This window comes from Idiotropiscis lumnitzeri, chromosome 13 (genome assembly GCF_059441095.1).
Source record: "Idiotropiscis lumnitzeri isolate Australia: NSW breed Sydney's pygmy pipehorse chromosome 13, RoL_Ilum_1.0, whole genome shotgun sequence".
In the NCBI taxonomy this organism is placed as follows: Eukaryota; Metazoa; Chordata; class Actinopteri; order Syngnathiformes; family Syngnathidae; genus Idiotropiscis; species Idiotropiscis lumnitzeri.
Genome location: NC_142403.1, coordinates 6,918,123 through 7,062,301, shown reverse-complemented (window position 1 = coordinate 7,062,301; position 144,179 = coordinate 6,918,123). Strand labels below are relative to the sequence as shown.

The following is a 144,179-nucleotide window of genomic DNA, read 5'->3' as shown; positions in this document are numbered from 1 at the left end:
ACATTAAAAAAAAAAAAAAACAACAAGTATAGTCATCAATTGTGTTTTGGTTTCCCAATAGAAATATTTTGACATCACCTTGGTTCAATATTCCTACTTGTAGCACAGCATGCAATTGAATCCAACACAGCAGGCCAAATTCATTTTGAAAAGGCACTAGTCATAAAGAAATGTAACAATCGCATGCATGCAGTCGCTTTTCAAAGAAGGAAGTCAACATAAGTTACACAGTTCTGTTTGTACTTTACATGGCGTCACGATCAGTGCATATATAAGGCGATATTGAGTAAGTTCCTGCGTGGTTGGGAAAAAAAAATGTTGAATGCAATTAGAGGACCAAGACCATTCAATTATTTTGCAAAACCCCCTTACTATGCTCCAACCAATGTCAGTTTCAAGGGGTTGGCGAATGTTTAGTTCATGGCTATTTATTATATAAAAAATAAATCCAAATTTTTCTTATAGGGACTAGTGCGAACAAATCAATGATACGTCTGAATTATTAATCACCTGTTATTAAGTGCTTCCGTTTGCATACTCTAGTGTATTTTTGAAGACCCCCACACTGGTGTCATATTATGAATGAAATACCATGAGGTCCACCACTTGATTAAATACACAAAAATCATGACAGACAACCTGCGCTGCAAAATAGATCACGTTTTAGCCATTGTAAAATTTTAGCTACTTTATGTCAGTGAATTGGGAGATGCGCTCGAGGGGTGCGGAAATAGCGAGTTAGCCAAATTCGGAATGCTTAACGCTGAACTAGACTGCAGCATTAATTCTATTACTCCTTCTTAAAAATTAAGCTGCGACTGTTTTTACTGTTTACTGTTTTTACCAAATTTGCAGGTGCGTCGGCCCGAACACACTAGACTAGATTTGGGCTGGCACAAAAATGAAGTTGGCCCATTAACAACATTTTTCAAAATACAAAATAAATTCAACGTTTGTATTGGTAATGTGTGCAAAAGCTGGGCAGCTTCAGTCCGTCAACTCAGTTCCCGTCAGTATTTCAGGCCGACTCACGTGGGCGCCCTCCATCCCTCATCGACGACAGCAAATTGGCGTAGAGAAAATAATTTCCACGTCACACGCAGGCGCCGCACAAGTAGACCATTTGACACTCACATTTTTTTAAATTAACTTGGTTACCAGAGGAACGTTACATATGTGTTTTTTGACCATTCCTCAACTATAATAGTCTTGTTATGCAAACATCAAATTAAAAAATAAATAAATAAATAATTTAAAAAATAAATTCTGTCTTTGTATTGTAGTCGTTAAATAAATTGAAACCATTAGCAAATAATTTATTGTATTTTGTTTTCATTTACATTAACATTATGTAACTTGCCCAAGCACCAATTACAAAGGGCAAAAAAAGGTTATGAGAACCTCTTAAGGCAGTTTTATTTGGATTATTTGAATCATCAGGTTTGTGAAAGGATACACATATTAAAAAAAACAAAAAAAAAACATAAATAAATACAAATGGAAATGCATAAAGGAAAATAGACGAGTGCATGTATTCAGCCCTGTTGTATCATCCTATGTTTATGTTTTGGATTCTGGATTATTGTTGACCTTTTGGAATATAAAGTTTTCTTAACCTCTGTACCAGGGTCCAGTGTGCCAACACTCTTGTGCAAAAATCTTTAATTTTGTATAGACACCTACATCTATATACAAATATCCAGTGGTTTTTCTATTTTCAGAGGCAAATATTATGATTAACTATATTGACGTATATTTTTTACAATAATTGTCATTAATATAGCAAAGGCTTAAACAACCCAATATAATTAAATCATTGTTCTTTTAACGTAGCCTAAAATTGCAAACTCACAGCAAAATGTGTATTTTAATTGATTTATCATGTTGCTAAGAGGTTCAGGTGTCAAGATAGAGAATACTGCAGAGAACGGAAGGAGGTCAGGACAGCAGATGGAAGGGAGCGCGGAAAGGTGAACGTCTCCGGACACGAGTGAAATGCCACGTGGCACTCAGACGGCCCACCGGAGCTACCTGAGACTCGAGTCTGAATGAAACAGGAGTGCTTTGTTGACAAGCCGTCACTGAGAGACTCCGACAAGGGCTTTCAGCAAACCCCTGCCTCCTCCTTCCATACCCGCCCTCTACACCCTCCCCCTGACACACCCGCTTGAATCCTACACCACAACGAATGTCAGCACCGCCATTAGCGTAATCGCTGATCACGTACACAATTGTCTCAGCCAAATTGACCAGGCACGCATCAATCCTCAACTAGGTTTTCTCTACAATGATTGACCTGAACTGAATCTTTTCTTCCCACTCATCTTTTAAACCAATATTTGTCTACTTTCGCCATCTTTGAGAGTGAATGTCTCAATGTTTGTGGCCCTCTTTTGAGAAAAACCACCCGCCAGATGTTGCGGTCTCCGGATGAAAACTGTCAGCGTGATTCTGAGACGTGTTGATGGATATGAGGACAATGTGACACGGACAGGTAGCGATGAAAAATGTTTCTTGTTATTCTTGTCGACAGTCATGCTTTTGGAATTCAAAGCAGTGAAATTTGTGGGATTACCTCCTGATTTGATCTCTTTTTGACAGTTTGCACTGCTTTTTAGTGACGCAAGCAAATAGAATTTGGCACAGATGCATAACTTACTGAGCTGCAACACGGAAACTATATCATAATTTCTGCCAAACAAAGCTCGTATCGTTTCATTCTGGTAGAGACTTGGAGAGGTGATGTTCGCTATTGTAGCTCAATAACCACAAGTAGAATTGATGAGGCGTATTCTACCGTTAACTTCTATCTGAGATCAACTATTTAAGCAAATAGCTGTAAATTCACTGCATTTACAAATTTCCACGCTAATAATAATGAAAAAAAAAACGGATCTGTGTGGTGTAATTATAATCTGACATCTTTGAATGTTGAATTTTACTTCACATAACTTAATATTCTTCACACATTCTATTTGAGGCTGCTGCTTTTGGACACAGACACAAAAACACATTTACACAGTTAATACTTTAATGCTCTCTGATCTGAGGTCTTGTGAGGTAGCCCGAGGCCTCACATTATGAATAATATGACCCGCATTGGCAACAGGTTCCAATGTAGTCATTTCTTGAATGAAAAGTGAACACATCCTTATTTTTTCCCCATCAACTGTAGATGTTTAAAGTTACGACTCCTGCAACCATCTCCCCACTTTATATTACCAGGCGCATAAAACATTCATCACCGTGGAAAGCATTGAGTTTCTTGCAAATTTGATTTTTATGTCCGTTTTATAAACATCACTTGAGGAAAAATAGCTGTTCATCCAAAGTTATGCGTCTCACTAAGCAGTGGATGTGAGCTGTTCCAGGAGGCTCGAGATACTGCTAGAAGTGAACAATTATCCGTCAGTATCAGGTGTTGAGTTGATGCTGATTAACACGACCTCCCATCCTTTGCACTACACTCTCATTCCGTTCACTTTCACAGGCAGCATCATGACTTTTCCTTCGTAGAAGAAAGGCACCAACACTTGTTAGGCTACATTTTGCCAAGATGGGAATTGACGATGCACTTAGAAAATCCATATAATCATTACCGAGGTCACGTCGGAGGTAACCAACAATCATTTGCACCTTCTCCTCTATGCTTACAGCTTTATGCAGCTGGCACTCAAACAGATTGACACATGCCTAAACGCTCACATGCACGCATGTGGACTGAGAGCACGTGCTCACACAGTGGCTGATTGTGCATTGTAATATGCTCAGGAGCCTGTACAAGGATTAGCAGCTCATTTCAGTGACTACGCAGTTGGCCCTCATGGGTCCCCAAGGAGAGAAACAGCTGTGTCGGGGTGATGTTTAGAGAGCCCGTTGTTGTGTGTGTGTGTGTGGGGGGGGGGTGCTTATGTTAAGGGGGATGAGATTCCATGGTATATATTTTTATCTGACACCATGAGGCATATTGATGAGCCAACACCAGTTTAACCATTACACACCATCGGGCTTATCTCAGGCAGCTGACTCACTCGTCTTTCATATGATATCTCCATTAAAACAAACTACATGACTGTGAGGATTTCGAAAGTGTATGCGGCTTTGAAATACAGTACATAAAAAGGATCCTTGAGAGATCTGATTTAATTTTCAGCAAGGTTCCAGCTCATTTGAAAAGATAAACACAAATGTTAGTTTCCTTTCTCAACCATGTAGTCTGAGTTCACAAGGCCCAGACTTTGTTATTATAATTGCATGTGAAACCACGAAGTTTAATTACATTTTGCCCAGACAAACTGCTCTGGTGACTTGTGGTTATAGGATCCAGGTGGGCCTTATTATGGAAATGCACAAATTCTTGAGAGTGATGAGGGGTCATGTGAAGATGTACCTTTACTTAAAGCCAAATAAATATTTAAGTAGTCAGTCGGACTGCCTGGGTTTCTTGACACATGGCTTCTGCGGTGACAACTTGTGAATTGTGACTTTTGTTGACCTGCACTTGAGCTTCAACTCAACCTGCACTTGTACACACTCATTTTTTTTGCCAACAAAGGTGAACACACCATTTTATTATTCTGTGCTGGTGTGTTGAGAATGTGTTTTTTTTTTCTTTTTTGTTTTTTTGCAATTGCTGGATTTTGTTGTTACGGGTTAAAATGTCATGGCTTGTAGGTGGACCAGAGTTCACTCTCTGTTCTAAAGTAAACACTGTCAAGCCCAGGACTTAAAGGAAAAAGGAATTCAAGAGTTTTAAGAAAACCTCTGGCAAAGTAGCACTTTGTGACAACAGTCATAAACTGGAATTTCCCAGCCATGAGTCAAATGAAAAAAAAAAAACAAAAGGATCCAAAAGCACTGGCACTCCTATACACTTTTAGACAGAAGGGCCTTTTTTGAGGGGTTCTAGCCATTCTATTTTGGTGCACATGATGACCTGAGGGGCTTTTACATGAGAACTAGGACTGGTGGTGTGCTTGGGCTCCATCGCACAGTTGGCCATCGCCCTAATCCAATCTATTCCTACGGTGCTGGCAATGCTGTACCAATGCTGCAGCAGCAGGGGACTGCTTTGTGAGGAGAGGACGGGTGTTAGAACTTCAAGAAACTCAAACTATTCAGCGGCTTCTCTTCTACGATGCCACGCAGTATGAGATTGAGTGGCATTGTGATGCCAGAGGTTAGGATTTAATTGCTTGTCATATTCAATTTGGAGATGACAAAACAGGAATGAAATAATTTGTAGGAAAGTATTCATGTCAAAGAGATTTGTTTAGCGATGTTCCCATTGGAAATTTGCAGTTCTTCATCATCACTGGACATTTGGTGACATCACAAGTAAACATAAAATACCCTGCTCAGTTTAAAGACTGCAGTGATTTTAGAAATACATTCAATATGTTTGACCACGGCGGCACGGTGAGCAACTGGTTAGCACGATGGCCTCACCGTGCAGAGGTGCAAGGTTCGATTCCGGCTGCGGCCTTCCTGTGTGGAGTTTGGATGTTCTCCCCATGCCTGCGTGGGTTTTCTGACCCTGTTTCCTCCCACATTCCAAAAACATGCATAGCAGGTTGATTGGACACTGAATTGCCCCTAGGTATGAGTGTGAGTGCGGATGGTTGTTCGTCTCTGTGTGCCCTGCAATTGGCTGGCAACCAGTTCAGGGTGTACCCCGCCTACTGCCTGAAGATAGCTGGGATAGGCTCCAGCAACCCTCGTGAGGAGAAGCGATTCAGATAATGGATGGATGTTTGACCATAAGTTCTTAAAACAGGTGCAGACTGGGAACAATTTAGTACTGAATTGTTGAGCTAGAGAGTTAAACTCTTTTTCACCATTTGAATTGTCTGCATTTTTTGGGCTTGGCCAAGTTCAAGTATGCACTCAGGCTTCCTGACATGAGTCGGCCCTGCTCTGCGATATACGCCATCATTCGGTTGGCCAGCCACCAGACCCAAAACCAAGTCCACAAGTCAACAGCTAATGTATGTTTTGTGGATGTACACAGGACACAAAAATGAGTGAGGCAGTGATTTAATGCACAATCTTTATGCCAGCGTGCCAAGGATGAGTTTAGCTTGCTAGTGACCTAGCCCACAGACTGATGTCCGCATCGTCCAATAAGCAACATCCTCACTCAGTTTCGCGACGTGCGTTTGCTTCCACTTAAGAGATACAGTTCAGGGAATGTTAACTGTTTATTAAACACAGCTGCACACATGAATTGCTCACACTGTATATATCATCCAACTGTAGCCATATTTATACTGAACAAAAAGTAAGATGAAGCTTGTCCTGTCACTATAATTTGAACTCCAAAAAATCAATATTTACTCAACCCTCAGAAACAAAGTTATTATACAACTGCATGCTGCCGGACAGCCATCCATTTTAGTTCCTCACCAATTGAAGACACATCCTACCAAGGCTTCAGGAGAGCCTTTACTTCATTGTTCTTGGCACAACAGCTGTGACTTAATGAGTCCATTCCAAAGTGCTCACCCTTTGCCTAAGCCTGAGCTGCTTCCACTGCTGCCTCCTCATTGACCACATGACCATTGTGGCCAAGGTATTCACTGGGTCTTAATAGTAAGACACACAAGAATGCAGTGGTGCCTGAGCTTTTGCCACATGGTGGCCTTGCTGGGAAAGCTCGTGAACTCAATTCCAACAGCTTATGTTTACCATGACAAACCAGTGACCTATGGGTTCATGCTCCTAATTTGGGGAGAACCACCCACATGCATAAATATTAACATTCTTGAGACAGCTCAGTTTAATCTGTAATATATGAAATGTTTTCTTTCTCTTACGTTGTTCTAAAATTGCTCTAATTTTCAAATGTTACCAACTAAATCAAAACATGTGATATTTAGACAAATGTGTTCAGTATTGCAAAATAAAATTTCAAGGACCAAACCATCTGAACAAGGGTGACCGATGCCAATTTGTATCCGCATCAAATACTTAATGGATACCCATCGCTCACATTTGCCGGAATTCTTTCAACGCTTTGACGACTCATGCAGGATTCACGGAAAAATAATGAGCATATAAAAAAAAAAAAAAAAAGAAAGACCAGTTTCCCCAACGTTAACGAAATACATTTTATGCAGATCTGCACCATAATTGAAAAGTGCCTTCCTTGGCCCAAGCATTACCCTATTGACTAAGTTTGGTGGAAATTGGTTGAACATTTTTTTGTGCGACGCTGTTATCAAACACTTGTAATCAAAATGATGTGCATCCACTCACTTTTTATATTTTGTAAGCAATATGTCCGTCTTGTGTAGGAGCATGTATCCTGGTTATGTTGTATAATACATGTGTGCCTGTTATGAATGATCAACTTGCATATTAGAAACAGAAATGGAATTTCAAAATGAGATACAAATTCAAGAGTGTTAAAGTAGTGCAGTGTTGTCTCCTGAAGCGATGGCACACGTGCTGAAACCGAGACGAGGTCAACACAGTGTGGAAAGGGGAGAGGAGGGAAGTGTAATTGCACCCAGTTAACAGAAACATGCATTCCAATTCTCAACTTGTCCATCTCACTTATTTCATTACCATGTCAAATATAAAGTGTGTTATGAAGAAAATCTATTATTAGTATTCCATTACAACGCTCTAACTGACAGTAAAGAACATGTCACGAGCGTCAGGCCAAAATCTCATATGTCATAATTGGGTAAACGTAATATTGATTACAAATCTATTCTATTGGTCAATCCAAGTGGGTTTGTGTTATTTTTACAAATTATGAACCAATCAGAGTTTGGAAATGGTTTGCTAACTTTGACAATGCAATGTTAATAGTTGGGCAAATAGGCCTGAATTCCACTAAAAAGTGATGATTTTGGTGAAACGATTCCGCCCAATGCCATATATGTAAGCAAGCTTTTTTTTTTTTTACCACGGCACAGTCGTCTGGTTCCAGTGGGTCACAACCCCACTTTGTCCCCAATGCAAGCAGACTGTAACAGCAACTACGGAAAGTTTTACACAATCTTTCCTTCATACAATGTCAATTTTAAGGAAAATTACTCGCTCTTTTTCTGTGAGCACCATCACATCAGTACTGAAATCCATTTGTTCTTCATACCTCCTGCTCCTCTGTGATCTTCGTGGGAGCCGAATGGCTGCTGCAGCTTGGCAGGAGAAGTTAGGATGCTGTCATTGCAACTGATATGACAAGTAGTTGTTTTACTCATTTCTATTTCTTTTGTGGACTTGACAGGGGGAATAGTGGTGACGATAGGCAGCAACGACATTCCAAGTCCATCAGGAGAGCGTTCTTGTAGAATCTTGTAAGTATGAGTCATTTTTGCAGAGAGAAGATTTGATATGGAAGAATTGTTTCTTAAAATTAAATGAATTGCACACGCATGTGCAGAAGAGTTATCGTGTGACAGGAATACAAAGCAATATATCACGTGACCAGATTCAGCTAAGTGGCACAACTACAATGTTCATGCTGTCAAGTTTGTATCTGAGGAAACGGTGTCTGTCATTGCGTGGCACATATGCATTCAAATCGTGTGCACGTGTATTACGGCCCATACAAACAAGGCTGTATTAAATGCCGGAAGAAAATATGATGTTGAACAGCCTGGAGTCACACCTCCTTAACCCCAGGAAGAACACAGCATGGAGCTGTCACTTGAGTCAGGCGTCATTATCGCTGCAGGTCTGAGTTCTTAGTGAAGGCTGACAACTTTATGATTTGATTCACTTGAACTGAGAAGTAATTAAAAAGGGAGGATGGCAGCGAGACCTCATAATGAAAAGGTATTATTCATGCATTCTATTGCATGATGTTATGCAAATGCACAAAATCTGTCTGTGCTGAAGGTATAGCAGGGCATAACCTAAATCATATATTTACAACAGTTGTTCATCTTTCATTAATCTCATCACACGTTTGCCACTGCATTGATATTAGGATACTACTGCATTTCATAGCGTAAAATAAAAAAGGAACTAAAATGGCGGGGGAAAAGGAAGTATTTTAGCTTCTTTTATAGTGAGCAGTACTGTACCACCTCAACAGTGATGGTGCCAGGGCATGTATGGCTGTCACTAGGATGATTTCTGAAGCATTTAAGGCAACATTTTGTGTTCCTTATCAGCCAAATGCATCAGAAGTATCTGGACGGCGCTTCACAGTGCAGATGGACAACAACCCAAAGCATACTGCAAAAGCAAAGGCACAAAGTGGAATATTAGGCGATGGCCACGTCAGTCACCTCACTTGAATCCAAGTGAGAATGCATTTCACTTGGCGAAGACAAAACTGAAAGGAAACTGTTCAAAGCAACAACAAGCAGGAACTGAAGAGCTTCATGTTGAATGAAATTCAGCATCTGGTCATGTTAATAAATTCCAGATTTTTGCAAAGGATTTGTAAACTAATGTTTGAAAAAATGTTTCATTTATGTTGATATATTTGTATTTTATATTTTATTTTTGCACATTTAAAATTGGGGGGCTTATATGCAGATTGTTGCTGCAACATTCACCTGATTTGTTTGTAAATGAGGCTCAAATTAAAGCTGACAGCCTGAATTTAAAGCACACCTTGTTTGTTTTGTTTCAAATCCACTGTGGTGGTGTTAAGCGCCCCCCCAAAAAAAAGAGAATTTTATTGATGTCCCAATATTTATGGACTTGCCAGTAGATCAGCAAAAACATGTGGTTAGCGCAGTATGAAAGTGAAATGTTCTGGTTTTGAATCTTGTGTGATAGCTCAGTGAAGACATTTATATTAGACATACAAGTGACGGAAAGAGGCACTTTTTCTAATCTAATAACAAATTCTGAAAACATCCAGGACACACTGCTCATTATAAAGTTATACTTGTTAAGAATTTGTGCAAAAATCAATTTGTCCAACTTAGTGACCACTTCCCTCCAAACCAAAATAATGAAGTGAAAAGGCCTTTCCCGACGAATCTGACAGACACCATGTAAATGACATAATATTAAAGCACTTCCTCATCAAGAGATAAAAATGTATATTTCCCGTGCCTGAAGGCAGTCAATTATACGACAAGTACATCTAATGAACAATGCAAGACTAGTCAGAATTTAATCAAAAGGCAGTGGCAGGGTCCCAGTGCAGATGGAAAATGATTAACACAGTTAATCAAACATCCCAGAGTTAGGTTAAACACGGCCAGCCTTTGCCATCATCTGAAATATGGATGGGATGCCTTGCACATTTCCATTTTTCCATTTCCTTTTTCCTTTGGAACGTTTATGGCATTTATCATGTTGACCCTATTTATTCTGCTGCTTTCATACACGTATTTATGTTAGCCCTGACATTTCTGACAAATGTCCTCAATTTGAGAACAAATGCAGACACATTTAAATGAGTTAACGTCCCCACAATTACTAAACATTCTATTGCAGCCAGCTGGTCAAAGCATCATTGAGCAGATGAACTAAGACCAAGATATTTTGTATAGCTTCTTCTTCTTAAAAAAAAAAAAGGCATACGTCGATGTTCATATGCTTTGATTTCATGCAGCTTCAATTGGTGGAATATGATACATGGAGGTGTAGCATAAATCGATTAGAATCGGAAAATCGATTTTGATTCAAAGGACACAGGTACAATGAATCAAATAATTCAGGTTAAAATATATTGAGATAAATATTGAATCATCTTTTATTGAAAAGACATATATTTGAAGGGAAGTGACAAGTTCATTCATGTTGTAAATGACAAGAATCTCATCATATCCAAATCGTAAACCCACTGAGAAACAGAATTGTACTGATCCACTTTGAAATAAATCGTCCTTGAATTGTGTCACACCACATGCATCAAGATATGTATCAAATTGGCTTTTTGGGAGTCATGCACAGCCCGAATATATAACCAAATATGATTCCATTTAGCTTAGAATTTCCCCAACTACTTGAGCAAACAAAAATACATTACACATTATCCAGACTTGAACATATACATTTTTATACAATCTATTGACTTAGAAAATTATTAATTTCCACAAGAATCACAACATCAAAGCAAAGAATGTTTCCTCGAAGCCAAATTAACCAAATAATATTAGTAAAGCCCCTATGTTGTATTATTCAATGGGGCCATTATAACTTCTTCTATTACATCTTACCCTGGTTAACAGCTACAGAAATGAATACACTTCTCTGCAAGTAAATTACTCAGGTGAATAAAGTATGCTCCTTACGTAAGATAACCAGACAGACACGATCGCTCTCACTGTTATTGTTCGCTAATATGTGTTGTTCGGAATGATGCCTTCAGTGAGGTTTGCTGCGGTGTTATTTTGAAGTGGACAATCAAACTGAGGCAAGTGTAGCTGCGCCAAGCAAAGTGGTTTTGAAAGCCACGTGTATTCAGATGAATCCTTGCATGGTTAAGGACATCCACTACTGATGGGAATATTGGATTAAAAAAAAAAAAGAAGAAGACACGGCTCAGGCGCACGGATGCATGTTTGTTTTTTAAGTGCTCCTCAGTGATGTGCACAGGTTAAGGGTATTTTTTTTTTTTTTTTTTGCATTCTCAAAGTCAGGAACAGCAACTTATTTTTCCCTTCGCAATTTACCAAGCCACAGTAATTAGCCATGATTACAAAGTATCTCTTGAGAAATTGGGACAGAATAATTTACTGCTTTGTCCTCAGGAATGAAGAGATGCCCTTCCTTTACATGTCGTTCTCCACTCTTGGATTCTCTCAAGAAGACGCTACTAATCAAGCAAACTATTTGATTGCTTTTGGAATAATTAAGTTAAATAATTAGGGTGACTCAATCCAGACTTTTAACTGTGTGAATTAAAATGTTTGATATCGTCCATTCTGGCTTGTTTTACATGCATACATAGTTTTGGTTAGCAAAAGTTTGAAGAAAACTTTGTTGATTTGGGAATAAGCTCAAGCATATATAGTTTGTATCATTTTTTTTAAACCCTGGGGATCACCTTCTGTTTTTGGAACAGTAATGTTTTATGGAAATAAGCTATATGTACTTAAAACTTATAATTGTGTTCCTTTATACTTGGACAAAGCAGTTACTTTTAATTTGGTGGAATTAATCGGAATCCAAAATTGAAGGGAGGAATGTCTGTCCACAATGATGAATGCTTAAGTAAGATTTTACCTCAATTAAATTTCAGGCAATTATTATGGAAGATTATTGACCTCGAAAGGAACTACCGAGGTCACATATTGTCCTCTGTCTTTGCAGCGCAGTATTCATCTTCATTAGGGAGAACAATTGAAGTTGTTTCCTGCTCAAACGAGAGGGTATTAACGCAGACAGATTAGCTCCTGCACAGTTCACTCAGAAAGTTGATTTCTATTATGGTCAGCACAGGTCAAATAAGATTTTTTGAACAGGTTTATTTTATATATATATATATATATATATATATATATATATATATATATATATACTTTTTTTTATCTACCTCTGTGTCAGTCAATTATGACCATAGACTATGTAGCCCATTTCACAATTTCTGGCTCACAGTCCTGTGTATAAGGCCGTGGTCTCCAACCACCGGGCCACGGCCTGGTACCGGTCCGCGGGCCACTATGGGCAGCGGTGGGCCGCATAAATGAAAAAAGAAAAAAAAATTTGTCAAGATGCTAATTGTCTCGGTCGCATTAAGATAGTATTAAACCTATAAGCTAGTGAAATGAGTAAAAGCCATATCATGTATAAATCAAAATATGCCGCCCGCACAACACACTTGGAGCACCATCACGGACTACTCTGTCTCCATTTCTGTTCACTATGTACAACTCGGACTTGCCATCTGCAGTCGTTATCAGTGGTGGAGTGTGTGAGTGATGGAGAGGAAAGTACAGAGTGTTGGTGGACAACTTTCTGGAACTAGTTGTATATGTTAAGAAGACCATCACTCAACCTATTATAGTCGAAGCAACCAGTAGTAGTAGATTGCAATAGTACTTGAGAGTACACTTGAACAACGGACTGGCAAGCACCAACATGGATGCCGTTTACGACATTCTAAAAAAGGATTGGTGAAAAAAAAAGAAAAAAAACTACCAATGACATTAACCATTAGATTGGTCAGAATTTGAACAATTTGGTTGGTTATGGGACTACCAATTATATTGGTTAGCCAAACAACCAATGAAATTTGTTACAGAGTACAGTTCACGAGCCCAACTGTTTGGTGATATTCATGTGCAGTGTGTGGTATATATTGGCTCTGGCCTTCCTGGGTGGGCTCTGCATGTTTTCCCTGAGTGGGTTTTCTGTGGGTACTCTGGTTTCCTCCCACATTCCATAAACATGTGTAGTAAGTTAATTGATTATTATCTTTTTTTTAGGGATGGAGTGGGCAAATTAAACAATACGTTGGTTAAAATGAACAATTTGTATCGGTTAGCCCTATGACCAAAATAGATCGTTTGAAAACACTCCAATTCTAGATTGGATGTTTTAACCAAAGGATTGGTCGGAAACTTAACAACTTACTGGATTGGTCAAATATAACACATTTTTGGTAAAGAAGAGGTGAAGGTGAAGAAGGGAATGAGCAGACTGTATTTCCTGAAGAAGCTCAAATCCTTCAACATGTGCAGCAAGATAAAGCAAATGTTCTTCCAGTCTGTGGTAGCAAGCTCCATCTACTTTGCGCTACGACTCTGATGGGGGAAAAAAGGATCACTGAACTCATCAAGAAAGCTGGTGAACTCAAAGATGGAGACGTTTGAGCCAGTGAAGGACCAGAGATCACTGAGCGAAATATGCTCCATCTTGGACAATCATTCACATCCTCAACACGACACTTTGCAGCAGCAATCAACAGGACTTCTGCTGGTTGCAGAAAAGTAGTGCAGTCCACTTTTTTGACAATTTCTTCAACACAAAAAAAAAAAGAAAACGGTCCCATTAGAATGGAGTGCGATGAAGGGAAATTATACTAATTTCATTCTCAAACAGACTATTTTTGCTCTGCTGCTGGAAACAACACATCAGTTCATCTTTAATACCGCTCAGCATTCCAGTATATAACAATTATATTTATATTTTATGTGTATATTATATATTTGGGTAAATTTACCTCTGGGTGTGAAGGAGATACTCCTGGACAATGTGCAGTAACAAATAAATTTCTACATGTGCAAGTATTATTCAGTGCACAATTTATATATGTAAATAATATGTAAAGCCTATAAACAGTATATCTATGCGTTAAATACTGGTGGAATTAACTCATCAACATGTCATCACATATTCACTGTCATTACTCTACAATAGTTGCACGACTTATTGAGCCAATGATGTGCCAATTGGATGCACAAACAGTAATCATAATTTTACTTTTAATTACTACCAACAGGTAACACTATAAATCACTGTCTGCGTCTCATTTCATAAAAGTAGAGCAACAACATGAATGAATCTGCTCATTGCAACATTGCCAATTTTCTATTATGATTTTATTTTAAACCCGAAACAGGTGGCCAGCCAATCGCAGTATTGCCTTTCAATATAACTGAAAACACTTTTTTTTGTACTGTTTTCAGTTTTATTTCCTAATTATAACAACATACCGAAGCAACACAATGTCAACTTATTAAAAAAACACAATTTACTATTTCCTAAAAATACATTAAATTCATATTTAACACAATTGAGTTGCATGGCCCGTTCAAAAAAATTAATCGAGTTGTGATCAGCGAGCTAGCTTAGCATACCTCTCGAGCGCAGCGCCCGAGTGCCCAATCTCTTTTTTTCACCACGGACCGCAATGACGTAATTTCACGGACTGTTGGGGCCGCGGTACAGCGACACGGAGATAACCGGCATGTGTTTGGCGAGCGTCTAATTTCAGCTTGGTGTAATTTCGTTTTTGGGACGAATGAGAGTTTATTCTAGTAATGCCAAGTCTTTGTGTATTTATTTTGAATGAGTGTGATCGCTGCATTACTTTTGTTGGCATAACATTGTAGCCTTAAACAGTCTCCTTGTCGTGTGGTAACAATTGTGGATATTGATCCTCAAGTCTGGAGAGAATTGAAGAGTAACTATCCAGCGAAAAAAAAAAAATGCTGGTTTATTATTTCAGATTTCTTTTGAAAAGCTCGCAAGAGAGGATGAAAACTAGCAGATGTTCTCATTTGTTTGCCAATGTTTTCTAATTCCTGATTATAATACATCAGCTTGATGAATTCTAATTATGATAGCTCCATTTTTGACAGAACGCCTGTCCTTTTCCCCTCCATGTGTTGTACTTGCGAGTGAATGGGTGTCTCGCTCAATCATTTCAAAGCACACTGAGCACAGGGCTGCGTTTACAGTGAAAATGCCACATTTTTTGAAAAATATGTCAATTTTTCCACGAGACAGACTTATAGCATGGCAAAATGAAGCAAATTGGAACTGTTGGCCTCTGCTGAACCATATTACTGGGGACCATATATCATTTTTTATAGGTCACAAGTGAAGCACATCTGTTTCCACTTGCCCAAGTTTCCATACAAAACATTTGAATAGAGATTCTTCATGTATATCCTTTGCTCCCCTGCTCTTGTTTAAACCAACATGTGCCTCATACATCAGCCCACCCGTCACAAGAGCCAAAGGCTGCGCCGCACTAGAACCTTCTCAGCTCGTTTGATTAAAGAACGCATTCGTAGAAGCCGTACGGTGTTTACTCCACAACACGATGATTTGTTTATACAGTGCGGTCTTTTAACAGTCAACTTTTCTGACAGTTGTGCAAGCCAGAGCCCAACATGGTCATGCTGAACCTGGCTTTTTCACTCAAATTTGATCTCAAAGCCCCTCATGTGTTTGACTTCTTTTTAATTACTTCCTGTCTGCTGGGTCAATTATAAGCCCTGGGTTCTTTAAAGGGGGAGCCGAGCATTTTGAACAGACAGAGTGATTAAATAACTGAAATGTGAGCACTATCATGAGATCATTCAATGGGCCTTGATTTGATAATCCGTTATAGTGTATACCTATTCTGAATGTAGTTTTTAATGTTTAGACAGAAGTTGATTACTCGTGCCGCCATTCTTGAGTCCATTTTAATTCAACCAGGAGAAAAGACAAAGAAGTCGTTATTGATTGAAGTAGGTTGAAGACAGAACACTTTGAAGTCTTACTCTGTTTTTTTTTTCTATTATTGATTTCAGTCACATGGGTGCCGCACTAGTGTCACTTAATTAAAAGATCGTATTAAACAAAAATGTTTAAAAGCTCAAATAGTACTCACGCATATAAGACAGGTTTCCATTAACACATTAACACTTAGATTAACCCGAGAAGAAATCAGTTTGTCAGTCTGTGTAATTTAGAAGTACTTGGACATTTATGTTCAGTGCAAAGTTGAACGCTTCAAGGTTGTGAGATTCAGAATAGGCTGGTAAACTTACGGAAAACTTCAGTGCCATTGTGCAGAGCACTTTTTTGTGACCCTTTTTTCCAAAAGTAGTCGCAACAACAAGAGGTGTTCAGAGGAGGTGAGAAGGCAAGAAGAATATTCGCAAAAAGTGAAATAGGATGAGAAGAGTCTCATTCAAAATAGTGAGACTGCAGCTCCACCTTGAATGGATCGTCACTGTTGTTCAATGTTTGGTAGTTTTCCTTCACATGAATATTCTTACACTCAATTGTCCAGACTTTGTAAAGCAAAAGTACATTTCTTGTAAGTTTCACACCACAGTGAAGAATATTGTTCAAGACCCTGCCAAATGGAATAATTGAAAAAAAAAAAAAAACAAGTTTATATAATGAGGCTTCAAAATGGTGAAAACTCTCGCCACTCATGGAGGACAACAAAATTTTTTTTTAAAAATGACGAAAAATAATTCAGCACTGCATACTTTAATCTCAATCCTGGCACATTTTCAGCAATCATTTTTGAATGTTTTTAAGATATTTAGAAGAAAATCTCTAATTTGACTTTACAGAAACTTTTATAAGATTTTATGATGATGATAGTTTGACTCTGAAAGTGATTTTTCTCCCATTTTCATTATTTCCTGGGAAGAGGTGATTCAAAAGACAAACAAATTGGAAGTTAACGAATGCACCTTTCATGGATTGTTTTGACCTTATTATTGATGTACTATTTGAAATAAACTGTATCTACTCCCGATTAGCTGTAGAATAAATTTTACGATTCTGCTCTTGATGTATAAATCACTGAATGGTTTGGGTCCTGAATACATTCAAGAAATGCTGATTGACTACAAACCCAGTAGGGCTCTGAGTTCTGCCAACTCAGGTCTGTTCGTGGAGCCCAAAGTTCAAAGTAAACATGGTGAAGATGCATTTAGCCGTTATGCTGCGCACAAATGAAATAAGATGCCAACAGAATTCAAGTCAACCTCGAGTGTAAATATATTTTCTTTGATTAAGGAACGTGAGGCCATCGTGCTAACCAGTCGTCCACCGTGCCGCCTCTATGAAATATGAAAAACTGCCTTGCCTTGCCTTAGTATTAAATTACCATTATGAAGCACATGTGAAATTTAATAATAGTTCAGTTGTGCGGTTCGCAGGTTGATTTCACAAACACCTCCTCACCCACAAAAAGTAAATAATAAATAAACCTGTACGGAGCCTATTGCTAACCCAAAGGAAGTCCAGTTCAATCCGTCCAAAAACAGGGCAGCTCCTTGTGGAGGTGGAGAAGTAAGGTTAAGTCTCCAAGTGGCATGGTTGCCCATGGCTACATAAATATTAACCAACTCGCCTCGGTGGTGAGACAGGCCTTCTTTGATTGGAAGTCTGCTGCAAGAGCTTGATATCCAAGGAGACCACTGAAGGCACCCTGGCAAAATTGATGCGTGAATACCAGGAGAGTCCATGTTGAGCTAATTTGGCGACCTTTCCTTCGGAAAGATCCAGCTGCTCTTTTTCATGCAAAGGGCAAACAAATACAATAAAAATTAAATTAAAGTCTCCATTAACATTGGTTCTTTTTATATTTACCCTAACATTCAGTAAAGTACTTGGAATTGAAAACACTAGAGATAAAAATGGAATGGATGAAGTGAAAACTTTGCCAATTGAAAATGAATTAAAATACAAAAGAACAAAACAGCATTTGTACTCCATTTCGCGCTTCTCCTTTTGCGGCTTCAAGTGCCTCAAAAAAAAATAACAAATAAAATACAGCCATTTCGGAAGCCATATTGCGGAAAGACATGGTTTCAAAGAGAAGAGTTGACTCTGAGGCTTTGTACATACCCACGGACACTCATACAGGGCGTGTGATTGGTTCCCAACGCAAGATCAACCAATGAGATCGTGAGTGCATTTATCCCGTGAGCTGATTGGCTGTGATGACTCAGCGTCTTCCCTTGTTCTATCTTACCAGTCTCATCCATGTTAATAAACAAACGTCATTTTTGAAAAATGTTCCGTTTGGAAACTCACGTCATTCAGATGTGCCGTTCATTTCGTCAGAGTCAAGACTGATAAGTGGATGATAGACAGCCATTTTCAGAAGTGTTGCACAAAGCCGAAGCAAAAAGAAAAGCAAGCACTCAGGGACCTAGTTACGTGCCCAGCATAAGTGCAAATTGCAGTATATTTAGAGAGATTTCTTTCCTTTAGAGATTACTTTCCCTTGTTATTTTCATAGACGGGTGCAGACAGAAAGGGGCGTTTGCACCATTGTGGGAGAGAACACAGCCCAATTACTTTTTGGCCAATGAAAGCGGATCCCGTCATTCCCTTTAAATTCAGTGCAGGAGAGACTAACATATGGTCTTTGACATTGTGGAAACAGAAATGGCTCGCTGGACTCCGTGCAGAAGATGAAAGTGCGCAAAGAACGTTTATAGGGAACTGCGAGCAGACCTCCACTTGTGGGTGTAAAGTTGACCACGCTATCACAGATCTATCCTTCATGTCCATGTGTGTGAGTGCCCCCCACTAATAGCTGTACCAAGGCCCATAGGGGTGTTTGAAAAAATATAAATATGATGCTAATAATAATGCGTTCAATTAATTTATTTCTACAAGAATATTGTCATATTTACAAACTATAATAATACCACCACAAATAGCTCAACAGAGCGCAGAATCACCACCTGCACCAAAACTTAGACCTGTTTTTGGTTGTATCTAGTTAAACACCCAGCATGTCACAGCATGGTGTGTCAAATTCCAAATGAACAAAACTTGCCCCAGCACTAAAATGATGATGCACCAGTTTTACGCCAAGTGCATGTGCACCTTTCTATGAAAATTGAGCAATCAGAGTTAATCCTTTGATGCTGCCTGAAATTATCCCGTGATATGCAGACTTCCTCTATGATGGAGGAAAACATTTCTTCAAACTGCGAAGGTGTGGCGGATTTCAACAATGAAGGTACCCGTATATTGATGTACTAGTAAAAATAATATCATTGAATTAAATTTCTTTCATTTCGTTCTACTGCTTTATAGTGAGGAGTCAAGTTATACTGTTTGTTACCATTGGCTACTGTTACTTTCACTGCAACCTTCAAAATCCTTGTAAGGCATACACAATTTGTTCACTAACATTATGCAAACACGGAATGACCTTTTCAGTATTATTTATAGTTTTTGTATGTTGCTAGCTAACTTTATCTCCTTCCAAGTCAGGCCAAAGGCTGAAAATGTTGCAATTGTGCTGCTTTTGTTCATTGGAAAACTGAAGAGGATGCTTTGACTGAGTGTATGTGTGCTCCCGAGTATATTTTATGTCCTGCACACATCCATGTTTCGATGCAAATCAGTACGCTCTATTTCTGTAGGAACACAAGTACATGGGTCAAGGTAGTGCATAAAATGAATAAATAAATCAAAAGGAATTGAAGAAGTGGACCAACAACTCATATTGCCTGTAAGAAGCTTTGTTAATTGTGTTCTGAAACTTTAAATCTGACCAAAACCTGTGGCCACAGAGCTTTCATTTACCAGGGTCAGCTGCAGTCCTGTGACTGGTCATGTGTGCCTGAGATGTCAATCATGTGCAAATATTTTGGGAAGGAACCAATAAGCATTGTTCAAGGAACAATTCAAGGTTAAGAGGCAGGCTTTGAGCCACATGAGAAATTGGGAGGTATGTTTGCTCACTGGGGATGACCGAGGCCAGTCCAAAAGCATCGGCCATTATCTCCACATGATAAGGCAATAGGAAAAAAAATCAACAGGAGTTATGTCTTTACCAGCGAGCAAACAAACACAATTTGTGCCTGTTTTCTGCCTGGTTTGAATTTTGTAGTAGGGGCGAGTCCTGGAGCATCCAACATAACCAAGTGAGAAATCATGGTATTCAATTAATTTGCCTTGTCCTTTCTTTGCCTTTTAAGGCAACAGTGCTCTCGAGCCCAAACATGGGGAAATTATTAATATTATTTGCTGTATGTTCTTTGTATGTTAAAGAAAAACTATAAAAGTGTATAACCGTACAGAACTTGCTTCAAACATAACATTTTAGCAATACAGTTGTTTTCACATTGTTTTCTGTCTCTATGGTGAAAATAACACGTGCGTATACAGACACATATACGTGTGTATAAGTCTGTACATTTGGCGAGGAGGAAACCGGCTGCTTAATTCTGTGGTGAATGACATAAATAGAATATGTTTTATTGATGATAGGAAGCACTAAAAAGCGGAAATGACGTCTATTTGCATCAAGACATCCATGCTTTATAACTCCTTAGCACACGGGGAGAGATCAGAGCAAAGGGAGGATTCCCAAAAGTCAATTTCTGTTTTGGGATTTTACATGTTTGAAATCGATAGTCCAAAGCATATATATCGTGGTTGGCTTAATCTAGAAAAAGAAATGCATACTGTTGACGTGGGTAGAAATGTTCTGCCAAATCAAAATGAGTTCCTCCAGTAATTACTAGGGTTACAATATGTTTTTTTTTTTTTTTTTTATAAATCCAATTCACAATTCCAACCCACTACTCTTTTGCTGTGGCTCAACATTGAAATAATCTTTATGAAATTTGATGGTTAATCAAAGAATTTCCCCAAAAGTATGACGCTTCCCGTTCAGAAATGCGAGAATGAAATTGCAGTAAAATGTACAAAACAGCGAGATTTATCTTGCCTTGTTGTGAACTCAGCACCCTTCAACTTTTGATCCTACTAGTCAAAACGCCCATGGCAAACAATAAATGAATTATTCTCTTGCTCAAGTGAAGAATACTGAATTGTAAGACCTAGAAACTTTTGTACTGGTTTAGCACGACATAGTTGTTTTCTGGTTGGTTATTTTTTTTATTCTAAATGTCAAATCTTGCTGTCTTTCAATTTGAGATGTTTCAGTGTCAAAATATTGCTAATTTCTATTCGGAAAAACGTCCTTCACTATATATTGGGCCAAGGCTATACTTAGTGTTTCCGAGCAGTTAGCAAGCAGCACCTAGTGCTACTGAACTTCTTTTTGAGAGCTACGTTAATGAATCATAAGCACTTGCTGTGACTCATGGAAGACATAAAAGCACAAATGCAACACACACTGTGGATGTGAGGAAATAGTGATGCATGAATTCTCTAATAATAAACTGTCTTCACCTCTAAATGGTTTGTGTTGAGTTATCTTTTCAAAGGAATAGTTGAATGCCCACTGTTGGCAATTTGGACTGCTCACTAGTATGAATACAAAATTGCTGTTTAACAAAGCCATAAAGACACCACATGTGTTTTTAGTCTCTGCGTATAAATAAACATTTTTCCAGCGATGGATGCTTGCCACTGGGTGACCTTTTATTACATCTGTTTTCTCTTTTTTTGTCCTGCCCCCACCCCAAAAAATGGCATATATTATTATGTAAAATTATGCTTATAAAAACATAAGTCAGCCCCTTGCCTGCGTTCACCTTCACCTGGTGAGCATGACTCAACTTCACATTTCCCCACAGTGGGTGAAAGACAGTTTTTATTGAAGCCATGTGCTCAGCCATGTCCCGCTTCATAATATTTCAGGACCGAACTGCTCAGCCACATCACAACTCACGAGTCCTCGCCCATTGCTGGAATAAACAAGCAAGTCTTGCGCAATGACCTTTTGTTTAATGTAAGTAATAGAGTCCCTTATGTGGTTATTACAGACGCTGAACTTGACTACGGTAGGTTATTAATCCAAACCTGCATAAGGAAACAGCTCTGCTTTAATAACTTCACCCTACACAGTCCAAAAAAGCCAATACACAATAGTGGGAATCATGTGGAAATTATTTATTACTGTAAATACTATGCAATTTAGTTTTTTCCAACATGTCACCTTATCCGCATGTTATCTGCATGCTAACCGCTTGGCCACGGGTGCCCAGATAATAGTCAGAGACAAAGCTAGATAGGCGTGTGCATCCCTCCAAAGAAAACAAATTTCGATACATGGGGTGCAATACAAATTAAGGAAGGTCCCTTTCAAAGTGGAACAATATATCGATTCGGTTTGATTTGATGGGATTACGATTCGATTCGATAAATTACGGCCGAGTTTGAGACGGCATGATGAAATGAGTTTCTTGTCATTTTATGCCTTAAATGAATTCGTCAGTGATCAAGTTCAGTTCGATTTGTTGCAGTCACATCTTTTTGATCAAAATAATTCGATTCACTTTGGTTCAATGTACTCACACCTCAAAACCGAGTTTCCAATTCTAATCAGTTTTTGTTCAAGTCCTATCAAAAAGTTTGAGCTTGTGAGATCAATATATCATTGACGAAGTCAACCACAGGAGAGGCAAACATTTTGACATACTTTCTGTTGGATCTAGTGTGCCACATTTTGTGATCTTTGAGTGTACATGTATGGGGAAAAAATGCTGAACCACAGTTGAGTTTGACTCCTGTGTCATCATGGAGGTGTTTTATTGCAGTGATTTCCCCCCAATGCAATCTGACAGTACAGACTAAATGTTCGTTTTCATTGGTTGACTCGACAGGACTGCCCACCGTAGCACATCACCGTTTGCACTAAAGCAAAGGATACATTTCAAAGCAGAAAAGGAGCCAATAAATGATGTATTGATAACATCCTCTCTATGATTTCATTTGAATTTCCTCAGAGAACAGAAAAAAAGATGGCCCGCTAATAAGGCCCCTGCTGTTCGTCCTGCTGCTGCCACACAGCCCGGATCCGACAGAATCCAGTCCAGGCTTTTGGCCCGCCCCTGCCCATAGTGTGTGCCCGCACACGACAGTCTGCTCCCGGCCGAAGCACTGGCTGGCTGGCTTTGCTTACTGGAAGTCTGCCGCTCGTCCATTCCTCCTTTACGCCGAGAGCGGGCTTCATTTCGGCTTCAAAACTTCTCGCCCACGGAGGCAGCGCAAGCCGTGGATAGAGGCACCAAGCTCCCGCCGACACTCTTTTTTCTTTCGGCACACAAAAGGAGAACAGACTATATGGTGTCGGCTGGGTCCCGGTAGAGGTGTCGACGAGAGCGTCCAGAGCGGCTTTTGGCTATGGAAGTGTGCCCCTGGAAGAGAGGCACGGCCGGGATGAGAGGAGAACCTGTCGCCGATTGAGAACCAGTCTGAGTCCCATGAAGAAGGGCATGCCTCAGACCCGCAAATCCTTACAGGACCCCCCACCAGACACTATCTGACTTTTCTTTTTTTCCCCCTTTTAATTTTATTTTTCAATTCTGACTTAATTTCGACTGGCTCTGCAAGGTAAGTTTCGTTGCGCTTTAAATGAACGGAGCTGGCTTTAAGTTTAATGTGGAAGCAACTTTCCCCACTGTTGCAAGCACACTCCATCGCGTGTTCGGGAATCAATTAAAAGAAGCTTTTTGCAAGGCAAGTTGTATTTTAGGAGCTTAAAATGTCACGGTCACAAGCAGATTGCGAGCCGATAACTCCAAAATACAGAAGAAAAATCCCTGTGCAACAGATGTGCGGCCGCGTTGAGCACGCATCGCGTTTCAGATGGAAGCTAAAACATTTTCTTCTTATTAGTTCTGTGATTTTCTTTTTTCCATTTTACAAATCCATTGATGGTCGTGTTACATTTAATGGGCGATTTCTTGTGGAGCTGTGACCCAAGAATTTGTTTTTAGCACATTGAATGGCTAGCCCTTTATAATTGGACAGGGATATTTGTTCAAAGACGTTGGAGGAAAAAGTGGAGAAATTTGATTTAGAATGGAATAATTACGTGTGGAAAAAATAAACAAGTGGTGCAATTGGGTGGTGAATGTCAGCGAAGTGAGGCAAAGGGAGAAATAAAACTGCCTGTTTAAGTCAATGCAGACATAGAAAAAAAATGATTTACTTTTTTTTTCTGGCACATATTGTCAAGGATGTCGTCGACATGTGATCAGGAGCTGGGGTGAGCTGCACGCCGTGGCCGGCCCGCTGATGCATGGCACCCCCCCGAATCACAGCAGCGCTACTCCGCGCTAATCCATCTCTCGATTATTGGGCAAATCTAACCCCGAAATTGACGTAGTCTCTGGTTTAAATCGTACAGTTTCAAAATGATGTTGCGATTTCCCGAGTGGATTTTGATCCGTGAATGCGAATAAGTCTATTTCACACAATGAAAAGAATGATGTGCATCTGGGTCCATTTTATATGCACGTGAGTGTTCATTTTGGATCATTTTAGAAGACTCATTCATATGAATGAAACAACACAGATTGAAGGATACATTTTCAATTTGCAAAAGATGCTAAATATTTACATTTATGGGTTGACCTAATCCATGGAGGGAATTCTCTTAAAGTCTTGCTTTTTGTGCAAATTCCATCGACTTGGAATAAACACACTGGTTTCGGCTACTTGACAAATGTTTTTCATAATTTTGGAGCTGGTGTTGGCTGTAACGTTGCCTCGTCTCAACCCATTGTGTTGTGCTGTGTGTGCAAAGCTTTTGCAAAATTGCTCAGTGACTCACTGCTAGTGAGGTAAATTTGGGCCAAAAAAGTGGGTCAATTAATGAAAAGAATTTGAAAAGTATTTTTATTTTTATTTTAGTATATTTTTCAAAATATCTTCTTTGCCTTGTCCACAAGTGTGAGTGCATTGTTCCAATCTTCTTTGAATGGAATTGGGTCTGTTTCTGTAGAACGCTTTTCATCAATATTATGTCCAGGCATGGATCAATGTGAGCTGGCTCTCTTCACCAAAGTGTTCGGAGCAGTCACAAGTGTCTCACATTCATTTTCTCAACTTTTTAAAAAAATGTTTTATTTCACGCTGCTACCAGTGAGCGTGAAAGAGGAGGGAGTGGTTGAGAGCTCATCAAAATTTGTGACATTATGGGCTGTTGCTTGATGCACCCTTGCCCATCCCACATTTGTTTTCTTGCACAATATACGATGCCCGAGATTGGCTTCTTCTGAGGAATCGCTCACTTTAGAGTCCGTAGTTTGCATCCTTAGATGCTAACAACGAGCCAAGCACTTGCACTTTGGCTTTATTAAGGTAATTTGTAATTGATTTAATATTGAACGACTTAGAATGGTGGCAACATTTTTTTCCTCTCGTTGTGCCATTGTGCCAATGTGAATGAGCCGATGTTTAGCTTCACTGGTGATTATAATGGTTGCGCTGCCACAAGTGTCACATTCTAGGCATATAGAGCTTTAAAGTCCTCGCTGATGACCATCCCAATATTCTCGCTCTTCTTTTGTCTCTTCGCTCACGCAGTCTTGTGTAAAGATTTTAATGTTCTCCTTCCATGAGCGAGTGGAATTGAGAATAGATAGGATAGGGAGTGGACTCATTTTGATTTACACTCCGTTGCCAATTTTGGCATGTATATTGTGGGTTTGTGGGTTTTTTCCTACATGGAGTCACGCAGGGCGGAAAACTGCTCGCCATTAAAAGGAATAAACAAGGCTGTAAAGAAAGGAAAGGATAGAAGGTGTGCGCTTTTTCTTCGCCAAGTACTTCCCCTTCATGCGACTTATTTTATTTTACGATTGCTAATCAGTAAAACACTGGGCGCTACTGTGCGCACCACCGCCACCTCCACCACCAAACATTTGTTTCCACTTCCCCAAAGTCCCTGCAGTGCAATGAGGGTGGGGGAGCGGGGGGATTGATTCTTGGGATTCATCTGCAGAAATTTCCTGCTTGCCGAAATAATTTCATAGATGTATGTGACACGAATGCGAGGAAAGCTCGCATCGGCTCTATTTCAACTACGATGACGAGAAGCAAGATGGCTGCCGTTCTTGCTCCGCGTTCCCGTTAGGCGGCTCTGTATCTGCCTTTTGTGTCATGTCAGTGCAAAGTGCAATGCACAACACACACAACCGGAGCCATTTTGTGGTAATAAGTCATCCTGCATTTTACGACATGTTGCGCACATGCTTGGCTTTCATGAGGCTGTGCACGATTTAAAACTATTAGTATTGGTCACACCCAGCATGTGGATTGAAGGGAAAAATGAATGAAAGGTAAAAAGAAAGAAAACTGGATTTTCATTTCAATCAAAAAATAATTTGCAGTCAGAGCATTGTCACTTTGGATGGTTGGAATTCTATAAAGAAATAATTGTAATTATAAGGAAATGTGCAATTAATTTTCAAAATCACCTCTTTATTGCTGGTTTAATAAGACGCAAGAATGAAAACATAAATACAAACTGTCTGTCTCCTTTTTTTTTTTTTGGTGGGATATGTGAACAAGACTTGTGCTTATCTGTGCGCAGCTGCAACACTGTTTGGAGAAAATATTCAATTTGTGCATGTCAGAGGAGATGGGAGGCTGAGCAAACAGCAGTTATTGCGGCTCCGCCATAGCAGCCGCGAGCGAGGCGTGTATTGGGAGAAAAGGGGGGATATGCACCCGTCTGCCAGGGGAAGGGAGTCATGTCTCGGCTGGATTATAAGAGAGCGAAGCACTTAAAAGCCCCTCCGCCGACAGGACACGGGCTGTTATTCAGGGATGGTGTGGGTAAACATGGCAGAGCAATATATCTGTCCTTGACGATTGTAACTCATTGCAAGTGAGAGAAGTTCGACTCAGTGCCTTTTTGCATTTAAAAGAGGCAAAAAAAAAAGGTGCTGTGACTGTTATTTAGTAGATTCAGTCTAGTCCGGTAGCGCATTACCCAACGGGAACCAGTTTTGGCAACTTAAATATTCAAAAATGTGCTAGCACTCATCACTGTGCAGCAGAACACAATTAAGTGGAAACAATTAACCAAATAAAAAGTGTTCAAAATGTTGTAATGTAATCTAGTGTAAGTTGGAACTAAAACGATAATCAGAAGTTACGTTAGTTTGATGCGTCTCTGATGCTGGAGGGCAGAAAAAAAGGAAATATGTAATCAAATGAGCACCACAGGATGGTACTACTAACACACAAAATGAATCAATTGAAAAAAAATAAAATCCTTTCAACACTGACATAAAAAAAAACATTTGTTGACAGAGAAAAACGGTGTTAGTGTCACTCACACAAAACAAACTTTACCAAACCATTAAACAAAGTTTTTGTACGCTTTGTTTTTTTCTTTTCAGATTTGTTATTTTTTTGGATAATACACAATGTGACATTTAATTTGATATGCTCCTGTTTAGTGGATTAGGTCTGCAAAGTTGTTATTGTGTAGTGCAGCGTGTGCTTGGCTGTGTTTGGGGCTTTGTTCTCACGCCGTAGTTTAGTTGCCAAGTCAGATGGAGTGGAGCGTCTGGCCTGGGACTTTCAGAGGAATATCACAATATCACAAGCCCGCTAAGTTGCTAAAAAACTAAGCTAATCAACAAAATAATTATCTGTTCAGTTGCTACCATGCCAGAGACATCAAACGCAGTGGAGGGGTGGAAAAACAATGAAATTATGTGATAATGATTGCTCACGCTGACAGGAGGCGCTTCTTTTTTTTTTTTTTTTTTTAAGTGTGTATGTGAGGAAGGATGGAGCTGGAGGCTGCTCACTCACGAAAAAGAAAAAAAGAATCTGTGTACATTTTGAGAATGAACATAAACGTCCATCATCACCTCTAATGAGCTTCTTATGTGGGTTTTTTGGCATTGAATCAGAGAGAGAGAACAGTATTAGTCGATTAATTTCCTGCAGTGAATCATGGAACCTGCTGCTTTTATCTTCACGCTGCGCTCCATGTGTGGGCCACCAAAAAAAGGTTTATGTTTGCCTCACACGCTCATAAGTTTGGCCCGCCGTACGTCCCCCTCTACGCCCCACTCTCCCCCTTTCACTCTGGGCACAGATAATGTCTCTGCATATGAATTAACCGCCCTCGTTGAGCTTCTTTCCAGTAATTGAGAAAGCAGACACCCGTAAAACTATCGTCATATTATATCTGATATGTTCTTCTCCGAGCTACTTTGAGGGTCTGCTTGGAATTTTCTTACCAAAAAGAAATAAAAGTAATTTTCTGGGTACGGTTATATTGTTGTGCATGATTGAATTCTAGCAGGGGGGTGAAGTGCACCCTCAGCAGGTGCAGCGCAGGTCGCTCTAATTGTGAAAAGTTATGATGATTGATCAGAAATGTGTTTTTTTGACAAGCTTGTGGAAGAGGAAAAAATAAAATATACTCGGTGATAAAATGATGCCGCTTTATTAACTACACCCACCAACCACCACTTCACCAATTTAATAAGATTCGACTTTTTATATTCATAATAGCAACTGGTTTTTAGGTATTGAGTTGACATAATGGTTATTTTTGTGGTTTTCGTCTCAAGTCTGCACTTTCTACTCTCCTGTGCTGCGGTACTTGAAGTGTACTGTAAATTACCCGATGTGAGATGAGCAAAATTACAACACTCCGTGTTGTATGGTGAGGCTCCAGGTTTGAATGCGTTTGTGTTGCTGTAAGCGGCACACAACATACGCGTGCGTGTGTGTATGTTTCACAATGAAGTTTCCGCTTGCTGCTGTCTTACAAACACGGTGCAAAATGGCCTGAGGAGGAGTTGTTCCTGACAGAGATGCATTGTTTGAGGCAGCCAATAACGGCGCGCGCTGAGTGGCTACATCTGTGAACCTCATCTTGACTACAGTGTGGGCCGAGCGGCAACACGGCAACTGTCACAGCTGCACCTGCTGCTCTGTCCCCTCGCTCCGCACCGCCCGCCGAGCAGCCACCGCCACGTCGTCCCTCTCTGCCGTGAGCAACCAAAAGCCCTTGGCCTCATCGGGTCAGCTAGACATGAGTTTCTTGAGAGAAACCGCTTGCAAACAAAGGAGAGAGAACCATGTGAGGGAGAAAAACAGAATTGAAATTGTTGCCCCCAGGGACTTTGATGTAGTTGTGCTTGAGTGCAAAATCTCTGGCTGTAAAACAAAATGGGGTTCAAGAGAGATAGCTTAATATAAACTGACCAGTCTGGAGAGTAGTATTAAAGCTAGTTGTCCCTCCATGTTACCATGAATGTAGAATCCATGAGCTCCTTAGCACACACACACACGCACACCCCCGCACACACACGCACGCACACCCCGAGTCACAAACACGCAGTTGTCTTATGGTGACATTAAGAGCATTAAAAGCTTTTAAATATGCGCTTATATGCTCAACTGCTGTTAACTCTACTCATTTAAATACTGGCAAATTCAATATTTCAGCCCAAAAATATCTATAAACTATTATTTTAATTGTTTTACTTTGATGGCTTTCACCTTTTTACGTTTTATTATTTATTATGAATCACGGTAATAACGGTTGTGTTTTTTAATATTAAAACCTCGTTGAGCACCAGACAATTTCTGCTTTTACTGCTCAGTGAGGTGTTTGGTGTCACCTGCCGAATTTGCAATTTTGATAGTGACTCCAAATTATTTATTTATTTTTTTAATGAAATTTTGTGCCTTCATTTGTGAGTTACATTATTTTCATATTGCATTGACCAGCATTAGTTTGCAAAATGCTTCTTATTTTTTTAGCACTACGTAGTAGAAATGTGTAACAATGAAAAGTGCCCTTTTCCCAAAAAAGTACCGACTCATTGTTCAATTGGAGAAGAATCAGGCTAATGACATACAGTAGGCATGTAAGAAGCACTGTTCCATCGGGTGTGTGTCTGTGTGTGTGTCTGTGTGTGACAATGACGTGGACTTGCATATTGTGTGTGTGAGTGATGTGTGTGTGGGGGGGTTAAGACTGAGCCTTGCTTGTACAGCTGTGCCAGGCCTGCTGGCATGGGCTGCTGTTTTTTTGGCTCCAGCTCTTCCACCTACGCTGCGGGGGTGCTCAAGTAATAAACATCCTTAACATTGGTGATAAGTAACCCTCCACCTCCGATTCGGCATTGAGCCGATGGAGATGTCAAATGATTCATGTATTAATCATGAAAATTGGAAAGGAGAATATTGACACCTCTGATCTTTTTTGGCACATGCAGAGGAAGCGTACATGTGTGCAAGCTGGCCCAATAATGCTGCTCAGTGCTGTATTTATCAGACTGACACGTTTGTTTTTTATGCTTATTACTTTTTTGTATTCTGTGTGTGTGTGTGTGTGTGTGTGTGAATGCTGCAAAACACCTGTTTTGTATCCACAGCAGGGAAAACAAAAACAACTTTTCGTATTGTTATTTTCTCATCACTCATTTGAGGGCAATACTTTACCATGAATTTGTTATATTTTAAAAAAATTACACATTTCTATTGTTATTATAAAAACAATTTCTACGACAACACCAGAAGATACATAATTGCCAGTGGGTTGTGAAGATGGGAGCATTGCTCCTACTTGATTTTGTTTGAAGATGTGTGTCGATAAAAAAAATCTTCTTCTGCCATCCATTGGTAATTGTAAAAAAAAATAAATATGTAATTTGAATTTTTACAGACTGTTTTTATGCAGCTGTAAAATGTGACTATAAAACCCCAAATTAGTTTTTCTGCTCTGAAGATCGATGCATTGGTGCAAGCTTTCAAACGGCAATCAGCCAATAATCCGTTAACGAAACAGTTATGTGCAAAGGTCTCTAGCTTTTTTTTATTGTAGTAAAACATTAAATAATAACAAATGTACAGACAATTATTGTCAAATACAATATCAATTGGACCAGCTGGTTTGTTGTTTAAATGTGATAGGAGGTCACTTTATCCTTTTTTCTTTTTTGTGTGTATTTTATGGCTGCCTTCATAAAGTTGAGGAGTCTTTGTCATTTTAGCTCCTAACAGTTTACATCAAGGATGGGCAACTTAAACAATGAAATGTAACTGCAGGCCCACATTGGACCATGTTTCCTTAGTAAGTATATGACAAGAATGCAAGTTTAAATATGCACAAAATTTCATTTTTCATAATACATTTTTCAATCCCAGCCTTAACAACAAAGGGTTTGAATTTGAAAAAAAAAAAAAAAGACATATTCCGTACTTTGAATTTTTCCCCCAGTGCAAAGGGCTGGCATAAAAATACCATTCAAGGATGGCACAAAATTGCTAAACAGTAAACCAAGATTAAGTGCAAGAACTCCTTTTGAGTTTCATTCGTTCATCTCAGTCTTTTTCTTTTTTTTTTTTTTTTACATTATTGAGGTACTAAAAATCCAGAGTTGTCCATCCCTAGTGTAGATAGTGAATTCAAATAATGCTCCTCCTCTGTGGTTTAGTGTGGCTTGCTTAGCATTTTTTTCCTGCTCCTTACGTCGACCAGTTGAGCTTTAGCATCACTGCAGTTCTTTCTTGGGTTTGATTATGCGGAGGTGCGCCAAATCAAGTTGCTGTATGTAAAGACAACATCACACTGGTGTGAGGCACTACACAGAACTGGCGATGATAATAGATTAAAGAAATTATGTATACTTATAAAACTGAAATCAGTTAATGACATTGAAGCTGTCCTTCAGTGTCTCGGTTGTGTCACAGTCCTTAAGTTGTCTGCGTGCCGTTGCGCAGCAAATGAGATCGAGAGGAATATGATTGAAACAACCCCAGACCAGTTTGAGCGCGTTGGGAGGCTTTAATTGTAATCTTGCAATCAGCATCCATGACGTCACTTGAATTGGATGCAGTGGCTGAAAGTTGAAGGTGAAAGTTTCTAAAAGCCGTTGGGTCATCCATTGCGGAGTAACCTCGCATTCCATGTGGTGATCAATGGAAGGAATGGTACGAATTTCACTTCCCTTTAATGTTACTTTACTTTAGCACTGACTTTGACCAATCTACATTTCCAATCCGGTACACATTCTACACCGAGAGATATAATACAAATATCAGTCTGACGTACGAATACGATGGACATGGACTCTTGAAAAGTAGTGGAGGGACACGCAAGGGTGCCTGTTGAAAATCAACAATTGTAGATTTTTAAAAAATATATTTTTTATGACCACAGCGACTTCCTTTTACAAGGAATGCGTAGAATAACTCAATTAATTAACGTTTAAATTATATCTAAAATATACAGAGCGCAGTCTCATGGGGCAAGTAGTCTTAATGTCCACCAACGATTACGATATACGTTTTACTTCTTCCTATACATCTGTCATTCAAGTGAGTCCAGCATAGTGTCTCTTTGAGTTGAGCAGTGGTTCAGTAGTGTGACGAGAGCAGGTCCATATCAGCTGATGAAAAATGACCAAAAAGAGGTCAATCAAACAAGGCCTGGAGCAAAAAAAAAAAAAGACCAGTGGGTTTAAAAAAAAAATGACACTGAAAAAAGTCGAGCTGGTGGCATTTGTGGCGTCGTTCATCAGTTTGAGTTGATTACAGTCGAAGGTGGTGAAGTGAGCTGAGGATGCAGCTTCTGTAGCCATTTCCATCACAAAAAGGTCCGGCCTGCCTGTGGCTAAACAAAGAGCTGTATTTCGGTAGAGGCCGAGACCTGCCCACAGGATGTGAAAGTATTCTCTTATTTTGCCTGATAACATCTCCCTGGCAGTGGAGGTGAGCTGTTTTCATATTTAGCATATTTATGAAAATAAATCCACCTAATCCGAAGTAGAGGACCGACCTTATGCTCTGTAAATGTAGCTACGAGAACCCGATAGTGAGCACAGTAGTCGTTGCAACAACACCTCCTCACTTTGTGTGTGCGCGCTCTTTTATTTTCTCACCTGAAGCAGCCTCAGAGTTTTTTTGTGCATACTGGAGCCAGTGAGCAGTTGTTGCCGACAAATTGTTCAACTATATTCCGCTGTCACTGACAAAAGACTTCTGCTGCATGCGTGCTTCAAACTTAAATGCTTGCCTATATAGCTGTGTCTAATGAAGCCATGGTTAGCACATGTGAGTAGAGCGTGCAGTGATAGCCTCAAACTGAAGTGCTAATTGATGCTCAGGATATTTTTGGCATGTAAGACAAAGATGGATGACGGCGACGGAGAATATTTATTAGTCGGCTCCTCTTTTGAAGTGGCAATGTGTTACCGCTTAAAACCAACAGAAATGTATGTAAATTTAAAGGGCAGTGACAGAGCCTTTCAAGATCTGGAGCCATTCCTTTTAAATGACATCATTAAATGAGTTTGTGTTGTGCAGCTGCAAAACACGTTCTACATATGGGAGTTGTTGAGAGGCTGTCCGTGACTAGTTACCTCGCTAACATTTGACTTTTAGCATGGACTCTAAAAAGAGTGGACATAAAGTACAATATATGGATGGAGAAATTGGAACGTACTGCTTTCACACACACACACACACACACACACACACACCCCCACGTATATAAAATAGGTATATACATATATGGACACGCCTAGCTTTAGACACCATCAAATTTGAATTGTGAAAAGAGAGACTATGCCAGTTTTGAGTGTAACAAAATCCAACATGACACATTTTTGCCAAAAGGTTTTTTTTCAGTTCTTGTCATTTCTATTTTCTCCTTCAAGAGACAATTCACCACAAAGTGCTGAATGATTTGGAGCATAAGAATGTGATTAATATTGTTGTTTGTAGTCGTGCAGATTAGAAGTGTTCTTTACAATATATTGACGACGTTGAGGTACATGCGAGGGAATAGTGTACCTAATTATTTGGTAGTGTCTTCCAGTGGACGGAGTGTGGCTTGTTATTAATATGTAATTCCGAAGTGTAGGATTTGTGACCTTGTTATCACATTCCATTTGTATTCCAAGTGCGTTTTCCTCAGCTACCATGATTTGGTATGACTTACATATGTAACTATTACACTTTAGTGTTTTTCCTTGATTCGCATCTCGACTTCATACGCTATCTCAAGCGGTCGTTCAAAAGGTGCGACCTGAAATTGTTCTCGCTTTCTGAGTTTGTTTTGGGAATTAGATTCCCTTTGGTATTCAAAGTGGGAGCAGATAATTTTTTTTTTTTTAGTGAATGTTTCCTTGCACACGGCTTGACAGTCTCGTGGAGCTTCTTTCTTGTGTCTTTGGACTCCTTGAAAATTATTCACTGTAAGAAAATTTACCATCCTTCCCCCTTTTGCTTATCACTAAAAAGCAAACACATTAAACACACACAAGGTGTAACACAAGTGATTGCTGTATCTGCTGTCCAGCTGCGGATGATAAGACAGGCCATGAATGCAGAATGTGTTTCAATTATACTTGAATAATGTTGGGAAGGGCATATCTATTCGTCTTCTTTCAAGAAAATGCTAAAAGGGCCATATTTTTTTTTTTTTTGTCAATGCCGTTGTCGTCATTTAGCTGTGTTGCGGCAAGCAAAGTGAAGCAACTTCACTTTCATCATCTCATGAATTTAAATATGCGCTTGTCAACTTCTCTCTAAGCTTGAAACTGTCATTAGATCTGCCTTGGCTCCCGGGCTCTAAAATTGCCTGATTCATTTGTACAGGGAGCAGACCAGAGCCGGATTCACTAGAACCTTAGTTATTAAAATAGAGGGTTGGTGGGGTGAACTTGTTTGCATCACAATCCGCCTCGCTGTCCTGATGTTATGCTAATGACCACTGAGGAGATGTCAAAGTCCCACCAAAGCCGAGAGCTATGTCACCGAAACTGCTATAGGCAATCTAATGGTGCACCTTGAACTTTTCCGTGCTTTGCCCTTCATACCAACTTGCTGTGATTGGTTGTAAAAAAAAATATATTTATAAAACAACAAACAAACAAAAATACTATATATATATATATATGTAACTTTTTCCCTTTGTGTTATTGTTCTACTCATGTACTTTTCTTGAAGGAAAGAACAAAGCCAAATATAGCTTCATGAGGTTTAACAAGCTCCATTACCTGTCCGGGTGCTGTGATTTAGGGCTGACAGGTGATTGGATTTGGGAAATACGACACTCAGTGTGTGTGTACGTGCGTGCGTGTGACATGCGTGTGCTTGTCGGCGAGACACAGTGCCGTGTCGTGTTTTGGGTTGACATGCTGTTTCCCTTGCGGAATGAAGGCATTCATGCTGTCTTTGGGATTGAAAATAGATTCAGTGGTGGTGGGGCAGGGATTGTAACATGCCAAGCGGGAGCTGGCTATTGTAGATTCATGCCGCTGTTGAAAGAATTATTTGCTTATGTAATTGGTCTAATGAGTTTGCCTGTCTGCTGGATTTCGTCTACACTGAATGGATTAAGGCTATTATTGACCGCATTTAAAATCTTACAAGGTTTGCATGGTTCATGGGAGGTCTCAAGTCATCTTTTTGGTTGTCCCTTATTGTATGGTACAGTGTAAGATCTTCTTGCGTTGTTCTATTTAAGTGACGTAATTTGGCGTCCATTATATTGGCCGTTTGTCCTTGATCTGGGCTGCAGAAGGTTAAAAGCATCAATTAGACACCAAGTCACGGTTGGCCACATTATGGCCGAAGCCTTTAAGCTCAAAGAATTGGCACACTTCAAAAAACAGGGACACACAATGATTACTGCTTTACAAGCCGGTGTAATTTTATTTTATTTTTTGTATTTTGTATGTAGCGTTTAAAGATGATGATATGTTTTAGTGTAAGGATGAGGTGGATGTAGGCCAAAGGTGCAATTGAGTCGTTGTTGGCAGCAACGTTGTTAATGTACCTGATCATGTTTCCTTCTTCCTTCCTTCTTTTGCATTGTTTATTTTTTTTCATCACTTATTATTATTCACTCACTTCTTTTACAATGTGGTTGTCAAGTAAGAAAATTCAAATTAATAGCAGAACAGCCAGCATCACAGTTTTATTCAAAACAGTTACTGTTGAAAATAATATACAGTAGCTGTGGTTAAAATTTCTTTTCCACTTGCATTTTAATTAAACGGGTCAGGCACGTCTTGACATAATTAACTTTTGCGTGTATTAAATGAGAAATCAATCCCAAAATCCTCCCGTTTTTTTTTCCCATCTCAGGGGCGGCCATTTTGTCACTTGCTGTCAACTAAAAATGACATAACAGTTGCTCAGAGCTCAGGCAACAATCATGGCTTAGCTTCAGAAAACAGTTGAGCCATGATTGGTCGTCACCTGAGCCCTGAGCAACTGTGATGTCAGTTTCAGTAGACACCAAGTGACAAAATGGCCGCACCCTGAGGTCATATTCTACAAACGCAATATTAATCAGATTGCCGTGTTAGGGGGGCTCATTTTAGCTCATAGGGGGAACATTTTGTAAGGATTTTTTTGGGTTGACTTCCCTTATTTAAGGTTTTATGGTATGTTATATCTGATTCAAGAATTTACAAAGACTTTAAGGTGGATTTTCAGTATCCACCATTATCTCTAACAATGGCATCGACAATGTCTTATTTTCACTTCCACTTTAACAGCATCATTATCTCAGTTACCTTGTTCATGTTTTGTGTCATTGTCCTCTATTTTAAAAAAATAATAATCCTGTTTAATACTGCCTGCCGATCACAGTGCATTATTGATGCCGGGGCCCTTAATAGAAAGACGGAGCAGTGTTTTAACCACGCAGCTGCTCATTTTGAAAGAGGGAGGGGGTTACAGGGTCACACAAGCTGCTTACTGGTGCACATCCGTGTAAACACAGCAGCATTATTATTGTACACTAAAACCACGCTTCATATATCCAAAGGGCTTGCTTCCTTTTTGGCAAACAAACATGGACATAAACAAATAATCACACAGATTTTCGGTGAGGCTTAGAACAGTGAGCAGTTATGACCTCAGTGTTTGTTAGGCGTTCTCGCTGGTCACAGCTGCCCTGCTTGCACAAAAGGTGGGATTGTGGCCATTTTTTTCCCAATTGGATATAATTATTTCTAAGTTTCATGATCTATCACTGTACGTGTGATGGGCTGTGGGGGAACAGGACTGTGGTCCTCCTGTCACTCAATAAATGTTTGACTAGTTTTCTGTCAACAACAACTTCTGTAATCCATCTCTTGTGCAAAAACATGTAAATGAGACATTTATTCACATGCACAGTGGGCTCACATGCTCTCCCTGACCCGCACTCATGTACACATTTAACATTATTGTCATGTAGAGTTATTCCATGCCAGGCAAGAATTGAAACGCCCATTACGTACTGTCATGTTACCACCCAATCGTACCCCTCCACCCCCTCTCGGACCGCCCCACCGTTGTATTATGACAATCCCGTGTTGTTTACGGTGGCTGCCAGGAATATATAGTAATCTGAGCCTTATCGAATGACATGAGACTCAGTTGCTTAAATTACATACATTTTCTGCTTTGGGATTCTGTAGTGCAGGCATGTCCAGCTCTGGTCAGGGAGGCCCGCTGTCCTGCGTGTTTTATACCTTTCCCTATTCTAACACACCTGAGTGAAATGATCAGCTAATCAGTGAACTCTGAAGTAGACTGGTAACGATCATTTGCATCAGGTGTGTTCATTTGGTCTCATTCCCCAATTTGTTTGGATTAATTTAGACATGGCCAAGTGGGTCCCACTGTGAATGTTACTTTTACGGTGTCCTAATGTACTCTCTGATCAACAAACCGGCAGGGCATTTATTTGCACATTCTAATTGGATTGGATTTCTGGCCTGTGGGGTTCGCTATATAGGCATTGCATATATTCTGGTTATTTCAAGGTGAATCATGTCTGGTCAAGGATTTATTGGACTTGATTGGCAGCTCGTATCAGCGTGAAATGTCCATTTCTATTCCTGATCTTCCTATTTTTCGTACTGTATTAATGTCATCCTAATAATTCCCAAGCACAGGGAACATTTGGCAAAGACACAGTTTAATGGTCCTGGCAGAATCATTCTTATCTCACCAGAGCTGAAAGAATAGTTTTGTGTTATCAGCAAGTGGAAATGACATTTTGAAATTCCCTTCCAGATAATCCACTTCAGTTGCCAGTAAAACATCAAAATTACAACTCAGATTTATGGAACCTGTATTACAATTTTGTTGCCGTGTCGAATCATTTTGCAATAATCCCTATGGACGGACAGGTATAGGTTTCTTACGGCACTAATAGGATTTTCAGTGCATTGCTGAAGTGATTATGAAGCTATGGATGTCGTGTATACCTGTATATTTTCAGGCCGAGAGCAATACAACCGAATCACAGTGCAATCATTTCCACATTTTATTTATTTGCCGCTATTTTGTCCACTAAACCATACCTGGAATGGATCAACGTTTTATGTTTGATAAGCAAAGATGTTCCAGTTTAGTCGCCATGCAACCAATAAGTTGTATTATTCCAACCGATGGCTCATGATTGCTTTTTTTTCATAGCCATATGTCCTGATCAGTGGGGAGCACAGCTCATCGATGAATTGAGTGGCTCATAAAAATGATGAATGGTGCAAACACGAAAGCAATGAGCCCGACAAGCACCATGCTGCTGTCACAGGCTCTGAAATTGTTTTTGTCTTTGAAAGTGATGTTTGTATAGCAGCAAAATGATCATTTGCTTTAGCTAAGACAGTATCGGAAAATATCGACCGTAATGATTTGGATCAGCCATTACTCTCCTTATACTTTGGGAACGCTTCAAGTGAAAACTCTTCTTTTGTCTTCTACTTTCTTTTGTTTTTTCCTTCCTTTATGGAGTCCCACCTTCCACCCCTCTATTGTTTCAAACAATTCCTCCCACCCTACACCCCACTCTGATCTGTCCTGTTGTACTACGTGCAAGTCTGACCTGATATTCCCCTTGCGTGATCTCTGGTCAGGGCCGTTGTTTGGGGTGGGGTGAGGAGGCACCAGCAGTCACACAGCGTTTGGCTGGATGTCATTCCTGGGCTGCTCTCAATCATTCCCTGAGCAGAAGGGGTCAACGCCTGATTCCTCTCTGTCCCATATCGGGCTCAGTGGGGCTCCAGACTCTCAATCTGATCAACCGTCCAATCTCGTTTCTCTGGAGTGCAAATTTTCTGATTTTAGCTTTCCAAATTGTACTTGCACATCTTCACCCAAGGAAAAGCACAAACACAATCTCTTCTGGGGGGGAAGTATTTTCCTTCTGCAGCAGTGACTGTGTGTTAGGCATCTTAGCTCGGAGTCCCCGGGTAGTTTAGTTCTTCCGAGGTCGGAGATGAGAGGGGGTCTTACTGTATGTATGAATTCAAGTTTGAGCACGCCATTGGGAAGAACCAATAGAAACGACCTTCCTATTCAACACGTGGTGGTCTGTTGGCTCTGATTTACATTTGAGTGAATGTCCAGGCCTGTATTTCACCTATTTTGCATCCCTGTGATGTTCGCTGACAATTAACATCCCAACTCTTTCTTGAGGTTTGTTGAAAGCTGAAGGGCTAATTCAAGGGTCAAGCAAGACTTGCAAGCTGTCAATCTTTTTATTGTAACTCCAGTCCCCTCCCCCACTCAAGTCTTTTTATTCTCAGACACCCCTAACCCCCCTTCTCCCTCCCAGACCTCTTTTAATAGAAAAGCCCAACTCTTCCCCTATTCTCCTGTGGCCTTCTAACAGCCCAAGAGGGACAACCAAAAGCTTTGTCTTGGAGAAGCCATGCATTCTTTCACATCTGCCTCTTGTTTTCAGAGCCCACCCCCACCCCTCCAATTCAAATTTCAAACTGCCCTTTTCTATCAGCCCTCCTCCTGTCTCTTCTAATCACCCCTTTCCTCTTAGCTGCTAAGCTCCCATTTTGCACTTAAATGCAACTGATTTGTTTTGAAACAGTCTGTCATACACCCCCCTGGAGCATCTTCATTTTCCAGGATACTGAGACATCTGCCCGTAACAACTACATACATAAAAAAGAATAAAAAACAAACAAAACAAAGAACACAAAAGCCCTATCAGTTTAACAACTGGCCAATTGGTGAGTCAATTATGCCTTTGGAATCAAGCCACTCTGCTCCTGTTGCCCTTCATCATCTGTCTGGCTTGAGTCTGTAGATGCAAACACCTGTTCTTAGATCACGGCGGTGCGGAGAGGGCTCGGCGCACGATCACGGGCGGTGTTACTGTTTAAAGGCATGGGAAGAGAAAAGCAAGCTCCAGCTGAGAGGGGAGACTTTGGCGCTTCTAATGAGGAGAATGCCAGTCAGACAGTGTCCCTCCGGTCTGCGCCTTTGGTGTCTTCTTATGTTGAACACTCACAGCATGAGACAAAATACATTAAGTACAAGACCGTTATAATCGATTTATAGAACAACCATGTACACGTACGAGGGAAGCCCACTGTGCATTTACCTCATGGCGGGGGACTTCATTGCCTTCGAGGCAAATCTGTTAAGAGACGTCTGTTTTTTGCACAGCCAGGAGATAATGACAGAAGAAAAAAAATACATATGCATCTATTAATAACTGGATACACCTTCAGACACAGGTAACCTGCCTTCGAAACTGTTAATTTGCTGCGCAGGTTTCTGAGGTTTGTTTGGATTGAAATACAGACACAGATGCGTAAAAGGATTAAAGTAAAGCATAGTTCTGTGTTGAAGGGAGGCAATGTGAATTGACAGAAGTCTTGCAAGTGTTCTCCTGATAACTCCAGACAAGTTTGAGGTTAAGCTTTTAATTCATCCCATTAATCTCAACCGAGCCAGGAAAATCTCTTTGTTGATATGCGTTTCCATTAAAATTAGAGGAGGGCAATACTGTGATGTAAACATCATAACCCATCTACCTCACTCAAGGTCGTGAGCCGGCGGGCATCGGTATTTCATATTGCACATGACATGTGAATGCTTATATGCCATAATAAGTTATTTGGGATTCCGTGCATGAACAAGAAGAGGTTGCAGGGTGAACTGGATGTTAGATTTTGGTAAAACTCACGTCTAGTATGTAAGTGATATAACACTTATTTCAAGTAATACTTTGTGTCTAATACAAAAAAGGTAGGTGGCCTTAAACATTTCCATCTTTACAACTTTTCAAATTCTTAATTCTTTCAGTGTGGAGGCTTCCTTTTGAAGGGGATAATCGTCGTGTTTCTGTATGTGCAAATAAGTAGTCTCAGCGGACATAACAGTCGATGCTAAGCCTGTGCGCATTTACAAGGATCTTAAAAGCCATTACGCTCTCTTTACAGCTTTATTGTACAGACAGCCTACACAGGGCCTCACCATACAGTAGAACATGCAAGGGGAATGGCACTCAGTCGAGCAAAGACCTTCACCAAGGTAGAACAATCTTTGTATCAGGACCAAATTGTGTAACCTTCATAGATACTCTGTTGTTATGTGACCACAAAATAAACAAAAATAAATAGCAGGTCAATATGATGCACGTCCACGGTTCCATGGCCGCTGAGCTGCACTTTTAACGGGTATGACAGCACAACGTAACAGTCCTTGGTTCCAGCAGTAGGATATTGGCACACTCGTGACTGCCCGAGATGTGTCTCTGTGGCAGACGAGTGGGCTTGATCTTTATTTTTTTCCCCCAGTTTTTGGACAAATTTAAATTAAATAAAAATCTTTACTATTAAGTGACTTAAATGATAATTTAAAATAACTTTAGAAAACCTAGGTCTTGTTTACAGTGATGTGTTGACACCTGGACTGACTGTGGGGAACATTTTTGCGGCGGTTGGGGGAGGGTTACTCGATTATATGATAGAAGAGAGGTTAGGATAAATGATTCCAAAGTAATTAGATAGTGAGGTAGTTTTTTTTTTTATCAGTCATCAGTTAATCAAAAAATATTGACATATTAATCGATTATTAAAAAATGGTTAGTAAGCCACTCTAAAATGGAAAAAATGTGCAGCTAATGGTACTGGAATCGGTATCAGCTGATCTCACTCGGGTAAAACCCTGATCAGAACACCCCTAGTAAACACATTCATATTTAGATTTATTTTATCTTTCCTCCTACTCCTTTTTAAACATGTAACTTAGGATGCGCGTGCAATCGCGAATAATGCACCAAAAATGAATTATTTGATTTTTAGGGTAATTGTATTATTATTCATCTTAAGTTTTGTTTTTATCATTCTTTATATCCAGTAAACCAAAGTCATTGGTCTATTCTCCATTCCACCATAACGTTTGCGTGAAACCATTTTGTTTGTTTGAGATTTTGCTAGTAAACTAAGAAAATGGCAAACTGAATTCTTCGACAGAGGCAGTTCGTTTTTTATAGTCTCTTAAAATTGTATTTAATTGTATGAAGCTTGGAAAAAATATGAAATCAAATCCATAAAATTATGTATTAATTAACTGCGCCTAAACATACAGTGATGTCGTGTCCCGTTTTCCCACTAACTTCAATTTAATGGCTATGGAATTAGAGGTCTCATGTGAGGCATACTGTCATATTAGATGAGGTGATTATGGTGGACTTAATTACAACTTTGTTGCCTAATGTGTGCATGCTGCATGTCGTCAAGCCGGTGAAGTACTCCGCTGTCTGGGAACTAGCGAACACAAAATAGATCAAACGCTCTACAGCCAGTGGATATTCTCCAGTGAGGGGAAGCAGAGTTTTACTGCTCTGGCTGCACGCGACAGGCAGAATGCCTCAGTTGAACATTCAGAGAAAGGTTGCAGGCACATAAAGAAGGACATGGCTGTTTTTGATTGGGCTAAAAAAAGATGAGGGGGAAAACAGTTTCTAATGGGGTCCTGTGTGCTTCGTTGCCTAAGTGATGCCACATCCCTTGGTAAATGTGCTAATGGTTCATGGAACGGAGAGGACGGAGTTGAACCCAGCAATGTAAACAGGCGGACAAAAGGCAGCCGTGAGTAGTGTGAAACGCCTGCCTGGACGTGCAGGTAGGCATTAGATTTCACCCGGCGCAGTCCCACTAGTGTATCCATGACTTGGGAGGAGGCCATTTGCTTTTGTAGCGAAAGAGAGCAAAAACAAACATTTCAACAAAGTCCTACTAGTGGGACAGGTATGGATGAAGTGGGGAGACTGGAATCCTGCTTGGGAATGATGGGAGTGAAAGGGTGGGGATGCAGAGATAACTTTGTGGTCAGTCACAACAGAGTGTGTTGACCATTTGCTCTCAAGTGTTTATTTGTTTGCCGGCGCCTCCGGGGTGGAAAAGGCAGTTTTACTCCTTAACTTGCGGCTAGAATATCTGAAGCAGATAATAGCGGGAAATACTCACTCGTGTAAGTCATACATTGGCCCTTTGTGATTATAATGTAGACGTTTAACTGGTTCTGTGGGCTTTAAATATAATGTCACTATTTCACTAGGCAGAAGACGTCGGAAAACATGTTGGATCATGTGCACTGAGCCGTATGATTTTTGCATTTAACGCTGCCGTCGGTTGATTTACTATTTCTCATGCATGCGGATGCAGACAGCAATTCAGCTCACAGTTGGCCGCTGTCTTTTCCTTTTTGAGCGTTTTCACTCTGAGCCCGTGTCAACTTTCTGTCGGCACGCGAGAGTCTATTCCACATCTGAGATAAATCAACACCACTTTCAAATCTTTAAGATATGGATCATGTTTTCCTGGGTGGTAGGCACGGCTTATGATTTATAGATGGGTGTATTGGAAAATATAATACTGGAATTTGATCAAGGGTTGAGAAGTTGCAGCGCCCTTCTCCGATACGTCACCGTGGAGTTGCACAAGGGCGGGCTCTTTCTGCTTGACAGTATCGGTTGCACCCGGTTCCTGACAGTTAGCTGGTCCCGCTTCCAAATGCCGTTAAAGGATTTTCCCTTCTCACGATTATTGAATTCATGCGCTTATTTCGGCATTCCGTGTGGTTTTGCCGCATTTCCCTGACTACCATTTGACCGCTGAACTCTCAATGTGTTTCCCCCACAGGTGAGAGGATCAATGATGACCATCTCTAAGAGAGTTTGGATTGAACTTTTTTAATCACAAGCCTTTTGTCACGTCACAAAAACCTGCGAGAGACCACCAACGCTTGGCGCCATGTGGAAACTACACATCTTGTGCTGGTTTATCATCACGCTGGCCCAAGTCCACTCCATTGAGGGTGAGTGCACATGAAACTCTTTGCGCCTGTAAAAACACACCTCCACTGTTTTCATACCACCATTTTACGGCATCCTGTGAATGAGTGTTTCAGGCTCACTGACAGTCAGGCACTCAGTGGGGAATTTTCTTTCTTATAGACTTATTTAGGAATTCTCGAATGAGCAATGAAAATGTAACGCTCACGCTGCTCCGCTGAGGTCCCACAGTGCATGTCTAAGTAATGTGGCTCTGAGGACCATAGGCTCAGGCGGATGGGGATGATCGGGAGCGCTTTCATTAGTGGGTATATCTCAGACAAATTGTGATTTGCCAGAGATTTTCTGCATGAGAGCGCCAGTTGTTCCCAGTGGCATCAGAGCTGGATGCTTTGAGAAATTTGGGGCTAAAGCGTTCTGTGTTATGGCCAGCGCTTACAGATTTCACACCTCAAAAACGATGTTTTAATCATGGTGCATTTTAGCTTTGATTTAATGAGTGTATCCTAACAGCCGTGTTTAACTGCATATCATAAACACTTTTCCTTTACTTATTCGTCTTTAATCACTGCTGTAGTGGTGCACTACTTTTGGTAATTGCTGATTGCTTTAAATATTGGTTTCTTTTTAGTGTAGTATATCAGAAGAGCTAATATATTTTTTTTTTCTTTGGTGCCAATTGTTGTTGCCCTTGCTCAGACCTGGGTTCTATAATTGAAGATTATTGAAATAAGTTGACAAATTAATGATCGATATAGTTTATCACACTAGTAACCTGTCTTTATAGTGTATGATTTCTTTTTTTTGCCTGTGTCTTCCGGATTGGATTTTTACAGTCACGCAAGAAGCGGAGTGTGTGGCTCCTTTCAGCTTCAGTGGGTTTGTCAAACATTGAGAAGCAGAATTTCATCAATGCTGGCAACATACATCATCTCACGTTTCACGTCATGCGGCGATAAGAGTTTGCAATTTTCCCGGCTTATAATGTGACTACAGCTTGAGCAAACGGAGATTGTTGGAAATCCCAGAGAGCTTTCACCTCTTACCTGGCGCTATATAGATTTTGAATTTGTTGTAGTGTTAGGATACTGTAAGGCCACGTGTATACATAAAGAAATACACGATCATGATGATCAATTTCACACAGCAATGTTACTGTGCTTTAATATGTATTACATGACATGTGAACAAGTTTAGAAAATTTAGAGAAATTCGGGCACCTCATTAAAAAATTAGATTTGAAAAAAAAATTCATTCAATGAGTATTAATGTTCCCCATCATCAATAAAGTGAATTTCGTCATATGTTCCTTCCTTATGAAAATGCATTTGCAAAAACAAACTCGCTAACAAACTATTATTAAAAGTAACATTTTCAAAGTTGGATCACCAACACACTTTTAAAAGGCAAAAAACAGAAAAAGAAAAAAGTAGCCTCTGCTAACCTAATGTTTGTCTTATTTTAATAAGTGAAGCTTGTTTAATGTACGTGTGGCCGTAACCCCTAAATAAAAATATGCAAAAGCTATTAAATTACGCACACTCGGTTTGGCTATTGATAATATTTGTCATTTATGTTAGTTTGCATTTCCTCCCCCCTCGTGTCACTTCCCATTTCCCATCTCAGCAGCAGAGATCAGCTCCGAAACAGTTCATTACAAACAATATCCCCAAGTCCACACGCTTCATTTAACTGCGTCTATGCCTAATATCTTTTTAATGCATTTTTATAATTGAATTAAATGAGTTAGTGAAATGTTGTAAATAGTTTAAAGTTTGTATTCGGAAGGAAGAGCGCCCACACATACAACATTATTCCTTTTGCTAAAGGGGATTGTGTTGTGACCTCAATTACAATGTTGTGTAGCTCTCATCCTCCACAACCAGCAGATTCTTTTGGACTGCGGTCCACGTGTATACATGTCTTTCATCTATATTTGCACAGCTGGGTCACTGTCATCCCAAGGCTTTCATCCTATATTCCTGCTTTTTTTTCCCTCACCACCTTATCTATGAAAGAAAATGTGTGTGTATAGACTATACAGTACAGAGCTAACGGGCACGTGAAAAGCATTTGTTTCAGAGAAGTCTTGCACAGGAGGTGGATTTAACATGTCTTTTCATTTTATGGGATTGAATTTATATTGCACTTTGGTTAAAATTACAAAAGAACATTTGAAATACAATGTGAATGAGTTAATTATTTTTTGTGTTGTATGTCAATATAACTCCAATAGCAGCACATTCTTTGAAATTTAAAACATGCAATTTTGCCCTACAGGTTTAAGGAGAACCCACTATGACCAGAAGTCTCTTTTTCTCTTGTCATTTCCACTCTTTGGAAACTCCAGATAGTGCCAGAATTTCATTACCACAGTCAGCATGTATTCTCGAGCTTTGCTATGACTTGTGTTTCAGGGCACCCTGCACCGTCTGATTGTACAGTCATTGGCTGGATATTTTTTTTTTTGTCACTATTCATGCAGTCGTTGGGTGGTCTTCATACAATTCTAAAGGAACCACTTAGAGCTCGACTGAAACGGCATTGTCAAGCAGGACATTCGGATATTGATTTTAGACTGCATATCAGCAAGTATTCATCATGCTGTGAGGTCATAGAGTAATAGGATGCATTTATTACTTAAGAGTACCCCACATTATCATTTCTATTCACAACTGTTGGATTTGATTTTCGCACAGCATCTTAGCAACATTTCAAATTTGGGACTCAAAAGTTTTCAGGGTAAGATGACCTACACTGTCCACTGAATGTTTATCTATGCGGTCAGTAGTGACGGACGAGCTATCACGGTTTCTTATTGCTCTGGGATTTAGACTTATTGCTTTTATATCTCCTAAAAAGCCTTTAGCACAAACTAGGGGTGTGAAGTTGACATAGGCGTTTACCAGACAGATAGGGTCTCACAAAGGACATTGTGGGAGGGGTCAATGTCTTTGTATCTCAGGCTCGACCCATACTTCGCTCTCAAAGTCAATATTTATCAATAGCACTGAATTTGACATTCTCAAGCTGTCAAGTGTCACACCAACCCGTTGGGCTACATTTTGATAAACTCAACTCAGAAAAAAACATCCATTAATTGTCTCATAAGGATAATCAAACTTGATAAAAACAACAACAAAACGAAAATACTCCTTTTTAAATATTACGGAACTTTTATTCTGAGTCAATTCTACATTCCACCCCTTTATAATAGCTTCCCTCTTGATGGTGGGAATCAATTTCGAAAACAATAGATCACAATTGTAATTGCCCTTTTTTATTTTATCACACAATAAAACTTTAAGTCTTTATAGAGTGCTTGGTGTACAGCCCTCGTTTTATTAGTTTCTCATACGAAGTGAAGTCTTCAGAAAATACTGTTGACACGCATCAGTGTCTCATTAGTATCGCCTTAATTGCACTGGTGGTATACAATTATTGATGCTGTCAGATAAAATGTTATATCCCAATATATGTAATTTCATTCCATAATGATTTTATATACATATATGGTATAATCTTAATTGCAAAGTGTAAGGAACACAGAGACACTCGTTGTTCTAGTGTGCCTGTGATGGTCAAAAGGAAAAATATATATCGTTTCATCCTTTTGTCGTGAGGTACCCTTTAGTTTAAATCGTTTACATTTTCACGTTCAGGGTTGCGCACGGCACACTAACAATTTTGACACGAGTACATATTGTCTGTCTCAAATGTCACTCAACTTTGGTATCTCTCTAACTGCAGGATCATTTCCATTGTCCTGCTGGGTTCCTCTGTGACCATTACCATGGCAACCTGAACACATTTCGCTGAGTGTGTGATTCACAAAGAAATCCTGTAATGTTTTCAATAACGTGTAATTCAGTGATGATTTTCTTCCGTAACACATGATTAAACCGTCTTCCAAGTCTTCCCGTGTTATTTAGTCAGCCTGAGAGGATTTGTCGGCATCAGCAAGTGAATAACAATTCACACTTAGCATCAGCAGTGCACTCTCCTCAAAGGCTTTGAATACGATTGTTCGAATTACAGTGAGTGGGGCAATGTTTCTGTGTCAAGGAGAAGTGGGGACGGCGAGATGTCAGGCGCACAGCTGAGGATCAATCAAGACAAAATGCTCTCGTTTTTTTTTGCTCCTGGTGTCGCTAACTTTGGCACTTCTAACAGCGAACAATCCGAAACATGTGAGCGGCAGATAAATACCATTCCGGTTTTAAAAGCTATAAACAATACAAATAGGATTTGTGTATAGAAAACTCTCGTGACCTAGGTCACAGTGGATAATTGTTTTTTTTTAGTTTTCATTCCATTGCGATGTGGCTTTTGCCGGTTATGTCTCTGACTAGAAGGGCATGTAAATACTATGCTATGATTTAAAAGCTGTCTCAGAGATCAGACTTTTAGGAGAAAGTTTTTTTCCTCCACCATCCCTTGCACCAACTCTAGTTTCTTGTCACAGCTTGATTTGTTTGAAGTACTTGAAATTTCTCAAGGGCAATCGAGAAGGGCACCTTTAAAAGTCCTCTTTTTTGGATCACGTGAAAGCAAAGGAGAAGAGGCTTTAAACCTTAATCTCAAAGTGAATAGAGTGAAATGGACAATCAGGGTGTTCCAAAATGTAATTACTGGAAGTAAAAGCTGAGGTCTTAATACGAGCCAGAACCTGTAAGAACACCATCTTGCGCCACCCACTGCCGTGCCACAATTTTCTCTGGGTTGTTATATCTGCTGGCTTCAAGCAAACTTGAAATTGATCATAAAATGAGCTCCAAATATATTATATACAACTAAGGCGATTTCATTAAAACAAAGGCCAAAATATATCCCAAACCAGTCAATACGCCCCCTTTAGGAGAGGCTGTATGTGTTCTGTTACTCTGCAAAGTGTTTCCAACGGGTGATTTCTTCTCAGCAAAACAAATTGCTCTATTAGTTGAACCTCAGGCATTTTCTGTTAATTACAAAAGAAACGAAAGGAACTTCTAAGAGCTTAGTTCCCTCACCGTATAAGTACTAGGGCTGAACAAATTATCATTTTTGGACCGAAATTGCGATCTCAGACAATGTAGTCCTGGAAATAAATTATTTCGCTGCTGCTTTAATGCAAGGCGCCAAGCTATCTTGCACTGTAGCTCTACGGTCTTTATTTGTACTACATGTAAGGCCAAGCTCAGTGGCAGCATTGAGCTGCGTGGTGCGCATCATCTCTTCTGTGGTGACAGAACTACCTCGCTAACAAGTAGCTTTTTCACTGAGGCGAACGAGGAGTCGCTAAACGCACTAAAGACAGAACCAGTGAAGACCCCAAATAAGTGCTTAGGTATACAGTTGACTTTGTTAAGATGGGCACAAACATCGGCATCGTTCAAATCTTAAATCTATATTTTTTTTCTTCGGCGGATCCACTCACAAACATAATTTTACATGTAATTACATTGAACAGTTTTGGTCATATTGTGTGTGGTCTGCTCCAATAATCTCAGCACAGAGCACCACATAAAGATTCTCTTCCACCACCGATGTCCTCAGAGGCAGAAATCTCGCATGATCACAAGTGATCTCTCAAAAACAAAGAAGAGGAGAAGCTGAGCTCACGGTTTTATTTCAATATTAACCAAGTCTTTCCGTAAAGGACAGTGGGTCTCACTTATCAAAAATGCATATGCACAAAACAGGCTCTGAAGGATGCATACACAATTTCCTGCGCAAAGTGTGGAGCTTATTTAAAAAAAAAAAAAGATAAATAAATCACGGGGAACAGTGCACGTGTGTACAGCGGCTGGACTTATTAATGCTAAGTAGGCACAAAACAGGGCTTGCATTAAGTACATGACCCTCTCCCAAAAGAATTGATAAAAAAGTGCACACATGTATGGAAGCTTTAACCCATCCTTACACACATTTTGGGGACAAGAAAATTCTGCAATGCAGTCACTGAGGTGGTGAATTGAAGGTCATCTCTGACACACGTCCAGTTTCACTTCGTATCATACGTTCAATGTGCGTATTATATTAATAGATTTTGTACTTTTTCTGAACAACTTTGTTTTTAATGTTTAGCTTGTCTTTTTTTAAAGACACTGCTCATGCTTTTTAAAGTTCCCATCTGGGATAAATGAAAATGTTTTTATTGCAAAATCACATATTGGTGGAATGTGATGTGGAGGAGGGAAGGCGGGTCGGCGGAGGGGGGGGCTGGGCAGCTTCCTTCAAGCTTGGCATTTATCACTCACAACTCGAGAGGAATAAACAAAGGACACATAACCACTATTTTCTTTTAGCATTGCTTTTTCACGAGTTGTTTTTTGTAGTCAATAAAAGACTGAACAGAGCTTCAATTTCTGGATCATCTCAGGCGTTTCAAGTTGTGACAATACGTCACTCTAAAAAAAACCTTAAATGCATCAACTGGGAAATATGTACATGCACATGGGTTGCACATCATTAAAAAGTGGTTAACTAGCAAAATTTTCTTCTCTTTTCCTTTAAAATATGTAAGTAATATAAGTCCGTCATCTGCAAGCGATCACGTCAGAACCCAGGGTGGTCTTCCAACCATCCATCAACACATTTGCTGCATCGCTAAAGCTTTTGGACCAATTGAAAATCCATTCGCTTGTCGTACAAGCTGCTAGCTAGTGCTGAGATAATTTGAATTTTCATGTCCTCTCCAAACTCCCTTTGTATGCCACTGTGGCAGCATGAACGGCCAATTCGCTACTCAAGTCACTTCACCACCAATTCTTGCATAGCCCTAGTAAAGACTAAGACAAGTAGCTGGTTCAGTGTGGAATTCAAGTGGTAATGCGCTCGATATTCATGCAAAAAAATAATCTTTACAGTGGATTCTGCAGTACTGCGTGAATGCTGATCATTTTAATGCTAACCGTTTTGTTCATATATCGTTGACATCTAAAGTGACTGGTGATTTTGCCTCAGGTCTGCAGACCAGACGCCGGTCCTTCTCCTTGGAATGACCTCGCGCTAAATGTTCGGCAAGCCCCCTCGCTTCCCACCTTTAAAGCTCGTCTTAAAATTCATTTGTATTCGTTGGCTTTTGACTCAGCATGAAACTTGGTTTTTGGTTTTACTGGTTTTGTGCTTTTTCACGTCTCGTTATTCATTAGTTTTATTGTTTGTTCTTCTGTGACTTACTTTTGCTCCATATACAGCACTTTGCAGACAGTGGTGATTATCTTAAGGTGCTTTCTGAATACAGTTGAGTCGAGTTGAGAGTTGATATATTTCTTTCGTCGCATGTATCTTTGGTAAACAAGTCCTGTTAGTTTTGTCTAACCTTCTCTTGCTTGCCATTGAATTTATTTGTGTCCAACTGTTGAATGTGGATCCCCATGGAGCCAGGCAGGCATGGGGGGCCGTGTGTACGAAGGCCCACCGTGCTGTCATGTCTCTTTCATCACCAGCCAGGCTTGGAGATAAGGAGACAATGAGCAGTGGCAAGGTGTAGCCACAGCCCCTGGGTCTCCTCCCTGCTGAGCACTTCAAATCCTCATTAGGATTTTCAGCAAAGGAAGGAGGGATTTTGTTGGATTAGTGCTTTGTCACAGCTGGCCCCAGGTTGGTGTTTGTCATGCAGAGCATTGCAGAGTGCTGACATACACCCACCCAACCCAAACACAGACCTCCTTTCACCTGGCTACTGAGGAGGGTAATGCAATGTCTGGTTTGAACTTTGACCCAACAGTTTGATTCATTGCACTGCTGTACACTTTTCTTCCCTATTGTCTGAAGTTGGAAAACACAGTACACTCCTGCATACTGTAGAACTCTTCAACATCTGCAGATGCTGCCCAAAAGGTAGAGCGATAGCCTGTTGATGAGTAAATAGACATCCATCACTTCTGTGTGACTATAAGAAAGGAAAGGGGAAAAACTATTTAAATTATTTCAATGTTTTAGCTGAAGGTGAACTTTACCTCAGATTCCAGTGATTTGTGTTTTCAACCAGTGTTAAGACGGCCTTTTATATATATATGCAGAAATAAACCTTGACAAGAATCATTAATTGGCTGTTTGTAGTCACCTTCAATAACTCTAGTTACAGGAAACACTATGTTTTCTTTCGGCTCTAATGTTTTCTCGACTTCATGAGTTATTACAAGGACATTACAAATGGTGTCTCGTAGATACCTTGATCCTTGCCACTTTTTATGAGTTGCTGTTGTTCCCTCTTTAATGAAAGGAAAGGCTGTTTGTCTCATGAGTCTTGCAGATTTAACAGACAATACGGGACAACTTTGTCAAAGTGTAGCCACTGCTGTAATGAAATCCTTAACTGGGTTTCAGACAAGGAGATTGGTTCAGTGTGAGAGGACTTCCGTAATTGTGTGAAGCCTACCTTTACTTGTTAGGCGCTGGGCCGATCCACGCGGATAATGGCCATTCAAAAAAGTCGCAGAAGTCGCCCTCACTGGGTGGGATCGCTGAGGCTCTTGATTTGACGTCTACCCTCATCCTTTCCCCGTCAGCTGCGTATTTTACCGTCATGCTTTGTCTCATTTTGTTCTTGTTTAAACAAAATCATGTGGGTTCCTTACAGACATATCTAAAGCGATCTGTAAAACGTTTTTATAACCCATGGAGTCTATTCTGGGAATCCCAAATACAAGAGAAAATATATGACATATCTCCAAGGCAGTGGCCAAGGGAAAAATCAGACACAGTTCATAAAAATTGTGTTTTGTTGGTTCGCTGTAATATGGCCCAAGAAGACGGGGAATGTTTTATGAGCAGACTTTTAAATAAGCATTGATATGCTTTCATTTTAAATTCGTGCTCTTTATTTCTGTCTAATTATAATTCAGATCTTACTTTAGTCGTCTTGTGCAAATGATTCTCTTATCTTTAAAAGAACATTCCTATAAATAAATACAACATATAACACACTTTTACAACAGAAATGTTGGGGACATAAAAGGCCTCAGATCTACCTTCATATGATTGCAGATCAAGTAGTCTGTGGAAGGGGCAGCTGAGGAGAATGTTTTTGATTATCCAGTAGATGGTATTTCAAAGCACAACCGGCATGGAAGCCTCGGGACCGCAAATGAACTTGCTCGTTTGGTCAAAGAGCAAATTAAGCTGACTTCCCTCTTTGCTACTGGATCACTGTGGAATTCGAAGGTGACAAGACTACAGTTTGAGGTCACATGGCGCTGCAGTATTCACTTTTCATCAGCAGGGCATAGTCTTCAAGGGTGATGGCAGCAAGTGAATGGTCCCAAGATTCAGTCTTACACATGACTTGTATTACTGCCGTACTGAGAAACCGAGAGAGGAGTTGACTGCATATTTGTATGTCTGTCCCAAGGTGGCCAAGGGAGAAATTGTAACAATAATTATTTGGATTGGATTTTTAATACTGTATTATGGAGTGCTATTTTTCTCAATAAAAAGCACGAGCTAGAAAATCTTCTGTGTTATTTTGAGGGAGACTGAAACTGATTCATGGCATTTCCATTCATTACAATGGGGAAAGATGATTTTGAGAGTTGGTTTAGCTTACGAGCATGGTCACGGAACAAATGAATCTCATATCTCTGCTAAATGCAAGCAATTTAGTCTCCTTTTAGCACACTTCATGAAACAATTGAGTTTCCTCCTGCACATGAGCTGTTCCAGCTAATTCACGCAGGTGTTCATGGGACACGTTTTTATGGCAGATGAAAGGCATTTTGATCTCAGTGGGTGAAAGTGCAATCCATTTTGTGTTTTGTTAAACGAATATAATACAACTAAAATATGCACATTTTGCTGATCTTTGCATTTTACTTTTTGGAGATTGAGATGAAAGATATTGCTGCTTGCATTTACCAGCGTCCTCTTTGTCCTTTTGCTTTCCTTTGTCCCGATTTAGAGCGGCTATAAATCCTGTTGAAGCTCCTGTAAACGAGTGGTGGTAGAACTGTGGTCGTAAATATAAAGGATTTAGATTCACTGCCTTTTGGAGGAAGTCTGAGTTCCCATTTATGAAGATTGTTTAGTAGTTTCCTTGTACATGATAGGAATGGGAATTTAAAAAAAAAAGAAGCTTAACTGACTCAAGGAATATTGAACGCTATATAAACAGAATAATTGTTTTCTAGTTTGAGTATTTGCAGTGTTGTGAAAGTTCATTTTCTATGCGACCTGGTTCGAAGTTCACAATCTTTTTGGTGAACTTTTTCAGTTCATAGTTCATATCCATCCATCCATTATCTAAGCCGCTTTTCTTCACAAGGGTTCGCGGGCATGCTGGAGCCTATCCTAGCTATCTCCGGGCAGTAGGCGGGGTACACCCTGAACTGGTTGCCAGCCAATTGCAGGACACACAAAGACAAACAACCATCCATGCTCACGCTCACACCTAGGGACAATTTTTGGGGAATGTGGGAGGAAACCGGAGTACCCGGAGGAAACCCACGCAGGCACGGAGAGAACATGCAAACTCCACACAGGAAGGCCGGAGCCGGAATCGCACCCTGCACCTCTGAACTGTGAGGCCATCGTGCTAAACAGTCGTCCACCGTGCCACCTCATAGTTCATATTATAAAAGAAATAAACATGAATAAATAAAAAAGTTAATCGTTCCAAAAATATTTAATAGTTAAACAAAAGGTTAAAGTTAAATAATTCCCCTTTTTTTTCAATGCATTACAACGAGCCGTTATCCTCAAAATCATTTTTCTATTGTTGCCACCCATTCCGTCTACACTAGTAGACAGCTTTAAGTTTCACCCTACAATGTCATGAGAAAAAAAAAATGTGTTGCTCCCATGCCCTTTTTTAAAATGAGGAATAAATAACTGTAGTCTGTGTAAGTACGAATTGCAGTAGGGCATGAGCTGTCACACACACTAACTAGCCCTTTTGTCTTCAGGCTACCGTAAAACAGTCCACGAACACCATGACCCATCCACCACTCAAAACTGATCGGGTAGAGGTTGTGTCATGCCTTCCAGGGACTAACAAACTAACTATCCTTACTATTTGTCAACAATCAGTACAGATTTACAGAGTGAGTTAACGACTAGTGATGGGAAAATGAAGTTTCTAGATGCTTCCTGAACCAGTTTTAATATTTTTTTGCCTCCTCTTTAAGAAATGGCAAGACGGTGTGCTTTCAGTCCTACGTTGAACAGAGGAGTTAAACAATACAACAACTGGTTCATGAACCGCCTTGAAGCTTCATGTTCCCATCACGAGTAACCACCACAGGTTGTTTTTCTCCTTCCAAGCTTGCTTTCCAATTTGATGACACATACGGCCGTGCGTGAGTCTCTCTGGCTTGCTTTGCCAAATAAGGTGTTTATTCCCCTGCAAGTGAAGGCTCGAATACTGTGTGTAGCGGGGTTTTCTCCTGGAAGACTAAAAAAAACCTGGCACTCGTTAGAAAAAATGAACTTCCATTCAAAAGCTGTTCACAGACGCTAGAATGAGCATGTTTGCAATGTACATCGGGCAGAAATACTCTACACGAGGTCATGAACTTTCATTCAAGTACAACATTTTGTAATGGGATCTGAGAATCTTGCCCTGAATGCTCTGAACTCCAATTTCGATGCCAGTGTCATCTTGAGCAGATTGATGCTGCTTGAAGTAGTTGGGTCATAGAAGAGGTCTGCAGTGAGGTATCTCATCTTTCCATCCTTGTCATGTTGCCTTCTTTGGACAGCAAACTTGTTGAGGCTGATTCAAAAGCACCACTGCTGGTTGCATCTATACTAAGTAGTTTTCTCAAGTTTGACCTCAATTGCTTCAAAATAATTAACGTGACGCAATTGATCAAGTCATTTAGTCAATTATTACAACACAATTTATAGTGTAAGTGTACTAATACTATTACGAGTTATTAAACCACATGAACCCGAACATTGGTCATAATGAAAGTGAACATAGGCTTTCTGGGAAAGCAAAGTTATTTTAGCTCATTATCCCATTTTCAAAAGTCACTATTTAGACAACGAGGTCGTGAATTGCTGGTTTACTTGCTGTCAGCTTTAACTTGTCAGCCCAGACCATTTGTCCTGTGACAGATCACTACGTCTTGACCCCGTGTGACTCAGCATTTGACCTTGTGAGTCATTATGACCCCTAAGTGTGTCCATATGTCAAGGGCTTGGCTTTCTTTTCTTAAGACCCTAAAGTAAACTATTGCCTGAAGAAAACAGCAATCCAAGGTTTCCCATGTGGAAACATTACAAATCAATAGCAATAGAGTAAGTCATTTTTAATTAAGTAAGATAAATGTCCATGCTAAGACTGGCTCTTTTTGGCGGGATTGTTATTCATTCGTGTTGCTTTATCGCAATTTAAAATGATCGGATGTTTTGCATACCACTTTAAAAATCCAGAAATGTGTTTGATTTAAACAATAGCACGAAATCAAGAGCGCCATCACATAAATCATTTGGGAACATCAAGGTTTCCTTGGTGTGACAGGGTGATGGTAGGAAACAGTTGCAAGACCGAAAATGCTAGTCAGAAGATTTAATCCCCTCCAAACCTGATCTCTCAGAACCAGAGTATTTCAATATTGTCCGGACATGGATCAGACTTTACACTCCATGTAATGTCCACTTGTTTATAGATGTCATTGTCTATCCAAGAGAATTTATTGTCACTGTGATCATTTGTCATTTTTAAGACTATTTTGGGTGCCAAGAGTTAGACTTTTATAGTATTGAAAGGTATTAAATTACTCTACTTTCTAACAATGGGCATATACATAACGATGAGCTGAGTTGAGTTCAGACAAATTGATCGTTTCGACTTTTGTCCTGTTTGCTGGTGCTAGTTTTAGAACTACACGCAATCTCAAATTAATTTAATAAAAATATAAGCATTTTTAATGACAGAGAGGACCTCCTTTTGAATATTTATAATGAATGTGACCATAAAAAAAAAAAAAAGAAAAAAAAAAAACAGACACTGCGGGATTTTTGACACATTAGACAGGTCGTTGATCCATAGAAGCCAGTGTAATAAAGTCACCTTTCCCTTGAAGGAACGTGATGAAATATTTGAGGTTCAATGATTTTAAATTGATGTCATTGGTGCGCTATTTTGCAATGTTGTACGGACAGCTGTATCATTACAAAAAAGCCCAAAAGTGAAAAATAAATTTGAATTCTTCAATATAACAACCTATCCAAACGCAGAGGCAGCTTGTTTGTGTAGTCTAGACCAAAATAAAGTTGAATCAGATGTGGTAACATCGGCGTCTTTGCTGGTCAGCGGACTTCAATGTCAGTCAGTCGAAACACAAGCTGAATAATGTGGAACAAATGCGTCCACACGTGATTGGAGTCTCATCTAAGGAAACAAGCATTGTGGTCCTACTTGAGGAAGCGTACTCGGGGAATGCAAACCAAGCAGGTGGACCTCTCTCATTTGTGTGTGCCGCCACTGGTGACCCACTGGGAAATGTTTCCTTATTGAATCAAGGAGCATCAAACGCTTCATTGGAGCAGAGAGCGAACGGAGTCCGAGCCGCTCGACGAATATGAGTCTATTTTTTCATCATTTGTAATGGAAACAGTGGCAGTGAGCTGGCAAACACATCGCGAATCCAATTTGAAAGGTCTTTCAAAGAAAATATGGCTGACATCCTTATCGCATTTAAACTTACTTAATATAAAGTGAAATATTGTTAGCGATCAGGCGGCATAATGAGGTCAAAAGTGCCTGCTCTCACTGAAAACTGGAGTGATCTTTGAAGGAACTGTTTAATACAAGAATGATCCATTGGTTCACTTCACTTCTACAAGTGCAAGTGAAACAGAAACAAACATACAATTGGCCCTTTTTCCAAATTAATGCAAAAAACGGCTATTGGCTCCATAAATTTGTATTACATTTTCTTGTTGTTGTTTTCTTGGTTCTACATTAACAATGGCTCGGGGCCACTATGTGATTGTGTCAGGTAACCAAATTTTACTGACACTGTCCCGATTGCGCTTGTACAGATTTAATAAATGCAATGAAATCAACATGTTTTTATCCACATGAATTGATCAGTCATCTTTGATCATTTTACTGTACAGCACACATTATTTTTGCCTCAGGTTAAGTCCTTCTACAATTGAGTACAATACAACTTTATTTGGACCGCGCATTCCACAACACCTGGAGCTGTAACAAGGAATGGCTTGATCAAGATATAAAGTCCAGAAAATGTCAAATGTGCAATTTTCTGTTATAATTTCTACTGAAAAAAAAACAACATGCAAAAATACTTAAAACAGGAAAACAACACTAAAAATGAAATAATAATTTAAACTTATTATATCATATTATGAATATACATGGCCAATGCCGCTTCTAACAGGGACCACAGCTTGAAAAAAAAAAGTGTAAAATTATATCTAAAACGTACTGGTTGGATAGTCTCGTGTCACATAGTGACATATTTGGTCATTGCAACCATTTCATTACAAGAACATGTCCTTGCTTTTTTTTTCTATGGCCTAAAAAGCACTCAACCTTTCTATCTCTCTCTCACACGCACGCACACCCACGCTCACGCACACCCACACACACACACTGGCTGGCCCCAGGGCGATCCGATATTAGACGGTGAGATGACAGTGTGTGCTTGTGTGAGTGCAGCCAGCCGACATGTGCTGATGATGGGAAGTCAATAATGCATTATGAAAAAAGGGGGGATTTATGACCTTGATGGGCCCCATTGAGCTTAATTAGGCCTAAAGGTTGATTTACATATAAGTGTACATGGTATTTCACCCGGCTGCGTATTTTCATTGCATTCTATTTCTATTGCGAGCAAGACTTCAGAAACAGAATTTGCTGTAGGATTAATTAAGTAGTTACTAGATTATATTTGTATGAAAAAAAAGAAACCTTGATGTCTCTGTGAAGGACCACTTTACCTAAAAACATTTTATACTTAAAACGGAGGTCAGATGTAGCTAATAGCATAGCCAACGTAGGCGGTTTTCCCCTCAAGTGCTGGATGGGGAAGTAGTTGATAAGAAGCACCCAACAGGATTCATTTTTTTGGTAAAGAAGCTCACCTTAACACTAACAGCGTGTGCTTGCACAGAAATGACAGCATCTATTTTGCAGTCATGTACTTATATCAAAGATGCTCTTGATAACCCCCCTGCTGTTGCTATGGAAGTAGCAGAGATGTAAATGAACTGGAGGGAGTTGGATGGTAGGGAATATAAATGAGGTTCAAACACTTGTTTCCTTGCTGCTCTTTGCCTCGTCGTCTTCCACGATCAATGATCATCATGCTTTTCCCTCTCACCCTTTGCAAGAGTGTTTTTTTTTAACCTGAACATTTCCTATTAAAACCAGTATCCAAATATCATATGTTATTTAGCTCCCATAACAAATCTACTCTAGTGTAACACCTTGATAGAGAAATAAATATCAAATGTTTTGATCCCTGACTTAACTCTAATTTTGATTTGCTTTAATAAATTGGATCTTTTGAGAGACTTTGATGGCACCAAGACATCACACTTTGTGGTTTTGTTCTGCAATAGGTTTTGGCATCTAGTGTGATAGTTTAAAATGTGCCGGCTCTCCTTTGTTATCCCAATATTATATTATATTATATATATATATATATATATATATATATATATATATATATATATATATATATATATATATATATATATATGAAAGCTTACAATGCTGTATAAAAAGTAACTGTATTATTTTTTAAAAAAAAGCTCATGATCTTAAAAAAAATGTACAGAATTGTGTTTTTGGACATGAAAACAGCAGTGCCAAAGAACCTGGTTTGGCCACTCAACTGAAGCGGCCGAAAAGTATTATTCTTTGTTGTTTTTTTCACGGTGATGTGCTGATTTTAATATCGTTACACAAGAATGATGATATTGTGGCAATTCTCATATTGCGATATCGCCGTTATTTTTTTTTTAAGTGACGTTGGGGTACCACATTGTGCGCATTATTTTTGGTAGACACTATAAATTTGGAATATGGTACGAATTTAATCTACACTAACCAATCACGTTAACGTCATATTGTCAATCTCAGTGTGAAAATGACTTTCAGCATGTCTGAAGAAATATGCAGTAAAAAGTCCAATATTTTAGTATTATTGTGTCTTAAAGCTGGGAAAAGTGAGGCTCATCTGTCACAAATTAACAAGCTTTGTTCTTTCGCAACTGTGAAACAATGGCACTACTAGGGTTCAAAAGAATAATTGTGAACAAACAATATCATTCATTGTAAGTAGTCTTTGCCCTTCCTCCGTCACACAATAAATTGTCCAAAAAGAATGTCAAGAGAATACGTTTCATACCAATGTAACAATTCTTTCTCCACAATCGCGTAAGCGCCCCACTTCATATCCTGCTGTTTGCGGGTTATATGAAATGTTTGGTTTCTTCACCCCTGGGTGGACCTAACTTCTGTTGTTGTAAAGGATATCTGTGGATTATAGAGTCAGCTCTGTGGGAAGAGCCTTAACTTGAAGGTTTTTTTTCCCTGGTGGGTGTCCTTTACTTGTACCATAGAGAAAGGCCTGGGGTGGCAGAACTTGGTGGACTCAAGCTGTGTTTACTGTAGTTCCCTCACTAATGCCGTGGGCCACATTATTCTTTTACATCAAATCCAACCCAAGCAGGAGACCTTGTAGGCTCAAGAGAGCCAAATAATAGCTGGCCAAAGATAAGCTTGCTCTTTTAAAAGCAGCTCTTTCGTCCTCGCCGGAATGGAAAATCAAAGATCTACGCTAACTGAAAACGACAAGCATCAGCAGCGTCTGTGTCACACTCTGGACTGAAAAATTATCTGGTTTCCCATCAAAATAATCTGAAGACCTTTGTGCGCTGGTCACAGTAATGGCAAGGGTAAAGGGGCTGAATAGGCCTTTTGATCAGCCTTAGCCCCTCGACTCTGTCTGGAAGCATGGGTTACTCAAGTTACAAAGGGTCATTTTAATAAGAAAACCTTCACTGGGTTGAAGGAAGTCAGAATAAGAAGCTGGATAGTTGCATATATTTTTTTGTGTGCTGCTTTGGGTATATTTGTTGACCACATGTAAGTAAAAATGAGATTTTGTTTTTCTTTTCACATTGTTGTGAAATTCAGAGAATATTTTAAAAAATGATCCCTGTTGTGTTTGCCAATCAACAGAGTCAAGAAACTGCTGTGACTTTTGCTGAGAGTTATGTGAACTACTTTGAACGCACTTTATCACTGCATGTATAATTTTACTATTTAATTTGAACTCTGCTAGATGCAGTAAAGGTGTATTAAATATAAACTTTGCTCCAAGAACACTGTCCACCTTTTTTTTTTTTTACTTACCAAACTCACCACTCTGAATAACGCGTTTGTTTTCAGCACTTGATACACCAGCATTGTTTTCTAAAACTTCCACTTTGTTATATTTTCAAACATTTGTGATTCTAGGCTCAAAATTATCATTGTTGTGTAAATAATGCAGATTGTTTTTATTCGTTTTCACTTGAGGCACAGAAGACGTTTTAGTATTCTGATTGCCCTTGGTACAGGTACGGTATATGCAATGATAATGACTTATTCCGTGAAAGTACAAGGTTTAAGGTTTCTACATGGCTGATGAAGACCCTAATGACTCCCTATTCCTATAAAATGAGAAGGCACTTTGCTCATTACCCCTGCTTCAGTGACACTCATATCCTACCAGATGGTCACTTTCCAATTGATTTGGCTCATCTGCAAAAAAAAAAAAAAAATCATTATTATATTATTGCACTAAAGAGGGTGTGCGTAATGGCTTTGTCTTACATATGGGAAATTCTCACAGTTCCTAAGATGCCTATTCTGTGTTGGTCTAATGTCATTGCAAAGGTTACACACGGTAATAAATGCCAGCCTAGGAAGCTTTAAATAGAGGCTCCTCATTGGTGTAATAAAGTGCTATAACCCATGGAAATAGAGGTCCTTTGCAGCAATCGAAGTCAATTACCAGCATGTTATAACAACATGAGCGATAAGGAGATGTCTAAAGGTTGAGTTGTCACATTGTAAACTACAATGCTACTCAAGAAGAGAGCAGACCTCCACCAAGGCAGAATAATCTTAATTTGGAGATGATCATAGACGACGATGGTTTAGATTGCTTAAACATTACTCATAAATGCACTTACGACAATACATGTCCATATGCAATATTTTGGAGTCCTTACCAAGTCACCATTAACATAATCAACACTCATGACAATTGATTTGCAAGGCACATCAGAGCTGTTGTGGGCATCTGACGTGTTCATGTAGTGTTTTCTCTTCCTTTAATTTGTCACCTGTCTGTGTCTAACGGAGAGAGGCTCAAATGCTTTTCAAGTGCTGGGATGGTTGGATTGACCAGAATGTCTGATTAGGAAGCATGTCGGCAAGACCACGATAAGGATCAGGCCGGTTATCTCTCCGCTGCACCACGTTGCCATGGTCACAGCACTGTGCTTTCTACCTAATATGCTACTGAATATGCATTAGATTTCTTTTTTCGGTTTTATACATGCATTTAGTTCGGTTCGACTGATAGGCTTGCCTCTTTTCTCAACAGTTTTGCTTGCTGCTGTACAGTCTTAAAACAAGAGGTGTAGCGTGTATCTTTAAACGCAGGTCAAGTCACAAATTCTTGATGAAAGATTCAGATCCGTCTGGATACAGAGTGGTCAGACATGTCAAAAGTTGATCATCAACTACAGTTTCTTGATACTCCTTGCTTGACTTACTGTCAACATCTGGAGAGTAAATCATTTTCATCTCATTGAGCAAATTAATTGTGTTTATGATTCCACGTGCAAAATAACTCTTACTTGTATGGCTCATTTGCATAATGAAATAATTTCATTAAATGAAACAGTAAGTGTTGGATTTAGTTTGGATTTAGTGTGATCACACACAGTGATCAAATTATCCTCTTTTAATTGCGATTCATGAATATGCTAGTCAGATGGTGCTGTGCTGTCTTAGTTTTTTCTGTGTTTAAAAACAAAGATATGATAATATGGATGGCGCAAGTACACTAGGATAGTTAGGAATGATATATTTTGGGGAATAAAATACTTTGCAGTTTGACAAATGTTACTTTCACTTTTAAGAAATAGTTTTCATGCGATTCACTCTTGATGAGAATTAGAAAAAAAAAAAATCACAAACCAAGTTTTGCCGCAACGATTGTGTATTAGAAAGTAGAACAGCCATAGTTGCCATAGTAACAATGAAATCCATTAGAATTAATGGGAATTAAATAATTTGTTCCAGCTACACCTTAACTTAATAACTGCTTTAACTTGAATCATAAAATGTGACAACACATATTGCAGCTATCTGGTCAGTATTGTGACTACGGAAGACATAAAACAGTTTGTGGTTTCGTATTCACTGAATACTTAAAGTTTTGATCCAAATTGTTCTGCACGCAATTGAGTGCAACGCTAGTTGTGTTGTGTTCGCTGTCCTGTTGAGTTCCTGGTCTGCTGGCTTTTCGTTATCCCGCTTGTGTCATCCAACAATAGGCTTGGAAAAGTAATACAGCATTTGATCTAATCAATGGAGAGCAGCTTTTGGACAATAATGCACTGAGACAGCTAAAGAATTAAGTGCATTTCTGGGACATACCATTTCATCCAATGTCTGGATTTTGACTCAATAATCAAGCATTATTACAGGGCCTGTCATCTGCATGGTCGGAACTACATCACCATTCCCGGAATACATGAGTGAGAGTAGTATAGTGTTCGTAGGTGTCAGCTAAAGCTCTAGTCTGTTTTCCTACTTAAGCACAATGACTACATGAGTCTGAAATAATAAAACCAGAAACAGAATTTTCAAAGGCTCTCGAGTGATTTAAGTATTTTAACAGCAAGTGCTTCACATTGAGCACCAGTGGGTTTGGTTGCCAAGCTTGAGATCAAACTCAAAGTTTCTTGCACATGTGCAATAGAACCTTAATCACTTGCACTGAATAACCACAAAGAGGAGTTAAATTTGGCGTAGAAAGTAGGACGTGCAACCCCCTTATAGTATACGCTTAAGTATATTCGCTGAAAAAAAATCTTTAATTTAAATTCAATCTTGATTGATTCATTGATTTAAGATAAAAAAAATGGAAGAAAAAGCAAATAAGTAGATGTTATAGATCAATTTGGTTTACTTGTTCAAAGGGAGTGGGAAGATGTGCAATACTTATCTAGACCTACCCCTTAGCTCACATATCAAATTGCCATAATAGAAAATATACTTCCGCGCCTGGCTTCACGTGATCACTAAATGTGTATGTATATGTTATTCATATTTACACTTTATTTATATCATTTTGTCACACTATTTTTCAACCTTTTGAACACCACAAGTGATTCACACCTTCTCAATTCATTATCATAATTATTCCATAGATTTACACCTTTAATGGAGACACGCATTTGCTTTATGTTAGTTCTTATTTTGAATGTTTTAAAGTCACTTGTTCCCCTTAGGTTATAACAGCAACCCTCTTTAATTTTTAATTGTTTCTGAATACAGTGGCCCAGTTGGTTTTTGATTGCTTTATATTATTTGGCGGGTTTTAAATTCGACTAAGTTGTGAAATTTAAGTGGTTTTAATTTGATAAATAATGTATTGGTTGGTTCTAGATAACTTGAATGGTTGATAATTCGTATAGCTTTTTTTCAAGTTTATAGATAGGCTGTGTATTTTCTTTTATGCATATCCCCATATCACCACGCAATAGGTCAGGTATGGCTGTATTAATGAACAATATAATATGAATAATGAAGGTCCTTGATTTTCTAAAAGATACCTATTGTTTTAGATATTTTACTTTCACATTTTTTATTTTTTATTTCCAACATAATTTTGCAACTGTAACAACGACAAGAAATTTAATTCAATTTACTTTTTCTGTTTCAATAGATTTGACAATAATCGGGAGCTTAATTTGACTGGCGGCAAAGATTATGAACTTTGTCTCATTCAAATTCAAAGACAATTAATTTGCAAGCTCTAACAGTGTTTGTGATGTTAGCAGCAGGCATGATGCCATCATTTAGGATGTTTTTTTGTGAAAAGATGCGGCATTGACAGATGTTCTACATTGCTTTTACACATTACAGTTTGCTTTTAACCATGTTGGCCTGAAGTCACGATCGACTGTCAACAACTGCTCCTACCATGCCATGTTTTTATTTTCCCACCCCCTCACATGCGATGTTTGTCACGAGCCGACATGTACAGTGACAAATTGTTTAACACCTGAAGCGTTTCGTTTTTTGACCTCAACAAGAAAAGGGTTAAAAAAAAATCAAATATGTCTGAAATGCATCAATGTTTCAACGCTTCGGGTCACATTACACACGATTTCCTCTAGAGAGAGCCAGAAGAGGAAGAAAAGATCCTTCCTTGATTGGATGCCCCTAAACAAATGAAGTCTTATACAGAGGTTAGCTAGGCTGTGGCAGCTGCCCTCCTCCATACAAATATATCCTTTGTTTACTCTGAGCTCTACACCACACTAAGCACCTTTAGAAGAAGAGCTTTCACCTGATTGGTGCACAAATGGAGGATCAGCCTATATAAAGTGACATTTATCTTCCTTTATAAAATACCACGGTAGCATTTTCGGGTGAGGGCCACAATTCAGCAGCTTAATCCCCTCCCATTGTAGTATAGCATTTAATCAGACAAAGATAATTGTATTTGTTCTTAATTGATGAAGTAGCCAATAGGGTAAAATAAACTGAGCCGTTCCGAGCGCTTTTAGTAGGCCTGAAGTCCGTAGTTAAGGCAACTGCTGCCGCAAAAAGTGCGTTGTAATCACACGCAAATGCAAGTATGGATTGGTCTCATTTGTACAGGTGCCAATGAAATACAGCAAAACAAGTGCATGTAACCCAGCCACAAAAACCTCATTAGAGGGCGCGCAGCTCTGGAATATAGCTCGCACACTGGCATTTAAGGGACAAAAAAAGGTAACAGATGCTTGAAAATGGGATATGATGATTCAGTGCTGCTTGTGGTTTTGAACAGAGGAGCAGCTGGCAATTTGGTTAAGCTTTATATCACTGTGCTGTAATACTTGACGACATGGTCAGGCATGAGTAACCAAAAATGTTCTGTATTTGGGACCGTTTGTTTCTTTATGTTCACTTTCAGCTGGACTTTTTATTGCTTGATAGTGATTTAAATTTTTTTTTTTACTCCCAGCCCATGCTTGTACAACCACCTTTGATACTGATTTGGATACTCCTTCTTGCAAAGTGAATTAAATTGCATTTGCTTGTAGGTGATTTCAGTTATCTTTGCTTTCTTAAAAAAATGCTCATTGTTTTTTGTAATGTGATGAAACTGGCGACATACAACAGCCATCAAGACAGTGTTGGGAAAAAAAATATAGATTTTTTTTTTCAAATACATGTTCTGTTAGGGCTTGCGTACAATGTACAGATCTGTTAGCTGACTAGGGTGGAATATAGTTAAGCCCATGAATGATTAACACACTTAAAGTGAGTGCTTTTTTTTTTATTCATTCATTTTGAGTTTGTAATTTTTCTTTTAGTTTAAGCTACAACAACACATTTTAGAAATAAGAAAGTGGCCGTTATTACTTACATTATATTTAATACGGCTGTCATATTGGAAGTCATTAGATTGTTTGAGGTACACATCAGATTGTCACTGTCAAATGCAAAAATGTATTGTATTTTATCAGAACAAGAGTAAATAGTTCAAAGATGTTTCCTTTGTTCACATCCATCACCTTCATACTGTATAGTGTTTGTCAATGTCGACCCGCTCCGCATTGATTCCCACTGATAACACTCTCTTTCCACCCCCTCAGGGTTCAGTCGGGCTGCCCTGCCATTTGGCTTAGTACGGCGAGAGCTGTCTTGTGAGGGTTACCCCATCGATCTGCGCTGTCCAGGAAGTGATGTCATAACGATCGAAAGCGCCAACTATGGGCGAACAGATGACAAGATCTGCGATGCTGACCCTTTCCAAATGGAGAACATCAACTGCTATCTTCCAGAAGCATACAAGATCATGTCACAGAGGTACACTTTCCCCTTCAAATCTGTTTTTTAGAAATTACAGTTTATGTCGATTGCCCCACAGCAAAACACTGTGGATTGCTGTCAACTGTTTCTTTTTTGTGTTTTGCCCCTTTTGCCTTCCCACTGCTTCTCTCGCCTTCGGAGGAAAATCTTTAACACGGTTGCCTGCCGATTGATCGACTCCATCCAAAATAGACTAACTCCGTTTAGCTGTAGAGTCGGGGTGAAAAAAAACAGCCAGTGCTATCCCATCAACAGGAACAGGCAAAGGAAATTTCATCAGGACTGTTAGCTTGAGATTTTCTTATTAGTGAAACTTACTCTCAGTGATAACAAACAGTCCTTGCATACTGTAATTTTGTACCAGTATGCATGAAGAAAGACACACACATTTCTTTGTTTTGACGCAAAACACCACTTGTTGTGAGATTATTATTATCCGGAAAATGCAGTTGTTCTATTTCCTACTAGTCAATGCACTTCACACAGACTGTTTTTTTTTTAAACATGATCGATCAGGGTTCCTTCAAAATTTAGAATATGTTCAAAATATCTTGGTGACAAGAAAAAAAACAGTTTGTGACCATTAAAACTGTTTGCAAATGTCTGGTGAACGTCTTTACAACCTGGAACGAACACTGCTGAAAAATCAACATTACACACAATTTTGTCACTCAGTAAGATATAGACTTTAAGTTTTACATTGTGGTTTACTGCATTCACAAACATATAAAAAAGGCGCGTGAAATCCTGTCTGTAGAATTTATGCTTGCAATTAGTTTGTGTTTACAATGTGTTTAAAAAGTTTGGTTTGATACATTTATGTATTTAAAGCATCTGATAGATGCAGATCTGATGCCGCACATTTTCTTGATGGGGTTGAGATCAGGGGATCATGTTGGCTTCAGACGGAATGGTTATTCTTTGAATGGACATGGCCCACATATTTTGAAGATGATGATGTTTTCTTTTTTACATTTCTTTTACAGTTTATTGGACCATTTCATATTTTCATCATTTGAAAGAGCGTTCTTATTCTACAAACAGTACAGCATGAAAAACGTGGCTTGCTTTATAACATGTGACAACAATGTGAAGCAATTTCCCTTTAATTCGGCTCACTTGGCTAATTGTCAAACATGTTTGAAGCAGACAGTTGAAATAACATGCAGCATCTTTAATAGAAGAGCTAATGTTCAAATATTAACTTAAATCCTACACCTTTATAATATGCAATAATTCAAAGTCTATTTCAATCCGCTGCAGCTCTATTGCACCGTTGAATTATTTTTTTATTTGAACAAATTTAAGTTTGGGGAGGTTGTTTATCTGTTTCCAGCTTGACTGCGCTGTCGTGCACCAAGCATGATTGGATAAAACAGAGATTTTGGGGCCAGCTCCAACTATTGGTTCTGCTCTCCATATTGTGGATGATTTACTGCCGAAGTCTACATGTGTTCATGTATGTTCACTTACAACTCCTGTAGGGTTCCATTGCCATTTCTGTAAATGTGACCCCTTAAACATGAGCGCAGTTGTCACGCTTGGATGCCGTCAGAGGCAAAGTGCAATGGATAGAATGACATATGAATGCCACTGAGAGACACTGGATGGTAGAAGAACGTCAGCAACTTTGGTCAGCCGCTTTGGGAAATGAAGAAGACACAAAATACTGAAATAAAACAGCAGATCCCTTGTATGCAGGAGGCTTATTGTCAAGTCCTGTTTGATGAAGTCAGATAGCTGACTCACATAGTCCGTCTTGAAAGGGTATAGCCTGTCTGCTCCCTGCTTGTGGCCCTGCGCATTACGCAAAGCTCAACCTCGCTCGGACAAGAAAATAGCACAGTGAAGCACAAATCCTACCCAGCAGGAGCTGGCTGTGTAACAAAAGTGGAACAGTATTGCTGAAATATTTTCGGCCCGTATCTTCAAAAGACTAAGGATCAGGTTGAATGCACTTCCTGAGAGTGCCAGAGGCCTTCGTAATGTTAAAGTTATTTTCAGTGTTTAAGTCCCACTGCAGGATTTGAATGTTTATGCTCTTTTTGGAAAACTGCAGAAAGAACCTCAGAGAAGTTTTTATCAAATCCCAATGCATTGCCCAAAAATGAACGACACTAAATTCCATCAATATCACATTTCCAACGTTACTTGAACATGTGCAAGTTCTTGCAAGATATTTCATCACTGAAGAGTCTACGCTATTATTCATCAGACTCTTTTTTTTTTTTCTTAATCCATTATATTTCTAAAAGCAGTCTTGGTGGCAGCAATGCAAAAACTCTACCGTTAGTAAAACAATCCAGTGAAATCACAATAAGACCAAATTTAATTATGATTTATGAGTTAATTGACATATAATCTAAAATGTCAAGTGTAATGAACCAACGGAACTAACGACTGATCAGCAACACAGTGAATATAGAATCACAGCCACAAGGTCACAGTCTATAACAGGGGTGTCAAACTCATTTTTCTCGTAACAAGGGTGTCAAACTCATTTTTCTCGCGGGCCACATCATAGTTTTGGTTTCGCTCGGTGGGTCATTATGACATTGAACCCATATAAATCATCATCATCATATTATTATTATTATTACATATACACAACAAACTGATAGATACCTAGTTTTTCAAAGTGCTGTTTTTTTAACTATCATTCAATTCATTTTAAAAGTGTTATTGGTCACAAAGAAAAAAAGCTTGCAAGATTTGAACGTTTTTAAAATCAACAACAATTTGCAATTTTGGTATTTTTGCAAGAAAAATTAAGTCGTGCATGATTTGCCTTCGCGGGCCACATAAAATGATGTGGTGGGCCGGATCTGGCCCCCGGGCCTTGAGTTTAACACCGGTGGTCTATCATATTTTCTAACATGCATTATGAAAGATATTCCTTTTCATACATTGATGTAAGCATGTGGCAGCACATTTGCACCTACGTGTAAATCTTTGTTCATGTCTACACTTTCCACACTAATGTGTCGGGGAAGCGAGGAGGACCGGAATGAGGCTTAGCCATTTTTTGATAAATCATTTTGCCGCTCATATTGGCCGGCATATTGCATTCATGAGCACAATGATTTAATGAAAATAGCCTTAGGACTGCTTCGGCTCAATTAGAACATTCACCTGCAAGCAATTAGTGGACTCAGGTGGCTGATAATCTGGACACATCTCTCGCAGAAGCTGCATAAGGGTACCATTTAAAATAATTAATATGGTATATGCAAAGTAGGGCTTTACTTGGAGTATTGCTATTATCATTAATACTATTGAAATTGTTTGTCTATTTATGTATTTAGTATTTAAAAGAAGTGTTGGGGTGAGGAATTAAAAAAACTGCACACATAACCACACACCCATCATTGAAAATTAAATCATCTTAAAAAAAAAAAGCAAATTGAATTTTGGGGATGTTTGACCCATCGCGCAATGGAAGATTACTACGGAGCCCCTTAGGGGACACGGAAGAGAAAAAAAAAAACTTCCCTCGCAAAATCTTTGATTTCCCTTGCAAAGATTGCATTCCCTCGCAAAGTTTGCGAGGGAACGCAAACTTTGCAAGGGAACGCAATCTTTGCAAGGGAACGCAAAGATTTTGCGAGGGAACGCAAATTATTTTTTTTCTCTTCCATGTCCCCTAAGGGGCTCCGTAGATTACAAATGTATTCTCATCTTTCCTTCGCTCGTCTTGACATGTCCATGAGCAAGAGATGCTTTTAATTCCGCAGTATTGAATGAGCTATTTCCATTCTTTCCATGAACAGGTGAGGACCTTGAACTATATGTTTACACTCAAGTTACAAATATCAATTTTTTGGGTGAATTTTGGTACCGGGCAAGCTGACATAAAACCTTAAATATCCGAGCAACCTTGCATAATGGTATGTTTTGAATTACATTTTTTCGTGTTCAGCCTGCCCTGAGATGACTTAAACCGAACCACTCCAGAGTTCACTTGCATGCTACTCACCTGGACATGACAGCTTTCACACTTGACCAAATGAGCCACTGTCAGAGAAATCTCACCATAGTCTGTTTTGAAGTGAACCAAACCTATTGAGTGTGAACAGCCTAAAGACAAGTCATTATTGAGTCCCACTGGTTTCTTTGATAGATCTCCCTCCAACTCTTGCAGCAGTCCCAGTATTAGAATGGGGAAATCTAATCACCTCTAATCAGATGATGAGGAATACAATTAGGGCAGGAAAAGTTCCCATAAGAACCATCTCTAAATGGCTCCGCAGATACAGCATTTTGGAGACGTGTGATCAAGAAAGTTCTAGATAGTATTGAAACTAATAATTCTGACATAAATTCTAGCCACACGTGATATGAAACGCCGACCGGCCAGAACTGACCTCTGTGAGTAGCCTTCCATCTATTTTTAGGAAACCATCTCCTTTCTGCTATTTGGTGGTTGACACTCGCAGTAGCCTGACACTAAAACATCTGACGGAATATAATACTAATAAGTGGCTTCCATTGATTGATTTGTTTTTGCCTAATGAGCTTCACTGCAAGTCTTCAATAGCAAGGGCATTGATCAGTGCAATGTAACACGGCCCAGTCGCGCCATGCCAGCAGGTCCTCGTTTTTTTTTTTTTTTTTGCAAGGGGCAAATCATTCACATAACCGATCAATGCCGATAGCGCTCTAATAGATGAGGTGAACCTCATCAGTGTGTGTAAGACCAATACAGCCTGTACTGAGATGAAAATCGTTGGTAATTGTCATGAAAAGGAACATTCAACAATGACGCATTTGCTGTTTTAATTATGTTGATAGATTTAAAAATGGAATGTTTTTAAGGTAATAATGTCCTGGGGGGGGAATAAAAATGAAGAAAAAAATCCAAGGTGTGATCATCGATATGTTCTTTTTATTCTTGTCAATCAGTGTAAGGCAGTTGTGGAGGCAAAGTGATAGTGCTCACACTATTTATATCAGTGACAGTGGTGCTCGCACAGCTCTCTGAGGAGCTCCATTGTTGCCGCCTGACAGCACAGCGCCTTGTTCGTCTCCCGCGCATGCACGGCGAGGGTTTTATTTAAAGCACAGCAGATAAACATTTCATAAAGATCCACATGCAGCTGGGCTGTTGCAGTGGGGCGTGCACAAGTCCACGGGCCATGCAACTGCTTCTGCTACTTCATCAGTGATTCTTATGGGTCTAATACTAATAGAAAGTATTCACTTATGTGCTCGCTAGTGATAAATCACAAGACAAGTTGGGGAGATTTAATTAGGGATGTTAATTGACATTGATTGGATGTTAATGTTGGTAAGATTGTTTAGGCTGTGGCAATGTTCATATGCCTCCTTTGCTTGTGTTATACTCAGCGAGTAAGTACTCTGCGGCCCTAAATGGAAGCTGCACCCATGGAATTTGAAAAAGAAAAAATTGGATACACAAAATTTGTTTTGCTTTTTCTTTGACTTTTGCAATGCTTATTTGAAAAGAGGAGCTAAAGCTGTAAAATGGCTAAGAAAAGAAAATGACGAGAATATTCACAAGTCTTGAGATATAAGCAGACTTAAAGAAGACTCCAAGCGTCATTCTTTATCATCAGATGTTGAACTTCTTTCGCTCTTGTGTGATATTTACAAATTTTAGATGCTTGACACGTGACATCCATAACAGCCTCACATTTTTGGCAGCAAAAATTGAGTCAGTTATTGACTTCACATTTTTATTCCAACAGTGTTCAACTTACAAAACATTACACAGAGATGAATAATTTCAAACTTATAGTAACTCATGGAGAAATCAAAATCTTTTCAAGAGGGGAAATATCAATAAACAACCGAAATGTATACATGCGCTTAGAACTTAAGATGCGGCTATGTTCAGAATTCACCAATCACATCCAAACTCATGATGCGCATCAGCACACAACTGACACTGTTTCAAATGCCAGATAAAGCTCCGACGTTCTAATATGCTTCCTCTGAGTGGTTTCCTTCATATTTAGTGCAACCACTGACTGGTATTTGGAATTGTTCCTAATCCCCCCACCTTGACTCAGGCCCCATTTTCAATTCACAAATAACCGCCCCATAATATGATCCTGCCACTATCATGCTTCACTGTAGGGATGGTGTTCTTTTTGTGATAACTTATACAATTATCGCCAAGAAGTTAAATGTTGCTTTCAGCCTCCTGGCACCCCACCTGACCAGTTTTTGTCTCATCCTTTCATCAATTATGGAGGGAGGCAGAGTTTTGTTGTGTCATCTTTTGCCTGTGAGGATTATCTTCACTCTGTTGTGTACTCTTCTTCTAATTGTAGGTACTCTCAAGTATTGGTCTGTAAGGTGCGCCAGGAAAAGCCTACTAGAACACCTGAAATGCATGTGGAGTTAATCATAGGCACTCTAACATGAGTTTGACTGATTAGTTAAATCTGAATGCAACCACAGTTCTGGTTATAATAGGGTGTAAAGCCATATTATCAGACTTGTTTAATTTTACATGAAAAGATTTATTTGGGTCTAAATTATATTAAAAATGGCATTTAAAGAGGATTCTGTAAACATCATCGACTGACATCATATATGTTGCAATAAAAATCATGCCTCTATCAATAGTTTTTTTCCCCCCCATCTAAATATGACCTGTCTAAATTTGGTTGTTCAAATGTTGCTGTTTGGTTGGAATTCAATACCCTTTGAGTCAGACGCTGGTCACTATTTTGAACTTTGGTATCACCAGCAAATATACATGAACGCAAGCTCATGACACTAGTTACGTGTTTGTGGAATGTCTTACCCGAATATTGAGTCAAGTCAAGCAGGATGCTAATGGTTAAATTTATAATAGGCTATTTCCTGAAACATGATTGGTCCAGCCCCTTAGAAAGTAGCCTGGTCATATACTGGTGGTGAATGTTGCAAGCTAGGCAAGTGTATTTTGCATCTTCTTTACAATTGTTTTTTAGTGTTGCCATTCTGTGGACCTACAAATGGTTTTGTTTTTCAACGGCCTGCCTACGATCAACAGGACAGCCCCTTGAGAGAGATCTCTGCTTTGATAATTATGCCTTGAACCTCATCAGCATTTCAGTTGAAATGAAGCGAGACAGGTCACTTTGAGTTGAAGAGACGCTAATTTGATTGAAATTCAAACTGGGAGCGCCAGGAAGTAGACTGTGACATTTTCTGTGTTACAATCCCCTCACTTAAGTCCCTCTCTCTCATTTTGCTCCACTGCAATGTTTTTTTATTTATCACTGCTTACTTGGTGACTTCCAAATGGCCTCTTAAGATATTATAGACTTTTGAGGGATGGAAAATTGAGCACGGGGAAAGAAACTCATCTGAGATTCAGCGATTAAGGTGCCTCTTATCCGTATCCAAAATAGATGCCTGCCTCACATGAGAACTAGATGAATCACATGAACTGTATTAAATTGTCCCACGAGTGGCCATTTCGGTTGAATTTTGTAGAAATGAAAAGTTGGGCATTCAAGACTTTTCTCACTTCATGTTTACATTTATCGTAGATAAAAACAAGCCTCATACAACTGGCTGTTGACTATAGTTAACAAGCACAAAAATTGCATTTCATATGTTGCAGAAATTGAGAACTAAAATGCAAATGTTGAGCAAAAATAATCAAATATAAATAATTGTGTGTAGGCTGAAGGCCACACATTTCAAGCACTTGCCGTTTCAGTGCTCTCACTTACAGCTTGTTTAGTGCTTCCTCATAGTCTTAGTCAGCAGTGCGCACTGGAAAGAGTGAACGTTTTCATGGGATTTAAACAACTGGTAACTCATTTTACATTTTTAATAGGGCTGCACAATACATAAAAAAATGTACACTATGCATATTGCAAAGATGTGCAAAAAGTTCATATGGAATGGTATGCTTTTATCTGACTTTGACAAATCTCATGCAACCTAATATGTGCTTCACCATCCAATAGGTAAACAGTATCTAGGGGCATTGCTAACATTAAACAATTTATATTTAACTCATCCACTGCCAGCCGAGCTAAAATTAATGTGGTTTTTTACTTCAATATCCGTCAATGGCAGTGAATGTTAATAATAAAATCAGTAGGTTATTATAATTAATCAGCTAAGAATACATTGGCCATGCTTATTTTACTGCATGAAACAAAATAATCACAAACTATCAATATTGATAACTTTATGTATTTATTTATGTATTTATTTATTTCTTAATTTATTCATTTGTAATTTATAACATTAGTTTCCGCTCAGCAATTAGTGTACTAATCCATCTCTTGTACCCCCCAAAAAATGCAACAGTATGTTATTCACATACAACTCTGCTCTGAGCTAAACAATTCTCTCTCTCTCTCACTCTTGATCTCTCTCTCTGTCTCCCACACACTCTTTAGAAGTGATGCCTTAAAGGCCAGTGAAGGTGAGACGCTGGGAAATACATATCTTTTATTTTTACAACTATAACGCGCACCTAAAAGTCTTAAATTTTCCCCAAAATGATCGGGGGGCACCTTGTAATGTGGCGCTCCTTTATGTGTGCATCGAGTTCCAAAATCTCTAAATGTGTGACTTTGATGAGCGCTCCGCTTGACTGACTGGCATCCGTAACCGAGATAGCAACTTTTAATACGGTGCACCTTATGATCATGTAAAAACGGTACTTTCTGCCCGACTATGCACCATCTTCAAGTTTCTGTGACAAATGTTTCTCACTCGGCATTCAGGACGATCACTTCCAGTCACGTTAACCCATCCCAACCTCTTGGGTTGTATCACAATCAACCATGTCCCGGTGGCCTGAAATGAGTGTAAATGTGCCTTAAACCGTATTTAAAATGTAACTAAAAGTTAGTAGAGAAGAAGAGAAATAGTACATTTGTTGACTAAATGACCGACCATACACCTTTTTTTGCTTTAGCCTAATTTAATAATTGCATGCTTTGTTGCAAGAACACCAAATTATTAATGAAAAATAATGCTGCCTTTCCTTCTATTCATTATGCACATCATTAATTAGTATATAGCCTCAGATGATCAAAAGAGAGTCGCAGAAATCATATTGTACATGTATTTAATTAGAGTGCACATTGAGACCTGTGCCCTGGCAGGCTGAAATCCGGAACTTTTTCCGCTAAGAATTTCAATGACAGGCATTATCTCAAATGGAGGCCTAGAACTATGCATAGAGGAAGTCATTAAGTCTTATTCAATTGGTCTCAGGAGAAGCCCAAGATTTCACATATGAGACAAGCAAAGTCCCTCACTCCCATAGATCAGGACGCCGGGCTCCACAGCTCCAAAATGAGGCCAATACATCAGAAAGCTATCAACACTTGCGTCAACATTGTTTCACATGAAATTGGAAGTACTGCTTATATCCTCTTGTTTAACACATATGCCTCTGGAACCGTCAGCAAGGCTCATTAGTGTCACCATTTTTATTTTTGGTATCATTCTGTTTCATAAGCCTAATGTAAACGAGATATTCATTTTCCTGCTCCCGTTGGACTGTGCTAGATAAACACCGTAATTCACATTGCTCCTGTGTGATATGCTTATGCATGAGCAAAGCCGGCAGAGTCGTCAAAGTGACCGTTATAATGTATATATAGTGCCAGCGGAGTCATGGAACATTAAGCACCTTTTTTAATAGATTGAGGATGAAATGAATTCATGAAACATGTTTGCTCATTTCCGTACAAAACAATAATAAAAGTTAGTGATATGATCTGGTATCAAAGTAATGAAGTCAAAGGTGCACACATACACAGGCATAGACTAAAGAAATAATGCAATAATATATCTTGTGATATAATACATTGCGTGCAGAATAACAATACGTCCGTTTGAATTTTTCTGTCAGAAGTAAGTGCAAGAGGGTGTGGAAATGCAGTGAAACAAAAGAAACAAACAGAACCTATAATTCCATTTCTTGTCATAAATATATAATTCTTCATGCGTCAATAAAAGCTGACTTGCACCCTTAAGATTGTAAACCAGAACACGTTCATGACTTGCTTCCCGTGAGAAGCCAAAACTCTTCTCCTGTTTTCTCAGTGCCTTGGCTGTAACCAACTCACCTTTGTTCCAATAAGCTCCCTAATATTATATTAATAACATTTGGACACAGCGCAAAGATAACTGCAGCAGCCCAGTAAAAAGCGAGGAAAAGACAATACAAGGCAACCCATAATAGGCTTCTCATTGATGTGCAGCACAAGTCACAATTGTTATCTGCGTCCCTGCTAAATCAGCAGTGCACAATTATTGATCTTGAATCTTCACTTTGTCAATACAATTTTGCATCCTCTGAGTACCAAAGATAACTTGCTCAAGGTATTGATGCAATTATCGTTGACTTTACAAAAAGCTGGAAATGATACCAGACATACACGTACACAAAAAGTACAAGTGGTTTACATCGCATAATTATTTTTTTTGGGCATCTAGTGTGCAATCGTGTCGCACACAATGTCACGTTGTCAACTCACCAGGTTATTGACTGGAACCAGTCGGGCGTATAATTTAAACCCAGTGGTAGACTCCCTTATTTTTTTAGTTGTATTTTTTTCCCAGATGTCTTCATAAAAGTCTGTCTCTCTTTGTCTGTCTGTTGCTCAATCCGGCTCAAGGCCAGCAGACGGCAGCATCATGTGATAGCCAGACAAATTTCCCTCTTGAACCAACACACAGATCTTTAACGACTACACCACTTGAGTTAACTAAAGAAATGAAAATAGATTCAAAATACATACAAAAATGATGACTTGCTTTTTTTTTTTTTTTAGATACTTTCACCTCTATTACTTGAGTATGTCTCATATCACAAAATTATTTTTGATAAATAATTACAGCAAATGTAAGGACATTTAAGAAATTTACTGAACAGGCCTGCAATGTAATGAAAAGAATACGGAAATATTTTGATGTCAAAGAGCAACAGTATTGGTTTCTGCTTTGGTGTATCAATCCTGTTCTTTTATTGATAGTGTGACATATGGCAGAATTGACATTTTGATGCTTATCATTTAAGCTTCTTAATTTTTCATTTCCTGTGTTTTTCTTCACAGATGCAACAATCGGACCCAGTGCATCGTAATCACGGGTTCAGATGTCTTCCCAGACCCCTGTCCAGGGACATACAAGTATCTGGAGGTCCAGTATGAATGTGTGCCCTACAGTAAGTATATCCCCACTCTCAGCCCACATTCATAAATTGAAAAGTCAGCCTCCACGCTGCCATCACCCCATTGCTCCTGTCCTTAGTTTCTTTCTCAGCATCGTGACGCATCACCGTCCCATTTCCTGCTCCAACCTTGTCCGTTTTGTCCGCTGTCTTTGTCTGCAGCACCTTTCAGTGCCCTTTTCCTCTGTCACTTCTTCCATCTGTGTCATGCCATGAACTTTTCATGATATATGACCTGTAAGACATTTTGGGCCTCCTCTGTACTCGCTTGTATTATTGATGTGCTCACCGTGTTTTCAGCAGTCCGACAAACCGGGTTATGAGTTAGCGGAACAGAGGGGAAGGTGGAAGAAGTCGTGCTGACTCTCCGTAATGGCAAGAGAGTGTTTCATTACTCTAGCGTGGAGAAGTCTGTCAGGCAAAAACGCAGCTCACCTTGATGGCTTAATGTACGTCAATAAAGCAGGTGTGGAGGCATGTGAACAGATGTTTCATTATGTAAGACAACAGAACGGCTGCACTCATAAGTCAGCAAGATAATCTTTCCGACGAGGAGATATTGTCAGCATTTTGTCTTCTCCCTCGTTGTAAAATATTCATTGCCATTCACATCCCAAACAAAATTCCGATTGCCCTTTGCATTAAAAATCCCCTTTTGTCCTTTGAGCTGCCATCTTCATTTGCAGTTTGTGAAGAATATCCCCGCAAGTAACCTTTACAACCTGATTAACGACAGAGATTTACATGAATTGCCAGACAAGCTAATCAGGTGGAACTGGAATAATTGGAGGGGATATGATGAGAAGATGATATTTGGTGACTCGTCAATCCTCCCATCATTCAAGTTTTGTATAAAATGATGATGGAACTGTTGCCGCAATGCAAATATCTCTTTACCCTCCAAGGTTAACATTGTTCGTTTGTATGAGTATACCTGTCAAAGATGCCCATGAGTGTGGATTCAGGTTGCACCGGTGAACGTCATTAGATGTGGTACGCCTTGACAACTTAAAGGGCAACCTCTCCAAGGCTTGGAGGGCTCATTGTTAAAAAGAGTTAGCGCTAACGAGTATTATATGCTAGCTGCTAAAATCTCGAGGTTCACTTGAACGTCTAGAGTTAAACGCTTGCCTCGTTATTGCGTGTTGATCATATGTCTGACTAAAACAAAAGGATTCGCCTTAAGGCATACTTTCCTCCGCCCACTGTTAACTTAAGCCTCTTTCTTACTCCAAATGGGCAAATACACCGAAGGCCTTTTTTAGTAGAAACGTTCAAACAACAAACGCGGGAACATTTCATTCTCAACAGTTTCAGTCTGTGTATGTCTGTAGCGCCATGTTTTTGCCTCTCAAAGGTCCATGCCCAACCAGAATAGGAGCAAGAATACCGAATGTGTCCTATCGCAACTGCCCTGGTAAGTGTTTAGTGTACTCCCAAGTGTGACCACCCCAACCTAACCGCTCAAGCCCGGCTTTTCCCACTCAAGTCCGACTCGTGTTTTGTAAAATGTGAATTGTTTTGTTGCTCTCCTCAAACCAATCCTCCGTTTCCCAAGTAATGTACACAGACACACACACACACGCGCACACACACACATTTCATTTCAGTAACAAACGTTTTGCCAACAGGTGTAGCAGTTGTGTGGCTGAGATTTGTATAAAACAGTGAAAGCAGCCACCAAATAATTAGTGTGAATTCTTACATTGCATTTTTATCATTACTGAAGAGCATTTCTTCACTAGAAGACGAACAATTTTTTTTCCGCATTTCTCCTGAATTACATCAACACACACTGGCTCTCTTTGTTTTTATTTTCAGATCTTGTCGATCTGATTGCCCTAATGGACAGACCATGAACATTTACAACGATTAGAACTTTCATACAAGTGCAAACAAATCATTGTTAATATTAAGATGTAAAAACAAAATAGTTTTAACTGTAATGAGAAAGATGATATATTCCATTTATATATTCACTATTGTCACACAAATGCACACTCTAACTTCGATAACCTCAGGTTATAACAAGTTAAAACGGCAATCAAGCATTTGCAATTGAATAATGTTTGATTTTAGAGGTTCCACTGCTATTTTGTTAAACATTTTTTATGTCAGTGTCAGATAAGCCAAAAGTCAGTCACAAAGTACTTTTTGCTGCATTTAGATCCCTGAGCAATTAAAATCTACTACAATTTGGCATAGAGGGGATCGAGTAGCTTTCAGTTCTCTGCTGTTTGCAGACAAGGCAGATCACATGCCAAATATCGAGATTTGTGATTAAAACATTACAGTGGCTCAGAGGCTTAGGGTTCTCTGGATTTGCTGGGATACAAGACTTGAGAAGTTGATTTACAAGACAACATATTAAATCCGCATTAAGCTGATCAACGACGGGCCTGCAGACAGTGTCCTCATTTCTGTACACCCAACAGTCCCTCAAAAGCTTTCGCCAATCAAATTTTGGACCGCACAAATATTGTAAATGGTTGTTTTTGGTGTGGCCGACTGAATTGAAGGCGCTTGTGAATTGAGAATTCGCATGATCGCGCAAGCAATTTGTGGATTTTTCCTTTACATTTCCACCATTTCATCATTTTGGCTGGATGATTGATTTTTTTTTTTTTTATCATGGTGTGCCCTCGTTTGCAACATTACCGTCCAGCCAAGGAAGCGTTTTCCTCCGTACATTTTTACGTCACCTGGCACTGAGTCACTCTCTCATTTGGCTCTAATACTTGCGTGAGTCAGACAATTTAAAAGCAGAGATAAATCTTTAATAGAACTGAACTCTGCATGCAATTTTGAAATGGCAAGACTGGCACTAGATAGACATTTGTGATGCTCAGTGATTTTAACACTGTTTGGTGTCACTTGCTAACGACCTAAATACCACATAATACACTCTAAAAACAGTTGGTTAAAAATACCACAATTTTGGGTAAAAAATGGACCAACCTGGGTCAATTTGACCTATCTTTCTGTTTTTTTTTCTGCCAAAACACCCCCCAAATAAACCATAGTTTTGTACAAAAAAAAAAAAAACTGAAGAAAATGAGCTGCCACAAAACAACACAAGACGGTGCATCAAATTGACCCAATTGGATTGGTCCATTTTATATCCAAAATTGTGTATTTTAACCCAACTGATTTAGAGTCTATATTGAGAGTCATTAGTCAAATGATATAAGTGGAACCTTTTTGATTTTTTTGTTTTCCGATTGTTCTTTTTTTTGTTATTGTATTCTAGACAATTCTGTAATTATTATTTCGTTAAATTTTCGGCAAAAGTTTTTTTGACTGCATTATGAAGTTGATAATTGGAAAATAACTCTCTTGCTTTTTCAGTGGCTAGTCGAAACAGTTTCGGATTGAGGGCTCGGTTTGGGAGGGGAGTACCTGATGTTTCACTGTTGCTTCAGTAAAAGTAACTGACTGTCTTCCCTTCCCCTGTGCAATCCGCAGGAATTCTCCATGGCTACCAGATCCCCTCTTACAATCCGCTGATTTCTCATCACACTGATTCCCTCACTATATTTCAGACTAACCTTGTCAGCTTTCCTGTCATGTATCTATTCTACTTTGCTTTTCAGATTTTTCCATCTTTTTCTGATCTAGTTCGATGTGGCTGAAGAAGCTTCTTACAATTTAAGTGTTGTTGTTGAGTTTGCTTTGCCTGTCCCACATCGGAGTATATGTTTGTTTTCCTCTGAATAATGACAGATCCTGGTTAATTGATTTTGTGCAACACAAATACGAAACACTTTCTCTTCATGTCAAAATATGTGCTAGGTGAGCCAAATTTATGTTCAGATATATATAATTTTTTAAAATAAAGTAATAGAATTCTTTAGTCAAAATATGATGTTTGTAATTACCGACATTTCATTCCCCATAGTTTCATATTTTGACACAAAGAGCATTTGTCAATTTGAGTTGAAAACAGACTGTCGATTTCTTGAAGTCTACGTCAGACTAAATAAGCGTCTGAAGTGATCTGAAATTCCAAATACTTTCCATTTTAGTTAAATAGTTGCTGGATTTACAAATAAATAATTTCTCAAAGCAATGTAAAAAAACAAATGTTTTGTTACTCTTAAAAATTGGCCGAGTGACACAAGTTTGTAGAAGTTATATTTTAGAAACAAGCAATGCAAAATAATGTGGTCACAATGTTGCTGTCCTATGAAAAACACGTACGTCTAATTTTTTTTTCACATTAATGGGATGTCTGTAACTCAGAAGCCCCATTCACGTAAAATTAAAAAAATTAAAAACGGAGGAAGTTCTTTTTATAGGACAGCTATGATTTGCAACGCTTGACATCGAGGCATACCTTGTATTTTTTTTTTTTTTTATAACAAATTTCACTGTTTTCGTTCCAGTTTTGGCTCAATCAAATAACTTATATTTGGAATAGATGTGATAATCAATTAATTGAGCAGTCTGTCATTTTTTTGGGTTTAACAGATTGTTGATTTGTTGCGCCTAGAAGAAAATGAGGCAAAATGGAGTGCACTTGATGGATGGACTAGTTAGCAATCTAAAGAAGACTGTCATGATTCCAGCTGACAAAGTTTCATCTACGGCAACTCCTCTTGGCAGAATTTTAGATTAATTGATTCTTTCTTTCCTGCATATTTGATCAATGAAACTAGTCAAATGCCCATCCCTAATTGACGTAATATTCCATCACTGGTTTAAAAAAAACTAAACACAAAAAATACTCTAATATGGACGTCAAAAGGAATTGTTTGTAGTCTGACCTGGACTTTCAACTGAATGTCTTTTCTAATGACAATGAATACTATCTATCTATGTTAATATTTTGTTTGTTCTTTGATCATTGCTGTTACAGAAGCAACACCAGCAAAAAGTTTTTTTGTAGCAAATGGACACAAAATGGACAAATATCTGATAATGGGTTCAAACTGTACTGAAGATTTGAATACTTATGTACTTTTGAACTTTTCTTTTCTGGAATCTACTGGGAAACACACACACACATGTTAAAATTTAAAATTAAAAATGTAAAATGCATTCTTTAGAATGGATGGCAAACACTTAATAATATTTTGGGAATTGATTGATTATGCGTTCTATGAATTTGGACTAATGACCCGCCTCCTTGTTGAGCCATTTTCCCTTGCATTTATCTCAGCATTGAAATGACACAAACTTTCCAATTATCTTTAAGATGGAACTTTCAGTCCATATTTGTGTTCATTCGTGGCACCTGTATTATTTTCTTAACAGTGATGGGTGGAGTTATTTTCTTATCTAAATTTCTGTTCATGTAGTGAATTAACACAATTTTACATGTTAATTGCAATTTAAAGGGGACGTTCAAAATGAAAACACTACCACATTTTGCTAACATTGTTAAAACAGTGATTATGGCTTGACATCAGCATTTTATTCGTAATGTAGTGTTATTATAACACAAAATATTATCGGTCTGAAGTATTTATTTATTTATTTATTTATTTTTTGTGAGGGCGTCCGGGTCTGGTTGTGATAAAAGTGCCCATGACCGCACAGTTTCTTGTATACCAAATTAGAGGAACAAGTTTTGGCTACAGATTGCTGATATTTTTTCACGGATTATATTTAACATGTACTACTGTGCGGCAAGTTTGCATGTTCTCACTGTGCTTGTGTGGGTTTTCTTCGGGTACTCCGGTTTCCTCCCACTTTCCAAAAACATGCATGGTAGTTTGATCGAACACTCAAATTTTCCCTAGGTGTGATTGTGTGAATAGTTGTTTTGTCTTGACCTGCGATTTGCTGCCAACCAGTCCAGGGTGTACCCCGCCTACTACCTGAAGATTGCTAGGTTAGGCTCCAGCACGACCGCGACTCTCGTGAGGAGACGCGGATCGGATAATGGATGGATGTACTACTGTCAAGAAATATTGACAGTTTTAACAAATAGGACAAAAATGTGTGTGTGAGTGTGTGCTTGATTGCAACCACTCTCTTCAATTGTTTGTTGATCCAACTATTCAAATATTTCCCTGACATTTTAATTTCAAACTCGACTATTGAAATTGAACATGCGAATGAAAAACCACATCATTCATCAGTAATCCACCCAGCACTGTTTTTCAGAGTATTGAAAACATTTTTGCTTATCTGATCATAAAATGTACTGGATGTTTTACTTCCTATGTCTTTATGAATTATGAACGGTACTTACTTGATGCACCTCTTTTACCTTCAACAGGACCACGGCAATGCATTTTCAAACTTCACTGGTTTCTCAAATTAGGCCAACCCATCCTATATGTCAGCTGTCTCTCAATGTGTAACCGCAGTGATGGAAGTTAATACATATTAATCTCTTTTTTCCCCCCTCCCATCCTTTTCACTCTCTCTTCCAATGCTTAAAATAGAAGTGGAGCAAAAAGGTAAATAACAGACACGATCCAAATCCTCGCTACTTTGTTTTGTGGCATCGAGTTGTAAACTTCTTGTGGTGGCCCCTACGACCCACTTGTGGACTACAGTGGAACTTCTAAATGTGAATGGCCTTGAATTTCAACAATTCAGTGTTTGACTAAAATTTTCGGGAAAAGCAAAGTTGCACAATTATCTGGATTTCGAAACACCGAAATGCATGATGTTAGGAAAAGTGTCATTGTATGTCAAAACCGCAAGCAAATAACAATTACTTAACAATAATTCTATGAAAATAACAGAATACACTGAATATTTTTTTTCACTTTAAATTTTTATGTTGGCAGATATTCACGCCTCTATTAGGTCGTTGGAACCCCCTCGACACGGTTCGGAACCTTCAAAATACTTGTTACACAACAAATTTACTTTAAAAATGCATGATGCAAGCTGTGAGAGGAGCACAATCTACAAGCCCGGCAGCGGATGATTAAGATGGATGGATAATAACTACGTTAAAGTTGAAATTTGTATCCTTATATTTACTTATCTTTACTAGAATCCTGATGTGCATTTCAGCCAAAGGTACAAACCTGGTGGATTAGTGCACTTTTAAACCATCAAAGAAGAAGCAGTGTTGCTGGAATTAGTAATGGCTTAACTTTCACTTTGCACAATAAAATTAAAAAGGATCTTTGGATATAATGCAACGCGGCATTCTCGAAATGTGTTTTAAAACAAGCCTTAACAAACACTTTTAACATTTTATTTGCCAATGTTTCATCGCGCTGAGTGAACCATGCTTGTCAGGTGACTGAGCTAGCTCCGCTCACAGCTTCTGAACATAGTTGTTTACTGTCTGCTTATCCGGATCGACTCTGACACCCTGAACAGTACCTTTGAATAATGTTATCAGTTTCGGAACAAAACATTGTTAGAAAATGGCGTTCATTTGTTAACATGGCCAATTTTGATGAGATATAATAATTGAAGATAAATGGGTAATTGCAGCCAATCAGCTCGGGTTAAATACACTCATGTTCACATTGGTCGATCTGGCACCGGGAACCAATCACGTGCCTTGTATGAGTGCCCGCAGGAAATACCAAGCCTCAGGGTCAACTCATCTCTTCGAAATGTGTCCTTCTGCAATATGGCTGCCGATAAGGCTGTAATTTCACTTTTTTTTTTTTTTAATGAATAATTTGTAAAAAACATGAAGCGCAAACTGGTAAGGAAAGACTGTAATTTGGTTGCACAAATGTGCACACCTTCTTATATCTGGGGATGTGACTGCGAATTAACCAATCACGTTCAAAGTCATTTCAAATGACATTCAGCCCATATCCATGTAATGTCCCTCTGATCAAGCTCAAATAAAGTTCAGCTGCAAGATTTCTGAAGACACATCTTATTGCACAATGCATCCACAAAGAGCCTCCTCAGCATCACTGTTCAAAATTATCAGTCAGGAGAAGGGTGCATAATTTCCCAGGCACTGAATCCACTATGGAACAGTCAAGACAGTCATCATCAAGTGGGGCAAATATGGCTCAACTGTGACATTATCAAGAACTGGACGTCCCTCCAAATTGATGAAAAGATGAGAGAAAAACTGGTCAAGGGAGCTGTCAAGAGGTAGACAGCAACATTACTCATGGTTTAGTGCATGTGAAAACTATCTCCCATCTTCATTCTGTTTGTCTGGGCTATGGGGTAGGGTGGCAAGATGGGAGACTGGCTATGCTTTGAAAAAACATATTGTAATTCTCCCAAACGAATATGGTGTTATGGTCCGTTGAAAACCAGGTTACACTTTTTGGCCATATTTTGTAGGGTGTGTTTCTTGCAACCGCCTCGTCATGAACACCTTAACTACAATGTGGCAGCGGTACCGTTCTTTGAGTCGGTTTTTCTTCAAATATAACTCGGGCCTTAGTCAATCAGTGTAAGTAAAAACATTAAGCCTTCTCCTACAAAGCAAAAACATGTCAGTAAAAAACTACTGGAAAAGATGAACTTATGTTCTGAACCAGCGTTTAAATGGTGTCAGGTATGTGCTGACGCCCATTTATCAAGCGTGATTTTTTTATTCATTTATTTATTTATTTATTTTATTATGATGAACACAACCATATTCCCAGATACATGAGGGTGTCCACACTTGTGCTACCACATTCGGCTCTATTTTTATCAGGCATGAAGCACAGTCTTACTGAACAATGCGCGGGCTACATCAAGGGCCCTATTATCGAGCCTAGCAGTCTGACTGCACACGGGTGGTGTTTTCTTTCTTTCGGTATACACAGACGTTGCGCCGTTGTGGGTGTGAACACAACCTTCCCGGCCAATGGAAGCATCTTCTGTCATTCACTTTAAATTCAGCGCAGGAGTGTGCACAGTCTACATAGTATGTATATAGGTTGGTCGCTTTTAAGTGGGCACATGGACACCGCCGTCCACCTCGATTGTGTGACACCGATGGTTTTAACACAAAAAATGAGCATGATGCAAGATTTCATTTCATTTCATCTTTTTCTCCAGTTATTTACAGTACATCTGGATACACAACTTACTGAAAACATATTTGTTTGTATTGATCCACCTTTTCCAATGGATATATTTTGAGGTATAACCAATATAAAAGCAAGTGTTCTTTCTCTGTGAAAGAAAAGACACGATCTCTGAAAGAGAAGAGAGAACAAAAACAAATAAGAGCAATTGAAGCAACACTGGCAAAGCCAATACAACCATTTCGAATGCCTCTGAAGAAACATTAAGCCATGAGTGTAGCTTAATTTTTCAGCCAAGGAAAACAACTTGACAGAAAAAAAACAAAAACAAAGAGTCATACAGCAAGGCCATACACAACTCTCGACCAGGAGTCTCCAAGTCCGGTCTTTGTGAGCCCCTATCAAGCCTGTTTTATATCCAATCCTGTTCCAACACACCTGATTCTGATCAGCTCATCAGCAAGCTTTGCACAAGCCTGATAACGATACTGATCATTTGAACCAGGTGTGCTGGAACAGCGTAAGGCATAAAGAAGGGTGGATAGGGGCTCACGAGGACCGGTTCATCAGCATAAACCTCCTAATGCTGCCTCTTGGCCAGGTCGTCATTGTAAATGACATGGATGGTTCTGAACTGACCACCCTGATTAAATAAAGCTTAAACTTAAAAAAAAAGTCCAGAAGGCAGGAGTAAAGGTCAGGAAAATGAACGAAAATACAGCTGCTACACTGGAAAATGCAAAATACTCATTAGCAAGAAGAGCAGGAAGCCCCGGCCTGATAATCTGCTTTCAGTCAGGCACAGTAACATCACTGCCCATGCACAAGCCGCAATACGTGAAGTGGCCCACTGGAATAACATGGATAAAAATGAACATGAAAGTGATAAACGATTATGGCACCGATAAGAATGAACACATTTTCCCTAACAATGAATGACTCTGGGGCCTTATCGACAGCCTGTTGTGTATCGTCCAAATAACATAGTGAGGGAAAACATTTTTCAGTTTGGACTTGCACCCGCGGCCTCACATAGACAATGAATTGAATGGAATTGGGCACTTAGCAGAGCGAAGTGTGGCTTTCGGCTAAACGTCTACTGTGAGAACACCTGATTCCGTCCGATTTTGGAAAGGGCCGTGACAGGCCGAGGGCCACAAATAGGAGAGCGGCGGGCCGGTAGGACCCCTGTGGACCACCTGTTTGCTACTCTTATAAAGGAGGCTGGGGGAGTAACTAGAACTATCATTACATTTGCTCGCCTGAAAGTGCGGTGCTACATAACCACTAAATAATTTGCTTAGTACAGTTAAAAAAAAAAATAGCCCCATATCAATCCCCAAAGAGGAAGTTCACAACCCGTCTTCTAAGTTGTGTATCCGATGCAGATGTAAATACTGAAAACTAAAGCTGAACTGTTGATCTCGTCTCATAGCTCTTTTGATGTCAAACCCAAATGTTTAAAGTCTACGGCAAAACATTAATTGAAATTACTGTTACAACACTTTAAAATATGAGTGTATTCACATAAAATTCAGGTTTCATTGATATGAATGAGAACATTCTTTATACCAGTGCTTCTCAATTAATTTCTGTTACGCCCCCCCAGCAAGAAGAAAACAATTTGCGCCAACCCTCCACCACCTACTCTCCACCACATCTATTTTCCTTGCAAAACAAACCTACACCGTAGAGTTAATACTCGCTGCACAAAATGGGCAAGGAGAGCGCCACTGCCAACTACTGGAGTGGATGTGCAATTACACTTTATTGTAGTACAGCGGGAAAAAAAGCATGTTCCCCAGGTTCACACGCGCCCGCCTCATTCATATTTTTAACTGCAGCGAAAACCATTGGCTGATGGTCGGCCACTCATGCAAACCTGCACACTGCATGACAGTTCAGTCAGTGAGAGGTTTCTTAGAGGTTTCACTGTATATTCTCAAAGTCCACTCAATACAATGTTAACCATCAGTGCAGTGCACCAAGTGAAGTAAAAATGGCTGTTAAAAAAAAAGGACAGGATACACGCAGCCAAAAAATGTAACTCGGGGCGAATTGGCTTCACTCCATGAAGGTTTTTTCCTCTCCATTCTGCCTGGGTGCTTTTGCAGCTCAGCACAATTTGCCTGGCTTCCAAATCGTTTTCCATAGCATGCCTTGGTAACAGTGAAGCTATTGCTTTCTTCCGAACACCCTTCTTTCTCCAAGGCCACTTTCTGTCTCACCTTCCTCCCATTATTCTCACCTGACTACGCACTGTTCATTTCTTTGTTGATTCCTATGCCTTAGAGCACTAAACCTCACACACTTCAAGCAACTCTTTACTGAATATATATATATATATATATATATATATATATATATTAATGGTTGTGACATTTACACCACTTGCTAATGACGTGCCTCTCAAGGTCTTTACTGAAGAAGAGGTGAGGCGCGTCTTTGCACACACGTATATGTTCTCAGACTATCCTGACTCTTGTTCTCTCATAACCTTTCCCGTCTCTTGCCAAATGACTTTAGTTTGGCTGTATTATTATTATTTATTTATTTTTTAATTACAGGACTGTTTTTTTTTTTGTTGCTTTTCATTTCTGTTGCCTTCTTTTGTGTTTTCCCCCCTGCAGTAAATCTCGGTCAAAACGTTTTTTTTTTCAGATTATTGCAAATACTTAAATATTGTGCTTGATAACTATTTTCTTATTCCTTGCTATGTACAAAGCCAAAATCCTTTTACTGCTTGTGAAAATTGGCAGTAGCTTTTAATCGTTTTAGTGTGCCTGTCCTCATTCTCTGTGGACAACTCATAAAACAAAAAACATTTTATTTTGAAACTACATATAAGGTGCTTTTGATGGCATATTAACCTGTCTGCCTCTTATTCTACTTTCTTCTATTACTAGTTTTTCTTTGCCCTGGGAGTCTGAAAGCTGTTGGGGAACCCTCCTTTCAATTTGAAGCGGAGCAACAAGCTGGTGCCTGGTGCAAAGATCCACTGCAAGCTGCTGATAAAATCTACTTCATGCCTTGGACTCCTTATAGGACAGACACTCTTATTGAATATTCCTCATTGGATGACTTTGAAAATGCCCGGCAAACAATTACCTACAAGCTGCCCCACCGAGTGGATGGAACTGGATTTGTGGTCTATGATGGTGCTGTGTTTTTCAACAAAGAGCGCACCCGCAACATAGTCAAGTTTGACCTGCGAACTCGAATCAAAAGCGGGGAAGCGATCATCAACAACGCCAATTACCATGACACGTCACCCTATAAGTGGGGTGGTAAAACAGACATTGACCTGGCCGTAGATGAGAATGGCCTCTGGGTGATCTACGCGACAGAGCAGAACAATGGCATGATCGTAATCAGCCAGTTGAACCCTTACACGCTACGTTTTGAGGCGACGTGGGAGACGGCCTATGACAAACGCTCAGCCTCCAATGCCTTCATGGCCTGTGGAGTACTCTATGTAGTCCGCTCCACCTACGAAGACAATGAAAGCGAAGTCAGCAAGAGTATGATCGATTATATCTACAATACAAAGCAGAACCGTGGGGAATACGTTGATATCCACTTTCCCAACCAGTACCAATACATTGCATCTGTGGATTATAATCCGCGAGATAACCAGCTCTATGTGTGGAATAATTTTTACATCCTGAGGTATAACCTGGAGTTTGGGCTGCCGGATCCAGCTCATGGTAAGTGCACTTCAACTAATTTTAAATTGTATCCCTTAAATTGTGATTGTCGATTTTTTAACAATAGTAATAATATCTCCAGAGATTGATAGTAGCTTTTTGCTTGAGTATGTAGTATTTATGTTCATTTGGGAATTTTGACATTGACTCATCAAAATCATGACTGACCTCATCTAAGAGGGAATTTTCTTTTTTTTTTTTAAACACCATTTTCATTTTCAGTTGAGCGAAACTTTGAGATTTAGGATCCAAGGACATGTGGGATCTGTGGTAAATAACCCCTTGAAGCGAGCTGCTATATCATAATGAATCAGTATCTTGAGGATTTAGGTAGGTTTACCAAGTGGGCATTCCCTGTGTTGTGGCAAAAGCTCAAGGGACCACTGCTAGAGCAATCCTTTTTTTTGGGGATGGAGAGATATACTCTCTGCCCTGGAAACATACATGCCCAGACAGGTGCAAAGTCTGGCTTGGGGCAAGGTTAAATCATTCCCCAAGTGATGCTGGAAATCTAAATCTCTACTGGCCATTAAATGCATTCATATCCTATAAAAGGGGGTAAGTACTGAAGGTTTTGCTCAAGAGACACAAAGAGAGGAAAATATCAACCAGCCAGGTTCTCATTTGATGAATTAGCTGTTATGAAGCAATTGACTCAACCTTAAGAATATAATACCAGTAATTAACCTAATCCCTCCACACTCTGGGTCCTAAACACATGTGCTTCTGATTGTAGTCAGTGAGGTCAAGAAACATTTTAACAGATTATCACTGGGCTCTGAAATTTGTAATGTGTTTGCTTTTTGACTTGGGTATTGAAAGGAGTTGAGTTGAGGCAGTCAAAATTGGTTCAGACAGTTGAACCGGATAACTCAAAGCCAAGGTGAGGGCTTGGGTACACATGAGTTTTATGTAGGTTTTAAGAGCGAAACAAATTAGGAAAATGTATTCACTAAATAATAGGTACCTTACTGCCAGGTAGAATTATAAATGACGGCATTTTTCCATCAAACCAGAAAATGTAGGTAAGTAAGGAGTACACCGCAGTTTCAAAAAGTTCACTCAGATGGAAATAATTGAAGAGAATTTTAAAGGCACCAAATTTCACCAAAAACAAACATTGCATACATGGAGGGCTGCTTGATTGTGAAAAAAATATTTATAACAATTATTTTAGTAATAATTGAAATCATGATTATTCAAATGATAATTTTATTTTTTGTACAAAACCAAAAAATACTGCAAATGGAAACAATATCAAGACAAATCTAATTTATTTTACCTTAAAATATATTTAAAAAATTATGCAAATGTGTACATTTGAGTATGGATATCTTGTATAACGCATTGGCGTTGAAACATTTTTTTTTTTTCATATAACGCTCAGGTTTTGAACTCATGTGAACACATTATAGTATTAAACATTGTAAAATGAGTACGCGTTGACCAATGTTTTATATATGTAATTTATACTATACATAATAATCTTTTTTTGACAACTAATAAATATCCCTGACTAGAATATGAACGTGTGTACAACGTGTGCCCCTTCACAAATACACCACACAAATACATTTAAATGGAATTAATTAAGATATATGTGCAACAATATATTTTCTCTACAATATGTTGGTGGCTTTTCTGCCTTGTCTGTTATGTGTTATCTACGAGGACTTTGTTCTCTCTTTGACAAATGAGGCATTTGCGTGGTCTTGCTGCTGACTAATGTATGTCGAGCATCAGTCGATGAGCGCAGGGGAGAATAGTCTGAGATGATCATCAAGATGTCAGTAAACTTGTCCTCCCACATGGCTGATGTTGACACATAAATGATGGGCACTTTCGTTTGCCTGTCGCCAGACGGCCTCTTTGCGATATCGTCATGCTCGCCTCATTGACTTTCCCACAATCACAGTGTTCAAGCTACACGTGTTTTCTAGCTACAAAATTATTACATAAAAAAAATAAATAAATAACAAAACACAGCAATAATATTTTAAATTTGCTGGCGCCACGAAACGCTGATGACAACGCTTTCGCGTCTAATTGTGCAGAAATTATTTTTACATGGCCGATTATGAATGTAATGATGATGTTAAAATCTACAGACAAATGATCTGCAGGGTGTTTTAATCAAAGCACACACATCGGAGACAAGTGGAAGATGTTCCAGCTGCTCGTGACGCATTCGGCAATCAACGAGGACCGCACTCCTCGACTTTTTCCCTTTGTCGGCATTTGTCAGTTGCACAAACATGTCGTGTTACTCGATCGCCTTGGAATTCAATCACGGCAAAGTGATGTTGAGAATCTATGTGGCAGACAGTTGGATTGTTGTCAAGTCCAATATCGCCGCTCATGTTGAGGCTAGATCATCTCATGTAGGATTATGGGGGAGTGGATGGGGTCGCATCCAACAAGCGTCTCCACTGGAAGTGGACATTAAATGGGTCAGTAAGTCCCGCGTTTGGCTTTGACCGGCAGCACCATAATCCACCCGTTCACTCATGGCTGTGTGCCTTTGTTCCTTCTTGCATATGGGAGCTCGTAAAATAACATATTCCTACGTCTGTTCTTTTAACTGAGATGATTAAATTGATTTAAATGCTCTTTCCTCACTGAAATCTCATTATGCACCAATTCTACGGGTATTTTATTCATGCCAAGCGCTGATACGTGGCATCAAACTGCCGAATAAGCATGTCGAAAGATATTCTTTTACGACAAATGTGCACAAACAGCCGATGAGCGCTCCCTTGATAGGGCACAGGTGAGCTTTGGTAGCCTTTTTATAAATCCCGTGCTACAGAATTAAATTCTGAATCACTGCCATATAAGAGCCCTCGGCACCACATTTAGTGCCCACACAAATCAAGTCCGCCTCTTTAATTGCACATATGTCAATACTTTTGCATACCGATTCATACCTTGAATATGCTCATCCAGAGAGTAATCTTCGTGTGTCCCAAAAAATACCCTGTGTACTTTGTACGTCTAACGGAAGTGTCTTACAGTGCCCAAATATTCTGTTGTTACCAATACAGAGACTAACATTCACCCCAATGAGCCAGCCTCTTAGCATTTGATGAATATAAAGCTTTCTGATAAGCACCGCTGTGATATATTCTTATCTTTGGCGGCGCTTACATGGAGGTCAAACTTCACACGGCAACATTTAGAGGAAACGCAGGGAAAACAGAGAGCGACATAAGAGACTCTCATCATCGGGCTTTCACAGCCACCTGAAGTGTTTCGCTAAAATGTCAGGTGTGCGTCGCCGCCATGCTCAACTGTGCAGCAGCAAGCGGGACATTAGGATGCATTTAAAACAACCAATTTGATTGTTTGCCTTGACAACACCCCCTCCCTCCTCTTTCTCACTCCCCAGCCTCCTGTCAGCTGTCCAAGTAGACACACGAGTGAAAAAGGGAGTGGGTACTGATGTGTAAAATCACCCTTTTTGGTTTCTCAGTCCTGTCATATTCTCAGCTATCACATCTTATTGTCTCCCCTTTTGACTCCTATTGCAGCTTTGCTTTTGGTATTTTCTCCTTTTCCCTCTCGAATACCTTGCATTACTTCTTAAAACCTCAAGTCCCCGAGGGTGCACAGTGACTTTTCATTGGGCTGCTATCTTAAAAGGCACTGCTGTTTTGCCCTCTGATGGGATTTCAGCTACAAATATGTACCTTCTTGACTTCAGGAAGAAATGTACAAAAACTGCATCGGTGGTCAGTCTTGTGCAGTACATTAGTTGCCCTTTTAAGGAAAGGCACTCTGACTTTGTTACATGTTCTGACAATGTCTACCTCCCTTTCTCAAGAGTGCACGAGTACACGCATTGGCCATTTAATGTTTTTTCTGGCGTTCTTCCTGAAGTCAAATCTAAAGCCTCCGTCAAACTGTTCAAATCATACCAAATGAGCACTGCGGACTAAATGACAGGATTTAAGTAAATCCTTAGCTGTGCCTTTGGGAAACTGTACAAAGAAAGCCGTCACGCATGTCTAGTTTAAACCTTTAAAAAATATTTATTCACTAGTAGGAGAGTCCGGCAGAGTTTTAAATTTATTCGAACAGCCATACATTACTACATTGAAACCGCTGATGAGAACTTTTTTTGCCTTAGTTGTAAGCATCTTATGGGGAACACGCCTTATCCTTTGGGAAGTGACCGCGGTTACGTGCTGTTGATGAAATGCACATGTTCCAATCCAACATGCCATCAGTCACTTTTTCATCCAAATGTGTCACCACTAATAATCCTGAGCTTGTTCTCTCCATCCTGAAATTTTTCCAAACCGTTTTGATGGTTCCCATCCCAGTACAATACAGCGGTTGTGTAACACTGCTTCCTAACTGTATGAAGATTCTTGGTTTGAGCATGCTAGGACATTTCTTTGTAATTTTTACATGTTTTCTCTGTACTTGCATGGGTTCTTTCTACTGACTTTGTACGTTTGAGCCCTGTGATTTATTGTTTATCAATCCAGCGTACACCAACCTAAAGCCCATAGTCAGGGCTGAGATTAAAGTGAAATTAAATTAAAGTGTTAACTCAAGATATTTTATTTTTAAATTAACACAATTAAATATTTTAGCTCATTTAATTCAGTTTTATTTACTTAAAAAAATAATTTGCTTGTCTTGCAGAGCCAAATTCAAATATTGTACGATATTAGCTTCACATCATCTCAGAACAAAGCACCCTGCTTAAGTTACCACTGGGCACTAAATGTACTGTCTAAGTTTTGAGAATTGTTTAAAAAAAAAATGACTATATATATGTATATGTGTATGCATATATATGTATATGTATATATATATATATATATATATATATATATATATATATATATATATATATATATATATATATATATAAAATGTGTGTATGTATGTGTAGGCATGTGTGTGTGGTGTCAATAACATTCTGAAATGCACATTTGTCATCAGATCTACAGTGTTTAAACCCACTACGTGACCGAGAGCATTGGACTTGTTGAAGGCCTCTGAATTACCACCTGGTCTGTACACATCACATGATGGCTAGAATTTCATCTCAGCTTACTGGAGATAACCGGAACTGTGAAGAAGAAGCTAGCAATGAAAAGGAATGACTGTGTGAAGGCCAACTTCTTTACTGCTCGGCTTGCCACTTGTTGTTCCTCCCATGTAGCTTTTTTTAAACTGGTCTCATACTCGGGACTGCTGACATCGTAAGTCGTCACGCTAAGTTAAGATATACGGGTGAAGTGAACTGAAGCGATGAAATCCCACATTAAGGATTTACAGTCCTGCTCACGGATCTGTGATGTTGTGTTATGGGAGAACAACCCTGTGTCTGTTGGATTTAGTGTATGTTGAGTGCATGAGGTGTGGGCATCACCTGTTTCTTGCACGGAACATCATCAAACATAGAGGCCAGTTGTCATTTGCCCAATCCTCTCCTCTTACGCAACACATTTACACAAAAACACCACAATATAGGTTTCCAAATTCTCAAGTTGAATGTGAGGAGAGGAAATGATTTTAGTTTCACTCGACTTCATATCCAACGGTATCCACCGTCTCTTGTTTGATTGCAGTCTGAGCAATTATTATGACTGAGACTTTACATCGGTTCCTCTTACTCCTCAACACATACCCTTTAAAGATTTTATTCACATGGGCCTTATTATGATTTTCACTAATCTGCACCGACTATATGTTTGATTCTTCTTTTTGCCAAATGTGCATGTACACCATGGGTGCATGAGCTTGTGAGTCTGTGCGTACAGTCATCCCTGAAATCGATACCCCCTTGTCTGCACATCATTAAATATCAGTCTGTTTGGTACGTTTGGAGTTACTGTACAGAGGCACGTACTGTACAGAGGAAAGCTGCCACGGAGAGGAGGGGGGGCGGGGTTACAAGATGTAGTCTGGCAGCTGCTTCGTCTGCTCTTTATATTTTGCTGTCAAGGTGTAAATTACTGCGCAAGAGTGTGAATATGGTTATATGTATACACATTTCATGTGTGGGAAATATTAGAGGCAACAATAACTGACATAAATTAGCTATTAGGTTATGTTCCCTGAGATGTGAACATACACTATATCGTATATTGTGCCACAGCTCCAATGAACATGGCTCATGGGAAATTATTAGGATTTTATTTATTTATTTATTTTTTTGCTCTGCTTTCCTCATATTTACTGCTGATATGCAAGCAATCAAATGCAGTCTTCCCGCTTCAAATCCACAAATGCAACAGAGAGTGAAAGACATGTAATCCAATATCCTCTGCGTATTATCGACGTTATTGGCAGATATCTGAATACATCACAAACATGAAGTGAAATACAGCACTGCTTTTTAGGCAACAACTCCATAGGTGCCACGCATGCAACGTTATGTGGGTGACATATCGTAGCAACACTCATTTACACTTTTTTTCACTGTTCACCACCTAAATGGCTTCTTTATTTATCATCCATCTGCTAGGTTCTTTGTACTTTCACAAAGACAAAGTGTAGCAGCAGCGCGCTTGTCAGGTTTGGATCTCCATTCACTTTTAACTTTACAAATTCCACCCCCATTATCACCACCCAGGAGCATACAAAAAGTACAGTCAATCTCCCACAGAATGGGAATTACGAGGTACGGCTTCTAAAATCCCTTGCTTGATATCATCTGGAGATTACTCCATAATGTCTTCTCGTGAGAATTTAGTAGTGGGATCTATGGAGGGTTAAAAGGCTTTTTAATAATAACAATAAAATGCTTCTGCACTTCCAAAAACGTGTCTTTTCATAAACCTGCCACAAACATGCTGCATAAGAGACACTATTTGACCGGAGTTCCAAAGTGGATTACGTTATGATTAAGAAATCAATTGACTATGTCACACACTTTTGTTGTACAGCCATCTTGTTTTCTTGGCGTCAGAATATCTCAAAGCAAACTGACTTCATTCTTTACAAGAACATCTCAAAACAGACCGAAAATCTTTGCTGATTGACGTATGTTAAAGCCATCTAGAAAATGTATCCACGTAAGCTGCCAGGAAGGACAAAAGTAGATGTCAAATTGTATTCATCACTCTAAAAATACGCTTGATGTAACTCTTATAAGATACTCGAGTCTGTTTTATTTGTCCAGTTTTTAAAGAAAACGGCTTCAACGTAACATTAGATGCATCGATTTTATGCATGATATTCATGATAATTGAACTTGTGTTTATCCAAGAATGCAAAACGATGAATGTCTTTGCTTCAATGTCAGGTTTCTCTCCATGTTGTCTCAGCTGGCCAATTCCCTTTTGGAGAGTTTTGTTTTTGTCCAGCGCCAAGATGACAACGGCTGGGTCACGATTCATGACATAGTCTTGGTTCATGAGGGGCTGTCTCTCTCTCTCTTCTCTCAGTCTTAGTCATCCCCCTCAAACACCTCATCTTTAAAAAAATTTAAATAAAACTACACAGTTTATGCTAAATGCTGGGATGGCTGTGAGCAATGTTAAATCTTCATCCTCTGGAACTGTAAAGAAAAATATCTTTACCAAAAGACAGCTGAAACTTTTTATTTCCCATTGGGAACGTAGCAATTAGTAGCAACTACAGTTTTGATAAGTCTAACAAAATGTTGAAAAGACCATGATTACCGGAAATATTTGGGCTGGCGGGGATTTTGTGCAGAAGTTTGCAAATAATCAATAAATCACGCCTTTAAGCAGCTGAGCTAAAACTGATCACACCATTGGGCTGCAATGAGTCAGTGGTGCTGTTGGTGTCAATACGGCGTAAACAACCCCCATCACCCTTTGATACAAATTTTCAAATATTCAATTCTCCAATCAGTTGTGAAATATAAACACAAATATGTTCCTCGTTATTTACCAGGAATGTAACGACTGATCTAAAATCCATTAAAACTGCTTAAAAAATGCATTGATGCAAAAAATAAAATAAACGATGCGGAACTTTTGATCACAAAGACATTTGTAATGATAACAGTCAAATCTATTGTACATTTTTTCTTTTTTTTTTCAAGTTTACTTCTGACACTAACAAAATATTGATAAGACAAAATTTTTGTTAAACAGTCAAAATGATTCTTTCTTTTATTTTATTTTTTTTTTGTAGTTACAACATTACTCTTTGTAACCAGGACAAAATTCTGATGTTAAAATAAAAACGTTTAATTTATAAAATTAGTTATCAATTTTGAAAAACAAAAACAACCGAAAAAATAAACTGAAAATCGAATTGAATCGGTCTTGAGTGAATCAATACATCCCTATGATTTTCTCCATCTACAATCATTATGAAAAGTGTTGAATATTTTTTTTCCCTGTGTCAGTCAAAGAAATGTCTTTTTTCCTTTACTTGTCAGAATAGCAAACGCAACAAGTACAGTACAGACACTTGCTCTCCGATTCCTGGGGAGCTATTTGGGTGCTAATTTAAACTAAATGTTTTTCTTTTTGTCAACCATCTTCACAAAACAAATGTTTGAATGTACTGTACATACTGTTTTTTGTGTTTATTTGTTGAACTGACAAAATCAAATTACGTGAAACTGGTTGACAAAAATATGAAGATCAAGAAAAATGTTTGTTCAGAGATTAAATGGATGGATGTTAAATAAAAATTACTATGCATTACTTTTTGTTTTAAATCCTATTATCATGAAGACTGGCTCTTTAGGGGAGAATCCAGTTTGATGATTAACAATTTATCATTTCGTCCATCCATCCTGCAACAAACTTCATTTAGTTTTAAAACTTTGTTTTAATAAATAAAACAAAATAATATATTAAATATTTTTTTCAATTATTTTTTACACCCTAATGTAAATTCAACTCACAATCTAGTGTGTATTTGTTTTTCACACCATACAGAAAACACATGCAGGCAGGAGGTGCGCAAACAATGCTTCACTTTGCCTTGCTCAACAGTAGTCAGGAAGCGGACTAGCATCTTTCCAACACCCCGTTCTCATTTTACATTTCTCCGCGGGAGAACTCGAAGCGTGACCTTCCAGTGCAGTGAAGTGAGCCCAAGTCCTTATAGATAAGCTACTGCCGCCTCTTAACCTAAGATGTAAGAGCCTGGAACGACCTCACATTGTCGATTGAAAGGGGAGTCATTAAGCCTAATATATAACACGCATATACTGTCAGTTTTCATTTGTTACCCCGGGATGACTGCGCCCTGGTGATGTCTCATCTAAGGGGCGTGTATATTTGTGTGTGTGTGTGTGGGTGTGTGCTCGCACTGGAGTGCTTATGTTGATGCATACGCTCAACAATGCAATGAGTTCTCCTTCCTTTCGTCTCCTGGGTTCCCATCTAAATGTCTGTCGTCAGTTGGTGACCTTTTACCCCGCCAATAATAACGCAACCGCCACACATGGACACACATGTACAACAGCTTGCGAGTGTTGAATTGCATAAAGAGCTTATGAATAAAGTTTGTCCTGAATATTAGCAGAGCTTTGGAGTATGTCGCTACATGTACTCACGCGCAATGACAACTAATTGAAAGTTCCCTTGAGCGACAATTGCAGCCCAGACATAATTATCAAGGATCCTGTTCCGCTTACACCACACGGCCCAAAAGTGGGATTTTGTCATAATCAAAGATGATATTCCGTCATGTGCTGCCAGACTCGTGGCTAATAGCAGCCCTACTTAAATATTTTCTCTTAGACATCTCTGTGAATAAGAGGTTATTTTAATACCTTTGGGTTAATTCCTCACAGCTTTTAATGGATTAAATTAAACCGAGCTATGGAATAAAGGTAATACGATTATTGTACCGCCGGCTGGCTGGATTACAAACTGGCAGCATCGTCGATGTACGTGAACAGCAGCGGTCAGAGTGGTGGTATTGTTTCTGCAGGAATTTCTCAGGGCAGTAGACCTTGCATTCATATTCGCCTCTCACGCAGAAAAGTGGATTTGTCTTCATTATAAAGTTCCCAAATGGAATGCTATAGCAGTTTAACTAAGACTGATTTCATTCGTTTCACTTCATATTCGAGGCTTTGCTTGTCCTCGTGTCTTTTCCAGAGCGCTGCTGGTGAATTCACTAATCACTTAGCCCAACTGGATGACTTTTATTCCGAGCATGTTGCGATAACTGACCCAACCAAGGTCATATCTGGAGCACAAATGTTATCATTATGATAGCTGCGTACATTCATATTTAAGTTTACCGGGTGGCATTTTAAAACCATACGGGTATGCGTGGAAGAAGCCAATGGATAAATGGGTGGGTCCATAAATAGGATCAATTGTAGCATATCGCCACTAAATCGTCATTGATCAATACATAATGGAGGCATTAACTTAATTGTTGCCCAGAGATTCTGTCGCAATGTTCCTGTGTGTCAGTGGGTGTGCTCCACTCTGCGAGTGCCTGGCGCGTCCAACTCACACACACACAAAGACCGGCCAAATGCAGCACACTTCTGCTCTAATCACACCTAGACCGCTGAGAGAAACTACATTTTCTTTTCTCCGTTGTAGAGATGGGCACCTTAAACGATAGAGGGGTCTACAATTTCTCATCAGTGCTACTCTGGACCGTCCTCTTCCTGACCAGTTCTCTGACAACAATTAAATGTTTCATCGAACCAATATACAGACATTTATTACAAAGTAATATATTTCAATGTTCAAATGCATTTATAAAACATCCTCTCTTACACAATAAAGCATTTGAAGAAAACAAACACAAGCGCAAACTATGACTCATACCACCAGCAAACCTCCACCACGCATGCACAGGGCTCACTTGCATAAAAAATTCCTGTTCAAAAATAACACAAATCTGCTTAATAATAATAATAATAATATTCCCTTTTTTAGTCCCACAATGGGGAAATTCAAGATTCGAACCCAGGTCTCCTGGGGAGACTGGGTCCTGAACGTGGCGCCTTAGACCACTCGGCCATCCTGGCAGCAATAACAGCAATTCAGCATTAAATTCTGCATTTTTCCTACAAAATCAACTCACTCATATTTTTATATTACACTTGATTTGTTTGAAAATCCACAAATTAATAGGACTTGGTTGTAGGTGCACCACCCGTGCAGCCACCATCTGCATTTGTAACACTCTTAAGTGTTGAATTTGTCAATGTTTTTGAAGGACATGAATTTAGTGATACCTCTGCACTTCAAATGACCTGTCAATGCATCTTGTGAAAAAGAAGGCTGTTGTTTTGTGGACTTTTGAGATTGGCGGGAAAGTTTACATGGCTGATAACATCTCTAAGTAAACTAGGCAGATACGTTTGCATTTAAATACGGTGAGCATATAATCTGTTTCCTATTTCACTTGACAGATCCCATTTTCTTTACCTAATTTAGTTTTCTTTACCTAATTTAGTCTTGATGTTGCTCTTTCTTCTTTGATAGAGAATGAATTCGCACTGCCGCTCAATTCAGATTTTTTGGGCCCATATGCGACATCTAAGTTTTTTTGGGTGCATTGGGTGCGCAACCATTTATTTATTTATTTTTTATTAATTTTTTTTTTTTAGTCCGACCTGTGTCTCTGTCATATGTGGATGTAAATCGGATATGTATCCGATGAGCCTGTGCTACAAATGCTCATTTGTACACATCCGACATATATGTCACCAAAAGTCAAATACTCAAGCCACTCAGGCGGGAGAGAGTGCTTGGGAGCCTGCTGACAATCGTCTGCAATCTGCGTCCTTGCAGAGCGGGCTTCGTATGCTTTTACTCTTATGGGTTTAATATTAGCGTAATCTGACAGAGACAATTAGCATCTTGACATGTATCAAGAGTCTGATGTAACCGAGAGAAGGTGATGACTTTTCAAAGTAAAAATAGTTTTTCAAATGAACCCGAAGGACTGCATTTTTTTTTTCCTCTGTTCAGCCAGCGGTGGCCTGGACAAAAGTGGTAGCGGTCCGCAGACCGGTGGCCCATGTTAAGATATATATAATATTAAAGTCAGTTTTTTTAACTTTATTTAACATTTGCATATCGTTCAAAGAATCTTACAATCAGCAATAACTGTGTAATAACCCATTCCTGTTTACCTTCTTGCGACCAGTTGGTGTGCTACGTGGCAGTTTCAACTTTTTAATGAATTAATTTAACTAAATGTTTCACGTGTCATAAAAGTATTTCAGTTTATGCACTATAAATACAGAAAACAATAGCGTTACAAAATGTTTGCGTGACAATATTTCTACATGTAACATTGGGGTGAGGAATGGAACTTCTTAGATAGGCCTTGTAAAACACAACCAACATCTGGTATTAATAACAGTCCATTACATGTCACTGCTCATAACAGGTAAGAAGTAAAACATGTAAGCATGGAGGAGAAAAAAGTAAAAGATATTTTATGGTGAGAGGATACTTGCGTGAATGGCGAAACACCCTGGTAAGCCATGACAAGAGGCCGCAATGGATGAGCGATGCAGATAAGATATAGTTGTAAATTGATGTGCCACAAGAACGTACGCGGATTATAGTAAATGCCACGTTGATTTACTGACTGGAATTGCAAAAGCGTTATCTTAAATCACGCTGCCAAACAGCAGATTGAGTTTCATTTTATTTCTGTCTGGATTCCCACCTACGGAGACCAGACTCCCACAAAGGAACCTGTTTTTTTTTTTTAAAGGCAGACCAGATTTAGAATAAGCAAAGCAATCATGAAAAATATAATTTCTCATCCTCTTTTTACCTGGATGAATAGTGAAAAACAACTGGACGGCAGATGTTTCTGACGTCCAGGTGTAATCTACCGGTAGAGAATGGACGCTAAACACAGATTGCCACTATGAGCTTTTTAACAGGCTGTGCAGCTAACAATTTCTCTGTTTTGAGTAAACGGATGTCACTTGGGAATACGTAGCGGGAGGCTTAAGGTTAAAGCAGACATCTAACGTAATAAGTCAACTCATTTATATGTGGTTTGTTGCGTATCAGCACACAACTAAACGACCCAGGTCAACAGAGCTAATACACCAAAAGGGTCAGCTCACCTCACACATTCACGTGTTAGGTCTTGTGGGTAGAGGTTTGGGAGGGGGAGTTGGTTAGGGGGGACGCTGTCAGTCACATTATCCAATGGAGAGCAATGGATACGGGTGTGTTCCTGTCTCTCTTTCAATCCCACCCAAAGACAGACGCTGTCTCCTTTGTCTCCAACTGTACCGCATTTGCTCTGAATTTTCTTGTCATCGTCTCGACGTACATCCCCCGCCCCCAACTGACTTCCGTCTCTCTTCCCCCTCAGCTTCTCTTGTCCTGTACCGCTGGCTCACTGTCAGCTTGTTGTGGGCGTTGCGTCGCTCCGAGCGGCCAGGCTCGGCTGGCTCGCCATAGCAGCGCCTCTCGCCGCACGCTCTACGGGCAGCCTAATGGAGGAAATCAAAGTGCTCAAATGCGATTAGATTCGCAGAGCACATTGCATCCCAATTAGAGCCCATGCCATTGATAAAAGATGCCCCTTTGCAATCCAATAAGAAAATAATTTGAGATTCACATCATGTTGTTGATTTATGATAAAACAATTTGTTCAACTTTTTGGTTTAGTTGGTTCCTGCCATGGTCGAGAGTCATTTTATGTCAGGTGTATTATATATTATTACATTACATTATATAAAAATTACAAATCATTTTGATTGTCCTATCGCAATCCCTAAGATTGTATCTTAACATGGGCCAGTGACACTATTTAAGTTAAAAAAATTAAGAAATAATTTCTCATTTACAAGATCTAGCTGTCGACATGAATAGGAAAGCATTATTTAAACATGATTGAATTGAGTAAAGGAAAGATATCTAGTTTCAGTGTATCATTCTAGTGCGTCACACATTCTTCTTCCTTAGTATCTCCTGTTCAGTGTATTCAGCGTACTATTGTTTTGCTTTCCTGGGACTGAAACATATTGTTTTTGCTTGGGGCGTTGCATGAGTTACTGCACACCTGCCTTATCAGAGTCAGGGTTGCACGAAAGGGCGGCTGCAAAATGGATGTAGAGGTAGCCCGGCAACACACGTTTTTGCGTCGCTCTGGTGAAATTTAATCATCCATCCCTCAAATTCTCCCAGGCAGAAATGACTGTCAGCCAGGAGGATGTAACTGTAATTATTGTCTTGTTCATTGCAGACTGAGTGCCGTGGATAAGCCATCGTCAACGGGAAGGCATATACGCTTGTTGAACAAAGCACTTAGCTGCAATTTACACAACAGGATACTTGGGTGTATAAGCATTAGCGTGTTGAACATGACGAGAACAAGCAAAAAAAATAAATAAATCGGAAAATGTTACTTATGGGGGGGCCATTAAGGTTTAAGCAGTACACAAGGGCATCTGCCCACCAGAAGTTCCAGCTTTGACTAGCTGCTATACTTTTACTGCTATAGCTGATATATTCCACATTAAGGACCACGGGGGTGCCACACTAATGAGCTGACCTTAAAGTGCACCCGCACAGCATAACATGTTTTCTACAGTTTCAATAATTCATAAGAATCATACTTACTTTCTCCTGCACCTCACAAGTTACAAGTTTTCAACTGTGCAAACAATAAAAAAAAAATATTGTTGATTTTGGTCATCCATGTACGAGACATTTTGGACGCAAACGGCCTTTGAAGTACAGTGATACTTTTCGTGTAACAAACAAGACACACTACAGGCTCACTTCTCGCCTCCTTACTTATATCAAGAGCCCCGCTTGCATGCGGATAAAAGGTATTCAGGAGACGCATTAAGACACAGGTGTCAAACTCAAGACCCGTGGGCCAGATCTGGCCGGCGACCTTATTTTATGTGGCCCGCGAAAGGCAAATCAGAATGCCCTTTATTGTCATACTCGGTGTACAACAAGATTGGAGAGCTCCTCTCTCCAGTGCAAATATAACAAATAAAAATAAAATTATAGAATATGAATAAAATAAATCAAAAATAAAATTAAAACAAAGGAAAATGAAGAAAGTGGACTGGGAAGGTCAACTTCCTGTTTATTCTTTTTTTAACAACATTGAGAGATGTTAGTGCCATTTATTTGTTACCAATCCTCCCCTTTTAAAATAAATTGAAGAACTGTTGAACAAACAATTGCTGACTGGCTTCTGATTTCAAAACTGGCTTTTCCATCAATATGTTGTATGTGATAAATTTAGGTGATCATACATTTATATGGGTTCCCAATCATAATGGCCCTGTGAGGGAAACCATAACGACGATGTGGCCCGTCCACAAAAATGATTTTGACACACCTGATTTAAGATAAGTCTGAGTCGCTAAAATGACACCGCCAAGTATTGGCTCTGGCTTGACATGCATATTGCAAAATGTATATCTGCCAGTTTTCTGCAGCTGCAGCCTAAAATCTGTACTTGATGCTTTTGTTGTGTAATCACACCCTTAAATATCCATAATCATATCTTGTCTTTTCTGCAGCACCGCCTTTATCTCAGGCCACCGTGCCCCCCCAGCCTCTGAGAACGACAACCACCACCACAACAACCACAGTGCACCGGGGCGTGGCCAACAACACCACCACCACAACAGGGCCCAAGGAGGGCGGCAAGGGAGCGGCCAGGCCCCCTCCTGTGATTCTGCAGACGACTTCCCCTCCACCCCTCGAGTCGTTCCCTTTGCCCGAGCGCTTCTGCGAAGCCACTGAGAGAAGAGACATCATGTGGCCTCAGACCCAGCGGGGCATGCTGGTGGAGCGACCTTGCCCCAAGGGAACACGAGGTAAACACGGCCCAGCTCGTCCCATGGGCCTCCCGACATGTTGCGCCTCTCAAGTGAACAGCCGAGTTTGTTCGATGTGTCTGATATGCCGATGTGCCGTGATCTCTTAAAGCGCCGGGGCCTAATGTGAGCGTGGGGAGTCGGTGAAGTCAGTTTCTAATAGAGTGCCTTTTGCCGTTGTCACGTCCAAACATAATTAAGCAATCTGTAACGGCTGTGTTGCAGGCTCAGCTGTTTGGGCTCAGAACTCGTCATGGCAACATGTTCTCACTCGTATTGGACTATGTGTGAAATTGTGTTAGGCCACATGGCTAATTAGGACAGAAAAATGTGAACCAATTTCAAGCAAAAAAAAAAACAGACAAGGTGTTGCAAGAACGAAACTGGTTTACTTGACTGTACTTCTGTTCTTATTATCCCTTCCAGGCACAGCATCTTATTTATGTGTCCTTTCCACTGGGACCTGGCACCCTAAGGGCCCCGATCTCAGCAACTGTACCTCCCACTGGGTCAACCAGGTTGCCCAGAAGGTGAGTGTGAGCTCCATCTTATTGTTTTTCTTCACCGTGTTAAAAAAATAAAAAAGATGTGTGCCAAATAAGGGTTAGTTTTTATGATGGTAAATATTTTGACACTCGCATTAATATACGTATTGTTTAATCACCACACAATCAAACTATTTACACTCTTCTTCTGTTGTAAGAAACAAGTCTGTTAATAGTGAATCTGTCTTACCTCTCTGCAGATCCGCAGTGGTGAAAATGCAGCAAACTTGGCTAACGAGTTAGCAAAGCACACAAAAAACCCAATCTACGCAGGGGACGTCAGCTCGTCGGTGCGCCTCATGGAGCAGCTGGTGGACATTCTGGATGCTCAGCTGCAGGAGCTGCGGCCTAGTGAGAAGGACTCTGCAGGACGGAGCTTCAACAAGGTAACAATGCAAAGGGGAAAAAATGGAAATTAGCAAAGAGTGGACTAGCAAAGTAGTCTAGTATTGCTAATTGGTTTGTTTGTCTTTCAAAAGAATTATTCCATAATAAATGACAGATTTACTGTTTACTTGCATTGCATAAATCCCATTTCTGCCTGGTTCTATGGTCATTATAACAGTTTTCTTCTCTGCAGACATTGCTTCTATTATGTGGCAGTGTCAATAAAAGAAACAAATAAAAATTACCAAATGTACCTTGATGCCTTTTATGATACATGATTATGGTTTAACCTCCAATGATTTGTACTTATTAGGCATATTTTAACTCTCTGAAATTCGATCCATCTCTGTACAATGTTTCCCCATTTGTTTTTGTTTAAGATCATTCAACAAATATCAGACAAAGACAAACCAAGTAAACATAAAATTAAATTTTGAAGTGTAGATTTTATTTATTCAGGAAAAACTATTCAAACCTATCTGGTCCTGTGTGAAAAAGTATTTGCCTCCTAAACCTACTAACTGGTTGGGCCTCCCTCTGCAGTAACGACTAAAATGTTTTCTATATATAACCGGCATTGAGGCTTTTGCATCTCCGTGGAGATATTTTTTCCACGCTTCCTTGCAGAATTGCTTTATTCAGCATCACTGGAGGGTTTTTGAGCATGAATGGCCTTTTTTAAACTCATGCCACAGCATTTCAGTCTGATTCGGATTATGACTAGGCCACTCAAAACCTTCATTTGGTTTTTCAAAGCATTCAGGAGTTGACTTGCCGGTGTGTTTTGGTTCGCTGTCCTGCTGCAGAAACCAAGTTTGCTTCAGCTTGTAAGTACTAACCAATGGGCTCAGGATTTCCCTGGTAAATTCATGGTTTCATCAATCACAGGAAATTGTCCAGGTTCTGCAGAAGCAAAGCAGCCCCAGACCATCTCACTACCACCACCATGTTTGACTGCGTGTGTTTTTTCTGAAATACTGTGTTACATTTAAGCCGCAAGTAACGAGACTCTGAACTATTGTGCCAAAAGTCTTGGGAATCATTCAGTTGTTTTTTTTTCTTTCTTTTTCCTACAAAAGTGTGCCAAGCCTTTATGTTCTTTATGGTCACTAGTGGTTTACGTCTTGGAACTCTGCCATGGCTGTCATTTTCGCCCAATCTTTTCCTTATTGTTTAGTCTTAAACTCTAACCATAACTGAGGTAAGGGAAGTCTGCATTTTTTAGATGTCCTAGTTTTTTTTGTAACCTTCTGAATGAGTCATCGTTGTGCTCTTGGGGCAATTTCTGTGGGCTGTCTGTTCACCACTGTTGCGTGTTTTCTCCAGAGATAGATTGTGGCATTTTGTTGCCACTTTCTGGGATCTTTTGGATGTTTTCGTTTTGTCAGACAGGTTGTTTTTACGGTAATTGAGTTCTTGTTTAACCAGCCGTGGGTGCGGTTAATAAAATGAACTAAGCTTTCCACAAAAATGTGATAAGCCAGAGTTAATTCATGATTGAAATTTTCCACTCAGGGCGAGGTAACTTTGAATGTTTTTGGTTTCATTCCTAAAAAGAAATTTAAAATAATTGAAAAATTGCAAAACTGCATTTTATGTTTACTTGGGTTGTCTTTGTTTGTTGTTTACATTTGTTTGTTGATTTTATAACATTAAAATAGGGAAACTATGCCAAGAGAGTAATAAATTGAAAAGTGGGCAAATACTTTTTTCCTGATAATGTATTTATGTGGGAGTCAATCTGCCTCTTTTCTTTTCAACGTCCAAGTTAAGAAAAAAAACAACAACAAAAAAATAGCAGGACAATACAATGAATGCAATTCTCATGAATGTCATCCAAAGCCTTTATTATTCATTGACCTTTAGGTAAAAAGCAAGAGTCATTGATGAGATAGTTTGTGCATCCTTTCTGTCAGGCTTACTTAGACTTCAAATCATCTGTCTTTCTCTGTCTTATCTCTTCTCTTTCTTGATGAATTAAAACCCCAAAAAAGCTTCAAAAACGAGAAAGGACATGCAGGGCGTACATGAAGGTACTGGAGCGATGCTCTCGCCTCCTAAACCCAATGCTTGCTGCCGCACCCTCCACTATGCCTGTGCTATATGACCAGCTCGCATTCAGCAGCATGAACCTTTTTTTTTCTCTTTTTTTTAATGATATGCACTCACTCTATCCTGTGTTCGTTTTAAGTTATACTTCCATACGCACAACCACATTCAAGTCAAAAGTAGGTTGACGTGGTGTCATAAATGTCTTTTGTTTAATGTCTTAATTTGGACTATGAGTGAAGATAAAATATTTGGGGTCATAAAACCCAGACGCCAGCATTCAGTCCTTATGTCCCACTTGTTTTGCTGTCTTGTTAATTTCTTCAGGGTTCATTCTAATGATGTTATCTAAAACTAATCCCAATTCACTCTTACATTTTTTTCTTTTCAAGGACCACCATCTTTTTATCATCCGCAAAGTCAAAACTTTAGCTCCTGTTTCACAATAACAGGTTTGAGGTCATAGGAGTAATTGTTTTCTGTAAATTGCTGCAATTTGTTCCACTTGGATAATCTGGTTACTTCGGACAAACGTTCTTTTTTTTTTCCCCGTGAATGCTGTCAGGTTGTGTTTATGCATCACAGTGTTTTGTCCAAATTTATCCCTCCTCCACCAGGGACGTCCGCGTCCTCCGCCTGCCACCAAAGTCAACACCTTCCTCCATGCAGATCTGTCTTATGGGACAGTATTAAAACAGATTGAGCAAAGTCACAAGGCACACTTACTGTTGCGTGTATAAAAGGAAAGTCTGATTGCGATAGTAGGGGGGACAAATGACTTTAAATATATTTCATCAAATATTTGCCGTCATGTTTTAGTTATGAATAGGACACAAAAACCATTCCGCAAACAGGAAGTGTGTAAAATGAAACAACTTCCATTCTTCAGTGAAAAACCTTTGGTTATCTCTTGTGATTTTTGTCTATTCATCTCAAAGAACTTGTGAGGGCTAAAAATGTTTTAATGGTGTTAAAGCCAGGTCTCTTAACTCAGTTCTTCAACTGATTGATTACTGGCCGGGTTGATTATCGGTGCGGTGATTCAAATTTTGACGAATATCAAATATTTTGGAAAAATCTAATGGTCGATTGTGAATATATTTAAAACTGTGTTAACATCAAGGCACAATTTATTTAAATTTTCATTTAGATTTATAAGAGATTCTCTTGACCCTGGGTACACTCTGCACCTTTTGTTTAAAATTTATACAAAGGTAACTTGAATAAATGTTAATATTTTCGTCTTTTTTGAGAACTGTATTTACTGATGAAAACAACCGGAAGCTTTTTAGTTTTCATTTAACTTGAAGACATGCAGATGACCCCTGGAGCTCTGTGAGCTTTGTTCGAATTGTTTTCATATTTTCAAGTGTGTATTAATAAACAAAATCAACATTATATAAATCTGAAAAATTATTTAATCAATATGCTTAAAGTTGTTTCAACAAAGTAAAGAGTTGTATTATTTTTCTTTTTGACACCATTATTTTCATTTTTACTGAAAATTAATATCGGCTCGAAAAATATCGGTCATTGGCCACCTTGATTACTACTGATCATCATCGGCCCCGAAAAAAAAAAAAAAACATTGCGCGCAATCTTTAATCTGTAGATGTCACATTGTGCAGTGGCCGCAGTTTTGTGTCAGAAAAAGACTTTGCCAATGCTATTTACCTAAAAGTTGGAAACCGTCCAAAATATCTTAACAACATAAAGAATTAACAATCACGTGGACTAGCTCAATCCCCGATTGATTACATAATATGCAAGGAGGGTTGTCCAAATACATGTATCAATATCTCGTCTCCTAAACCATACTGACAGCACCCCGGAAGATCTGGCATGGAGATTGATGACTCAACATTATCCGATACCTGCCATATTTGATGCACACGCATCACTTTTGCTGGCCTCTCCCTGCACTGCATCCTTTACACCACCCGTCTCTGACATTGATTACCTGATTAGACACATTGATCCGGTCATTTCCTTAAGAAAGCTAAAGTACTAAATGTAAATTTAGAGATTTACTTCACCAAATAATGTGAAGCAGGGAGGTGTTGGGAACTGTACCTAATTAGAACTGTAATACTATGTTGGATTCATCTGTATTTAATGAGATCATTTGCACACGTTCGCATCAAGTAGATAGTTGTAATAGAAGAGAACTTTTCCGAGTTGAGTACTTGAAGTGTCATCAAGCTTTGGAGTTAATATGCCATTATTGGAGCAGACCTGCTCACTATCTACTCTTTGACCACAAGTGGGTACCCTGATGAGACGTCCTTGAAAATGAAACCGAATTGGCCTGCGCTTATCATCCACCGTTTTAGTATGCAACTCTCTTTTTGTCATGACGTGCTTGTCAACATCATGAATAAATGTAATAAATTTCTGTTATTTATTGTCTGGTCACATGATCTTTAATGTATTGCTTCCGCTCAGCTTCTTAATCATCAGTGTCTGCATGCTCCTTCCTCATGTTCGTTAAAGTTGCCATACACAGCACCCCCCGCCCCAAAAAAAAAAGAATTTATCTTAGTTTTTAATTTTCCCATGTGGTTTTGACACAGGCTATTGTGGATACAGTCAACAACCTGCTCCGACCCGAGGCTTTAAAATCCTGGCAGGACATGAACAGCACGGAGCAGACGCACGCCGCCACCATGCTACTGGACACCTTAGAGGAAGGCGCCTTCGTGTTCGCCGACAATCTAATGGAGCCCGCCATCGTCAAAGTTCCTGCAGACAATATAAGTGAGTACAAAACAGTAAACTGACAGGCTCCCCCTGATTAACGCTCGTTCAGAGGATATAATTTGATTGAAAGAATTACTTGGAAAAGGAAAACAAGACGGCTGCATAAAATAAGGACTTTGTCTTCATAAGTAGCGCCTTGACCTCGTGGGTACAGAAACTCATCATGTTAATTTAACGGGTTGCTTACTGACAAAATGATGAATATCGTACAATTAAAGAGGCTGGATTCTCTGATTGCAGATGCTTAGTTTATAAATGAATGCGTCTAGACCTTGCAACTCCATACATTAATGTGAGCATTAGTCTGCTTTGCGTCTCCACTGCCTCCTCCTCATCGTCTCTTTCTCGTTAGCGATTAAAGCGTACACATATGGTGTTTTCTTTGTTATTTTGCATCGCTTCATTAAGAAAGCATTTTAAAAGGATGAATTGATGCCGTTTTGATGGACGTTTATATTGTGTCGGGGTAAAACGATCGTGGGTCTTCAAAAGAAAACCTTGACGTCAATCTCCGTAGTCTTCTCTCCACTTATAGCCACGTACCCAATTAAACATGTTCTGTTATGACTGACAACTACTTGTTTTCCCTACACTGATGACTTCGAACGCCTTCTCCGACAGTCCTGGACGTCTATGTGCTCAGTACAGATGGTCAGGTGCAGGATTTCAAATTCCCACAATCCAACAAGGGGGGAATCTCCATCCAGCTCTCGGCTAATACCATCAAGCTCAACAGTCGCAATGGTGAGCTTCATTCAGAATGGATGCTCACATATTTACTAAGAAAGTATTGTAAGATGCGTGTTTTTTTTTTCAATGTAGGAGTTGCCAAGCTGGTGTTTGTTCTCTACAAGAACCTAGGCCAGTTCCTCAGTACAGAAAATGCCACTTTTCAGATGGCCAACGACGTGTACGGACGCAACGTGTCCGTCAATTCTGACATCATCGCTGCCTCAATCAACAAAGAATCCAGCCGAGTCTTCATTAATGACCCGGTGGTTTTCACCCTGGAGCACATCGATGTGAGTAAAGTGGGGATGGGTGGGTGGCTCCTATTAAACAGAAAATATCAAATCTAGAAAGTAGATTCACAGCAGAGGGAAAAAAGCATTTGAAATCTAAATGTCTAGCTCGGTCAGTCTGTCGTTTATTTAAGTCATTGAACATCAAATTAAAGCCGCCTTTAGAACCTAAGTGAATTCTTAATGAAAAGTAATTCCTTAATCAACATTGGGATATAAATGATAGCCATTTTCTTTCATTGTGGGGAGGGGGGAAATTAGCTCCTAGATTAGCTGTACAATCTAGGATGAAATTACTGGCGCACCAATTATCTCTGTTCTTTTAAAGTTGTCACTGAGTTCCCCGAGGGCTACGCGGGGCTCCATTCTTTATCAGAGAAATTGTGCAATTCCAAAGACATGGCGTCAAACAATTACGCTTCGCTGTTATTAAAGTCTCATATATCCAAGAATGTGTCGCTTGATTTGGTAAGCATGTGCTAAATGAGATACAACATATGAATTGCTTCATGAGAGCTGTGAAGTGAGAAATCCTCATCCGTATCAGTGCGGAAAAATACTTTGTACGAGCAGGGGGTAAATGGCCTTTGTGTTGTTCATCTACTTCAATTTCAGGCAGTCAATTATTGGGACACTTTAACATATCTCTTGTTATCTTGCAGATGGAGCACTACTTCAACTCCAATTGCTCCTTCTGGAATTATTCCGAGAGGAGTATGATGGGCCACTGGTCCACGCAAGGCTGCAAGCTCCTCGAGTCCAATAAAACACACACCTCCTGCTCCTGCAGCCACCTCACTAACTTCGCCATCCTCATGGCTCACCGTAAAATCTCGGTAGGTCATTTTTATATTCTGCGACATTCATCGTCTTTCCAGTTGCTCCTTCAAGTTTCAAAAGATTCATATTCGTTGCCAAAGGATGTCGATTTTAAAGGATGTCCAATGCATAGTCTGAGTCAGTCCAGTACACAACCAGAGACACTGGTTTGTTGATCTTCCACATTCCAGAGATATTATGCTTTTATTACAACAAGTAACCTTGAAAGTTACTGCAATAGTTTTTTTCGTGTTTTCTCAATTTGCAAAATTTCCTAAGAGCTGACTTAAAATGGTGAAAGCAAAATTTTGTGTTAATCCACCTTGTGACAGTTGATTATTATTCCAGGATCTCTATTGTCATTGCTCAAAGGGCTCTAATTTTCAGTCACTTAAAATGTTCCTCTTCACCCATGACAATATTGACTGTGAATCATTTTAGCGTAAATGATACCGGATGGAGAAAGTGAAGCTAATTGGCTTTGAAGCTTGAGAGGTCCAAAAGTTAAAATACTTGAGTATGAATTGCCAAGCTCGGAGATATTTAAATGTTTTCAAGAGCGAAATAATAACACCATTATTTAGATACTTTCAGTTTAAAAGTGGCCTGCGATTATCAGATTATTAGAAAAGATTTTAACCAAGGGCTTTGGTTTGACTCAGAGGTAGAATCTTTTGATGTAAATACCTCTTCCATTGTGACACTTGACTATGATGCTTTATAAATGTCTTGTTTTTTTTGTTGTTGTTGTTGTTTTGTTTTTTTTTGGAATAATATTGTGCTCGAAAATTTTTTTTGTGTTTTTCTCAAGTGGCAAGCATGTGTATTCATTTGCTATTTCTTCATCTTTCTGCCAGGTCAACAGACAACACGAGCTGCTGTTGACTGTCATCACCCGTGTGGGCATCGTGGTGTCTCTCGTCTGCCTAAGCATGAGCATCTTCACCTTCTGCTTCTTCCGAGGCCTGCAGAGCGATCGCAACACCATCCACAAGAACCTCTGCATCAATCTCTTCCTCGCCGAGTTAATATTCCTAATTGGCATCGATATGACAGAGCCCAGGGTAAGAGAAGAGGGCGTGCACCCTAATGATTTACTTTGCCTTCATTCCTTTTCACGTTATCACCTCACAAACCCCGCAAAACAAGGCAAAAAACTCTTCAGAGTTAAATGGATGAGACTTTAAGTGCTGTTTGTTCCAAAGTCTTTCAGCTTGTCCCTGACATGACATGAGCAGGACAGCACCATTAATATAGATTACGAAGAAGCCGTGTCCACCTCTTGACAGATTTTTTTTTCTCCCTCTTTTAAAGCATTGTCGCCTTGATTTCACTTGCATTATATCATGTTGAACTCTGTCACCAACTATTTCATCATAGGCTGCTATGTGATAGAGTACTTTTTTTTCCCAATTAAAACCTCACTATTAGACTAAATTCAGTTTCATGAAAAGATTTTTTCTGCTGACGCGAAGATATTACTGTTTGCTTCCTCTTCAGTTTTCACGCACTCTAAAAGAGATTATATGGTTTATAGTCGTTGGATACATTGCATATTTCTTTAATTTGGATGTTTGTTCTCGCTCAGATTGGCTGTGCCATAATTGCGGGGATCCTCCACTTCTTCTTCTTGGCTTCCTTCTCCTGGATGTGTTTGGAGGGAGTCCAGCTGTACCTCATGCTCGTGGAAGTCTTTGAAAGTGAATACTCACGGAAAAAGTACTACTACGTGTCCGGGTACCTCTTTCCTGCTATCGTGGTCGGCGTTTCTGCAGCGATCGACTACGGAAGTTATGGGACAGAAAAAGCGTAAGCAAATCGTTTGGTATTATTTGACTGGAACAAAAATGTACAGTAGTCTCAGTTTCTCCCTGTAATGTATGCATGCAAACACCCAAGGGCAGCATCAAAACTATTTGAGCTGCTGTCAGCCGGGATTCGCAGCTGTTCAATTTTTCATGTTATTTGAAAGTGTCTGACGGACTGAACACTTTGGTTTGAACGGGGAGGGGGCTTGGTGTGGCTACATTAATGCCTTTCTCCTAAAAGACCCTCAGGTGACCTCTTGTTTGTAAATGCCCTGCGCCGAAAAAGCTTTTTACGTAGATTAATGACCGCATCATTGCTAAGACTATGAAGTGGGGCTACTTAGGGTCTACCCTTTGTTCTGCGCAAATAGTCAATCATTAAAAAGGGCTTTTGAGGTTAAATATTGATGAGAAATCATTTCAATCTAACAGCGTAAGGATGAGAAGCTTCCTGCTCGCCAATGCTAGGGATGGATTTAATAATCATGGATTCGATTAGTTGATTATTAAAAAAAAAAAAAAAAGTTTTTTTTATCCATCAAACATATCGCGAATAGTCTGACTAAAAATGGAGTGCAGTACTTGACTACAAGCCGAGAGCCGAAACATTTTATTTGGCAACTGTTGTGGCTTTATTTTACTTAAAGCAACATAAATAAACGAAATAAAAATGTTTTAACAACATTGACTTCTTCTAATGCAGTACCACAAGTGCAATCTCTCTCAAACTCATGTCTTCTTTACTTGTAACAGCTTACTGTAGCCTGCCGAGCTTGATTCACTTTTAGAAAAGCGTTTCTCTCCAAAATGACTCTTGTGCAAATGTGGAGGGCGGAGCTTGGCTGGCGTCTCCCCTCTGCCTCACCGTCACTCACTCGCTGTTTGCCCTACGTGCTGTCCTGGTGGTGGGCGTGGCCGAATGAGGATAGGTTGCACCAGCTTTGCAATTTTTTGAAAGACAGATTACATGCACAATAGGAAGGGATGTCATAAATCGTGAACGTCTGACGGACCACACGTTAAAAATTTCGTCCTGTCTCATCTCGTCACCGAAAATTCATGTACGTCTCCTCATGTGTTTGTCATCAAAGAGCCTTGTTTAGCTTGTCAGTGTTAATGAAATATTTTCGTCATTGTCATCGTTGATGAAAACAACACTGGTAGCACATCAAATTTTAAAAGTATTTTCATTGTTTTCAATGACCTGTAAAAGCTTGTGGAACTGTTAAATTATATAATTTATAGCTATGACGTTTAAGAAAAAAAATTTGCCTGTTCTGGAACACAAGTATTGCTTAATATTACTGTATTACTCAGATGATGATGATGATGATGATGATTATTATTATTATTAATAATATAATTGATTATTTTTCGTATGAGTAGTAGTATTTTATTTTTATTATTATTATTATGTATAATAATAATGACGATGATAATATTAAAACCTGATTCAGAATCAGCAAAAAAGTAAATATCATCCAGAAAAGTTGACTAGCATCTCTGATTAAAACAAATTGTATGAATTTTATCAGTGTAAATCATTATTCATTTATGCCATCAAGCAAACTAGAGAATGTGGCTTGTGTTTCTTTTTTTCCCCAAACTGAAGTGTGTATTTTCTGTCTTACCTTCTCTCAGGTGTTGGCTAAGTGTGGATAATCATTTCATCTGGAGTTTCATAGGACCTGTCACCTTTATCATCATGGTAAGCCTTAAGTTGTATTTTCTCTGAAGAGTGAAGCTGACAGAGTGAGTGGGCGAGATGAAGGAGATGCGCGGAAGAGATTAAGGTGGAAGTGTGAAGAAGAATCAGCGGGATTTTCTATGCTCCGAACCTCCTTTTGCCAAAGAAGTTTTTTGTGTCATCCGACAATAATCTCTCAGCAGCTGACACAGATTTGGATCTGATAGTCTCTTTTTACCTTTTCACAGCGCACAGGGATGGCTACAGATGCAAGCTGTTGTTTTACAGTGAAGCGCTATGATGCATGCATTCAAGTAAAATGGCACGTTACGATTTTATAGCTGTTGTGCACCAGCCTCCTTTTGTGTTGTATGTCAATTGTAAATAGCAGATGACAGCATCAGTGAAAGGCACATCTTTGTTTGGTCAAGGACCGTTAGAGGTGAAGGACATATACCATGCTGTATGAGCCATTCAGCCATACAATTACGTACTTACTCGTCCTGACATCATTGTCTCCCGCTCGAGACTAGTGTGTGTAACCAGCTTCCCATGTTTAAAAAAAGAAAAACAAAAAAAAAAAACATTCATATCATCCCTGCCCTGCTCCCGAAACCATATTTTAGCTTACCCTCTTGCACACTAAGAGAGATCAGGAAGCGCTGCAAACTTCTGTCTGCTTTTGCCGGCCAGATGGGTTACATTTGTTCAGCTCTGTGTTCATTATCCAGCACCGTGGTTGGCGCTGTATCTACAGATGCAGTGACCTCTTGTTGAACATTAAACTGACAATGAAAATGTGCTGCAGTGAGGGAAGCGAAGGGGGCATCCATGTCAAATCCTAGCAAGACTCTGGTAAGCCACAAGGTGCTCTGCAAGCAGAGATACTGTTCAGTTTTTTGCCTGTGGACGAACAAATTAACATCTCTCTCTGAAGTGCATTCCGCATATATTTTGACAAAGCAGTGAAAACTAAAATGAAATTTCTAACTGTGAACTTCACTTCTTCACATCTTCCTTCATACTGTATTTTTCAAACGTAAAGTCACACTGTCATAGTCGCTCAGGTGTGTATATATAATATTAGAGCTCAGCAGAGGCGTGCTGGTCAACCGGAATTTCTTGAAAATGTCTGGACACCTGGTCGAACCGTATGACACTTGTCCTTTGGGGACCAACGTCACGCCTCGACCAGGCAATCCCCGATTAACTTCCATCGCGTCACGTCCGCCGTCGCAACCCGCCACACCTTACCCGCCCCGTCGTCAACTATATTTTATCGCGTGACGACTGCACATTCTTTAAGCCACCCCCCCTTCGACAAATAACTATCGCCCTTCCGCAAAGAATTTAGTCGTCGTAGTAAATAATGTGCGACATATCGCTAGTTTATCATGCGGTTTCCATACACTTAAGCAAGTACTTACAGCGGCAAAAGGCACAATAATTGACTAGGATTCTAACTTTGGCCACAATGCTATGTAGTTAAGGTAAGCCATTTTAAATTAAAAAGAAAAAAAATTCCAACATTAGAAGCAGAAGTTTTGGCCTATCGGAACTCGTTTACTGCCGTCAAGACGGAATGCGTTGGGAAATTCACTCTGATGTCCGAACATTGCTCTGAGAGTCGATCTGGTCGGAGAGACAGAGCACGCTCCCCTCCCTATAATTTCGGAACGTAACCTATGTAATAAAGCAGCTCGTGCTTGAACTGTTCTGCCTGACGCACTAGGCTCCGGCACTCCTGTTTTGGGAAACCCGGAATAACCAATCTGGGTTTCCGAACAGCCAGAGTGACTTAGTGTGCGCTCGGAGCCAATTTCAGAACACCCCCACAATTAGGGAATAGTCTCTACTCTTGTTGGTCTAAATTTTTGTAAGCTGATTCTACCAAAATATGCCACTTATACTCCGGAGCAACTTATAGTCCGCAAAATACGGAACATATGCCACATTTTGGCAGAATTCAGTTTAGCATGAATACATAAAAATGCTGCAAAAACTGAAGAATAAGAGTGTATTAGTTTCAATAAGTGGGTTACACAACGCCTACATTTTCCATTTTTTCCCTGCTTCGGAATACTCTCAGGACAAAAGTGAATGTACTGTATAATTGCAAAACGGTAACTCAACAAGCCTGCTTGCATCCTCGTTTTTGCTCGCGTTCTGACAGCCATGCAGAAGCATGTTTTTCTTTTCTAAATTGGACCCTCATTGTTTTCCAATCGTAGGTTGCCGCTGTAATGATTTGCATGAAAAATGTGTCTGCAGTGGAAATGTTGATCATCATCCCGGCGGTGATGACCGTAGAGATAGAATCATGACCCTGCGAGTCGCTAATGTATTGGAGCGGAGCTAATGTGTGACAGGAATGAGGTTTTGCAGAACTTGCTCCTCTGATTCGGTGCAACAAATGACTCAAAAAGACAAAATACTGTGGAAAGGCTGATCTCAAGGGAGTATGCCGGAGCAAGGTTTGCCTGCACCACCAGTGACCTCAGGATTCTCGACAAATTGGCTTTGTCCTTGTCAATGAAGGAGAGCAGAAGCGACCCATGAGCAAGAAGAAAATAAGGGGCGGAGGGAGTGTTGTTGTGGCAAAAGTCCGCACTTAAACCGTGTTGTCATCAAGAGCAGTTATGCTCTCTCCCTTTTCCTTCTTGAACCATTTTACTTTTCCTTTTACAATATTGTATCTCACCGGATGAAATAGTATACATTAAATTAAGTCTTACAACATGTTTGCAACATTTCAACAGGGCCCAGAAGCACGTATCTTGCTTTCTCATAGATTCAATTTCAATCAAATGTCTGTTAATTGTTGTATTCGAGCTGACTTTATTATAGGATTTTGGTTGTTTTGTTGAAAAAACTTTTATGGTAAGTGTTTTTTTAATGGGTATCGACTAAGCTATTCATGAAAACAAACTACTTTTTTATTACCTTATTTTTTTTATTGAAATCTAATTAAGTACAATGCACTACAATTTGGATGAAACAATATTTTGCACCCAGGGCCACAATGGGGGAAATGTGCAAACATTTCAAGGTTAAAGACAATGAAAGCTTACTCAGTGAAAGTCATATTTTCATGTTTTTATTCGAAAATGTTGTATTTACGGCCTAAAAGTGTTTTTTTTTTTTCATTCAAAGATTTATGGTATGTATACCTTGTGATGAACCATGTCCCCTTCTGACTTCGCGTTAGTTCAATACTGTAGAAGTCTGTAAAATAGTTAACCTGCATCCCAGGTTGGACTTGCCTTTGATGGTGAAAACATTTTGACCGGCATACGTCAGAAAGGTTATTACTTGAGGTGTAAATGCAACTTCTAGCAGCATTCACACAGCCTCTCACATAAAAAAAAATCCCATTGGTGTTTTTGTAGTAAAATAATTCAGATTGTAACAAACTGTTACAGTTGATTTGCCCGGCATCCTTACTTAGTGAGAAAGATAAAATATTGAATTTGCACTGTCATAAAAAGAAGGTACCGGAGGTTTATTTTTCATGTTCACCCTCAGTTTCTGAATGAAGACACTTTGAACAGTATATACCGTAGAGTGTTTTTCACTTCTGGAAAAGTGGGCCACGACATCTCGACTATTGGAAAATCCCAGGGTGACAACCGTTGAAGACTAATGAACCAGAGCATTCAATTCAACAAGAAATTTAGAACAGTGGTTGTGCCGAAATTGAGAAGGGTTATGAATCATTTTTTTACATGGGAAAAAATACCATAATGAGAATATCATATTTTGAATTAATATCTCAAAGCAAAACACATTACTTTAGTCACTTTCTTGTGTCATTTGTGGCTAAAAATAACCATTAACCAATTAATAGTTATTTACTTGAACTCCTAATTTGGCCAAATATTTATGTCGGTGGGCTACATTGCATTTGTTTACAACTGTGCATTTCTAGTTCATTTTCCTTCCTAGCCTGAGACGACATAGCAGGCGGAAACAAAAGCTGGCGGAAGGCACTTAGATCATTGTCGTCTCTGGGCACAGGGGGTATTAGCTCCATGAAAGGGGTACATGGAAGTAATGAATGTATGCTTGTGGTAGTTGGGGGGGAAAAGCCATTAGTATGCTTGAGCTAACATGAACACAAGGCCTTTTGGATCATGACACGTCGCAAGCAGTTCTTATCATGTGGACAGCTCCATCTGCACCTTTAATATTTTATCTCCAGCAGTTCATTTAGAGTTCAGTGTGTACACACGCAGGCTACCTTGGAAAATGTGAAGGGGGTGAGGGGAGCTTTCTCCTGACGTCCCAGTGTGGCAAGGTTGCTTCTGCATGGCTTGCAGTGATGATTCCCAGACAGAAAAGACAGAGTGAAGGATGGAGGACGAAGGAGGATCCCCCAGGGAAGCGTGTTGGTGGGGGTGGGGGACATGTGCCGTGCAGCTAGGTTACTTTAAAGCTCTGTGTCACTCTCCTCTGTCTCATTGGATCCATGTCACCACTTCGGGCTGTGTGAAAAGGGGCATTTCAAAAGTCCTCCTGTCGGTTGGCCGCACACCACCCCCGGCCCTTCCCCACTCCCCGTCGTTTGACTCATGCCGGCGGATGATGGAAATAATAGCTGATACCTGCGAAACAAAACACAGATTCATTGCCATTTGTGATCTAAAGCGAGGCACTCGATTCAGCGTTCTCTCGCCACCCTACCGCCCTTGTACAGCCGGCGTTATTGTGTTCTTGCACCATGATTGCGTGAGGAGGGGCCATGTATCGATCACGGGCAGTCTTTTCATAGGAGAACGCACACACACACACACACACAAAATCTGTTTAAGAATAAGTGGCCATGGTCTGAGTGGCACCCACAAAGGTCATTTATTTCATTCCTTCCCACCAGGCAATTCATGCATCTCAATTTTATTCTTGGCAGGCTTTGTTATGCTGTAGATAACGCAGCACTTAAAAGTTCTGTTTCAAAGTCTGGCTACATGTGTTGTCTTTGATAGGCACACACACTCCAATTCATCTTTCTCAGAGATATTCCTCGCCATTTTTTTTTTCTTTAAGGTTCGCCTGCTCGTTTGAGTGCATGAACATGCTGGGTTGGGGTCTACTTTGTTCCTGAATAAATATTTTTTTAAGTGAATGTATTTGAAGCAGCTCTTCTCCGTCGGTCTATCCAGGCTTTGTGTCTCTAAATCACAGTATTGATTTTTAAGGTAGCAAAAAAAAACAAAAAAAAAAACTCTAAACTCTCAGCATGTCAGATTATTTTTTTTTTTCCCAGGCTGTTATGTGCCACTGATTCCCTTAAGGTTTAATACACTAAAATGCTCCCCCCTCCCGCTCCTCTTCATCTCTCCTATTTGCAGTCTTTTCTGTAGCATGCAGAGGAATCGAAAAATGTACAATGCTCCCTTAAGCCTTTTGTAGCTGGTTATAATCTTTCAGTATGTGCATGAACTGCTGCAGTTGTTTTGTACAACAAGAAGGTTTCTTATTACCCCTTCTCCTTTTTGCTCCCCTCTGAATTCCTCAGACTGAGGAGCCAGTTCTTTTTTGTTTCTTCTCCGATGGGTTTTAATGCTTTCCCATGCTTTTATTGATATAGAATGACACTAAATTTGGCGCCAGTTGGCCCGTCTTCTCTCGACTGGAGCGATAGATGTTTATTGGATTAGTCTGCGGACATGCAGGATTGGCTCCCTCCCTTTTTATTTTGAAACTTTGATACAAGATCGACCAAGATCTTGTCTCTTTTTTTTTTCTTTGGCCTGTGGTCGTCATTCATCTTTATGCATTAATGCTGCCTTTTCTCTTCTTTGACAGCTCAATCTGATCTTCCTGGTCATCACCATGTACAAAATGGTGAAGCACTCAACCACCCTGAAACCAGACTCGAGCCGACTGGAGAATATCAAGTAAGTCAAGTCTCCACATCCTACTTATCAGCAATATAACACTGCTGCTATTCTACCACTGTCCATGAAAACCGAGGCTCTTTTTCTCTGGTGGAAAGGTTTTTTTCAAACAACTTATTGTAGCAGTATTTCTTTTTAAGTACCTCACTATTAAAAAGGAATCATGTCGAATTTCAACCTGTCTCATCAAACGCAATCTGTTTCGGAAATGACGCCCCACCTCTGATTTGGGTCTTAAGAATCCATTAATCCCGTTGGAAATAGAGCCAATCCATTTCCAGGGTCACATTGGTACTATTATAAAACTTATTTTAACTTTGTAGATATGAGTTAACCGCCACTATTGATTGTTGTAAAACTTGCTGTCTAAACTTAAATGGGAAAGACGAGAGGCAATGATTTACAGATGTGCTATGCATATCTGAGGAGACATGTTATGTATTTTATTTCGCAATTTAAAACACTTCCCAGATGTTTTAATATGTATGTGGCATGATTTTGTCAAAATATCACTTGGATCAGGAGTTATAGGGGTCGGCCATCTCATACAAACATGAAAGCTCTTAATCCCGCCCCCACACATATATATATATATATATTTTTTTTTTACTTTATTCTATTTATTTGAGCAATTGGGAAAAAATCAGCAAGAACTGAGCAGCAACTGACAACTGGCTGACTTCTTGCTTGTCCAATTGGAAGCAGAGGCCCGAGTGGAAAACGACGAGCATGTACCCCTCCCTATAAATGAAAACATTTGAAAGATTTTCGAGGCTGCTTTGTCTGTAGTCCCTTGCACTTCTTCACCAAGCCATCAAGTAAGTGGCGTTTATGAGAAGCGCACGCTGTTAAATCGCTAATTTGCATTCATCAACAGTCAATATACTCTAGCTCTGCTTACTTTACTTACTTACTGGCTAATTTAACCATATCCCGTTCACCCGCAAAAAGCTCTCACGCTCACGCACACACAGTGCCCGGAAAGATTATATTGCATCATCACTAAATCACTGAATTACACTTTATTAATGACATCACCCTTTTGCAAATTGTTTGGGGCATTCGACTGGATCTATTCGCGAGGACCCCGAAGTAGCAAACTGTTGGAGCTGGAGATGGGACTTGCTTCCAACTTTAAATCACAATCGAATGACACCAATCACTCAAGCTCACCTCTTCAAAGGCGAGGGCATAGCGGGAAAGCTACCATATGTTTGAGAAGTTTTTTTTTTCCTTAAATGCCAGTTTCTAACCCAAGAAATTAAAACAAGCCCTTTCACAAAACCACAATAGGTAATTTGCTGCTGGACATTTTCTGAAGCTGTAATTGCTTGTTTTTTTTTTGTATACATTCCAAAACAGTATTTTCAGGCCGCTAATCAGGGGTTACACGGCGCTCATCTTAACAACGCAAGGGCAGCAGTCATGCTAATTTCTGTGTGATTTCATTATTTACTTTTCCTAACAAATGTGTACAGCATCACAACACAGCCCCGAATGTGCAATCAAGAAGAACAGAGAGGAAAACGGCTTATTTACACACTGGGCGTGTATTTGAGCTTTTCCACTCTTCATTCTAAGGAAACCACAATTTGTGCCTTTGTGCTGGAAACCTTTCTTTTCAAATTGTTAAATTCTTGCAGTGGCGTAATATTGTCATTGTGGTGTTTTTGTTTGTGTTCACCTGGCACCGATTGTAGCGACAGTGTCTCTGCATGTTGCATGTAAAAGCAAATTTAACACGCAGTCTCTCCTTTCTCTTCTGTCACTCTCTTCCCTGTGGGGCAATCCATGCCAGTAATTATCACGTTTGTGACGGCTACTATAATACCGATTTGCCTGGGTAAGCTTTGACTTTACACCTCGGCTAATTATACACACGCGCACACACACACACACATGGTCATGGTCAAACCTACGAATGCTGCAATTGAATCATCAGCAACCGTATGCTATTTCATGACTGCTGAGCTTTTCAGGCCAACCCTTGCTGTGATCTAATTGTGCTTCTCTCTTCCTGCTTCTCATGCTAGCTATGAAGATAATAAACAGTTTATCAAGTAAGGACGCATTGACCGGAACTCCTCAATTCTCTTTCCTCCTCTGTCTATTTCTCTTTCCTGTTTCCAGTTGTTACCCGGTTATCCGTCCTCTCGCAGGCAGCAACCTTTAAACGAATCATTCTCTGTCCTTGTGAATGCTTCCTCTCACTATGTACATTGTGTCTGGTGTTGGATGTTTGTGGCTATTTGCCCTTTCTCCTTGAACTCTTTCCTAATCTGCCGGGAGTAACTTGTAGCGTTCGGACACAGATAGATGCCGTACCCTTGGATCGTACTGTTTGTTTTGATAAAACTTCACTGGCTGTGAAAAAGGTCAAAATGGGATTTATAAGCCCTACTTGTTTTGTCTTTGTTAGTTATCAGGGTTTTACATTTCTGTACCGTGTTTTTTTTTTTTTTTTGCAGAATGTTGTAGTGGGGTGCAGGAATTCTAATTTATTTTTCATTAACATTGCATTTTGGACAAAGTGGTGACAAAGTGACAGAACTACAAAAACAATGAAGTGATTGTTTTTCCCATTTTGTTAACAAGCCATAGCACAGGTCTGCACCTTACCGAATTCCATTGGCGTTAACTTGGACATGCATAACAGGATGGAGCAATGATATGCTTTGATTTGAATTTGTTAGTTAATTAAATGCAAAGTCATGTCAAGAATTTTCTTTCCAAAAATATTCTCTATGCCCCGTTCTGAGAGGTTATCTCGGCCCTCCTATTTTCTGTGCGTGATCATGTGATGTTCACAAGCCGAGCCCTTTCGAACTCTGTTGTCAAAATTGCCAACCCATGAGATGGATAAAAACAGGTGGATTTTCTTGCTGAATTAATATTTCACAAACGCAAAATTATTCATAATATCATGTTCAGACTAGTTGGTGCGCAGAGAATATATTCAAATAAAGATTCTTTCCTTTTTTTTCTTACTCTACTTCCCATTCAAAAGTTTTATTGAAGAGCTACATTGCATTGCGACTGAACAGGAAATCGGGAACAGATCTGAACAATACAAAGCATTACACTGAAACGAAGAGTAGAATGAAAAAAGTTGTCAACTTGTAATGTTTCAAGGAAACTGATATTTTTGGAGACAAAGTTAGAAAGTCAAGCCCGGCAATTTTTTTCTTCACTATAATTCAGTCATGGTGGAGGTCTGTGCTGGTCTGAGTGACATTCTAGTGTTATTGGTTTGCTCACATCTTCAGCTTTTACAGCTTTCCTGTACCCTTTCCGAGTGAGGCCCCCATGTATTGATTTGCCAGAGCCATGAAAGCTATTACATCGAGAATTGAATGTCTTCTTGCGTTTTTTTTTTGTTGTTGTTGTTGTTGACTTCCAGATCCTGGGTCATGGGGGCCTTTGCTCTCCTCTGTCTGCTCGGCCTGACGTGGTCCTTTGGTCTCTTCTTCATCAATGAGGCCTCCATTGTCATGGCGTACCTCTTCACCATATTTAACGCCTTCCAGGGGATGTTTATCTTCATTTTCCACTGTCTCCTCCAGAAAAAGGTACAGGAAATTTCATGTCATCCGGAAGGGCTCCGCAGAATGGATGGCAAGCCTTTGGAGCACTTCAACAAGATTTCTAGTGAGTCATGTCTGCCCGCTCCCGTAGGTCCGCAAAGAGTACAGCAAGTGCTTCCGTCACACGTACTGCTGTGGAAGGCTGCCAACTGAGAGCTCGCATGGCTCGACGAAGACTTCCACGACACGGACAAGCGCACGCTACTCCTCTGGTACCCAGGTAGATCGTCAGCCTTGCACAGGCAGATTGACTTGCTGCATAATCTGAATTTTCACAAGTTCCTTTCTTTTCTGCTGGCCCACTTAAGATGCTGCCACTTTTCTCACTAACGTCATGTGCATGTGAAATACAACTGCAATTTTTATTTGGTATTGTACCAAATTTCTCTTTGGGTCAAGCCATAATTACATGATTGCCTATGTGATTTTTGACTTGGCTCCGCAGCTTTCTGCATCAAAATGTAGATGGAAAAAATGGATGGGCATTTCATTAAATTTCCTTTATCCGTTGCTTATAATGAAGGATCAACGTAAAACACAGACGAGGTTTACATGCAGTCAATATTAAGGTCAAAATTTCGGAGTCATTCAGAATAACCCGTTTACATGTCGGACAGTGGTTCCCCCACATTTAAATAACCCGATTGGAACGGCGACGCACGGACAGCGTCATGATGCAATTTTACGTCATCTCCACTTGTTCTCTTGCTTCCTTCCTTTCTTTCTCCTCGCTCCAAAAGTGCGGTGTCATACTTACTCTAGCTTTCACCATGTTTTGTTAAACACTAATTGTGCAAATATTCGGGTTTTAAAAGGGTTATTGACTGCATGTAAACTTAGTCAACGAAAATATATTTTCTCACCCAAGATGGCTGAGAGATACATAGCGGAGAGGGAACATCATCTGGTGTCATATTTTAGGTAAATAGAGAATTAAATGAAAAAAAAATTCCATTGAAAAGGCGGAACATGCTCGCACGGCAATGGCAGTGTTATATTTAGCAAAAAAAGGGAGGTCTGTTTTGATGTACTGTAGCGCAGCTTCTTACAGCAGATTTTTCTTTCGGCCACAAATGTCTTTGTGCGTTTCCCAGTTACGGCCAATTAGTACTCCATGTGATTCACCAACAATCATTTGCCCATAATTGACCAACTTCAAAATGATTAGCGAATTAACTCTGCCCACATCTAACAGAAACACTTTCTTAATGTGTTCCAACAAGTGACAAATGCTTTCACTCAAAAACTCTGACAATGGAGACTGTGTCGCCGTAATTATAAAATGTGGGCGGAGGGAGATGGTACGCCTACTCCAATAAATGAAAGATGATCTGAGCAACAGTCATGTTTAAAGGCCTAATGACTGTCCCTTGTTGACCTGACAGAGTCGAATCAGGAGAATGTGGAATGACACCGTAAGAAAGCAATCTGAGTCCTCCTTTATCTCAGGTGACATCAACAGCACCTCCACCCTTAATCAAGGTCAGTTCACACCTCATTTCTCTCCACATCCCTCACACACACGCCTATGCACACATTTCATCACCCGCTTTAAAAATACTCCTCCACACGGTACCACGGCAATCGTAATAAATGGCTGCCGCTTGAAAAGATAGAGCATTGCGGTTAGAAAAAGGAAAAGAAATTATCTCAGCCTTCCGTCTAGTCTCCCTGTTATGTCCGCAAAGGATTACCAAAATCCGTCCTCAAATAATCTGGCCGATCGGTCTTAAAGTGGGGCGAGGATAAGACATTTCTTATTGAAGTGCTGGCTGTCCGAATAGCAAACACAGAGAACATGCATAGCGCATATGTAGACAAAACGAAAAATGGGCAAACTGGACGTTATTTTAAGAAAGAAGCCATTTGTTGCCTGGCATCTGAGGTGACCTCGGTTACTTTCAAAAGGTAAAGGGGGGGGACTGTCATTTATTATTTAGCTTGAGCGCAAATATGATGATGAGAAGATGATGTTCAACTCTGGCTGACCCGGAGCGCTTAGCGTGTTGCTCGGCTTTCTCCTGCCTCTTAAATGGCTTTTCGAGCATGTGAAGGAAAAGCGGACCTATTCCGAGGCGGTTAACAACCCACCCTGCTTCGATGCCAATTCCTGCACATCTCTGCCTTCGCTCTCTTTTTTCACTGTCACTTCCTACAAGGTAACTCACTGCACCTTCGGCTTCGAGGCACATTTTGACTCGCTCATACACCTCTAACAAAATAGAAGTAGAGCTTTTCTCCCCACAGTGTTGAGCCGTGAAGTTGTTAATGTAAAGGTTAGATATTGATCACTCCGGGGTGTAGAAACCCAGCTACCCCGGAGAGCCACTGCACTAAACGAGGGCTCTATCTCCTGGAAGCACTTCCTGTCATTAAAAGCATCCCTGAAGTCTTCCCAACAGAAAGACAGATGGCATTTAACACAGGTGATTAATGGCACTGGTGATGCCTTCATTCCCTGAAATACATTAGAAGCTGGTTAAAAAAAGAAATGGAAAGGAAGATGTGGTTTGGAGGAAAATGTAAAGTCCAAATGATTTTATAAATTAATGTCGACCAGGGATGGCCAACTTAAGTGCCGGCCCTCATAGGACTACTCAGTTCTTAACCAGATGTATAATAAAAATGTGATTTTAAAAAGGGACAAAATACGTTTAAAATTTGAGCTGTTAATTTATTTAATTTTTTATATAAAATTTTTCAAGATACACTAGCCTAACCCAAACACGAATTGTCACATGTTCTCTCTGAAGTAATTTGTTCGTTTTTTTAAGCCAAAATGAACTCACGTTTAATTAAAAAATTTATGAGGTTATGTGTATGCCCTGCATGTCACTCCAAATCCATAAAATCTCACATTGTAGTGTAGGCGATTATAAATCCAGTGTAAGCGCAACCAGGAAATGTGTCCACCTAGTGGTGATTGGTGAGATTACAACTTAAAACTACAGTCAACTCCTGCATATTTGCAGTACGTCATTTTTTCTTTTTTCTCAGTCTTTTTTCATACTTTGGATGTTTTAATGTTTTTTCCGTGATCCCCCCCCCCACCTTTCCCCATCTTGATAAACATGAAGGATTAGCGAGTGAAAATCTCAATGCTCAGGATTTATTTTCACTGTTCGAGTCATTATAAAATCCATTAACCCGGATGTAGCGTGAACAATTCAGATTATGGTCAATATAGAATGTTTCAAAGAACTGATAGAAGGGTGACACAGACTTTTGCATATTGTCTATTATACTATCTATTCACACTTTTGTTTAGTGGAGAAATTGTCTTTAATGCCAACATGGTAAAATGTCAAATGAATGTCTCTTCAGGGTTTACTATTTATTATTGGCCGACTTGGTGATGAATACTTTTTTAGAGTCCAGCGATATAGTAAAGTATGTGTTTTGTTTACATACATTTTAAAAGGTTACATTACACACACACTGGACAGGATTCTCATTCATATTAAACTGCAAAACAACTGACAACTCAGTTTTTTGCCATGGTGCCAGTATCATGTCCGTGCGATTGTGCACCAACTGCGTGTCCTCCCTGTCTTGTTATTAATATTCCACTCGCATTTCTATTCAGGTGCAGAATTTGAGTTATCTGTGTTATGTGTCAATTAGCAGAGTATTTCACTTGGCAAGAACACAAAACTATTGTCTTCAAGTCTTTTGCTTCTCACATTTTTTTTGGTTTGTTTTTTTCACTCGAATAATGACGCTCTGAACATGGCCTTCGTTTAGTAATTTCTCTGTTGGCTGAGTGCACATTCTCCTCTTCTGTCTTTCAACTCCAGGAATGACTGGGAATTATCTACTAACAAATCCTCTTCTTCGACCACAAGGCTCTAACAACCCTTATAACACCTTACTGGCTGAGACAGTTGTGTGTAACACTCCCACGGCTCCAGTGTTTAACTCTCCAGGTGTGCTTACTTATACTATCATCTACTTTTTTTTTCATTTTTTTTTTTTTTTTTTTACCTCCGCTCCCCCCCAAGTGTCTCGCTCTGCAATGTAGTGTTGACAGGCCAAACGAAAGGCAGGATGTTCTACAGTGTGGCATTGTCATACTTGTCCAATCTTTGTCTACCATCAATTTCTCAACCTAAACAAGCTGTATTGGTTGACTAGTGAGATTAGAATGTAAATTGCATGAGCAATATTGTTGTTTTGAGTGCTTTAATGGGAGATTTATTCTTAAAGCACATCAAATTTATGTCAACATTTATAAAAAATGCATTTAATACAAATGAGGATCACCCATGCATCAATACATTTTTTTTACAACCCGTTGGCATGCTGTGAAGACTGCAGTGCAGTTACAGTTAAGCCCAAAATTATTCATACACTGGCCATTTATTTACTTAATTTGTTGAAAGTGTACCTAATAACTGGGAATCGGCATAGGAACGTGCCAATAGTTTTCATTATTTATTTTTACAGTTTGATTAAAAAAAATAAAAGAAAACATCCTGTCCAAAATGTTTAATCGAGTCAATTATGTTCAAAATATTTCACCTCCTCAAAATTTCCAGGAATATTAATACTTTGAAAATGTAAAGAAAAATGAAAATAGGAAATGTTTTATTTTATTTTATTATCAATACTGTATTTGCAGGTAAACCTCTCAGTCTTTTTTACATTTTTTGGGGAAACCCATTCACAAATATAAAAATGGACTTGAACTTAAAAAATGTGGCCTATCTGGGCTTAACTGAATGTTTTCCCCACCATGTTGAATCTGAAATAGCATCTTTTGTGATGTTTCTGTGCTCTTCCCTTGTGCTTCCCTCTAGTGACCTACAGAGAGACAAGTATGGGAGTCAAACTTAACTTTGCCTATCAAATGTAAATTTTTTTCAGCATGCCTACTTAAAAAACAAAAACAAAACAAACATCCCATCCCTTCCCCACCACCGGCACTTTTACTCTTTACTTTAGGCCATTAACACACACTCAATGAGCAAGTGGTTCACAAAAAGTTTCAGGGAATTTGTTAGAAAGTAATGACAATATTTTAGAGGCATTATCATTTTCCCTATTTTCTGTCCGACGGTCACGGACAGCAGTGACAGAGTCCAGTTGAGCTCATCTGGCACCTTTTTCAATCACTTTTTTCCTGTGGTAAACACCCGCCTGCCATGGCAGCAGCTGTTTGGTTTCCGCTTAATATCTCTCCTTCTTGCTTTCTCCCTGATAATCGGTGGAGCATCTCTGCTTTTAACATGCCAAACTTGATCCCTTTTTTTTTTTTTTTTTGCATTCTACAGCAAATTTGCAGTAAAAGCGCTCCCCCATTAGTCTTCCTGCTAATGTTGACATCTGATTTAGTGTGAGGAGTCACATTGGCCTTTATCTCCTCTCTTTATCATTGAATAACTAATATTTATCTTTTTTTTTGGTGCGGCTTTGCCTGACCTCCGTGCTTTGAGGCATTCCTAACATGACTGCGTCTGACCTCTGCAGTGCTTGTGTTATTTCTCAGCTGCTCTGCCAGTGACTGGTGTCTCACTGGGAACTGTCACTGTGACGAATGCCAAATGCTGGACTGTTGGCAACCTTTGACCTAACCCAGCTATGGGCGCTTAAGCTGCCAAGTTCCGGATAGAATGTATACCTAATTGGCGAAATACATCAGAGTAAAGCTATTTAATAGCTTTTAGTAAAAGTACAGTTATGTGCAGAATAGCAGTGTGTTTGAAAAAAAAAAAGAGTGATCAAAATCATTAAACAGATTTGTTTTCCAGGCATTTCGCAAATGAGTTGGAAATGATGCATGTTGGATTCCTGGAGAAAATTTTATATATATAAATATACAAAAATATATATAATAATAAAAAATAAAAATAAAAAATATATATATATATATATATATATATATAATAAAATTTATATATATATTTATAAATATAAATATATAAATATATATATATAAAAAAATATATATACATATATATTTATATTTATATATATATATTTATATATATATATATATATTTTATTATATATATATATATATATATATATATATATATATATATATTTTCTTTTTATTATTATATATATATTTTTTTTTTTCACACGCACACCTACTCAAACACTACTACTAACTGGTATTCCGGCCCAAGATAAACATTTCACAATTCATTTGTTTATTGATTCTGTAAAAAAATAAAAAATAAAATACACGTTTTGTCAAGCCTCAAATTCTCTATTGTATTAATGTCCGGGGATTTGTCAACCCACAATTTGGCCTGGTATCATAGTATTACAACATTCATAACTTGGGTTTTCTGATGTTATGCTATTATTAGGTGATTGAGCGTTATTCGCCTTTTTAGACACACTGCTATTATTCTAAATTCAACTGTACTTTGAAATTTGGTTTGTATTTCTGAACCTTTGCTCTTGCTATGTTGCAGTTCAAACCTTATTTATTTAATTTTTGGTTGCTCTTTTGAGTGATTTTTCATCATGTTACAATAAATCATTTTACTTTCTTTTGTACATCAGCTGCTCTTAGACCAGATAGGCTGAGCAGGCAGACATGAAGTGAGTCTTTTCACCTGCTGTGTGTGGTGATGGTGGAGTGCTGCTTGTGGGCTCCCCGTGTAGTGAGAACAAAGATGGCTGTCTCATGTTTACACATGACTACTTTCCCTTTCTCGTCATTCCTCCCCGTCTTTGTGCTTTTACTCTCGCCCTGCACCTCCAACCTATTTGGTGTAATGTAGCCTTGCCCGTCTGTAGACCTCCACTCTGCCCGGTGTGTCGTGATGGTGGTTACCGTTCCGTTGGTTTTCTTAATGTTGTTTGGGATCCCCCTATCATTGACTCTTTGTGGCATACTAATACACACAAAGCTGACTATGAAGTAATTACAGTTGAAAGAAAGTTCAAAAGTTGAAAAAAAAAATCTCAAAATGCATGCAAAGCATTGTGCCAAACTAACAAATGTATGGCATGGCTTAATAACTACATGCATCCTAAACAGCATTAAATATTGTATTCAGGAGTAGCGTGTTATTAAGTTGTAAAATAACGGAAAGCCATTTGTCTTTTCTTTGCAGGGCACTCACTGAACAATGTGGTGAGGGATACAAGTGCAATGGATACTCTACCGCTAAATGGTAACTTTAACAACAGCTACTCACTCCGCAGTGCGGACTTCGGCGACAGTGTACAGGTGGTCGACTGCGGACTCAGTCTGGACGACGCTGCCTTCGAGAAAATGATCATCTCTGAGCTTGTACACAACAACCTGCGTGCCTGTAACAAAAGCCACCAACAGCAACAACAGCACCCCCCCAATTTGCATCACGCTCCCCATCACCATCATCATCCTCAGCAGCAGCAGCCGCCTCCGCCGCCACTGCAGTACCACCACCACCACATGGCGGAGCGGGCTCCACCCAAGGTGACGGCGGCGGGCGGCAGCAGCAGCGAAGACGACGCCATCGTCGCTGACGCTTCTTCTTTGGTGCACATGGGCGAAGCGGTGGGCCTCGAGCTGCACCATCAGCACGAGCTGGAGGCCCCGCTCATCCCACAGCGAACTCACTCGCTTCTGTATGCCCCTGAGAAGAAGGTGAGGCTTGACGGGGGAGTGGAAACCCTTGTAGGCCAGCTGACACCCGATAACAACGACCAGGAAAATTTGCAGTCTCCAAACAGAGACTCCCTGTACACTAGCATGCCGAACCTGAGGGACTCTCCTTATCCAGAGAGCAGTCCGGAAGTTGTGGAGGACTTGTCCCCATCCAAGACGAGCGAAAATGAGGACGTTTACTACAAGAGCATGCCTAATTTAGGAGCCGGCCACCAGCTGCAGGCCTATTACCAGATAGGTAAAGGGACGAGTGATGGTTACATTATCCCCATCACTAAAGACGGCTGCATACCGGAGGGCGATGTACGGGAAGGACAGATGCAGCTTGTCACAAGCCTTTAAATGTATTAAGATGAACAGCCAAACCTTCTCCTGACCATTTTCAGCCGTGAACATTTAGTGGACAAATGAGTGAAGGAAGTACAAGGGGTGTCATTTGAACTAGCCAGTGAGCACACTTTTTTTTTTTTTTTTTTTTTCCCAAACAGGTCACCCTTCCGCTCTTTTCAGCAATTGCTGTGCAACGTTTTAATAAAAGTGTACATAAAATACAGAGTCACATTTTCATTTTTAGAGATAAGCCAATTATGTATTTAAATGTGCTGCTGCTGTCAAAAATGTACGGTACCATAATAGAAATACAAAAGGACAAAAAAAACAAAAAAAAAAAAAACAAAGATCCATTACTTGATCCCTTGGAAAAGCATTTAAAAAGGTTGTACATACACTTCCTAGCATCCTGTGTTTTGTTTAGTTTTTTTTTTGTTTTTTTTTTTATTGTGAACAACACTCATGGACCAGAACATTAACCCTAGCCTGTACAGACTTGTTTTCCCCCCACAGAGGAATATATATGGTCATGGTCATCCTTTATCCCCATGCCGTTTCGATTGTATGACCACTAGCAATCAAGCCCCTGGCCTTATATTTTCTCAACTGTACATTGAAACTGTAGTCAAGAATAATGGCTATAAATATATATTTTGTTGTATTGCTGGTGTAAAATACAGATTCTTGGAAAACCGTAATTATGAAGAAACTGTTTAACGACAAAATTTAACATTTGAGAGACTATTGTCTAGAAGTTATACATAGTGGCTTCAACCGTTGATTTATGGTAGTTGAGTTTGAACGTTAAAGACATATGTAAAGAAAGTATACATAAAAAAAATACATGGATGCTTTATCACATTTCCCACCAGTGAACAGTGTTTATACTGTCTGGATTTCATTGACATCACCCACTTAAATGTGTTGATTTGATTTTTGCCAGAGTGGCGTTACTTTATGCATAAGTACAGTACATATTTTAACTGTTTTGACAAAGTGATGGGGCAGTTTGAAAATGCTTTTTTTTTTTGTTCTTAATCATTAATTTACTTTCACTGCCTTAAACAGTTTATTTATTGAATCTTTCTTTTTTTAAATAAATGGGAAATATTCCCAGCACTGGTATACATACTGTACTGTAGCTCAAGATTTTGTGTAAACATTACAACGGGCTATCCACTCTAAAGACTGATGTAAAGTTCAACACTTGTTTGACAACTACAATAAATGTGAGTTTTTTTGTCAAATGCCATGTTGCTTATTAATGGTGAATTTGCTATGACGGGACATCAGATCACATTGAGCATTTTTTTTATATATATATATATATATATATATAATGGCTGCACGCTTTGCGAGAGCTCGTTTCACGTTTGTCAGAGACGCCAAATCTGTTCATGTTATTCAAAGATGAGAAACTCAGGTAGGAAAATTGCTATGTAAACGGTTCTTTGTGGTTGTAACATAAATAAAGGTTCAATGACTCTTGATTTACAGTATTCCCTTAAGTATATTTTTCAATGAGCCCTACTTTTGGCACAGTGTAGCAGCACTACACAAATCTTGTTGGATTTTGGCTTTATTAGGATGTGGGAGTCATCCACCGAGCTCACAACTGGTCAATGTTACACTTGGCTGCACTTACAGAAAAATATTATAAAAGATATGTCCAAGTAAGACACATATTTGCTCTAATTGTCCGGTGCAGCGGGTGCTCAAACTTAGTCCCTACCCGTGTTACACCTCAGGTAATGCTAATTTACGAAGAACAGCAATGTAACACCAGTTGAGGCGAAGTGACAAGATCTCAGCGGGTGAGCTGGAAATTGCACTGATTACCATTTGGCATTGAAGTAAACGACTCAGACCTTTGAAAAAAATAATGCACTCTTTGTGAGAGGCACACAACATGACAGTGAGTGGGCTACTGTTTTGACTCAAACTACAATTATGTGGCATTTAAAAAGTGGAGCAACTGACAAAAGTTTTAGACATAATTATACATAGGTAGGCAATTGGCCAAAAAAAAAACTCAAGGGGGAAAAAATGTGGGCATTTGATGGATGAGCATTCTGGTTTTGTTCTGACAGGCTGTCTTTTCCGTGATGGTCCCACGTGTCAGTCATTACAGCAGCACCACGGAATGAATGTATGTGACGCTCAGTCTCGCTTCGCATGAGAGGGAAATTTAGGAATGGTTATAGAATTTTAGGATTTTTTTTTCTTTCCTGGATCTACCGATGTTTTACAGTATGTCAAGCCTCAAATGCTTACTGTCGTTTCAGTCCCAGAACTATAGCGAAAAGATGAACTTTTCTCAGGAAGACATTGCCCATATTTTAATTCTGTTTATCCTCACACAGCAACCTGAGATGCAGCTAAACCGAGCTTCCAAGCAGGTTTGTTTTTCTGCTTAAGAGCATGGAAATATGATCCAGGATAGGATATTTATCTGTGATGGATAGTGTGTTCTTGGCACCCTCTCTCTTTGCGTGTGGCCTTCTCACCACATGAGAGCCTCTGTAATTCTCTGCCTCTTGCTCAGGGAGAGACTCGGCCTTTGTCAAACATCGATTCAGAAGTAGGCCAGGAGCCGGGGGGGGGCCGCAGGCTCGGATGTTCCCATAGCCGTGAGAGGCAGTCTGCACTGAGGAAACTGAGGTAGAGAATACTGTCAGCAGAACGTGACTTTGATTGCCAAATGTGAATGTCCTGACAAAAACAATAGCAACCAAATGATAGTTATACTTGCTGAATCAACATTAGCATTTACCCTCTGTAGTGTATATGATGCAATTTTGTGCAAGGCATTTTCTTCTGATAAATGTGATTTGTGATGTGACGACTGCAAGTGGAGCTGCGAACAATAAAACCATTGCGAAAAGCCACACTCAGATGTATCGGTTGTCTTTTTAGAGCAATGAAAAGCTTCCCAACTGCATATTAACATAGAAAAACCAAAGAAGTGTTCATGGATTTTTTTTCCAAACTACAAGATGCTGAACACTCAAGTGTCCCAAGGTATGTATGAAATAAAAAGTGTTCATTAAAAGGGTTTAATTCCATTTAACTTTAAAATTTGAATTTATCCATATTGTTGCTTTTCCAAAGAGATGAAGGAGCACTTGCAGTGTACTTTGAGTAAAATTGAAAAAGTTTATTCCAAACCCTTGCGGGATCAGGAGTCAATAGTCACTTCAATGGTTACGTGCGTCTGTACAACTCCTGCGATTGGAAAACACAGCAGCACTTGCAGATGTCATCAACAAGGATGAAAGTGATTGTGTTCTCAAGTTGCAAAGTATCTGGCAGCGCAAAAGTAACTTGAGTCAAAGGGGATCCTTTAACTGCTCACTCTTTTCTTCCCCCCTGCCTCTTTTGTCCTGTCCCCAACTTCAAATGTGCAGATTTGCGACCCATAGGCGACTTAGATCCGGTCCCGCTGAGGTGAAAAATCCAATTAACCTGCAGCTCGAGCTTCCTTCACTATAATCCCCTCCTATAATTATGAAAAAAAAAAATAACAGATGCCGGGTTTCAAATAAAAACGGGATGAGAGTGACTGACTGAAGAAAAGAAAATGAAATAAAGCATACTCTGCCAGTGAACTGGGTTCCAATTTAACCTCAGGGGGAAGTGACTAATTTTTAAGATAGGTTTTGAAGGTGAGACCTGCAAAAGCGGCAGTAATCAGAAGAAGTTTATTCTAACTATACACCAAGAAAAATAAGATGTTTGGATATAATGGAATGGTACATTGTAAGACTGCATAACTCTTCCATAAAAGGCTGAGACTACAATCGGAGACTCAGGGAGCACAGAGGGCTCATTGTCAGTCTTCCACAGATGCTCAAACAAGGCTTTCAAATGATTAAATACTTGGCATTGGGAGAAAAAAGAAAATTAAAATCATCAACAGTGTTCGCAGTCTTTCTTCTTGGATCATGTTGTTTAAAATAGAATAACCCCACAATGCGCGAAGGCAGCTTCTTTGGTGATGAATTACTTAAATATGAAGACAACTTTAGCTCATCCATTTAAAAGCAATTATGGATGTTGTTGCAGCCATTTAGCATGAAACCCTTATTATTCACTTGTGGATGACTAACATTTAATCTTGTGTTTTATAAAAATAAATAACTAAAATAAATACTGCGCCTTGCCCCTCACCACAAGCGCACAATTGTTCTCAGTTTCAAATTACAATTGTGTACTTTTCCGCCAAAGATTGGAAATATCCATTTAGAATGAGCTAAAAATAGAGCAAACTGCATGTCCCATTTCAAATTGCACAACTTTAATGGTTCCTCTGTAGTAACAATTATTATGTACTATAATTATTTAAATAGAATGTGAAGTAGACCAGCAGCAGCTTCTAGCTCACCACAGAAACCCCACTCTGATTGTTGGATGAAAAATTGAATTTTTAAAGATCGCATTAAGCAGTCGTGGCTGCTAAGAATCGTTTTGCTCACTTTTAAAGTGCGGTAAGGGTAAAACCATATATTAGAGTACAGTATTAAAGGCCATTATTTTGTTTCCACATGTACTCAAAATATAAAATCTAATACACACCCATTCCATTGAAGTTGGGACGTTGTGAAAAATGAAAATAAAAACAGAATACAATGATTTGCACATCATGTTCAACCTATACAACTGTACACTAATTGTTGAAGCTTGGTAAGTGCAATCCGTTCCCATTCTTGCTTGATGTACAGCTTCAACTGTTCCACCCAACTAGGATCTCCATTGTCATATTTTATGCTTCTTAATGCTAAACATATTTTCAAAATGGGACAGGTCTGGACTGCAGGCGGGCCAGTCTAGTGCCTGCACTCTTTGACTACCATGTTGTGGTAACAAGTGCAGAATGGGGTTCCACATTGTTTTGCTGACATAAGGAAGGCCGTCCATTAAAAGACGTTCCTGGGATGGTAGCATATGTTTGTCCAAAACCTGTATGTACCTTTCATCATTAATGGTGTAAGTTACCCTTGCCATTGGCACTAAAACAGCTCCATACTATCACAGATGCTGACTTTTGAACTTTGCGTCCATATCAGTCCAGATGGTTCTTTTACTCGTTGGCCTGGAAGACACGACACCCACAATTTTGGACTCATCAGACCCCCGAAACACTTGTCGCCTTTGCCTCAGTCTAGTTTAGATGCTTGGGTCCAGAGAAGTCAGTGGCGTTTCTGGGTGTTGTTGATAAATGGCTTTTGCTTTGCATACTAGAATTTTAATTTTGGTGATATCTTTTACACATAAATGTCGTTTATTGATGCAGCGCCGCCTGAGGAATCAAAAGTCACGGGCATTCAAGTTTTGTTTTCGGCCTTGCTGCTGACAGACAATGATTTCTCCCGATTCTCTATGGGCCGTAGATGATTCCTTACAATTGCAGGAACATTGTGAACCTCGCCCATCTTTGCTGGTGCAATTCAGGGAAGCTCCATTTATATCCAATCATGGCACACACCTGTTCCCAGTTAACCTATTCACCTGTGGCGTGTTCCAAACAGGTGTTTGATGAGCATTACTCATCTTCCTCAGTCTTTTGTGCCACCTGTCCCATCTTTTTTGGAACATGTCGCAGCCAAAACATTTGAAATTTAAGGATTATTTGCTAAAAACAATAAAGTTTATCAGTTTGAACATTGGATATCTTGTCTTTGTAAAGTATAGGTTGAATATGATTTGCAAGTTGTTGTATTCTATTTTTATTTCCATTTTACACAACATCCCAACTTCAATGGATTTGGGACTGTACTTGAATGAAAAACATCAACACATTAGCAACATCATTTAAACACCCCGGGATCCTCGACCGCTCCCATTAGGACGCGGATGAGATCCATAAAGCAGCCAATGGACTCTGCACTGCGTTTATAATTAATAAGTACAGGGAAAAGAGTTATAACCTTGAGTGCAGCTGCACATTGACATGGAATATTGATTCAGAATTTCCTTGCTAGTGGCAAAGGTGTTCTGTGAAGACAAGATAGAAAATATATTATGAATGTCTCGGTTGGACTGTAGTTTCTCATTACCATTCAAAGGAGCCGTACAAGAGAAAACCTTGTCATGCTGATCTCGGCCAAGCGGTCCCACAGGGTCATTATGACCGTGAGCTAGTTGACGACTCAAACGACATTTTTGGTCTGATCGTTGTCAAATCACGTGCACTGTGATGTCTTATTTCTCATGTAGTACATTGCCATGTGGAACTAACACCAACATGCACCAGCTTGTGCTCAGAAATCACATGACTCGTTTAGCCAAGACTTTTTTGACATTTCAATGTTTGGGACGGTCGCAAACATGTTGCCACATTAATTTATCTATTTCTGGTAAGGTGATTTATCAATTAAAGCTCCACTAACCCACGTGTGGTAATCCAAATCGAACCCCAACTCAAATCAAATTCGCAAGCAAATAGGACAATTTCAGTCAATCTACCTCGCTTCAAGTCAGTTTCAAATAATATTACTGATGCTTGGCGAGATTTCATTTGATTTCTTGTATCCAGTATTGCTGCTGAAGAAATGCAAAATTCCCCATTGTGAGACTAAAATTGTTATCTTAACTTGAGGTGGGGAGCTTGGCGGTCTCCAGTTACATAAGCTAATTAAAGTAATGTGGAATGTCACCTCTCTGGCAGGGAAAGAGCCTGAGTTAATGATGTGCCAGGACCAGAGTTTCTAGATATACTAGTCATGCTTAACTCAACACACTGTTGCTGACTGTTATTTGCACCAACGCACCAAGCACTCAAGAATACCCAGCCTTTTTGGACTCATGAGCAGAACACCCACTGAGGTCTGCTGAGGGACTTTAATGCTTATGTGAGCAATGACACTGAGGCCTGGAAAGACATGATGGAGAGGAACCAGCGCGGTGATTTGTTATTGGACTTCTGTGCCACACAGTATTCACTAATAATGGTGTACATACATGCATATGGCCCCAGGACATCTTAGGTAACAGTGCAATGATCTACTTCATGGTTGTGTCATCGGACTTGTGGCCGCATGCCTTGGGCACTCTTGTGCTGTCAACCAATCACCACCTGGTGGCGAATTGGCTCCAATGGTGGGCGAGAGATGCCGGTCAGGCCTGTGCCGATGGTGAAGGGGAATCCTATCGGCGTGTTTTGGCCTTGAGACTCCAGAGGCAGCTGAAGATTACGGGTAGACCAAGTGGAATGCAGCTTTGTTGATCCTTGCGGCAAAAATCCAGGAGTGGGAGGAGTTTAGTGAAAGCATAGAGAAGGACTTGGAGACGGCTTTGAGGTTTTTGGTCCAGCTCAACTCGGGACATTGTGAGTCGGTGAAGAGATCTCAATTCCACGACAATCCCGTTCTATTAAGAAGCATAGTCTGGGGACAAAGAAGTGTGCTCTTCGATTTCCGGGGTTAAGGACACCAAGGTGGTTATCAGTGTCAGTGCCAACGGGGTGTTTGAGATCCACATGCAGTTCCGAAAGGCTCTAAATGGAGGGTGCTGTTTGGATTGGCATGCCTCTGGAACATCAGATGGACATCAAGGGCAGTGGCTCTGGATTGGCAGACTGGGATGATGGGCCCCATTTTTAAGAGTGTGTGCTGCAACTGCAACCCAGCAAAGGACGGTCGGTCAAAAGTCGAATCTCTGATTCAGGAGGAGCAGAGTGGATGACGTCTGGCCGTGGACCAGTAGACCAGATGGCCTAAAGTCTCTTGGCTGGCTTGTATAAGCAGACCAAAATTAATGGATGGATACTGGTCTGAAAATTATGGGTATTCCCTGCCGAAAAAAAACCCAAACCACAATATAATTGCAATATTCTCCCCACTAACCTCAGGAATGTGAAATTACAATCTTATTGTGACAGTTGGATTGTGACGGAAATCTCTTGATATCCATCCACTGCTAATAAAATGATCCTTTAGAGTACGGCCTCCTTTTTTTTTTGGAAAAGGGGGAACGATTTCAATCTGATGTCTTAGAAAGGACATTACGAGGTCTTGCCAATCATGCAAATTCCATTTCCTATTCATTGGATCCCATTGCAGATAACAGGAGGGAGAGAAGCATTATGTTGACTTAAAAAAAACCCGAAATGGAATAGCAGACAAGCAATTAATGATATCTGAGCTGGGGTTTCATATTGCCAGCAATCAAAACCAGATTTAAATGATCGTACGGTCTAATGTCAGGTGTGCTTCCTCCTTTCAAGCCATTTCTTCTTAATACGGCAGACTAAATTGCTTTGGCTATAGTTTGTGATAATTGTAGCGTTGGCACCTAGCACTATGAATGGTTCTTATTACATTTTCCGGCACAAGTAGTGGAAATAGACTTTTAATTTCAATGTATTTCAATAGCAGCAAGTGTAATGGATTATGGTGGCCTTGCATGATTGATTAGTTTCACACTTGAAAGTCCACCTCTGCAGATCTTTTCACAAGGATAGAACTTTAATAACTGCATATGGCAATAAAATACATACTCTTAATTTAATTATTCTTACATTCTATCTTATCGGGGACTATGACAGTTCTTTCCCGCACTAACAGGGTTCTAATGTGTTGAAACAAAGCCGCGGGGAATCCGACAGATGCTGAATGGTAGTTTTGTCATGGAAGCATCAGGGATTTCAGCTCTAAGGTAAAATCAAACAGGAGCCACATTACAACTCACTTTGATGCGATGGCTTCCAGCTGTGGCTGGCACATCAGTGATGTACGACTTGTGTGTATATCTGCAAGGACCTCAGGGTGGTCATATTTCTGCGATTTTACAAGGTTGGTTTAGGGCAAATTTGGAGCAGAATGAAATGAAATTTAAAAAAAAAAATGTTTTTTTTCTTAAAGCGCCGTGTAAGGGGAGGGCAGGGAATAAAGTAGTAAAAGTCAGCAGGTGCCCATGGCTTAACACTTTAAA

The 144,179-nt window shown here is 39.5% G+C and overlaps 1 protein-coding gene and 1 long non-coding RNA gene across 19 annotated transcripts in view; both read left to right on the top strand.

The window, feature by feature from the left end:
* Window positions 1–9,280, top strand: part of LOC148324179 (uncharacterized) — a 16,916-nt gene extending 7,636 nt beyond the window's left edge. Inside the window, exons 2-3 of the long non-coding RNA XR_015846390.1 lie at window positions 8,240–8,309; window positions 9,132–9,280. This is a non-coding gene — a long non-coding RNA (uncharacterized LOC148324179). The remainder of the gene's footprint in view (window positions 1–8,239; window positions 8,310–9,131) is intronic.
* A 13,740-nt stretch (window positions 9,281–23,020) lies between these two features.
* On the top strand, window positions 23,021–136,495 carry adgrl2a (adhesion G protein-coupled receptor L2a). 18 transcript variants are annotated; one of them, XM_088312516.1, is made up of 27 exons: window positions 23,021–23,658; window positions 44,001–44,175; window positions 66,995–67,208; window positions 78,263–78,372; window positions 90,197–90,997; window positions 106,449–106,748; window positions 107,175–107,278; window positions 107,494–107,679; window positions 109,675–109,713; window positions 112,303–112,486; window positions 113,111–113,233; window positions 113,312–113,511; window positions 114,174–114,347; window positions 115,188–115,394; window positions 115,919–116,139; window positions 117,780–117,846; window positions 123,631–123,722; window positions 125,521–125,565; window positions 125,756–125,782; window positions 127,123–127,291; window positions 127,398–127,526; window positions 128,692–128,788; window positions 131,104–131,232; window positions 132,106–132,123; window positions 133,823–133,861; window positions 134,380–134,399; window positions 134,471–134,597. In XM_088312516.1, the coding sequence occupies exons 2-25, from the start codon at window positions 44,112–44,114 to the stop codon at window positions 133,858–133,860; spliced, it is 3,738 nt and encodes a 1,245-aa protein (XP_088168642.1). In that variant the 5' UTR covers window positions 23,021–23,658; window positions 44,001–44,111; the 3' UTR covers window position 133,861; window positions 134,380–134,399; window positions 134,471–134,597. The 18 variants fall into 18 exon arrangements, with proteins under 18 accessions (XP_088168642.1, XP_088168637.1, XP_088168636.1 ...); XM_088312511.1 differs by lacking the exon at window positions 133,823–133,861 and having other exon boundaries at window positions 134,471–134,710; XM_088312510.1 differs by lacking the exon at window positions 133,823–133,861 and having other exon boundaries at window positions 132,106–132,157; window positions 134,471–134,688.
* Window positions 136,496–144,179: the final 7,684 nt, after the last annotated feature.

Bases quoted from the DNA above. Each gene is read 5' to 3' on its own strand.
- adgrl2a (XM_088312519.1), top strand. From the start codon at position 44,112: ATGTGGAAACTACACATCTTGTGCTGGTTTATCATCACGCTGGCCCAA. The intron at 67,209-78,262 runs GTACACTTTCCC...TTTTCTTCACAG, and splicing joins TACAAGATCATGTCACAGAG to ATGCAACAATCGGACCCAGT. The intron at 109,714-112,302 runs GTACTGGAGCGA...GTTTTGACACAG, and splicing joins CATGCAGGGCGTACATGAAG to GCTATTGTGGATACAGTCAA.